General features: G+C 42.7%; 2 protein-coding genes and 1 non-coding gene across 10 annotated transcripts; 2 read left to right on the top strand and 1 right to left on the bottom strand.

Moving 5' to 3' along the window:
* Positions 1 to 32,052: 32,052 nt before the first annotated feature.
* On the top strand, positions 32,053 to 82,713 carry Drp2 (dystrophin related protein 2). Of its 6 annotated transcripts, none has more exons than XM_008773433.4 (24): positions 32,053 to 32,195; positions 32,650 to 32,717; positions 49,324 to 49,501; positions 54,379 to 54,542; positions 56,464 to 56,620; positions 57,601 to 57,721; positions 59,729 to 59,997; positions 60,364 to 60,510; positions 60,912 to 60,990; positions 62,964 to 63,024; positions 63,361 to 63,422; positions 64,669 to 64,743; positions 65,763 to 65,964; positions 66,175 to 66,260; positions 67,150 to 67,307; positions 67,582 to 67,748; positions 69,705 to 69,816; positions 72,281 to 72,417; positions 72,684 to 72,749; positions 73,019 to 73,084; positions 73,878 to 74,021; positions 75,615 to 75,852; positions 78,010 to 78,130; positions 78,408 to 82,260. In XM_008773433.4, exons 3-24 carry the CDS (start codon positions 49,385 to 49,387, stop codon positions 78,530 to 78,532), a joined length of 2,874 nt encoding a protein of 957 aa, XP_008771655.1. In that variant the 5' UTR covers positions 32,053 to 32,195; positions 32,650 to 32,717; positions 49,324 to 49,384; the 3' UTR covers positions 78,533 to 82,260. The 6 variants fall into 6 exon arrangements, with proteins under 6 accessions (XP_008771655.1, NP_076461.2, XP_063136362.1 ...); NM_023971.2 differs by lacking the exon at positions 32,053 to 32,195 and adding an exon at positions 32,321 to 32,456 and having other exon boundaries at positions 78,408 to 82,713; XM_063280291.1 differs by lacking the exon at positions 32,053 to 32,195 and adding an exon at positions 32,414 to 32,441.
* A 2,104-nt stretch (positions 82,714 to 84,817) lies between these two features.
* On the bottom strand, positions 84,818 to 99,646 carry Taf7l (TATA-box binding protein associated factor 7-like). 3 transcript variants are annotated; one of them, XM_039099902.2, is made up of 13 exons: positions 99,262 to 99,646; positions 95,225 to 95,289; positions 94,332 to 94,410; positions 93,047 to 93,180; positions 91,981 to 92,110; positions 91,698 to 91,753; positions 89,790 to 89,831; positions 89,006 to 89,078; positions 88,470 to 88,571; positions 87,850 to 88,089; positions 87,564 to 87,676; positions 87,211 to 87,270; positions 84,818 to 85,331 (listed from the first exon to the last, which is right to left on the bottom strand). In XM_039099902.2, exons 1-13 carry the CDS (start codon positions 99,593 to 99,595, stop codon positions 85,287 to 85,289), a joined length of 1,473 nt encoding a protein of 490 aa, XP_038955830.1. In that variant the 5' UTR covers positions 99,596 to 99,646; the 3' UTR covers positions 84,818 to 85,286. The 3 variants fall into 3 exon arrangements, with proteins under 3 accessions (XP_038955830.1, XP_038955831.1, NP_001129349.1); XM_039099903.2 differs by lacking the exon at positions 99,262 to 99,646 and adding an exon at positions 97,697 to 98,431; NM_001135877.1 differs by lacking the exon at positions 94,332 to 94,410 and having other exon boundaries at positions 95,221 to 95,289; positions 99,262 to 99,595.
* A 17,276-nt stretch (positions 99,647 to 116,922) lies between these two features.
* LOC120099422 (U6 spliceosomal RNA) lies at positions 116,923 to 117,025 on the top strand. Its single transcript, XR_005498607.1, has one exon. It is a non-coding gene; the product is annotated as a U6 spliceosomal RNA (small nuclear RNA).
* Positions 117,026 to 126,770: the final 9,745 nt, after the last annotated feature.

Here is a 126,770-nt window from a genome sequence, read left to right on the forward strand (position 1 = left end):
TAAAAGTAATAGAAACTTATGGCAAGAGTGTTTCATGGTTGATGTGGTTTTCTTCTCATTTTCGTTATAATGAAAGAGTATCATTTGGTTCCCAGCTTAGGCTTTTACAAATGGCATAGAGCCTAAAGGCTTAATGATACTCTCTCATTTCTTTGAATTCTTTCTCCCAAAACTCACTCATACTCAACTTCACAATAATGAGGTATTTTATTCCATGGAACTTGAAAATACCCTTTTCCCATTAAAATACACATTTTTATTACCATTATTATGAAAATTTTTATAATGAGCTTTCGACTCCAGGATTTTTTTGAAACCAGAATCAAATTGGTTGTAACCTCTAGTTCTACTGTAATTTAAAGAATAGCACCATATCCATTTCATAGTTTAAGATATTCTATGGCTGATTTCGTTTCCTCAGTATGGTGGCTGTTATGCTAATAGTCTCATTTCACAGGTGACCAAATGGTGAGCTTTGAAAGAGGAAGTCATTCTCACAGTCACTCATAATGGAGTCAAGTCTAGCCTTTTCACATCTCATGACACAGATTCTCCACTTTTTATTATACCTTGTTCAGAATACAGTCATATGACATTGCAAACTATTTCATGCATTTTCTTCAGAAAAATACTTCCTTTCAAAGACTAATAGTATCATAAAAAGCTTATCCTGTAATAGGGGGCTATATATTGTAAGGAGGGGCCACACCATAATAAATCATACAAGTGCAAAGACAATTGAATTTCTTTTCTATTTAACACTTTAATGTTACTAAATTAATTCCATCCACAGTTACCACTTCCTTACAGAGAGAATTAAAACCAAGCCCTTCACATAATTTAAACATTTTGAATTGTAGTCCTGTGGTAAATCCTGGTGGAAAACACTCAAAACACAGCAAAACTTCCTCCAAAGAAAAATATATTTGAAGACTCTGGGTAAAATATATATATATATATATATATATATATATATATATATATATATATATATATATATATATAGAGAGAGAGAGAGAGAGAGAGAGAGAGGGCTCTTGGATCACTTCCCCGCAGGGACCCCCGCCCTCTGCAAATTTAGAAAAAACAAAAACAAAAAAAAACCCCGATTCCTTGGCCAATGGGCATGGCTTTAATAAAACACCTTTAAGCACAAGGACCTATGTAAAAGTGCCAAGAGTGATGACTAACAGTTGTAATCTCAGGCCTGAGGTGGAGGGGACACGAAGTTCCCTGACTTGCTACTGAGTTCTAGGCCTACAAGAGACTATCTCAAAAGAGATGGATGGTGTTCCTAAGGCTCATGCCTGAGGTTACCCTCTGCCCTCACACACACACACACGTCACACACACACACCACACACACACACACCACACACACGTACACACACACACCACATACACACACACCACACACGTACACACACACACCACATACACACACCACACACACACACACCACACACACACCACACACACACACACCACACACGTACACACACACCACATACACACACCACACACACACACCACACACACACCACACACACACATACACCACACACACGTACACACACACCACATACACACACCACACACACACACACACACACACACACACACACACACGCCACACAACTGACTCTTAATGACAAAAGATATACAATACTTATCGAAGCAGAACACGACTACTTCTGATACTGATGCTTTAGGCACTATGTGTTTCTCTCACCTCTGATTGAATACCTGCTCCAGGAAAACCATAAAGGCCAAACACAGCTAATAAACAAACAGAAGCTATTAGAAGGATAATTTCTTTTGGGGGCGGGGCTGAAACAGACTCTTACTATGGAGCCTTGCCTGGCCCAGAACTCACTGCGTAGACCAGCCTGGCCTGGAACTAGGATTAAAGGAGTGTCCTCCATGCCAAGCAAGGGTTATAATTTTATGACCTATAAAGGTATCTTTGCTCATCACTAAAAAATGGGACATTGGTTCCTTTGAGCACTTCAGGTATTTTCCTGCCAATTAATTATTGAAGGGACTCTGGATGGCCTAAGCATGACAGACATGGCTCTGCCAGGCCTTGCCCTTCTCCCCCATTCCCTCTGCATTGTGAAAAACCCTTAGATCACATTCCTAAAGCTAGCCACCAAGGTCTATTCCCTTATTTGGCCACTTCCTCCCCCTGAGACTGACTACCAAGGTCCAGCTATCAAAGTATTGAAGTCCAGCAATCAAAAGCCTACTTGTGGCTACCCCAATTAATCTGTCAAATCAAAATTAAACACCTCATCCTAGCATGGGGTTTCCCCACTTACCTTTATAAATGACCATTTTCCATGTGTCACATCCAGAAGCAGTCCTTTCTCCTCTGGGACAAGTACCTCTTCCCCCTCTCCCTTGCCCCCTTTCTCATCTTCCCTTTGCTCCCCTTCTCCCTCTCTCTCCTATATTTCTCTATTATCCTTGCCCTCTGTACCTCTGAGGCAAATCATTCTCCTTTGTGCGGAAAACTTGCTCTTGGGGTGTCTTGAGCTGACTCCTAGGTTCCCTACAGTAATTGTGATTAGATCAGCTACTCAAAGGCACACTGGATATGAATATCACTAGGTGAATAGAAAAGCAGATGATGGTGAGGGTGAAACATTCTTCACACTGATAATTTGCGAAAGCACAGAATACTGAATTCTGCCAGAGCAAGTCTTCTAAAGAACAGATCGTGAGTGTATGACCCAGTAATAAAATTTGGAAAGAAGAACAAAGTTCTCACTGTATCTTAACTTACATATCACATTGAAGCAGGAACTTTTTATAAATGAATATTTACTCTTCTTGCAGCTGTCAATTAGAGGGAGAAGTCATACTTTATTTTTTAAATCCTGGGTGATGACATAGTGTATTCGCTTTAAATTGCTAAGATCTTTTCTCCTTTTTCAAATAGTTTTATCTCATACACTCAAGTTCACAGATTGTAAGTATAGAACACTTCATTTACACCCATACTAATACATGTGGACAGGCACAGACATACATGCACACCATCATTTACCAAACAGATGAAGATGTAGGCCATTTCTAGAACATCACAAGACTCAATTTCTCCTCTCAACCAGTAATCTAAAAGGGAGAACCATATTATGATCTACCAGCACAGATGTTTTATTTATTAATATATTTTTAATTTAATGTGTATATGTGTATGCCTGGTGTATGTAAGTGCACCATGTACATGTACCACTACAGAGGTCACAGGAGAACATAGGATCCCCTGGAACTGGGATTATAGACAGTTGTGAGATCCTATGTTGGTGCTAGGAAGAGCAGCTAGTGCTCTTAAAAGGTGACACTAATGTGATCTGACTTCATCACTGTGCATATTTCTAGGTCTGTTTTTTTAAAGCTATGCACTGATCTAGCTATATGAATTTACCACACTTGTTTTTATCAACCCTAGAGAAGAACATTTGGCTTTCTGGTTTCTGAGTCATGAACAAAAAATGCTATTAAATGTCTTTATCTATCAGGGAAAATGAACAGCCATATTAACACAAGGGTGGATTCCCTGGTTATAGAATAGATGTGTGTTTAACTTCAGTAAAAACTGCAGGAGTATAGAGGCTTATCTGCCTAACAAAAATGTATGACAGCCTTAGTAACTCTGTGCTCTACAGCCAAGTTCCTGGGAGAGCCAAAGGGATCTGAAATGACAACAAAGCCAGACGGCTTGCCCTAACACTACAGCAATGGCGGCGGTGTGGCATTTATGCCAGGATCGTCCAGAAGACCGATGGAACAGGAAGAAAACTCAGAGACAAAATGATCTCTATCTGTTGGCCAGGTGACAATAAGTGTACCTATGCTTCTTTTTAGCCACTGTGCTGGACATAGGATGCTATCACAAACCAGTTCTAAAAGCTTTAAGAGTCTCTGTATACACATGTCTGTGTAAAGGGTGTATGTGTGTGTGTGTGTGTGTGTGTGTGTGTGTGTGTGTACATGCAAATGGAAGAAAGAAGTCAATGTCATGTCATGTGTCTTCCTAAGGCTTCACATTTCTTTTTGGAGACATGGCCTCTGTAGTTCTGTCCTGGAAAACTCACTGACCAGGCTGGCTTTGAAATCGCACAGAACCATATGCCTCTGCTCCCTGGGTGCTTGGATTAAAGGCACGAGTGACCATTTTGTTTTCATATTTTTAACAGGAACTTTGATTAGAAGTTGTAAATTATTCTTGTATTTTGAGTTTGGGAGACAGCATATCACTCTGGCTTCACACACATTGTCCTGTGTCTGCCTCCTAAGTATTGGCATGGACTACCCAACCTGTCAGGATGTTCTTAATTTTGTTTAATTCATCCATTTTATGAGGTTAATGCCCTTGATTTCCTACATGGAGAAATGGGTGCCTGTTTCTAAGAATAAGAAAGGCTTCTCCTATGTGTCTCTGTAGAACAAGAGTCGTGCTTTGTAATCTGAAAGCCACATCTGACCTTTATGATATTTGGTTGGAATGCACTTATGCCTCTTAATCTCCATATTGTCTATGACTGGTTTCTATGACAGAGATAGTATGGCCCAAACAGCCCAGAATATTACCATCTGACCCTGGATGCAAAACGTTTGCAGATGACGGTACTACATTAAGGATTTGTGATCCATTTTAAATTAATTTTCTGTCTGTTGGGATAGTTTGATTTTTCTTCTACATAGATGTCCAGTGTCACTCCCTATTTATTGTCAGACTGACCTCTCCCATTAAGTATTTTTGTACCCTCACTGTCATCTGACCAACAGGTAGAGGTTGTTCTGTCTCTGAGATCTCTTCCTGTCCCATCGGTCTTCTGGACAATCCTGGTACAAATATCACATCGCCGCCATTGCTGTAGTGTTAGGGCAAGTCTTTGATAATGCAAGCCGTCTGGCTTTGTTGTTGCTTCAGAATTGCTTTGGTTCTAGAATCTTTGCGTTTCCATGTGCATTTAAAACCATTTTTTCTATTGGGAAAAACAAGATTTTTCTATTTATAGGATATGTAATATTTGATAATGTGTATGAAATGTAGGATGATTAAAATAAGCAAATCATCTTATTGATTTCCACAACAGATCTGTCATTTTAATTGAGATTGCAGAGGAATTTATACATCAGTTTGCATAAAATTGACCCTTCACATGAATTTTCTAGCCAATGCACATATTCATCAATCTGTTTAGATTTTTTAAAATCGCAACAACATTTGTCTTCTATATCTGTAAAAAGAATATTAAACATTCTATTCTATCTTCATTTCCTCTAGTCTCAAAAAAATTCCAACACAACTATTTTTTGTTAAATGGAATTTTTTTCTTAAATAGTGTGTTACTTCTGACTCTACCTCCCACAGAAGCACAATATATCTATCATTCATTGTACTACATTTAATAGTAAACTGCGGAGAATATAAGTGAAATCCGTATACATTGCAAACTTCTTACCAAAAGGTTAAGAGAGAATTTGTAGCTCAAGCCAACCTTCTTAATCCCACCATTTACTGTGGGCGATATGAGACTGGGATAATATGAGACTCTATGCCTTTTTCTCGAATGGGCTTAGAAATTTTAGCAAAGCCAATTTTGATTATCAATCATCTCTGCAATTACCACATGCAAGCTCTTTAGTGTGTTGGCAGGCTTATAAAAGGAAAGCCTTTGGCATAGCACTCAGAGAGCTTTAAAACTAGAAAAGGCAATTTTATAGCAAAAATTTGATCCAAGGATCTAAAATCTACTGTTATACTTTTTAAATATTTGTTCATTATTCATAAAATTAACTCCAAATTCACTGGATGTAAAAATGTATTTTTGTCTTTAATTCTCAAGAATTTTAGTAAACATTTTCAGAACTTTACTTCTTAAAAAATTGGGCTACCTAGTGGCTAGAGAGATTGGCTCAGCAGTTAAAAACGCTTGATGCTTTTGCAGAGGACCTGGGTTCAATTCCCAGCATCTTGGCTCACAACTGTCTGTAACTCCAGTTCCGAAGGATCTGATGCCCTCTTCTGGCCTCGGGAGGCACTGCATGCATGCGGTGCAGAAGCATATATGCAGGCAAAACACCCTTGCATATAAAATGACCTTTTCAAATATTTTTAAAAATCATGCCACCTAAGTAGGCACTGGCTTGAAACCTGAGGGTAATTATTCTCAGGATTCTTTGAAACCCTAATCTTACCCCATTCACCTTCTCATGTATTGTACCTTACATTACACTTACGGCAAATCTTAGGGTTTATGAAGTGTCTAAATTTTCCTTACCTTGTTTGAACTTTATAATTAATCAGAAAACAGCATGTGTACAGAAACTTCAGCTGTTTATCAGTTAATTTTATATACTCAGGTCACACTTTTCTTAGAATGATTTACAGCATGATCTAGAAAATTGTTTTTTCAAATTTGTGTTAAACTTAAATGACATCTAAGTTTTCTAATTCAGAGGCCTCAACATTATACAGTTCTCATGATTCATATACAGTGAGCCAGAATCCCAATATCTGCTAGTGGCTTAGCCTAGTTTCTTGACTTGCCCATGTTTTCCTAACACATTCCCATTCTCCCTGTCTCTGTCTGTCTGTCTGCCTCTGCCCCCCCCCTCTCTGACCTTCAGTTCTTTGGATATTTTGGATATTGGCCCTCTGTAGATGTAGGATTGGTGAACATCTCTTCCCAATCTATATGTTGCTGTTTTGTCCTAATGACAGTATCCTTTGCCTTATAGAAGCTTTACAATGTAAGAGGTCCCATTTGTCAACTGTTGACAGTGGACTGTGAGCCATTGGTGCTCTGTTCAGGAAACTGACTCTTGTACCAATGAGTTCAAGGCTCTTTCACACTTTCTCCCCTATTAGATTTTGTGTGTCCAGATTTATGTTGAGGTCTGTGATCCACTTGGGCTTGAGTTTTGTGTGGGGTGATAGATATGGGATCTATTTGCATTCTTCTACATGCAAACATCCAGTTAGATCAGCACAATTTGTTGAAGATGCTTTCATTTTTCCATTGTATGGTTTTGAGTTCTTTGTCAAAAATCAAGTATCCCTAGATATGTGGGTTCTTTTCTGGGTCTTTCACTGGATATCATTGATTAACCTGTCTGTTTTTATGCCAATACCATGGAAATTTTTAATTACTATTTGTCTGTAGTACAGATTGAAATTGGGGATACCTCCAGAAGTTGTTTAGGGTTGTTTGGCTATCCTGAGTTTTTGTTTTTCTATATAAAGTCGAAAATTGCTCTTTTAAGGTCTGTAAGAATTGTGTTGGGATTTTGATGGGAATTGAGTATGTAGATTGCTTTTAGTAAAATGACCATTTTTACTATGTTTATCCTACCAATATAGAAGGTTCCATGAGGTGCTGAGAAGAAGATGTATTCTTTTGTGTGAAGTGTTCTGTAGATATATATTAGATCCATTTGATTCATAACCTCTGTTCGTTTCATTATGTCTGTTTAGTTTCTGTCTCAAATGGCCTGTCCATTGATTATAGTGGGGTGTTGAAGTCTGTTACTATTAATGTGTAGGATTCAATATGCTGTTTAATCTTTAGTAATGTTTCTTTTATGAAGGTGTATGCTCTTCTTGTGGGGTTTTTCCTTTGATGAATAAGAAGTGTCCTTCTGGGCTGGAGAGATGGCTCAGCAGTTAAGAGCACTGACTGCTCTTCCATAGTTCCTGAGTTCAATTCCCAGCAACCACATGGTGGCTCACAACCATCTGTAATGGGATCTGATGTCCTCTCCTGGTGTGTCTGAAGACAGCAACAGTGTACTCACACATGTGAAATAAATATAAGATAAAAAAGTGTCCTTCCCTATCTCTTTTGATTAATTTTTGTTGAAATTTTATTTTATTAGATATTGGAATGGCTGCTTAAGGTTGCTTGGACCCATTTGTTTAGAAAACCTTTTCCCAGCCCTTTACTCTGAGGTAATATCTATCTTTGTTGCTGAGATGTGCTTCTTGTATGCAGCAGAATGATGATTTCTGGTTTTATATTCATTCTGTTAGCCTTTATCTTTATTGGGGAATTAAGTCCATTGATGTTGAGAGCTATGAATGACCAGTGAATGAATTCTGAATGAATTCCTGTTATTCTGGTGTTATTGTTGGGGTGCGTGTTGCGTGTGTGTGTGTGTGTGTGTGTGTGTGTGTGTGTGAGAGAGAGAGAGAGAGAGAGAGAGAGAGAGAGAGAGAGAGAGAGAGAGAGAGAGAGATCTGTCTTAGTCAGGGTTTTACTGACTAAGGGTTTTACATGGTGAAGAGACACCATGACCAAAGCAACTTATAAGGACAACATTTAATTGGGGCTTACAGGTTCAGAGGTTCAGTCCATTACCATCAAGGTGGGAGCATGGCAGTGTCCAGGCAAGCATGGTACAGGGAGAGGTGAGTTTTACATCTTCACCTGAAGGCTGATTTTAAGACTGTCTTCCAGGCAGATAGGAGGAGGATCTCACTGCCCACACCCACAGTGACACACTTGCTGAAACAAGGCCACACTTACTTCAACAAGACCACACCTGCTAATAGTGGCACTCCCTTGTCCAGGCATATCCAAACTATCACAGTGTACCTCCCTTCCTTTAATTTGCTGGAGTCGAGTTATTTATTTCCTGTTTTCTTAGATGTAGTTAGCTTCTGTAGGGATAGATTTGTTCAAATATGATTTTGTCATGGAATATCTTGTTTTCTCCATCTATGTTGATTAAAAGTTTTGCTGGATATAATAGTCTGGGCTGACATTTGTGATCTCTAGGAGTCTGCAAGACATCTGCACTTGCCCTTCTGGTTTTTAGATTCTCTGGTGAGAAGTCAGGTATAATTCTGATAAGTCTGTCTTTATATTTTACTTGGCCATTTTCCCTTGCAGCTTTTAATGTTCTTTCTTTGTTCTGTACATTTCGTGTTTTGATTATTATGTGGTGGGAGGATTTTCTGTTCTGTTGCAATATATTTGGTATTCTGTAAGCTTCTTTTATGTCTCTAGGCATAACTTTCTTTTAAGCTTTGTTGAAAATATTTTCTGAGTCTTGTAGGTCGGAATCTTCACCTTCTTCTATTCCTATTATTCGTAGGTCTGGTGTTTTCCTTGTACCACAGATGTCTTTGATGTTTTGTGTTAGGACATTTTAGATTTAACATTTTTTGACTGATATATCAATTTCTTGTATCTTTTACACCTGATATTCTCTCTCTCATCTCCTGTATTCTGTTGGTAAATTGTATCTGTAGATCCTGTTTTCTCCCCTAGGTTTTCCATCTCCAGGATTCCCCCAGTTTGTGATTTCTTTATTGGTTCTATTTCCATTTTTGACAGTTTTAGTCATTTTCTTCACCTGTTTAATTGTATTTTCCTGTATTTCCTTAAGGAATTCATTCATTTCCTCTTTAAAGGCTGCATGCATTATTATAAGACTGAATTAAAGATCCTTTTCTTTTGTATTTCAGGTTCATTAAGATATCCAGGGCTTGGGTCCTGCTAAGACTGAACCCCCAGTGAACTAGACTGGTGGGGGGAGGGCGGCAATGGGGGGAGGGTTGGGAGGGGAACACCCATAAGGAAGGGGAGGGGGGAGGGGGATGTTTGCCCGGATACCGGGAAAGGGAATAACACTCGAAATGTATATAAGAAATACTCAAGTTAATAAAAAAAAGATATCCAGGGCTTGCTGTAGTAGGAATCTGGTGGTGCCATAATGCCCTGGCTCTCATTGATTCTCTTCTTATGTCCTTCAGCCATCCAGTTGTCCCCAGTGTTGGCTGGATATTCCTGATGCCAGCAGGACTCCTTGGGCTGTCAGTGGACCTGTAGGCTTGACAGTGGATCAGCATGTTGCTCTTCTCTGCTGGCTGCAACTCAGGTGAACCCCGCAGGCCTCTCCTGACTTCTGATCTCCTGCCAGTGCTTCTTATTGGCAGACCTTAACAGGAAAGGCAGTTAGCAAGGTAGCCCAGGAAATCTACACATCAAAAAGTAGGAGGTGGAAGGCAGAGAAGAGGGACAATGGATAAATTACTAACTTCTGCTTTTAGAATGTAATGTTTAGTTTTGGTTTGGGGCAAACCTATAATCCTAACATTCAGGAGGCTGAGACAGGAGAATGGCAAGTTCAGGGCCAGCATGGGGTACATAGCAAATTCAAGGCTAAAAACCAAACAAGATAGTGAAGATTTAGCACATTTACACAACAGAGTCTATTTAGCACTGAAGAAAAATGAAATTATGGAATTGGAAGGAAAATGGAACTGGAAAAGGTTATACTAAATGAGATAATAACCCCACAAAGAAAAATGGCTCATCTGCCTTACATGTATGTGGATCACAGCTTCAAATTTGTTTTTGTGTGTAGCTAAGAATGTCTGTAGAGACCATGAAGCTAGAGAGGAGCCATGAGGGGGTGTCTTAGAACTCATATAAAATGAGAGTAGGTGGGAGGAATACTAGCATGATAAGGCTTAACCAGGAAAATGGATGGGAGAATAGGGGAGTAGAAGAAGTTAGGAGTTTGAGAGCTGGCTCAGCAGTTAAGAGCTCTTGCTGTTCTTCCAGAGAACCCTAGTTTGGTTCCTTGCATCCAGGTCCCGGAAACTGAAACGTTCTTCTGGCTTCTGCAGGCACCTATCCGCACTCACCCCCACCCACCACACCCATCTCTACACAAATGAAAATATAAAGTATATTTTAAGAAAAATATCTTGCTTCCATCTATTTGCCTGCAAATTTCATGATGTTATTGTTCTTAACAGCTAAGTAATACTCCACCAGTGTAAATGCATCACATTTTCCTTATGCATTATTGGGTTGAGGGGAATCGACGGGAGGTTGTGGGGGGGGGCAGACTGGGAGGACTGGAGGGAGATGTAGTTGTAGTTACCATGTATTACATGAGTGAAGAATAAATAAAACTAAAAGAATATATAATTCTGCTTAAAGGAGCAATGACTTGTTATATATGTTTTATGCATAAACTGAAAGCGAGATTTTTAGGTAGGTTATTTTTATTCTATTGAATAAACTTGTGATTTGATATCTATATCAAAAAAAATCTTGATCCAGGTGTGGTAAGCACACAGCTTGAATATCAACACTCGGGAGGCAGTCAGCCTGGTCTCTCTACAAAGAGAGTTCTAGGACAGCCAGGGCTGTTACATAGAGAAACTCTGTCTTCAAAATCCAAAAAGAAAAGAGGAGGGGAGAGGGGAGGAGAAAAAGAAAGAAAGAAAGAAAGAAAGAAAGAAAGAAAGAAAGAAAGAAAGAAAGAGAGAGAGAAAGAGAAAAAGGAGAGAGGAAGAGAGAGAGGAAGAGAAGGTGGGGGAAGGAAGGGGGAGGGAGGGAGAGGGAGAGGGAGAGGGAGAGAGAGAGAGAGAGTGTGTGTGTGTGTTGCGGATGAAAGTCTTCTACATGGGCTAGATCATGGCAATCCTAAAAGCCAGCCCAGAGCCAGGTGTGACATTCCTCCTGAGGGATGAGTCATGAAGGTCCCCAAATCAACACCAACTACTGCTGTTGCTCTTGGTTGCTCACCAGAACTTGATAGTAAGACATTTAGGATGGGTAGGAAAAGGATGAGGCTGTTCCTTAGGGTTTATTTCAAAATACTTTGTCACAGTCCACAATTAATAAAAATCCTATAATCTTCCATTCCTAATCTTAGAAAATTAAAAGAAATAAAGTTAGCCTTCCATTTTATTTTGCTCTCTTTCTTGAAACAGGGTTTGCCCAGGGTTGCTTCAAACTCTAATCTTCCTCTCTCTCAGTCTCCTGAGTACTAGCTTTATAGGCATGCTCCATCATTTTGGACTTTTATTTTGCATTTATGTCAAAGAAGAGAGTGGCAGGTAGAAATTTCACCATAGATTTCCATTTGTGCTGAATTTAATTGGTAGGTGGAGCCGATGAAAGGTATCACATGGTGGGAACACGTGGTCTGGTTGGGTTTTCAAAAATAATGAAGTAGATTCAGCAGGGTGTGTGTTGGAAGTGATTACACTAGGGAGAATGAGATAAATTTGGGTACTTTTGCTAGAATTAACTCGAGATAAGGGCCCAAGTCAGGACAGCAACGATAAGAATAGGGAGACAGTGTAAGAAGATTTGAGAAGTTGCACCCACGCTCTGACTTAATACATAGAAGCATATGGGCTCACTGTTTAACCTGAGCTACGGGTAAAGAAAATGGTAGCATCACTGAGTTTGATTTAATTAGTTAGAGTCCATTGGCTGCAAGCAGTTAAAAAGACTCTAAATGAGCCTGACCTACATGAAATTTATTGAAAAGACATGAAATATGTCGTGCCTGAAATGAGAGAGTGCTACCAGAATTTAGAAAGGCTGGGAACAGACTGTCAGTGCATTCTTCTGCAGCAGGAAAATGGTGAGAACTCTTTAGGGTGGTATCATTAGATAACCAAGTCCTAATCAAACTCTCGTCTTCATATACCCTAGAGATTCGGGCCCCTTAGGAGAGAAAAATATACAACTTAAATAAAAATTTCCCATCTGGGCTATCAATACTTCCCTGGGAACCATAGACCATGTAACAGACAAACAAAAACAATACTAAACAGTGAGATCTGGACATATGGAGTTCTTTTGTTAACTTCGAGTCTAATGTGCAGGTTGGGGCAGAAGAGAGGGAGTAGGTTGGATATGGCTTAGGTGGAATGAAGCCTAGTAGACTGTACCAAACCAGCCAGTATGAAGTTGAATAGTCCTCTGAGTGAAGTGAGGGGAGTGAGGCTGATTTTGGGAAAGATAGAAAAAGATGCAAGAGACAGGTATGGGAGGGATGCTTGCTGAATACCAGCCAGCAGCCAGTGTATTTCTCATAGCCTAGCCTTCTTAGACTACAGCACCGTGGGAAGCAAGCTTACAAGCTAACAGAAACAATTTTGCTAAAATGCACACAATACATTTGTTCTCATCCCAGAAACCTCTCTGTTCCTTCCACCAAGGTCAATAGAATCTTCAGCCCCTGGTCATGAGCCTCAAGTGCACCTCCCCTTATCTTTCCATGCCTCAGCAGTCCAGGGAGGCTGCCAACAGACCCTGACTTGCCTTCTGCCTGCCTGGCAGACTTTCTATTTCTTCTGCTTCAAAGAAATGGCAAAAAGGCTTCCGACAGTGGGCACCTAGTATGCAGGATGTGTGCCCTGGTCTAGGCTTGGAGTTTTGGGGTGATATATGGGTTAGGGCAGGTATATGGAGATGAAGATCAGACAAATTCACCTTCCTAGCCTTAATGAAGGATGTGCAGGCTTGGTGAAGAGGTTGAATGTAGTGTGGAAGGATCTGTGAATCAGGAGCAGGTAGCACAGGCCTCTACTAAACTTAGAGGTTTATTATGTTGCAGGCAAGGGTGGCCAGACTGGACTGGGTCACTGAATGTGGACCCATGCTAGATGCTATAGACCCTAGCTGGAAAATCCTCAGTGTTACAAAGAAAAGACTGCCCCATAGAAATGTCCTCTGATAGAGGTCTCCCCTTTTATTCCTGTTTATCCTTTATGTTAAGACATCTACTTCTCACCTCTGAAGAATTGTAATTCCAGTATAAACATTAAGACTGACCCTCATTCGTTCAACAAATGTTATAGAATACTATATCATGTATATTAATGTATTGGGAGGCTATAACAAAACACCATAGGATAAGTGGTTTAAACAGCAAATAAAAATTGTCTTAGAGTTCTGGAGGCTGAGAAGATCCTCCACAATTAAGATGCCTGTGCCCTAGTGAGCTCTCTTTTCCTGCCTTATTCACAGCTGCTTCACTGTGACATTGTGGGTATATTTTTTTTCTCCGTGTAATTGGAAATAAAGTACTGTGAGGTTGAGTTGAACTTCTTCCAGGACCTCTTGAATGAGACTCGCAGAGGCAGTGACCAATGTAAAAGCAAGAGGAGTTTAATTCTGACATGTTGGGGTCCTCCCAAGGGGAGATGACCCTGAGCACACTCTAACAAAGAGTTTTATACCTTGCAAAAAATTTGGGGCAGAATTTAAACAATTGGGGCAGAATTTGCACAATGTAAGTAAGGCAGGGTACTATGTGCATTTGGTGGAGCGAAACAACTTTCATATCGGACTCAGTGTACCATTTAAGACTTGCCCAATGGGGGGGGGGGTTGGTTGGAAGCCACAGGAAGCTTTTTGTGATGGTTTGGCTTGTTGCTGTTCCAGAAACTAAGCCAGCTTATTTTCTTCCTGGAAAGGAGGTGTCCTTGTGCTCAGAGGTTTGTGGTGGGAATTTTCCCACTGGCCCTAGATTGGTCCCAACTCTGGTTTTTTCAGTACCTTTTTTCTCACAAATAGATGACTCCCACTAGATTAGGGAACTGCCGCTTATGATCTCACCCAGCCCTAATGGCTTGATAAAGGCCCTTTCTTCACATATAGTCACAATGAATGTCAGACCTTCAGCATACCATTGTATGTAGTATTATGATCCAGCAGGGTTAGATGGATATAAATAAGGGACCTGGAATTTGGATGGGAGAGGCTTCTCTGACATGAACTAGAAACATAGGACAATGGAAACTCCTAGGAACCTATAGGCTGACCCTAGCTAAGACTCCTAGCAATAGGGGATAAGGAACAGCCTCTCCCCTGTAACCAGGCTAGACTTCCAATGAAGGGATGGGGAAACCAACCCAGCCACAAAACCTTAAACCTCTAATTTGTTCTGTTTATAAGATGTGCAAGGATAACAATGGAGCATAAATTGAGGGAATTGCCAACCAATGGCCCAACTTGAGACCCAGCCGTGAGAAAAAGATCACCGGTGACACAGTTGTAGGCAGGGGCAGCTGATGGAAACAGATACAGAGACCATGCCAACCATTAGATGGAGTTTATGGAATCTTGTGAGAGAGGGAGGGAAAAGATTGAAGGACTCAGAGAGGTCAAGGATACCACGGGAAAATCTGCAGAATCAACTAACCTGGACCCATAAGAGCTCACAGTTTGAATCACCAACCAGAGCGTATGCATGGGACAGACCTGTTCTCTCTACACATGGGTAATAGATAAGCAGCTTGGTCTTCATGTGGGTCCCCTGGCAGCAGGAGTAGAGACTGTCTCTGTCTCTGCTCCCTGCCTTTGGATCCCTTTTTCCTAATTGGACTTCCATGTCTAGCAACTTGGCTTACTGTAACTTGATATGCCAAAATTGCTTGCTATCCACTGGAGGCCTCCCATTCTCTGAAGAGAAAGGGATGAGGGGAATGGCTGGAGGGAAAGTAAGAGAGAGAGACTGGGAGGAGAGGAGGGAGGGGAGGCTGTGATGTAAAGTAAATAAATTAATTAATGGGAAAAAAGAAGAAAAAGGAAGAGGAGGAAAGTTCCCTGCCATGTTTTGTTTTAACAGCACATATTTATTGTACATCAGGCTGATTTTGGAATCACACTGGCTTCAGTTTGAACCATAATCCTGTGACTTTGTGTGGAAGTCAGAGAGCAACTTCCGGGGGTCCGTTCTTCCATTCCACCATGTACGTCCTGGGATCAGACTCAGGTCACCAGGCTGGTAATAAGTACAGTTGTCTGCTAAGCTACCTCTCTGGCCAGCCATTCATTTTGTTGTTGATGTTTTTTTAAATCTAAACATTTGCTAGAATCTCCTGTTTTCCTTACTTCTGCCAACCAAGCCTTCATATTTCTGCTAGAGTTCTCTGTGTAATGTCCATTGGATTGGGTTTCGTCTGATTAGAAGGCTCTGTGCCTTAGAGACGTGCCTTTACCACCTCAACATGGCATTCCATGCCCTTCAGAATCTGCCACATCTTATTTTATTCCTTGTTCTCGAAGCCTCAACTATACACCCTGAGCTATTCACACTTAGAATTTGTGAACAATGCCCTTGGATACTTCCTCTGCTCCCTTGCTTGCCACTTGCTCCTCGGGAATGCCCTTCTCAGCCAGGTGACAAGTTAATTATCAACTCCTCTTAGAGGTCCATAGATGCTCTCTCTTTGAGGTCATAATACATGTCTCTGTTCAAAAGAACTACCTCCAAAGCAAGGGATGCTGTTAACATGCAGTAGCTATAGTGGTAGCACCAGGCTATCAATAAGCAGAGATTTCCCATCAAGTTTGGATCCTGCTAAATTGAAACAGACTGAAGACTAGACAGTGTAGGTGTAAAGCTGGCTCATCTTGGATGGGATCCGGATGTACATGTAACTAGAGATGCGTATGGCTGCAAGAGGCTGTCTCTTTGCTTTCAGGTAGAACTGCACCTGAGCCACCCTAGACTAGTGATGGAGAATATTTTGAGTGTCTTGCAAAGGGCAAAACTAATCTTAGCACATTGCTTCCCTCTTCTACCTTCCTTTCACCACGAGTCTTCTTACTCTCAGTGGGAGGTACAGGTAACCCTGACCAAGGACTCTGGAGGAATGTAGAAAGACCTGTTCTGATGAGTGGGTTGCTAGCTCCCTGGTGCTTAAGGTTCATTTATTCTTCTAAGTCTGCCATTGCCCTGGCTCTTGAACAATTAGATTGCTTCCAAAGGGCTGTCCCCAGCCTCCTGTCTCTGAAGAGTAACCTGTGGGGAGTGGAAAACAGGAACCGAGTCTCCCGATGACAAAGCGATTTAAAAGGAACAGCAGAGCTGTCCTTCGTAGTGCTCTGTGATGCGAACCCATTGGTTACTGCTTGAAGACCATGGACTGCCAGCTCAATGAGGGATTGGTGTGGTAGAGAGCATAAACATAGAATTTTATGCAGTTCTGGCTGCAATCCTATAACAAACAGAAGTGCCCACGCATGGCTTTATGTCACTTTGTGAATTGAGTTCAAGAGGCCCCCCAACTCCAAGCACTGTATGCAAAATAAAAGCAATTAGCGCAGCTGCTGCCATTGTGGTCTCCAATCTGGAATTAAGTTATGGGCACAAAATGCAGAATATTTTTCCCACTTCAATTTAATCACAGTCGGGAGATGGAAAGTCATTTGTTGCTTCTTTTGTGCCCCTTGCAATTCTTGCCAGTACTGTGCACAGAGGAGGCACTCATATGCATAAAAGCCAGAAACAGGGTTAGAGATCCCTGCATGGCTTCCATAAGTCTAATCAAAACAAAATTCTGCCTCCCCCACCTATATTTATTTTGAACTGCATATTCCATTAAAATGGATCTGGACCCTTGCGGTAGTCCTAAACCGGTCTTCAAAGTAAGCTTGGCAACTGGCTCTCTCTCCGCTGCTCATGTACCTTTTCTTGGTGTCAGTATAATTCCACACAGAATGTTGCTTAGGAAAACTGGCCTCATATATTAAGTTCTGGGCTTTACATTTATGAACCACTGCCTTTAAAAGGCACTGTGGTGTCGCTGTATCCTTTGGGGCTGGTTCCCCCAAGATCTGTTGTCCACTACATTTTGAACACTTACGGTTTTCTGTAATGCTCTTTGCCTATTGCAGAGAGAAATTTCTTAGTGGAAGGGCGAGAGCTGCATTTACCTGTGGGTACACATTTAGAATGGAGACGATATAGTTGGTAAAGTTTTGGAAGAAGGCTTTTTAAGATCCTCACTAGCTTCAGGAAGTTGGGTTTATGGTACTAGGTATGTTGTCTTTCCTGTTGAATGAGTCTTAAGCTCAATCAGGGAACATCTCAGAAGACAAGGTGAAAGGTTGTAAAAGCCAGGAGAGCAGTAAATCTGCCCTGAGACCGAGCCTCCTAGCAATGACACGAAGAAGTGCTGGGAAATGACATAATTAGATTTTCATTTCAGGAAATAGAAAAAGGAAGAAAAGATAAAAATACATCGCACTCTTTGTTCTATGATATAATGCAGAGATGCTAGCTAGGACCTTGGCTGTGTTGACAGGAATCAGTTAGCTGGAGAGGATGCATGGGTGTTTAATAATGTTCTCTGTGGTGCTGATGTTCTACTGCAACTTAAGTAGCTCAACAAATCATTCTCTGACATTGAAGTGATATTTGTACTTAACTGCCACCAGTCATGACACCTTTGCCAGCACTCTTCTCCACACATGACTTTTTTCCCAGAGCACGTTGAGTAGCGAATAGGTCCATGATGCTCCATAAAGAGCTGCTAAAATTTTATTCCACCAACTGGTGTCCATTGTGCAGTGATCCTTGACAGATTTGCTCCGATTCAGCCCAAATTGCATTACTAGACAATGTCCGTTGAGTGTTTATCGTGCCTGGCAATGTGCTCAATGTAGTACATGTGCAGGTCATTTCATCCTCTGACCTCCACTCTTCAGTGAATAACTTTAGTCTCTAATTTTCCCGAGAAGGAACTCAAGTCAATAAGTAGGCAGTATCCTATGCTGATAACGATGAAGCTAGGGCCACTCTGAAGGATAAAAGTTAGCAAGAGCTCAACAAACATTTGAACAAGATATCTCTAAATTCCAAAGGCTTCCTTGAGGCTTTATCTAGCAGAACATGGTTGGGTCCCATTGCTTGGAGGAGAGTTTGGACAGGTGACTGAAGGCAGTTAGGTTATACTTGATGTTTTTCAAGAACAATTGAGCCCCCAAAAGTAGAGAGTTTAAAACTGAAATTGCCTTCCCTGACCTGTTGAATATGAGTTAGCTGTGCTCTGCTAGGATGCTTGCTCTTTGAAGAAAGGCTGAGGACAGAGGAAAAAGTACTCTAAGCCTATAGTTTTATATTTACTCATATTTGCTGTTTTTTTCTCTTTACAGTGCTAAGGGCAAAACTTAGGGAGGACCTTCATGTTCTAGACAAGCATTCTACCAATCAGCAACACCCCCCCGCCCTTTTGTTTGTTTTGTTGAGATAGACTCTCACTATACAGCTCACGTTGGCATCAAATACTGTGATTCTCCTGCATCTGTCTCTCGCATGCTAGAATTAAAGGTGTGTGCCACCACTCCTAGCTTAAAAACATAACTTTAATAACTTCTTCTGGGTAGGAATAAGATAGGCAGGACATATAGAAATTTCCCCTGGCAGTGGTTTCCTTTAAATTATTGAATCACCAATCTGTATGTTCCTAGGTAGAATGGATTGTCTGTAGTTTGGGTCTTGGCAGTCCTTCAGAATTTCATGTGTTAAAAGCACCTAGGGCTGCCTTGTGTGGCCCAAGTGGGAGGGGATGTGTGTGGTCCTGTGGTGGCCTGATGTCCCAGAGAAGAGGGATGCTAGTGTGGTGAGGTGGGAGTAGTCAGGAGCACCCTCTTAGAGGCGAAAGGGAGGGGAGCTGGGCTGGGACTCGTGGAGGGGGGTACCAGGAAGGAGGACAATATTTGAAATGTAAGTAAATAAGATAATTAATAAAAAAAAACCCTTCAATCTACCCCCCACAGCATCTAGAGTGGTGTACTTAGAGGCGCTGGAAAGCTTGAAAGCGAAGTCTTAGTGGGAGGCATTGGAGACATGCCCATGAAAGTAACTGTGAGATCCGAGTCTCTCTCTCGTCTTCTTTGCTTCCTGGTGAGGGATTAGCTCCACAGTATGCTCCCACCATGCTCTGCTACCTCACCATAAGCCCAAAGAAATTGGGCCAATTGATCATGGCCTGAAGCCCCGCAAACTGCAAATCCAGTGGTGTCCATCAACTTGACTTCTAAGTAACTATATGGATTCCTATAGAATGGTGCTGCACTCAGTTTTGGTTAAAGGCTCCTGCGTGGAGTGGTAAGCAGTAACTACAGAGACTTATAACTGTTCCAAGTGTTGAGAGCATCTGACTGTTGCATGTCCAGGCATACTGTGACGTCTTTTATCACCTCCCCTCCCTTGCCGAGGCTCAGGAAGCATGGTGGAAGAAAGAGCTGAAAGAATGTAAGAAGAGCCCTAGGTGGGGGTTGGGGATTTGGCTCAGTGGTAGAGCACTTGCCTAGCAAGCGCAAGGCCCTGGGTTCGATCCTCAGCTCTGAAAAAAAAAAAAGAAGAGCCCTAGGAAGTCATCGGGAAGCAGTAGAGATCACTGCTCCTGCTCACAACCCGATGGTTGGATTATTGAACTCACAGCAGCTGTGGTTACCTGCATCACATCTGCATTAGACCGGGCCCCACCTACCTGAGGCACCCAGTGGCTGATGGGGAGAAGAGAAACCCTTTGCTTCTGTAAACATGCCCTCCCCCACGTTACCATAAGCAACCTTGATGAAGCTCATTAGGTCACATAGACACACAAAAAAGACATGAGAGGAGAAGGGGAGCTTGGGAAGAGAAAAGGGATTGGCCAGGGTGAATAGGGAACAAGGGGTAACAGAGGTATGAGGATGTGATCAAAAGGAATTCTATACATAAATGAAAATGTCATAATGAAGCCTGTTGTTATGTATAACTAACATATTCTAGCATAAACGTTAAAACCTGCGAGTCCAAATAGCTTTTTTCTCTTTAAAAGTTAGAGCAATTTGTGGTAGTGGTATAACGCTGGCTAACGCAGAAGCAACGTCCCTGATCTGCTTTTTATATTTAAAGCACCATACTGAAGCAAAGTGGTTCTAAGACAGTAAAGGGTCTCTGATGGCACACGATATCGTCAGCGTTATCTCTGGCTGTTAGAGTATATCGATTGCAAAGAGGTGTGATGGGAATGAGTCAGGTAAGATAGATTAGAAAGGGGCCGCTGAGGATCTGCCCAAGTAAGATTTGCTTGTGTTTTTTTTGGTAAAAAGACTACACTGAGGGTTTATTAGTTATAATGTACTTTAAAATTACAAGGCACTTTGTAGCCAATTTTCAGTGCAGCTGTACAAATTGACATGAACTAAAAGTAATGAGACCAGGCTGGAAAGTGGGTAGCAAGTATGGATAGTCACTGGAATGAGAAAATGACAAATAAACCTTGTAGCCCCATACGGTATTTTTTCTAAGTGCCTCATTTCCTGCTCTTCTAGCTATTATCCAGAAGACCTTGGTTTCCTAGGAGAGCTGGGTAGAAATCACAAAAATCTGAGCTGATTTGTGGCCTTTTGTGGGCTGCTTTGAAGGGCACTGTTGAGTTGTGTCTGCTTTACCCCAACACTCCTTGGTTCTGCCATGACCTTGCTAGAACAGATTTTGCATTCTCCTTTGGTTTTGTTTGTTTGTTTGTTTGTTTGTTTTGTTGGGTTTTTTGTTTTTTTTTCTTTTTGCATTCTCCTTTGTGCTGTCGTTGTTTGAATAGGTTCTTCTTTCCGTGTTAGTTAAGAACTGTGTTATCTATCTACCTTTAAAGCTGGGGGCTGTAGAGATGGCTTATACAGAGGACCCAGGTTCGAATCTCAGCACCCACAACTATCTATAACTCCAGTTCTAGAGGATCAAATGTCCTCTTCTGATCTACATTGTCACCACATGTACATATGGTGCAAAAGCATACACTGAGGCAAAATGCTATACTGATAATAAACAAAATAAAATAATATTTGACTCAGAGTTGGTAATGTTTTACACAAATGTGTCCTTGCTGATGTGCTGTCCAACCACACCAATGCAATCAACTCATCTGGTCCATGTCCTGGATGGCCTAGTAGGCATATCAGTCACATGTCCAGGAATCCACCTATACACTGTAATTAAAGATTATCCTTCAGAGAAAGAGAGAGAGAGAGAGAGAGAGAGAGAGAGACAAAGAGAGAGAGAGAGAGAGAGAGAGAGAGAGAGAATTGCTATTTGATACCTAAAAAGGGAAGGAGTTAGCTGTACTGTAAAAGATTGAATCCTTGTACTTACTAGTGAGTATTTAAAATGGTACAAACACTTTGCTAAATGGCCTAGTGATTCTTTTGTTGAATATAACAGAAATTTCTTTTCTTGCTTTTTTTTTCTTTTGTTTGCTTTATTAAGGGCTGGTGAGGGACCCCAGGGCCTTGCATGATAGGCAGTTGCTTTACCATTAAGCTACATCTCTAGCCCTCATCCAGTCTTCTTATTTTTTTAAGGCAGGGTCTTACTGTGTAACTCTGGCTTGTCTGAAACTGACTACATAGACCAGGCTGCCTCAAACTCACAGAGATCCATCTGTCTGCCCTGCTAAGGTTAAGAATGATGTGCACTACCACACTCAGGTAACTGATCATTTTGAAATTCTTATTTTGTTTAATGTATATACTCGAAAGAAATGAAAACAGGCTAAGTTCAATGACCCAAATCTATATTCTCAGCACTTAGGAGATTGAAGCAGGAAAACAGTAAGTTCAAGGTCAACCTAATTTACATAGCAAACCCCTGTTTAAAAACAAAAGTGGAAATGTGTCCACATGAAAACATGTATACGGACGTTTGTCATAGTAACCCAAATGTCTATAATTCATAAACGGATGAATAAGTGTTGTCTATTCAGGCTATTTCTATTGGTGTTGGTTGCCCACCAGCAAGTAATGGTAAGACCTTGTTGCTGAAGACAGAGTTCACTTTTGGTTGCAGGACATGGAGAGACCAAGCCGTACTGAACTAGAGGCTTCCTCCCTGATGGCTAGTAAAGGACTGTAGAATGCAGGGGGTGTGGAGTAACCAAAAGCTTTGTCCTCTGTGAACTACAATAACAACCGGTCTGGCAAAATATACTCTTGGATATAATAGTGCCACAAGTGGAGGGCCAACCAACAGCTTTCTGCTTGTATTTGACACATGTTCCACAGTAGGGAACCTGTGTTTGATATGATAAATCTGGCCAACTCATGGTGGAGAAGGTCAGACTCTAGGTGAGAACTACTGTTGTTTTGCTACGTAGACATGGTATCAAACTGTTTTGTAAATTATCTTTTTAAATTTTTACTTTTATTACTTCAGGGACAGGGGGCATGCCACAGCACGTGTGTAGAGGTCAGAGGCACCTTGGGGCAGGCAGTTCTTTCCTTCCACTATGGGGCTCGAACTTCTGTCATCAGGCTTGGCAGAAAGTGCCTTTACCTGCTGAGTCATCTTAGTGCCCCCCATGTTTATATTTATATTTAAATCATCCTTCCACTCAAGGTTCAGAGAACATCAAGGAAGAGGGAACAGAAAGAACGTAGGAACTAGAGGCTGGGGCAGACTGATACAAAATAGTATCTTCTGGATGTGACATGACCAATGTACTCTAGCAAGTTCTACAGCTATGGTTACGTGAACAAGACTGGGCTAGTCAACATTCATCAAGGAAGGAGGAGGAGCTCCGTGAGATTATGGGCAGTTAATGGTGGCTGGGGTGAAGGTTATCACTTTCTCCAGTGGTGTAGCTACTGGAAAATTGCCTATGCTCCTGTAAATAAACTCCCATCGTGTTCATGCAGGCAACCATGTCTAAACTCCATGGGTTACATGGGGAAAATGATGTCAAATCAGGAGCATGGCTGGTTGGGTAGAAGGATGGTTCCTCAGGATAAGGGCAAAGTGATATGAAATGAAAAGGGTCAAAACTCAGTGCAGATGCAGATGAGACTGTCAAAGAATAAAAAGATAGAAAGTGTGGTATGCCCATACAAAGGAATATTACACAGCCTTAAAAGGAATGAAATACTGACACCTGGCACAACCTGGCAAAGTGTTGTTAAAATTATGCTACATGAAAGTCAGGATAAACAAAGGATCACAATATGAATGATTGCATGTATGTGGAATGTCTGTAATAGTATTCTCTATTGAGACATACATTGAATTAGTGCTTGCCCAGAGCTCCAAGGGGTGTGGAAGAAATGAGAAATGAGAAATACTAGGTTTGGAAGTTTGGAAGACAGCTATGGATGAAATATTTAAAAAATCTTGCAAACTAGAGCAAAAGAGGTGTTTCTTTCTCAGTGAGATATACAGAATCTAGTATATTATATAAAGACACAGTACTGACTTAAAATAAAATTTCCCTAACACATGCTTTTTCAAAAAAAAATTACCAAATGTGTTTTTAGAGAAAAAAATTTTTTATTCTTAGACCCAGTACCATTAACTCATTTGTATGAAGTATACTTCATTATAACTTTGATTCTGTTTCTGCTGTGTTATATGTCACAAGACCCCTTACAGAAACACTGTCTAGCCATGTAGATGAACGCTGGAGGTTCATCCGGGGGATTGCTCCGAGGGTAAAATAACCTTGGTCTACATTTGAGGCTTCTGTGGACTACATAGTGAGACAGACCCTTGACTCAAAGAAGTGAGCAAGATGGTGAGAGGGACGCGCGCGCGCACACACACACACACACACACACACACAGAGAGAGAGAGAGAGAGAGAGAGAGAGAGAGAGAGAGATCAAAGACTGATAAATCTCCTTTTTTGTGACCTGGACCCCCTTCCCCACTTACACTTACTAATTTATAAAGACATTTATATCCACACAATTTTTGTGCGTACACTGGACTTAAAGTTTCATTTAAAGATGCCAAACAAAAAGTTTGATTGTAATAATGGTTACATAACCCTAAACCCACTGAAAACCATCAAATTGTATGGCAACAAGAAAGTATCGCAGCGTTAATCACGTAAATAAGTAGGTTTTGTTGAAGCCATTTAGGCTGGTTTCTCAGGATAGTAGTCTTTTGGATTGAACACTACTTGGGCATATAGACTTTGCACTGCCATCTCACTGGGGCTCGGGATCTCTAAATGTCTTCACCTGAACCAGCTCCACTCTACCTGGGCAGTGTATAGCACATTGGATCTTCCCCTTTTGAAATCATTTGGGAAAGTGACAAACTAATGTCTGTGGTGTATAATGACTTAAAGTAGCACTTCCATTGCCCTAACTGGAAGGAGGTGGTTAATTGGGAACTGCAGGCACTGTGGCAGGGCCAGAGGGGAAGTAATGTTGATGAGTCAGCCTTCCTCAAACTATACTAAGGAGGTAACTACTGACAGCCTACTCCAGTAACAGGAATTTAGGGTCAAGTTTAAGCTGGAGTCAATGTGGTAGCTCTGAGTTTGGTTGGTTGTTGGCAAGGCAGGAATGTGTGGGGCATCCTCTTATTACTGATAGCCTTTCAATTGAAACTATCAGGTCTCTGCACCTAGAGTTTGCTACTAGTTTTGTAAAAGTCAGCCAACTCTTGTCTTTTAGGCACAGGCTCCCTTTATAAAAGTTCGAGGCAATGCCAGGTTTTAAAGGCACCCTGAAAAGGGTCCTTTAGCAGTTGTGGCTGAGGTATTTGCCAGGTATCATAGCAATGTGTACAACAAGTGTGCCAACAATGCAGAAGTGGTAATGTCCTGCCCTACCTTTTTAACATTGAGTATGCCTGGAAATGGGGGAGCAGTGGGAGGAGCATCAGCTTTGGAGGGGGTGATTTTGGGATGGGATCCAAGCTTGCATTTCATATTAGCTCTATGAATGTGATTGAGTTGCTCAACCTCTTGGAATTGAAGCTGCCTTCTGTGTAAAATTGGGGATAACAATCCTTGCCTTGCTGAGTGTTGTAAGCACAGGCAACAGGTAACAGATATCAAGTGCTCTATGCTGCATCCGGCAGAAGATGTGACCCTCTAAAATACTACTTCCCTTCCTGTCTCAGTGCAGGTGCCTCATCAACCTGAACCCAGCGGAAGTACAAATCAATGGCAGTTCTGTCTAGCCCAGAGAGCCCGCAGCTCTTGCTGCGTTCCACTCTGTATCCTGGAAGCTCACGTGGGAAAGGCTGCTGGAGAATGTGCGTATGTCTAAAGGTCTAGGCCAGACGGTGCGTGTGAGGAAGGAGGGTCTGAAACTGAATGGTTAGCCCATCTAGCTAAAGGACTGTAGTACCTGGTACATGGTAGAAGCAGGAAGATAAATGCGTCCCTAGCATGCTTTCTCTGCTGCGATCGCTCTTTGTGTCCCCTTTAAGAGATGGAAACCACCAGGACCTTGAAGCAGTGGAAATAATAACCTCTTATCTTTAAAGAGCACTTTACAGTTTCAATGTATCCGCTGTGTATTCACACCGACTCTTCTATTGGATTGTCTGCCTAATAAAGTGAAATAAACAGAAAGCTATTACCTACTTTTTGGTGAAGGATCAGAAAAAAAATATCCAGGGCTCAGAAAGATTAACAGTAATTTTGTAATGAAATTGGGGTTAGAACCTTTGTCCTTTGACTCCTAGTTCAGTGTTCTTTCTACCACTTTAACTGCAGATTGAGTTTGGGTCGAAATGGAATATATTTGAGAACATAAATAGAACATACTATTTGGTTATGTAACACCACAGCTGCTGGGTCTGGTTTAACAGAAGCCTGAAGAACAGGAGAAGGGGGTGGGAGGTAGTCAAGTGTGTAAAATGAATTCTGCATCTTGAGATGTTCAGCAACCCTCAACCGAGTTCTGGGAGGATTGACTGGAACATTAATTCTTCAGCCCTTAGTGTATTACAGCTTTACATTATTCCTTAACTCCAGGGACAAAAGCCAGCTTTTTCAGCCTTGTGACCTGATCTTCCTAAAATTATAACCTATCTCCCAACTTGTTGCTTTCTTTGTCTCTGTCATGCACACGTGTCGAAAATCTCTCCCTCCCGTGGGTCTCCTTGTCCCATTTCAATCCTTATTAATCTTGATGACTGTCCCAAGATATGTTCCCTCTGTCTCGTTTTGATGGCATGCAATTTCCATTCCTTGGAAATACCTTCCTCTATATGAATGGAATAATACGTCAGGAGGCACCGTGCAAATAATAAATGACAATTTACAATTATTTTTGTCCTCTCCAGTTTTAGTCCTACTTCTCACTTTTCAGCCTTACCTGAAACCTGGGAGTTCTCTTCCCTGATGATGTTTCTTTCCTTCAAATATTTTCCAGCTTGTACGTGACATAGGATTAATGTGGCTGTGCATGGGAAGTACATGGTGGGATGTTGGGGGACTTTCTCTAGTAGTAGATATGATTTCTACTTCCCAGGTCACAGGAGTCAGCAAACTTCTGACCCTTTCATGGTTTTAGGCAACAAGGAAAGAGTTAGAGGCAGTGAAGGGACTGAAGATAATCAAAGGAGATGGAGACAGAGAAAGGAACATGGAGAGGGAATACGAGAAGTACGAGAATGATATTTAGCTATGAAAATCACCTAGGAGACAAACCTCTGGATATGTACGTGAGAGACTTTCTAAATGGGTTTACCTGAAGTGGGAGGGTCAATTTTTTTTTTGTTTTTTTTGTTTTTTTTTTTTTTTTCGGAGCTGGGGACCGAACCCAGGGCCTTGCGCTTCCTAGGTAAGCGCTCTACCACTGAGCTAAATCCCCAGCCCCGAGGATCAATCTTACTCCAGGACTGAATATAAAGGAGAAAGTGAAGTGAGCATTAATGTTCATTGCTCTCTTGATCCTGGTTGTGCACACAAGAGGACCAACAGTTTCACAGTCCTGCTGCCCATGTAGCCCTTGCCATGATGGACTACATCCTCAAACTGTGGGACAGAATTAATGCTTCCTTTGTTACATTTATTTATTTATTTATTTATTTATTTAGAGTGTAAGGGAGTAAACACAAGCTACAGCACACATGTGGAGTTCTGACATGGGTCTGTTGTGTGACAAAACTTTTTCTGAGGAGATGCAACATGCACATCTCCTCACCCCAGATAGGGAATCTACAACAGACCAAAGTACAGATACCACCAGAGTCTCACTTGCTGAACCAATGAGTTGTATTGGGGTTACTTGGAGGACTGTGGGTGGGAGTTACTTACAGAAGCAGAAATGACTCGAAGACAGCTGCATCACCAGAGCCCAGCACAGGTGACAAACCTGAGAAACTGGCAGCACATTGCACAGCCTGTAGGCAGCTTAACAGGTAGGAAACTGTCGTTTCCAGGTACCTCAGAGCTCTAAACCTCTTCCAGGCAGCTCCGCTGGTTTCTGCTTCTTCCAGGCAGGTGGGCTGGCCTCAGAGTCTTCTTTGCAGCTCATCTGACCTGAGATTCTTCTTTGCAACTTGGCTCTGCTTACTTTGGCAAGGAGGGTTCTTCTAGTCACGCTGTTCAGTTTCAGGGACTTCCTGAAGCTATCTTGAGCTGTTTACCTTCCTATTTGAAGAGTTTCACTGCAAGCTGGAATGGTTTCATCTCAGAGGAAACTGTTACACAACAGGGTCTCCAAACCGAACTTAGGTTGCTAAGCTTGGCTGCAAGCACCTTCACCTGCTGAGCCATCTCCCTAGGCCCCTTCCTTCCTTAAATTGCTTTTGTCAGTAGTTCTGTCACAGCAGTGAGGAAAAGAAGACACCAGCTATTGGCTGTTTAATGTTTTTTGTCTCAAAGGGGCTCTCAGAAGCATTAATCTAAAAAGCAAGGAAGAAAGATCCCTTCTGCTATACTAGTCTGTGAGAAAGGAATTTTGAGAAGCATTTTGTTGCACCCACAGGATAAACTCTATGGATATATTTTCACTGAGACTGACGTGGTATTTTTGCATCTGCAGTCTGAATGCTTGCTCTAGGAACAGAAAAGGGAAACGTAAAGGATTATTACAAATGCTTCTTGTGACTTACACAAGTCCAAGTGCCAATAAAGATCATGTACCCCAGCAGGCGCCCCCACCTTCCTCCTTCTAGATCTTGTCTGTGGTTCTCTGGGGTGTGCTCCTGAGGTGGTGCCAAGGTCAGCAATGATTCAGGCTCCCTGTGCTTACTTTGTTTCTGCGTTTTTATTCTATGTCCATGCCAGCCCAAACACAGTCTCGGAACCTTCCCTCTGCTCTTCTTTCTGGTTATCACCTCTTCAAAGTCATTTCCAGTCAGTTGTAAAGGACTTCTGAGACGCGTGGTCTGGAGGTCATGGGAAAACCAGTGACCAAGTGCACCATCAGGCCTGGGTGGTGCTCGCTAGTTAGTAAAAGATTGGTTGAAGGTATCCTTGTTGAGATCGGACAGGTTCTCTAAAGCTCCCCCAGAAACCAGCCACTTCTTTTTTGTTGGCAGTAGTGTCTCTTCTGGTTTGCTTTCTATTGTTGTGGTAAAAGATCACAACCTAAAGCAACCTGGGAAGGGAAGGGTTTATCTGACTTTCACGTTACAGTCCCCTGTTGAAGAAGCCAAGGCTGGAACCTGAAAGCAGGAACTAAAATGGAGACTATGCACAAATGCTGCTTACTGGCTTGTGCTCCGTGACTTACGAGGCTTGCTTTTTTTTTTTTTTCTTTTCCGGAGCTGGGGACCGAACCCAGGGCCTTACGCTTGCTAGACAAGTGCTCTACCACTGAGCTAAATCCCCAACCCCTACGAGGCTTGCTTTTTAAACCCAGCTTCACCTTCTTAGAGATGGCGCTGCCCACAATGGGTGGGCACATCAATCATTGCTTAAGAAAATCTCCCCTAGACTCCCCTATAGGCCAATGTGGTAGAGGAAATTCTTTTATTGACTTCTATTCCCCCTTTCTCAGATGACTCTAGCTTGTACCAAGTTGACCAATAACAACAAAAAACCTAGTCTGCTCAGTGCTTGTGTGAGTGGACCTCTGCATGTTCGTGTAGGGAGTAGGGGATTGGGATGTGTCTTAGTATGGAGGCCAGAGGACAATCACAAGGGTTCTATGCTTTCCACTTTTTGTTTCACACAGGGTCATTTATTGTCTTGGAACTTTGCCAAGTGCCCAGGTTAGCTGGCCCGCAAGCTCTAGGGATCTAATTGTCTCTGCCACACATCTTGACATGGCTTTGTTTCCAGGAGCTTGTTACCTCCTGGGACTGTTTTATGTGGTCTTTGAAAAATCAAAGGCTGATCCTCGTGTTCCAGAAACCAGTGACCTTTCTTACACCTGGCAGGGCCCTAATCTCTTTCTCTCTATGGTTAAAAGAGGACTCAGCTTCAGTTCCCAGCACCCACAAGATGGCTCATGACCATTCCTAACTCCAGTTCTAGGTAATCTGACATCCTCCTCTGACCTCCACTGGCATCAGACATACATGTGGTACATATACATATAGGTAGACAAACCTCGCTCACACATGGGATAATAAATAAATAGCTAGCTTCAGGGAAGGACAGTTAGCTCCCATTTTGTTTGCTTTGAAGAGGGCTTTTATTTCTAGCCATTTGTTGAAGCTAGTAACTTTCAGGGTTTTTTTTTTTTTGCAGGGGGTGGAGAGGTTGTTAGTTGTTTATCATCATCATCATCATCATCATCATTTATTGTTGTTGTTGATACAAGGTTATTGTTCTGTGTAGTCCTGGCTGTCCCATAATTCACTTTGTAAATCAGGCTGGCCTCATAACTGGTGAAGCTTCAGCTTTTAAATCTCATCCTGAAACACACACACACACACACACACACACACGCACGCACGCACGCACGTACGCACGCACGCACACACACACCACTTTTTCTTTTTTTTTTTTTCATTAACTTGAGTATTTCTTATATACATTTCGAGTGTTATTCCCTTTCCCGGTTTCCGGGCAAACATCCCCCTCCCCCCTCCCCTTCCTTATGGGTGTTCCCCTCCCAACCCTCCCCCCATTGCCGCCCTCCCCCCACCAGTCTAGTTCACTGGGGGTTCAGTCTTAGCAGGACCCAGGGCTTCCCCTTCCACTGGTGCTCTTACTAGGATATTCATTGCTACCTATGAGGTCAGAGTCCAGGGTCAGTCCATGTATAGTCTTTGGGTAGGGGCTTAGTCCCTGGAAGCTCTGGTTGCTTGGCATTGTTGTACATATGGGGTCTCGAGCCCCTTCAAGCTCTTCCAGTTCTTTCTCTGATTCCTTCAACGGGGGACCTATTCTCAGTTCAGTGGTTTGCTGCTGGCATTCGCCTCTGTATTTGCTGTATTCTGGCTGTGTCTCTCAGGAGCGATCTACATCCGGCTCCTGTCGGTCTGCACTTCTTTGCTTCATCCATCTTGTCTAATTGGGTGGCTGTATATGTATGGGCCACATGTGGGGCAGGCTCTGAATGGGTGTTCCTTCAGTGTCTGTTTTAATCTTTGCCTCTCCCTTCCCTGCCAAGGGTATTCTTTTTCCTCATTTAAAGAAGGAGTGAAGCATTCACATTTTGATCATCCTTCTTAACACCGACTTTTAACTAATGATCATATTGAAAACGCTAATATTGTACCATATGAGCACAGATAATAATGTGCTTCCTTCAACACTGCTAAAAGGCTCTAACAGCACTTTCACCAAGAAAAGACGGAAAACATCCGTGGCACAGTACTCTATTAGTTTGTTGGACTGGCTCACAACATAAAGATACGCTCCCACGAATATGAACAACTACTATTTTTCCACTAAAATTATTTAAAGATATCTTTCTCAGGGCTTGGAATAGAGTGATGTGCTTGCCTAACAAAGACAAACCCTGGATTTGTCCCCTAGCACAGCATAAACCATCACAGTGTCAGTCCCTGTAATGGCAGCACCAGGAAGTAAAGGCAGAAGGATCAGAAACTCAAGGTCACCCTTAACTGTGTGCCAAGTTTGAGGTCAGCCTGGGATACCTGATATCCTATTTCAAACAAACAGATAAATAAAAATTTTTCATTTAAATCACAAAATAAAGTAAAATAATAATAATAGTCTTTGTAATGATTCTCAGTACTTTAGACATATTAATACCAATCCAAGATCCCACAGATCCAGAAGCATTTTCTGTTTGAAGTTCTAGTGCTGTCAGAGCATACGGAGTTTCCTCCTCAGAGGAGTTCAGTAACACCCAAAGCAGCCCCTTACTCCATACATACCCAATTCTCAGACGCAGGGGGAGGAAAGAATGAGTCCCTTTGCCAAGGCCTAGAGCTCTAGGGCTTCAAGCCTTAGTCTCCTTTGGGCAGGGGGGTGGCATCGAGGGTTTTCTGACAGCCTTTATCAGGTCACCCATTCATTCCTCATTCACTCAGCACGTGTATGTTAAGTGACCTGCTGTGTGCCGAGCCCTCTGTACACCGATATAATATCCTGCATCCAGATCTGTTGGAAATGTTTGGAACTTAAACCTTTAACAGTTAAAGGAGTGAGAGCTGGTGTGGCAAAAAATCTGTGATAGTGAGTAGGGTAGGTAGTCAGTGAGGGGAGTAAGGAAGCTTTATTTTCTCAAATCATTCCAAGTCCCTTTTCTTTCTTTTACTTGTTGAGTTTCACACACTGAAGGACTAGGAGGGAGTGGCTCCAAGAGCTCACAGGTCACTGGCAGATTGCACTGTGCCCAGCCAAGACCGTACCTTGGGTACCAATGACAATTGTTAGAGCAGTGTGTTTCAGCTCCCGGCACAGAAATTGAATCCTGGACGGACTACCGAGGGGCCCCTGCCAGCCGCTGGCTCCAAAGTTGCTTTTGGCTCTGGGTTGGTTATGTGGAAGTTGGGGGCCAGACTCTTTGCTCAGCTTAGCAGCTTGTATTGATCTCCGGAGCTCTTTTGTCTCCTCCTCTCAGTGGAAGCCTCTCCTCCTTCTCCCCCTCTCTCCCTCTGCTTTTCAGGCTCTTCCGCTTTGCTCTTCTGCTTCAAATGAATTGAAATCTCCGCGAGCCGCCACGGCACTGATACTTTTATAAAACTGTCCTTGCTCTCTCTGCATTCGTCCAGTCAAGGGTATCTTTGCCTGAGGTCGGAATGGTGCTGTTAGTACTGGTGATGATTGCATAGCAACACAGAGCAGCTCGGAGAGGGGAGGAGGAGGAGAAGGAAGAGGAGGAGGAGGAGAAGGAGGAGGAGGACAGGGAGGTGGGAGAGACCGGGAGAGTGTGCACACAGCAGCTGTCGGCATCCCTGTCTGAGGGACTTCTTTGCTGATTCACAGAGACAGCCTAGCCTGGGCCTCCCGGCTTCCAGCTACCGCCTGCTTCGCAGACCTGACGGAATCAGAAGGTAGGCCACAGAGAAATTGTTTCCGAGCCTTGCCCTCATTCAGCTGGCTGAAATAAGGGAAGCTTCAAGGGTACTGTCTAAGGGGGCTGTCTGTATGCCTGTTCTTGTCTGACTGCATGTGTCTTTGAGGAAAAACTTGCATTTAAAATGCTTCTAATGAAGTAGCAACTGATTGGATTCATAAAGAAGGAAAAAGATATCCGAGAATCATAACTCAAGACAATTACAAGAGTAATTGTGATCTAAAGGAAGAATAAGAGAAAGGAGGTTTGTTCCTCTGATAGAAATGGGGTGTTTATTTATCTTCGATTTTTCAATGACATGCTTTTTGTCCAAGGGTAGATTTACTGGTAAGAGGGAAGGGGCGTGTGTGTGTGTGTGTGTGTGTGTGTGTGTGTGTGTGTGTGTGTGTGTGTGGAAAGCATTTACTCAGAGAGGCAACAGTGGACCTCCAATTTTCTGAGCAAATGAGTATTCTGGCCAGGAGACAGGACACAGGAGTTCTTCCCAGAAGTAAACTGGGTTGAGGCCTCAGAGCCCCGGGTGAAGGGCTCAAGGCAAGCCTGCACTGACTTCCTGACCCCCTTCATTTTCCCCATTGTCTCTTCTGTCTTCCTGTACCAGAGAGGCACCTTTTACCTCTCCAGAGCATAGTTTGGAGTGATTTGAAATAGAGCTTACTTCTCTAGAGTCCAACACCCCATTTCCTTCCACACTCCTGCCTCTCCTAGCCTCAGGCTAAGTGCCACAACCTGGTACATGGGCCTGGGACTGGAAGGGTAAATATGCTTTATCCTTCTTTTGATAGGTAGATAAGGACAGACCTTGTGGGTTCCAAGCAGGTGAGGTGGCTGGGAGTGGGGAGAAGAGATCTTAGGAAAGGAGATCCAGTGTTCTGTTTTGTCAAGAACATGGCACATACTGTCAGGAAAAGATCATACCTTTCTGCTTCCCTTTCCATTGTTCAAAAGAACAAAGGCATTGAAAATCTCCACATATAGACGTTTCCAAAGGAATCTTTATTTCTCAATTAAAGACTCCCAAGTAAATCACCTGCCCAAAGAGTCCAGAGGAAGCCACAAACCCCAGCAGATTCTTCTGAGATTTGAGTGTGTGTGTGGGGGGGGGGGGTCCTAAGGAGTCTCAGGACTAGAAGTTTGTCAATGTCCTGTTTCTGAAAGAAGATGGAGTTGCTCCTCCCCTGCCTCAAAGTGCTGCTTCCTGGCAACTCTTGATATGGGATAAAGGCATGAAGGAAGAGACTTGTCCCTTAGGACCTAGCTGGGTGACTCTGAGCTCCCACCAGGAACAGCTTTCAGCTCCTCTGTCACCCAAAGGAGGGGAGAGGCCTAAAATGTAGATATAAAGAGGCCATCTAGGGCACAGCCTTCCCATCATATGTGCTCACAAGTGTCCGCATCGATCTGCCATAATGCCTGTGTGAGGAGGTTACAAGTCATTAATGGAGGTAAGAAGAGAGTTTATAAACAGAGAAGGCACTCCCTGAGAGAAAGCCCACTCAGTGGAGTCTAGAGCCTTTATTACAGTGTAATTTATTTCGTGTGCATATGAGAGAGACGGAGGCATGTGCCATGACTCTCAGGTGCAAGTGAGAGGACAATTGGCAAAAAAAAAAAAAAAAAAAAAAAAAAAATCAGTTCTGCCCTTTCCACCATGTGGGTCTCAGGAATCCAACTTCAGCCCTTAGGTTTGCCAGCAGGTGTCTTTACCCACTGGGCCATCTTGCCAGTCCTTCCAAAGGATTCCAAACACTGACAGCTAAAATCTTTCTAGGACAATAGTTTTAGGAGAATGTTAATAGATTCCATTTAAAATGTGTTCGGGGGGCAGGGGTTGGAAATGCTTTTTAACTGAATTGCCCTCTTGGAGAGTGACAATGTCCATAAAGCACACTAAGGGCTATGAGGCACTCTGCTTTGCATAAATCTGAATAATGTTTTGACATGGGAAACACTTGAGCACTTTACCAGGACGGCTTTAGCATCCTGCTAACCAATTAACCCACCAGACAAACACACAATCATCCGAAAACAAAACTCTCTAAGACAATCTGCTCCACCATTGTATTTTTCAATGCGCAAACCCAAGAGATTAGTAAAATTGCTCTCCTTTCTGTAGTTAATGACTGGCTGGAAGATTTTCTCCTAATTCCCGTCTGACTACACCCAACTGCCAGATCTCTAGTAGCTTCCCTCCTTCGGAAGTAGTCCTGGGAAAATGAAGAAGGTCTAAGGAACAATCTTTTAAATTTTGAGTGCAACATCGGCATTTATTACATTGCATAGTCTCTTGTTATGTCTGAAAATGATTGGCTTTCCATTTAGCATGGGATTTGTTGTATTTTAAAAAAGCACTGTGTTGTGAAATGTTTTTGTACATTCAAAGCAGCATAAAGCACATAAGAAAGACATAGTAAGATCTGGACATAATGTGATGTTCAGGTTAAAAAAGACATTACCAATAGAGTCTATGTTTCCATAATTAAAGCTTCCCCACTCCACGGTATCCTGGATGTAGTGTTTGCTATTCTCTTTCATTTATTCATACTCTAATCTTTACCATGTGTGTGTTTAAAGAACCTATGCTGATGCTTCATGTATGTTAAAAGTTTATTCCAATGGTGTTCAGTGTATGTATTATACTGCAACTTGTTTTTTAATAATCAATATTATACTTGTGAAATATATCCATGTTGAAATATGTGGCAATAATTCACTCATTTTTCAAGAGTGCATTTATGAACATAAGCGAAATTTAGTCACCCATTCTGCTGCAGGTGGATGTTTAGATCTCTAGCTTGCCTCTATGACCCCTCGGCTTCTGTGCTCCTTCTTAGGCACTTGAGTTTGGGTGAATGCTTCTGTCGGGAAGATTATTTGGTGTGGAATTGTTCACTCACAAAATATGAGCAACAGCATCATTAGAAGTCATTGCGATTCCCTCTCCAAAATGGCTTTCCAACTTACATTCTGACTAGCGGTATAAGAAAATTCCAGGTGCTGGGGATTTAGCTCAGTGGTAGAGCGCTTGCCTAGCAAGCACAAGGCCCTGGGTTCGGTCCCCAGCTCCGGAAAAAAAAAGAACCAAAAAAAAAAAAAGAAAGAAAAGAAAATTCCAGTTTTGTTGAGTTCTTTGTCTCTTAGAATAAAATTATCAACTACGTGGATGGATCTTAAGACTTTTGAGTGGGAAATACATTTTATTTCTCAAGAAGACTTTCCAGGTCTTACCTCAGGAACACATTCCTTGTTTTCATTTGCCAATTAAGGGATTGCTTTACTCTCACGGGTCTCTTCCAGTTTGACAGTTGGAGTTTCTCTGATTCATTAGTTGAGGTATATCCTAAGTAGAAACTTGGCTTTGGCCAGAAACTATAGGAAATTATTTTAGGAAGACATATATAATGTGTGCCTCCTCTCTTACTACCATACTGTCTAGTAGAAAAGCCACATTGTGAGAAGGAAGGTGGTCATGTAGCCTCACCTTGGACTGAGGCAAGGAGTCTGTAGCAGTGGGAAGACTTCCGTTGTCTGGTTCTTTCCTACACATATCCACCTTAAAACTCAATCTTTTTTCTCTCCTGAGAATAATAAATGGTTTGTCAAAAAAAAAAACCAAAAAACCCAGGGTTTTTTAAAGAGAGAGAGAGAGAGAGAGAGAGAGAGAGAGAGAGAGAGAGAGAGAGAGAGAGAGAGAGTTTCATTTATGCAGCTCCCTAGAAGTGTCAATAAACAGTTTGCAATATATTTGTCTAGGCTTTCTTTCTGCATGTATTCACACATAGATTGGTAAAGGCATTTACAAAATTCGCCTTTTATCAAGCATACTATTTAACAGCTGTTTTCTTTAACAAAAATATACATGTTTGGCATCTGTAGTGGTTAGCTTTTTGTCAGCTTGACACAAGCTAGAGTTACCTCAGAGGAGGAAAGCTTCGCTGAGAAAATGCCTTGGCAAGATCGGGCTGTAAACAAGTCCACGGGGGCATCTTGGGCACAGAGAGATCAACCCACTGTGGGCAGTGCACCCCTGGGCAGAGGGTTCTGTATAAGAAGGCAAGATTAGGAAGCTGGGAGGAGCGAGGCAAAAAGCAACATTTCCCCATGGCTTCTGCTTCAGTTCCTGCCTCCCGGTTCCTTCTTTGAGTCTCCGCCCTGACTTCCCTCTGGAAGAACCTGTAAGTCATGGCAGCAGAAATCAAATCAAGACATAAGCTATGTCCTTTTAGCAACTACATAGCAATCCCGTATGAGCGGCCTCCATAGATAACATTTGAGTGCTTGCTAAACACCAGAGAGCATGAATTAGCGACTGGCAACAAGGCAATGAATGAGGCGGTTTTCCATGACTACAGACTTCTCTCCTCAGTCCAAGGTGAGACTGCATGACCACATTTCCTCTCACAATGTGGTGTTTTTGCAGCGTGGCAGTGAAAGAAGACGCACACATGCTCAGTCTTTTTGTTCACCCCATTTTAGAGCTGTAGCAGCTGAAGTAAAATAAGGTTAGAGAGTTTGTGCAGATTTTCGTTAGTAAGTGGCAGAGCCAGATGCAGAGGCAAACGCTGCGGCTCTGGGCCCATGCCCTTAACCATCATGCTGTGCTTCCTCTCTGGCATGGTCCACTGTCCAGTCCCCTGGTGACGGACATCTGAGGCAATTGCACATTTTTGCTCTTTGACACTACACAACAGTGGACATCCTTGTCCATTTCTATAGCTCTCTCTGTAGTGTCAGTTTCTAACTGCCGGGTGTTAGGTGGAAAGAGTTGATTTGTTCATTTTAAAGTATCGATTGAGCTCCAGACACTGGAGACGCTCTGAACTCAAACTGAGAAGCTTGTCAGTCCAGAAATTTATTTCTCAGATGTCCTGCAAAGGGCATTTAAGTGCTTTCCTGGGTCCATCAGCCTCATACCGCCCCAGACAGTCACTGCATTCTGCTTTTGCGTGTGCGTGTGTGTGTGTGTGTGTGTGTGTGTGTGTGTGTGTGTGTCTGCCAGTTCTGTTTTTCTATGATAATCTCTATTTGCTGTAAAGAGATGCTTCTTTGATGAAGCCTACTTTACAGGAGGGAAATCAGGCCCTGTACTGGAAACCAACTAGCTTCATGGGGCTAGTGAAGTCATGGACCTTATAAAAAAAAATCTCCCACTGCCACTTTGCTAGACCAGCAAAATTCCTTACGATGTTCAAAAATTATCCTTACACTCACAAATAAATGTAGATACCACCCCTAGACAAAGTACTACAGGCAACTAATGGCTGCTAGGAGAAGGAAAATTAGCATCTCCCAGGCTGAGTCCCTTTACTGGGGGTTGGCCAACACAGAGTGGTGAGCCCTGAAACCATAGTTACAGTACCAGCAAAAACAGACTCAGCAGGTTGCATTTATATTATATGTCTGTTTATATACATATACACACTGTGTAAAAGAAGTATATGCTAAAAAAACATTAAAAGCAATACCACCACTTGGGAAAGTGATTAGATGATTAGGGTAGAGTCATGATGACTAATGCCTACTGGCCTTATTAAGAGGAGGGAAGAATGAGGAGGGTCAGGAAGGCATAAACACATAGAGATGCAAGGGCACCACCGTGATGTGACACAGCCTGGACTAGGGTCATAATGCTTGTTTCACTGCATTCACTTCTAAAACTCTGAGCTAAATAAAATATAAAACCATTTCAAATGATTTTGTTTTTAGATGGGGTTTCTCTGTGTACTCCTAGCTGTCCTGGAACTCACTCTATAGACCAGACTGGTCTCAAACTCACAGAGCCTGCCTCTGCCTCCAGAGTTCTGGGATTAAAGTCATGTGGGACCACACGCTGCCTAAAATAATATTTTTAGTTAAAATAGAATTAAATTGCTTTCCCTCCTCCCTTTCCTTCCTCCAGCCCCTCCTAGCTACTCTCCTTGGTATCCATCATTTCTCCCAAACTCTGTATGTATCTGTGTTTAATTTATGGCATTTTCATACATGTATATAATGTACTTGAATCTCAAACACACACAAGCACACACGCACACACACATGTACATACACATGCATGCACACACAGGCACATGGCCACATATGTTACTTTCTTTTGTTCCCCACTCTCTTCCTCTATTGTCCCTCATCTTTCCAACAAGCTCCCTCCTCTGCTTGCTAGGGGACCAGTGACAGCAGTGCCTCACAATGTGGGCTCTAGAATTTACAGAGAGAACATAATGTAATGATGAAGAACTTGCATTCTGAGGCAGAACTGCTTTAGCTGTTTGCCACATGGTTTCAGTATGACCAAACAAGCTACTTTCTGTCTGTGTACCTGTTTTTTCATTGTATGTTGAGATCACGACTCTTTTATAAGATTGTTGTGAGGACTATATATTATATATTAACATTTAGTTAACTCTTTAGAATGAAGACACACACACATATACATATATACATACATACATATGGAATTTTGTGGGAGTTTTTTTTTGAGACAGGATCTCTCTTTGTCACCTAGGATGTCCTTAGACCCATAATCCTCCTGTTGCAGACTCCTGAGTTTTACAGGTATGAATCACCATGCCTGGTTAGAAGAGTATAACTACTGTTGTTTATTTGGGTATAGAAAAGTTACTGCATCATTCTTTCCACCAAACAAATGAAGAACTTGTCTTAGTTCTTTTTCTGTTGCTGTGACAAAAGGACTTGGGTAGAGGCCAGAGAGATGGCTCAATGGTTAGGGGCACTTGCTCCTTTTCCAAAGGATGCTAGCTCAATTTCCAGCACCCACACCAAGTAATTAACAACTACCTGTAACTCTAGTTCCAGGGGATCCTGGGCCTCTGGCCTCCATCAGCACTGGCATATACCTACAGACAGACAGACACATACACAAAGTGAAAAAAATGAATCTTCTAACAAACACTTGGGGGAAAGTAACTGAAAGAGAAATGGTTTGTTTTAGCTCACCGTTCAGGTATTACATCATGGTTAGAGTGCTGGTTGGTTTTCTTCAACTGGACACAAACCTAGATGCATCTGGAAAGAAAGAATCTTAAGTGAGAAAATTCTTTCATTAAATTGCCTTCCTATAGAAGGTCTGTAGGGCATTTCCTTAATTAGTGATTTGATGTAAGAGGGCCCAACTCATGGTAGGTGGTGTGACCCCTGGGGTGGTGGTCCTGGGTTCTATAAGAAAGCAGGTGGATCAAGCCATAGGGAGCAAGGCAGAAAGCAGCACCCATCCATGTCCCCCGCCTCAGTTCCTGCCTTGGCTTCCCTCAGCAGATATGTAACCTAATGAACCCTTTCCTTCCCATATTGCTTTTAGTCATGGCATTTTATCACAGCAATAGAGACCCTGAGACAGCAGGTAAGTCAAGGACACAGGGGCTTGAAGTTGCTTGTCACATCACACCAGCAATAAGGAAATAGAGAGAGCTGAATGCTCAGCTCCTTTGTACATTTTATTCATTCCAAGATTCTCCACAGGGAATGGGCTCACCTTCGGTTAAAATGGGTCTTTTTTTTAAACATGGATTAACACAATGAAGGCAGTCTTTCACAGACATTCTCAGAGCCCACTCTTTTTTTTTCTTTTTCTTTTTTTATTAACTTGAGTATTTCTTATTTACATTTCAAGTGTTATTCCCTTTCCCGGTTTACGGGCCAACATCCCCCTAACCCCTCCCCCTCCCCTTCTTTATGGGTGTTCCCCTCCCCATCCTCCCCCCATTGCCGCCCTCCCCCCAACAATCACGTTCACTGGGGGTTCAGTCTTAGCAGGACCCAGGGCTTCCCCTTCCACTGGTGCTCTTACTAGGATATTCATTGCTACCTATGGGGTCAGAGTCCAGGGTCAGTCCATGTATAGTCTTTAGGTAGTGGCTTAGTCCCTGGAAGCTCTGGTTGCTTGGCATTGTTGTACTTTTGGGGTCTCGAGCCCCTTCAAGCTTTCCAGTTCTTTCTCTGATTCCTTCAACGGGGGTCCTGTTCTCAGTTCAGTGGTTTGCTGCTGGCATTCGCCTCTGTATTTGCTGTATTCTGGCTGTGTCTCTCAGGAGAGATCTACATCCGGCTCCTGTCTGCCTGCACCTTCAGAGCCCACTCTTAATCTAGATAATTCCTCATTGCCTACAAGGTGATTCTAGCTTCTGCCAAGTTGACAATTCACACCAGCCTTCACAGGCTCCGGTGGCATCTTAGAGGAAAGTGGGGAGAAAGGAGAAAGTCGCTGCTTTGAAACACTTAATATATTTACATGATGAAAATTCAAAAAAGCATAAAAGAATGTTGAGTTTAAAACCTACATTTCTAAACTGGAGAGATGCTTCATCAGTTAGGAGCACTCATTGATCTTGCAGAGGACCTGGGTTCAGTTCCCAGCACCCATGTTGTAGAATGATGTCATTATGCAGCAAGGCGGGTCCAGGATAAGGCATAGCCTATCATTGGATGAGAAGGATGGGTAGACAGGGAAAAGTCTAGGAAGGAGGGAGGAGGACAAGGAGCAAGGCAAATCAAGATGGAGACTACAAAGCAGGATGATCCAGATCCAGGTGGACTCAATTTTATCTTGTCTAGGTGGGCAGTTTAAATCTTTATTAATTGGCAGTGAATTTATTGTGTGGATGTATTATGGATGGAGTATTTAACATATAAATCTAATTGCTAAATTACAAGTTTTGGAACTTTGATTTTACCCAGCAAGGAGACTGTGTGTGAAAGCGACTGGCAGAGAAACAGCTGGAGCCACGTGGAATGAGAATGAACAGGAACTGGTTCCGCTGCCTTTTTAATTTTTACCCCAACACCATATTTTGCTCACAACTGTCTGTAACTCCAGTTCCAGGAGCACACACATAGTACAGGTACATACATGCAGGCAGACACTCAAACACAAATAAATAAATGAATAAATAAATAAATAAATAAATAAATAAATAAAATCAATCCATAAATTTATATTTCCTGTTGGTGACATGAGATTTTTATGGTGTAGATTACAATTTTATTTTTCCACCTGGTCTGTGATTATGTTGGGATGTACGTACAATAATTTAATATATTTTGCATAGATCTCCAATACACTTTTTTATAAGCATACTGATTTTTAAGGGAAAAAATTCCAAAGAAATGGAAAAGAATTTCTCTACAATAGCCATTCACTTCCCTTTTCCAATGGTAACAAATTATTTTATATACTTCCAAATGATATTTTGGAAATATATAAATAGAAGGGCATATTTTCATTTTTGGGAGCAAATGAAGAGTAACCATCTTGGTTTATTTCTTGTCTTTAAATTTATGAAAATATATTTTAACTATGTACAGTGGTACATGTCTATGATTTTAGCTACTTAAGAAGCCGAAGCAGAAAGACCTCAATTTCACGGCCAGTCTGATAAAAAGTAGAATTCTGTCTCAAAACGGAAAATGGCTAGGGATGTAATTCAGTGATAGAGCACTAGCCTAGCATGCATGAAACTCAATCTCAAGTTACACACACACACACACACACACACACACACACACACACACACACACTTGCACATGTGTGCACACATGCCGGGTCTATTTAACTTGTTTACATTTATTTATTTATTTATTTATTTATTTATTTATTTATTTATTTATTGGATCTACATATAACTGTACATGCACAGTGTATGTATGGAAGTCAGATGGAACTCAGATTGTCAGGCTTGAGCGCTGTTGTCCGTGTCTACTGAGTCATCTCATTGTATAACACACACACACACACACACACACACACACGCATGCACGCACGCACGCACGCACACACGCACACACGCACGCACGCACGCACGCGCGCCATAGAACAAAGCAGAAATCAAGGGCTCTGGATAGGTTCAGTTATATCTCAGCATGTTCATCTGAAAAAGAAATTATAATTCTTTGCTAGGACAGCCTTGCCAGATTATGCTAAAAATCTTTTTTTCTGTTTGCTGGCTTGCTTGCTTTTGTTTATTTCTTTGTTTGAGACAAAGTCTCACTCATCTCAGGCTGACATCAAACTGCTATGTACTCAAGAATGACTTTGAAATCTCCATCCTCCTCTCTCTTCCTCTTAAGTGCTGACCACAGTGCCTGGCTCCTGTGTAAAAGAGCCTGAAAGACAGTTTAGCACGCTTCAAGCTCACGCTGTACAGAGTGGGAATAATAGTGTTTTGATGCCTGCCAATCTTAAACACTTACATTTGACAGAATAGCAAAATAAGTCCTAAATCATTGTGTTCCTGTGCGTACAGACTGATTACCTACACAAGGCCTGCACAAGATGGGGCCCTTCAACAGTCAATCATGAATGGAGGAGGGGCTCAGGAGGCTCCACCCCTCCTTGAGGAGTTATTATTGGCAGTTAATGGTTGCTTGGGGGAGGAGTCATTTTCTTCAGTGGTGTAGTCACTGGTTAGTTGTCCATGCTCCAATGAACAACCTCCTATTTATGTTTATGCAAATAACCCTAATTAAACTCCGTAAGCAAACGACAAAACAAAAAGGAAAAACAAAAGTAGAAGGGGAATTTGTTAGGGAGGAGAGGTTGAGCTGGCTGGAGAGCAGGGAGAGAAGGTAATCGGGAGTGAATTTAATCAAAATACAGTCTACGCACGTACGGAAATGTCAGTGAATAACAAATGTAAAAAGTGAGGCTTAAAGAGGCGGAATGGCTTAAGGTCATAAAACAAAAGGCTGAAAACAGAGGATTCTGGGACTGGAAGCTGGGACAGGAAGAGGTGATTCTTTTTGTCTGTGTTATGTTCATCTTTTGGGGAAGGAAATTGAGACAGGGTCTCTTTCTTATGTAGCCCTGGCTGTCCTGAAACCTCCTTTATAGACCATGCTGGCCTTGAACTCACTGAGATCCACCTGCCTCTGCTTCAAGACCAGTGAGATTTAAGGGGAGGGCCACCATGACTTAAAAGGTATGATTTTTTTTTATTCCTCAGTTTATCTCAATTTTCTCTGGTGACAGGTTAGCAGAACAATGAGAAGGAAAGTGATATTTTTTAAAGAATTCTGTTTTGTTGTTGTGTTTATTGGAGCAGGGATTTCTCACTATAGCCCTGGTTGGCTGGGCACCTTGCTATGTAGATAAGCTGGCCTTGAATTGGTGACAATGTTTCTTCCTTTGCCTCTGCAATGCTGGGATTGCAGTCAAGTGTCAGCACACTATATTTTATAAAAAGCCACTCTCAAAACAGTTTACAGAAGAAGAAATGCAAGTGTCTACTAAACAGGTGTGGAGGGGCAAATCTCAAAATTGACAAAACAGGGATACATGCTGTTGGCAAGTGTTCTAGGAAGTTAGCACACGCATACATTGTTTGTGGTAGTATAAACCAATGTAACTTTTTTCTAAGATGCTTTAAATATACATGTCAAGTACTAAGGTCTTTTGGAGGGCTTTTGGGGAGCTTTTGTTTCTCCCATTTCAGGAAATTATATTGAGGATCATAATTATGCAGAAAGTTGTTCACTGCAATTTGAATTCTAAAGCAAAAGAACTATAAATATATGACCACATCATAAAATGAATTGTGGTATACCGATTCAGTAAGATAGGATATAATGATGATTATAGGTAGCACTCAGCCATGCCCTACTGCCAGGAAGTATGTTAACATGACTGACTTTAATAATAAGAACAATTTCATAAGGTCAGTACTATTCTTATACCCATTTTACAGATGAGAGTACTGATGCTCTGAGAGATAAAGGTATTCCAGGCCACATTGTTGGTAGTTATAGAGTGTAGATTTCACTCTGGGTCTGGTCCAATGCCAGAACCAATGACCACAGCACTCTCTGCAGCTATTATAAATCATGTTTTGATTGGGTCTCCATCAGTTACTTACATTCCGAAGTATCTTCTTCTCCTCCATTGGTTAGGTTTAGGGTTGCTGATAAGAGACAGGATGTTTTCTGATGTGTTTGCTTTTGTATGTAAGTGATAGTATGCCTTACAGCTTTAGAAATTGTTTCTTTGGTTTGTATTTTTGGCTTCTTGACCTCAGGGTGCCAGGGAGGATCTTACTTTGCCATGCTGTGTTGAGTTCCAAACATCTCTGGAATTTGCATTTATTTCTCTTGATTTAGGGATGGTTATGTGGCTCTCCTATTATATAGATTCTCCGTGTGCTCTGTTTTGTCTCAACTCATATCCTGTGCTTTGGTGTTTTGACCCAAAATTCTTGGAACTTATGACTATGCTCATTTGTTTTCTCTTTTAGTTTTTTGAAGCAGGATCTCTCTACATGTCCTGGAACTTACTACGTAGACCAGGCTGGCTTTGAATTCACAGAAATCTACCTGCCTCTGCCTCCTGAGTGCTGTACACTTTTTTCTTATTGATGTTTGTTTGTAACTGTGGTGTTTTGTTGACCTTGTCTGCCATCGCTCATATTCTGTGTTGAGTCTATTGGTGATGTTTTCACTGTTTTTAAAGTTTTGATTTATTGATTTTTCATTTCCAACATTTCATTATTAAATTTGTTTGTTTATTGTTGGGGAGTAATTGTTGAGGGTTGATTTCTCCATTTACTGAGTATTTCCCATTGATCAAACTCAGGTTGTCAGACTTGCTGGCAAGCACCTTAACCCACTAAACCTTCTCATTGGCCAATTTTCTAACTTTTCTATTTTATCTTTTCCTGTTTTCCAAATCCCAACTTTCTTGCTGAACTTTTCTTCCATGTTACTTCTTTCTTGCCTAGGTCCTGAGTTAGAGTCATGTGCTTACTGTAGCCTCTTTGGGTTCACTGATCATCTTGACTGGTTAACCTTCGAAGTCAACCTAACATTTACTCATTTCCTTTATCTTCGAATTCAGTGACTGAGGAGCTGTACTCTGGGGGATGAGTCAAGATGCCTTGCTCTTTCATGTTTTCTTGGCTTTCTGCACAACTGCTCTCTACATATCTCTTTAGTTTTACATGGAGATGTTTTGATTGAACAGCTTGCTTTGGAGGGCTCTGTTCCCTAGGACAATGCAGAGAGGGGAAAACAAAGGATTTGGGATGGGAATTCCACTTGCCTTCCCCCCCAGCAGTGACTACATGGCAGAGAACTGTTCAGTTTAGAGTACCCCTAGTTAGCTCAATGCTCATTTTCTCTGTGCTTTCCAGGGTTACCATCCCTCACTACTTCCATGGATTTCCAAAGCGCTTCCTCTCCTCTCTTTGGAATAGGCTGCTTTTAGTTACTCTGACTCTTCTCCTGCCCCAGGTTACAGGCAACCAGTTTCATCTTGTCTTAGTGAGGATTTTATTGCTGGGAATGGCCATGACCACAGCAACTCTTATAAATGAAGACATTTAATTGGAGCTGGCTTACAGTTCAAAGGTTCCAGTCATTATTGTCATGGCAGGAGCGTGGCAGCATCAGGGAGACATGGTGCTGGAGAAGGAGCTGAGACTTCTACATTTTGATCGGAAGGAAGCAAGGAGAGAACTGACTTGAGCTTCTCACACCTCAAAGCCAGCTCCCCACAGTGACACGCTTCCTCCAACAAGGCCTCACCTAATAATGCTCCTCCCTAGAGGCCAAGCATTCAAACACTTGACTCAAAAAGTGGCATACATGTCCTCCAAAACACCTGGGACTTAACCAATATGTTTCTCAAAGACAAAATACTATATCTTTCCATCTGTCGGTAATGGATATCTCTAGGTTATGATAATATGATAGCTTACATTCAATTCCATCCTACAATTTATTTCACATTTTCCAGCTCTTCTGTAAAGAGTGTACATGAAGGTTTAGTAGTAGAGCTCTTGACTAGCATTTGAAAGGCCCTGGCCCTACCTCCAGTGCTACAAGTAAATACATAAATAAATTTCAAATGAAAACCTTTTAATGGCTAAAAATGTAGTTCAGTCATATAGAACTTGCTTAGTATGCCTGAGTTTCTGGATTCAATTGCTAGCACTGCAGGTTAAAAACACCTTTTGAATTGTAAGAACGTGAACTACTTGTGAATTCACCAAAAATAAAACTGTTCTGGACTAGCTACCTTTGAACTCTTCAGAGATCTACCTGCCTCTGCCTCCCGAGTTCCGGGATTAAAGGTGTGCACCACCACATCCATTTCAATAAGTTATATTTCACCTGAGTGACTGATCTTTTACTGTTGGTATCTGAATGAGGGAATCATATTTTCAGCCATCCTCTGGCAATCTTTTTGTAGGAAGAAAACTGTGGAGTTGTGTAATTGTCGGGGATTTTAAATCATGACAAAGTGTCCCTCATGCTACAGACCTCAGACTCTGAAATAGTCCTCCATCTTGGCTACCATGAACCCTTGAAGAAGAGAGAAGGGTACTTGATGCATGAAGTCTACAGATGTCTAAATGTGTTAAGTGTTTTCTCATTCTGGAAGTTCTAAAAGTACAGCTACTATAGTAGGAGTGAGTGGGTGAAGTGAGACTTTCTTCATCTTAGGAAGGGACCTTTATATATAAAATGTTGGGAACTAGTGGAATAGAGTCTAAAAATGGTCACCATTTTATCATCACCACCGGGAATCAAAGATGATTGCTTCTTCCCCTTTGGAGGAGGGACTGTTTTGGCCACACATTAAAAGAGATTACCGTTATTATTTTCAAGTATCAATGTTGCTGCTTCTCCTCATGTTGTATGCATTTATTAAGCTGCCACTTGGTTTGTGCATCTACTTTTTTGTTCATCCATCTCCTTTTCAAAACTCAACAATCCTGATATGTAAGGCTAAATGTCTCCAGTATAGCCGATTATGTAACATTGTCCTCACCCCTCACCCCACCAAATGTCTTCTTTCCCTGTATTTCTGCTCTTGCTGTTGGCAATGTTACCCATCTAACTCCCAAATTAGAAATTTTGACTCCTTCACCTCCCTTACCTTTCACATCCAATTGGTCACTGAGTCCCAAACATTTTACCTCTTCAGTGTACCTCAAAGCTTGCTGTCTGCTCACACATCCTGCCTACCTGTTTATTATATTCTGGCTTCTCGGCATGCTCTTCCCCTGGGAGAATCACCACACAAGGCAAGTAGAGGGAAATATGGCCATGTCACTTTCCTGCTTAAAATCTTCAGTGCCTCCCTGTTGTCTACAAGACAAAAGCTAGAATCTTTTGTTTGTCCTTCAGGACAGGGCCTGATCTGGCGCCTATTTTGTTTTCTCTTTACACTACACATGATTTTTATTTGCCACTCGGAACATTCTTTTTTATCTTTCCTACCTAATGCAATCCCCTGCTCTTCCATGACTCATCTACCGTACACTTCCTCTAGGGACATTTTCATGACACGACTGGATAGAATTCATCTTGTCCTCATCGCTTTCTAAACTGCATCCCATCACTCGTTTTAATATTAATGCGTGTGACAATTTATGGTCTTTATTCTCCCTGTTTCTTTTCTCTGTATGGAACCTCCTTGGAGCAGGCACTATGTCTTCGCCCTGTCTGTGTCTCCTAAACTCTAGCCACACTGAATTCACCTGAATATGCTTTGCCTTTTTGTGACATCAGCCTTTAAATAGATGGGTCAACAATTAATGCCCTTCTCCCTCTCTCTCCTTTTCTAAATAGACAAACCATTCTGCCTTATCCTAAAAGCAGTCTCTTTGTTGTGTGTGTGTGTGTGTGTGTGTGTGTTAGAAGCAGTCTTTTTGTAGTGTGTGTGTGTATTTGTGTGTGTGTGTGTGTGTTAGAAGCGGACTCTTTGTAGCGTGTGTTTGTGTGTGTGTGTGGTGTGTGTGTGTATGTGTGTGTCTGTGTGTGTGCATGTATGTGCAGGAGCATATGCTTAATGTGCATGCATTTCTATGGGAAACGGAGCTCAACCTCAGGAGCCTCCTTTTTTTAAACAATTTGAGACAGAGTCTCTCATTGCACGGAGCTTGACAAGTATGCTAGGCTGGCTAGCTGCTGTGCCCCATGAATCTGCCTATCTCCCCCCCCCCCCAGTGTTAGGATTATGAACACATGCTATTTTTCTTTTTTCTTTTTTCTTTTTTTTTTTTTTTTTTTTGGAGCTGGGGACCGAACCCAGGGCCTTGCGCTTGCTAGGCAAGTGCTCTACCACTGAGCTAAATCCCCAACCCCATGAACACATGCTATAATGCACACTTTTTTAAAACTTGTGTGTTCTGAGGATCAAATTAAAGTCCTTGTGCTTATGGAGCAAGCACTTAACTGACTGATCTATCTCCAGAAGCCTTCAAATGCAGTCCTTCTGAATCTGGGTAATCTTAGATATGCCTTGTACCCCCATAACCTAGGCTGGCCTTGATCATAGTATTTGGCATGTGACTATTTTATTACAATTATTAGCTTACCTAAAAGCTGCCTCTTCAGCCTATATCATAGTAATTCACCTTTATGTCTTTAGCACAAAGCATAATAGGTAACAATAAATACGTCCTTGGCTAACAGTCAATCATTTATGGCACACGATATACAATAGCTGACCTATTGGGTTCGTTAGCTGGGGATGCCTGTCTCATGGCTTGCTGATTCGTGCAGCTGTTAAGTGATGCTAACTCCAATGGCTTCTCCTAGGCTTAGCTCTAAATCTCTTCTCATTACACTTCCAGGTGTTTGATGCTCCACAGTTGGTCTACTGCCAATCCTCACCCTCCATGAGCCTTGGTTCTGATGCAACCTTTGGTCATGCAGGGATGCCCTTACACCCTCCCACGATGTCATGAGTGGCATGCTGCTGACAGGTTTCATCACAGCAGCAGCCTCCGAAACACCTGTCCCCAGCCTCAGGTAAGTGTCCATTAGTAAAAGAAAGGCCTGTGTCAAAAGACTGGATCTATATGAACAAATATGGCACCTATAGTTCATAAGGTGCAAGGAAACTCGTGTGTATATGAAAACCCTCCCTTAGATAGCACCGAGCCTGCAGCAGCTCACCCCTTACCAGCCATGAGGTCGCTAATGAGGGACATACAGCAAAGAAAGATGTACAGCTAGGCAACCCAATGGCTCATTATGTCTAAGGCAGGATCGATCCCATGTTAACCCCTTCTGAGGGTTATAGGTCTGGGGAGGCCACAAAGGGATATGATTCTTTAAGGCATGGCCTAAGAATCAATCTCTCTCTCTCTCTCTCTCTCTCTCTCTCTCTCTCTCTCTCTCTCTCTTTCTCTCTCTCTCTCTTTCTCTCTCTCTCCTCCCAGTCTTGGAGCTCCTGGATCATACCAGCCTCTCTCTTCTCTAGGAGTATGGTGTTGTGATGTTGGTGGTAGTGGTGGTGGAGTGTGTATGTGTGCCTTAGTCAGAGTTTCTATTCTTGCACAAAACATCATGACAAAGAAGCAAGTTGGGGAGGAGAGTGTTTATTCAGCTTACACTTTGCTGTTCCTCACCAAAGGAAGTCAGGACAGGAACACACACAGGGCAGGAACTTGGAGGCAGGAGCTGATGCAGAGGCCATGGAGGGGTGCGGGTGCTGCTTACTGGCTTGCTTCCCTTGACTTACTCAGCTTCTTTTCTTATAGAATCCGAGACTACTAGCCCAGGGATGGCACCACCCACAAGGGGCTGTGATAAATCCATCTTGTGTCAAGTTGACACACAAAATAAGCCAGTACAGTGTGTGTGTGGGGGGTGGTGGTGTGGTGTGTTGGTAAATTGGTGAGAAGTAGCAATCTAGAGAGGAAGAAACCACCTTTCCTGACAATGAGAAAGGATGTCTAGAGATAGGCATTCTTTGAGTTTTCCTGCGATGCTTTTGGGTCTAGAGACTGTTCTGGCATAGAGAAGTGCTGTGTATCCTAGAGAGTCACAGATGAGCTGCAGTGCTGAGTCTCAGTGCTAAGGGCACAGATAGCAGGTGAGTCTATAGGGAGAAGGGAAGCACACAAACAGTAGACCGAGAATACAAGTGTTATGGGAATCATTTGGGGAAAGCTAAATAAGGAAAAGTCAAGAGCCAGAGGAGAGTGAGTGAGGTCAGGTTTTTCTTAGTTCTTGGTTTTTTTGTTGTTGGAGGTGGTGGGTTTAGGGTGGATTGCATTTAGCCAGAGAGAAATTCAACTGCAAGGTCAACTTAGAGGATAATCCGCCTCTTCCTTGGGGTGTGGTTCTCAGTGTCAAGATTGAGAGGCCTGAATCTTTCTCTTTTAATTTTCTCTTTTTTAAATTGCATTTCTTTATTTACATTTTAACTGTTATCCCATTTTCTGGTTTCCCCTCCAGAAACCTGCTATCCTACACCCTGCTTCTAAGAGGGTGCTCCCTCACCCACCCACCCACTCCTTCCCACCTCCCCGCCCTGATATTCTACTACACTGTGGCATTGGGCCTCAACAGGACCAAAGGTTTCTTCTCCCATTGATGCTGGACAAAACCATCCTCTGCTGCATGTGTGGATGGAGCCGTAGGTCCATCCCTGTGTACTCTTGGGATGGTGGTTTAGTCCCTGGCAGCCCTGGGGTATCTAGTTGATTGATGTTGTTCTTCCTATGGGGTTGCAAACCCCTTCAGCTCCTTCAGCCCTTTCTCTAACTCCTCCATTGGGAACCCCATACTCAGTCTAATGGTTGGTTCCAAGCATCTGCTTCTGTATTTATAAAGCTTGGCAGAGGTTCTCAGGAGACAGCTCTATCAGGCTCCTGTCAGCATGCACTTCTTGGCATCAGCAACAGTGTCTGGGTTTGGTGGCTGCATATGGGATGCATCCCCATGTGGGGCAGGCTCTGGATGGTGAGAGTCCTGAATCTTTCTGAGATACTTCCTTTGCCCACTGCCCCCCACACTCAACAAAGCTTCCCTGGGTGGGCATTCTTCAGTGTGCAGTTGTGAATGACATGGCACAGTCCCTCTTTTCTGTTTTCATGTATGTTTTCTTCCTGTAGGATTATTGTCTCAAGGATCTGGGGTATGGGTAGAGATCCATTGTGGATGGGGCATGGGTAGCAAACATCGTAGCCACAAAGACCAGAAAGAGAAAACAACTGATGGGAAAGAAAACAATTACTCTTCATGATTCGGTGGGAGAAAGGGGCTCTAGAGAACAGTGTGGGCGCTGGATGGGAGTTAGGAAGAAGAAAGAGCGCTGGAGAAGATGAAAGGCTACCACTGATGGCGCCCAGCTCATTGTGTGTTCTTCCCCAGGCCTGGTCATGGCTGGGTCACAAAGGGCTGTTTCCAACTCTGGGGCATTCCCTGGTCCAAAGGACTTTGTGACACTGGCTTTAGCCCAATTTTCCTAATACAAGTAATGCCTGTAGCTAGGATCTGCTCCCCACTCTTGGATACTCATCCCCTGCCATCCTCCAGCCATCCCAGTTGGCTCCACACGGGCCTCTAGAAAGGGTCAGGCAGCTGTGGCAGCTATTCCTGTAGGCGGACCTCAGCATGGAAACAATGTGGAACTGTGGAAAGCCCTGAAAACTGTGGGAGATAAATAAGGATAGCAACAGAATCCTTTCTGGTATAAACATGCTGTTTTCCAAACGTGCTCATGGGTGGGGCTGAGCTGACGAATGCTAACCTTTTGTTCAGGCAAGTCTACTGAAGAAGGAAAGTAGTGGTCATTTCCAGGAGAGGCTCTGCCTCAGCCAGTGGAATAATGGAAAGGGCTTCCCTCCATCCCACCCAGTACAACACAAGCTGGCACAGGAGTGTCTCCATCCCTGGCTCTCTGCATGAAGCTACTACATTTCATTGTCTCGCATCCTCATTACAGAGACCTAAAGGGATGGCCCGGAGCCCGTCAAGTCACTCAGTCCATTAGGGTATAGAGGTCTACTGATCATGGCTTTCGCTCTACCTTTCAACTCTCAAAAGCAGGGCGAAGCACTGCCTTGTTTTCACAGTGGCCTCCAGTGAATCTTCTGGCCTCTGTACTCACGGAGGATAAGCAAATGCAGAGGGATTCTGCTCCTCCAGCTTCCCAATGCAGCATTCCATGACCCTGTGGCCAGGTGGGCCACACACCTTCCTCCCTGCCTTGGGGGAGGTTCACTTAGATGAGAACAAGGCTTACTTCCCAAGATCATCTTCCATTAGGCGTTGTAAAACTTGCCTTCAAAAATGTATTTGCTGAACTTGTCTTATCTTTGTGTCCACTTCAGAGCAGGGCTGGGCCTGGAGGCGGTGAGTACTTTGTGTCTTCCATAGAAAGGGAAAGTTAGTCAACAGGAGCTGCCCTCTCCACACCCCTTCTCAGCACCATAGAATGCCCAGTCCCACTCCCACAGTCCTTGCCAGCCTGGGAGCTAGCTGGAATTCCCGGCAACAAAGCTCTGATTCACTGGGTAGGCTCGGACATGGCCGCCTCCTCTAGATTCCTGGGGGGTCAGTAAACAAACAGGGTAGCAGCCCCTGCCTCCTGGCCTGGCTCAGCTCTGCCTGTCACCCAGAGCACGCTTGCTCAGAGCTCTTCAAGATTCTGCCTGTCTGCACTCACCAAACACGGGGTCCCGATTCCTGCTGAGGGAAAACCATGGACCACTCTGATCCTGCAATGGACTCCTCAGGCGGCACAGGTAGGGTTGGCACACAGGCTGCAATGAGGGGCTGGATTCTCAGCTTGTCCCCCAGAACTTGGCAGACCCCTCACTTTCCTTTCACGTTGTGATCCTGAACTGCAGTTTTACTGGGATGATTGGTGTCCTAATTGCCTGGAGACTCTCATAAGACTCGTCTTAAGACGAAGAGAGGAATTGAGGAGTCCCAGCCACTAGATGGGCCGGCTAGATAGGCAAGCACAAGGAAGACTGTGGGCAGACACAGAAGTCACCTTGGGTAGGGTGGATCAGCTCAGAAACAGATTGCTTTCTCCAATATCCCTGCCTTCACCCTCTACTGCCCCCTGGCTGGGTATTCCCAGCACTGTGCTCAGGGTTTGATCAACTAGACCCCTAGACCCAATAGTACTTACTGGGCCTTACCACTGCCCAGGACAGCAACAGTAGAGAATGAGTCTGAGAACCCTAGCTGCACTTTGGCAAGCTTCAAGACTGAACCCCTTGACTGCCGACATTGGTCAGAGTGTTTTTAGTGCAAAATCCAGGATGTTCCTTTAGCCCTTTCTCAGGGCACGTTCACCTTCACGACCAGTGCCCTTGGAAGATTTGTGGGCTTTTTGACTGAGATTTGAAGTGTGGGTTAAAACTGGAGGAGGGGGTGACCTCAAAGGCCTAGGTACATTTGGAAAGTAGGGTATAGGGAACTGGTCACGTCGTTTGGCTTATCTGTGGCTTCTCTGAATCTGTGTGGGGCAGCCTCTCAGCTGTATTTTCGAAAGCGTGGGTAAAGTGGGAGCCCCCATGGATTGAGCCTGTAGCTCAGGTTGAATACTGTGGTTGCTCATGCTCGGGCAAATTTCACCTCGATTCTTAATGGATGCAGGAGCCCATTTGCATAGTAATCCCAACCCAATGTCTAACAGGGGGTAAATAACAATAACAGTACACTGAGCATCTATGTCTCACACCTGTCCCAAGAGAAGACCCGTCCATTGGTGAGACTCTAGAGTCCTACAGCTCACTCCCTTGAATACACACCTGCACAAAACAGGACTGGATTTCAAGACCCTGGGACCAGGCTTTCTATCATCTCGTTCACTCGTGTCCCACGCTTAGCTCAGCATGAGAAAGTCCAGGTACCCACAGAATATTTGTGTTTCTGTCCAGGTTAGAGCTGCGGTCACCATCCCTGCACCACCTTGGGATGGTGCCGGGGATCCCTGCCTAAGTCCAAAGCTCTTGAACGGGTCTGTTGGAGCCGTTGGCCCCCTGGAACCATCAGCCATGAATCTGTGTTGGAATGAAATAAAAAAGAAGTCTCACAACCTCCGGTAAGGACTAACTCTTAAAAACAGTTGCTTTAGGAATTGGCTAGGACAGTATTGGGCTCCTTTCGTTGTTGCACTTTGTGTTTGGGTGGCCCCCTGACCCAGCCTTACTCTCTACCTTTCCCCTTCTTTCTGTGGCACTAGAGGAAGAAACCTGGGTTAGAAGTCAGGCTATTTCTATTTTAATTCGCTTTTAGTAGGCGTGTCATCTTGGAAAAGTTGCTTGAGTTTTCGGAGCTTTAGCTTCCACTTGGTTTTATTTTGTTCTGAGATTTCTGTGCAGGCTGGCTTGGAACTCTCTGTAGAGTGCGGGCTGGCCTTGAACCTTGGAATCATTTTTCCTTTGCCTCTTCAGTGCTAGGGTTATAGGTGAGCACCACCACACCTGGCTTTGTTTGTTTGTTTAGGAAAAAGAAATCAATGGAAGAATAAATAATACCTATCCTTCCTACTTCACAGTATTGCATTGTACGTTCATATAACATGAGAAAATCCACTCTAAACCTAAACGTGTTGATATGTAGATAAAAATGAAGTGATCTCCCCCTCCTCTCCCTCACCACTGCTCAGCTTTGGAGGGGTTCATCTGTATACACTCGTCCCCTTATTGTATTTTGTACTATTTACTCATTTATTTATTTAGAGACAGGGTCTTATGTATCCCAGACTGCATTTAAAGTCATCACATAGCCAAGGGCCCAGAACTTCTTCTCTTCCAGTTTCCACCGCCCGAGTACTCAGATTACAGGCATAGAGCACCACATTCCGTTTCTGTGGGCATAGGAATCAAACTTCGTGCAAGCTAGGCAAGTACTCAACCCCCTGAGCTGCATCTCCGGCCTACTCGCATCTTTTTTATGGCCCCCCTCCCATCCATGTGCCTTCAGCTAGGGTAGGTGCGACTTCGTAAGAGAATTTCTACGTGTTGTTTTCTTTCTGCCTTTCTGTGTGTACTTCATTCTTTTTAAAATCTCCATGTCCTACCATCAAAGCCCAAACTCATGGCTTCTGTGGGTGGGGCTCAGGGGGCGGGCGATGAGGTGAGGCAGTGAAGAAAAGCGGATCGAGAGTGTGTTGTAGAGTCAGATAACCCAGATTCAAATCAAAGACCCGTGTCGGTCCCTTAAGTCTGTGGTTATGAACGTCCTCGGATGATAGCCATGCTCACCCCATAAGATTGTTGTAAGAATTAGTTGACACGGTGACTAAGAGAAAATTTTTTTCCAGGTATAGGGAAGCAGTGAACAAAGACAGTTGTTAGTGCTAAGAGGAATGGGCTTAGTAGCTTCACCGAAGCATGCTTGACCAGCCTCCAACCTCCTAGATTACACCTTAGCTCATATTATATTTGGGAATTAGGAATGAACAGACTTATGATTATAGCATACAAATGATTTCTTCTGTATTCCCAAACTGGAGCCAATGCTTCTGTCATCCTTTGAGTCCCTTCAGGCTGCTGATGTGTATATATCCTTGCTTGTGTTCATGGCTGCATTCAACCATCCACCCTGCCCTTTCCACCAACTGCTTTCTCTGGTGCGCGCAGGGCATCCTGTGCAGCCGAGCAAATTGATGTGATTTGGTTTCCTTCTTGGCAAGATGGGAGCCAGATGGCTGTCACCCCTAATGCACTTGTTCAGTTTCTTCCCCTTCATGGCCTGGTTCTGGGCATGCAGCTGAAGTGACTAAGATCCACAGAGTGATCTTTTAAACCATTTTAATGGAGGCTAGCTCCCAACCACTGTTCTTAATACTGCACTCCATGCAGTGGGACCTCGGGGACATTCATCAGTGCCTCCCAGCACTTCAGCTAGAGCAGTTCCTTTGAATCACAGCTTCATGTAAAAGCCTGGAATGTTAGGAAAAATAGATTTTTGCCACTTAAAAAAGATGATGGAATCGCTGGTCTTATTGTTACATGCAGCGCTCGCCTAGAGGCCTTCTCAGACCACAGTGGAAAACTTCAGCTCCCACTCCAAGAGATTATTGACTGGCTCAGCCAAAAGGATGAAGAATTGTCAGCTCAGCTGCCCTTGCAAGGGGATGTGGCCCTGGTACAACAGGAGAAGGAGACACATGCTGTAAGTTAGACTCCTGGAAGTGTGACTGGAGTCTCTCAGCAGGAAATACCCTTTCACAATACCCTGACAGTCAGGCCCTCAGCTGCTCAGACACCTAAAGCAATAGGTGATGGTGATAGCAGTCCTAGTGTAGGGCTTGCACTCCACAGAATGAGTCAAGGCTTTTCTCCGATTTAAAACTGCCTTGATTTATAAGGAGAACTTGGACAAATGGATATAATATGGTGTTTTAAATGCAAAATATAAAACTCTGGGGGTTGGGGATTTAGCTCAGTGGTAGAGCTAGCAAGCACAAGGCCCTGGGTTCGGTCCCTAGCTCCGAAAAAAAAAAAAAAGAAAGAAAAGAAAAGAAAAAAAATAAAACTCTGGATTTAAGTTACATAAACATGTATATAGATGTATGCAAACACACACACACACACACACACACACACACACACACACACACACACACACTCCACACAGTGATGCCCCAGGAGGGAAATGTAATAAAACATTAACAGTGTTTAACTCTAGGTGAAAATACTGGAATTCTCTTTAATTTTGTGTTTTACAGTTTTCTGAACTTTTAAATATTTCTATGGCATCATCTCCAGAATCAGAAAATGACAACTCTATCTAGGATTTTTGTTGTTGTTTTGAGACAAGTTTTTACTGCATAAGCCTGTCAAACTTCGTATATAGCTCAGGCTGACCTTGAGCTAATTGTAAAACCCAAGCTAATCTCACACTGAGTCTTGTGGAAAGCTAAGCCCTACTCCACATTTCTTCTACTCTGTGGCACAGCTAGACTCATTGCACACTAACTAGACTTTCTAGCATTAGAGTTATTTTCTGAGAAGACTGGTAATTTTTTTTTTCTGGGTAAGCCTGAGACACCTAGTAGGGCTACAGGACCAACTTACCTTGAGAAGAAAGGTTGTTGATGTGAGATAAAATTGAAGTGGTTGAAGAGCTAACTCGGCTGCTAACCTTCACAGGCCTTTATGGAAGAAGTGAAGTCTAAAGGCCCCTATATCTACTCTGTGCTGGAATCGGCACAGGCTTTCCTGTCTCAGCACCCATTTGAGGAATTAGAGGAGTCTCATTCTGAGAGCAAAGGTAGGTGGCTTTCCTGTCCTCCTCCACTTCCTTTCGAGCTGCGGGAACTACTAAACAAACACCATTGTGCCTTTCACACGCTCCCTGTCTCAGCTGTAACTCAGGAAGGCAGTTTTCTCTGTCCGTCCAAAGTCGGACAGGGGCTAGAGTCACAGTTGGCTGTAAGAAAAAGGAAAGAGCTTGAAGCAGGGCTCACTGACTGGCATGTGGCCTGAAGCATGTGACTCTTCAGAGTGCTATGTATGGACTTGTCATGAGATAGAAAGAGAGGGGGGGGGGGGGAAGGAAGGAAAAAAGGAAACAAAGAAAGAAAGGAAACAAGAAAGAAAGAAGGTGAAAAGAGGGAAAGAAATAGACAGAGAGAGACAGACACAGGGGGACAGAGACAGAAGAAAAGAAAGACACAAGTGAATTGAAGCACCTCAGGGAATGAGAATAGTGTGTTCTTTCGGAGTATCGTTTGTCGCCTAAGCGACAACCCAGGGTTGTGCTTACTGTCCATGTGATACGCACCTTTGTTTTCATATTTGTTTGTGAAGATACTAATGAGGAAAGGTAGCACAAATAAAAAAACATTAGAAAATAATCTGTTTTATTCCAACATGGAGGGACATTGGCAATACTGGTAACAGCCAGCAACTAAAATAAATAAATAAATAAATAAATAAATAAATAAATAAATAAATAAATCTTAAAAGCAAAGAAGTTGGGTAGTGACCTTTGAGATGGATTGTGGCTTGTCAACTTGATCCTAATGACATCTGGGCCTGATGTCATAGGGAGGGCCACCGTCTGTTTAGATTTCAATAAACGACCACGTCTGAGTAATGTTCTAGCAAACCCTTCCACAAAGAATCCTCAGCCCTGACACATGAAGTAAATAGACTAGAAAGAAGTCCTCATCAGTGGAGTCCTTTGTAGATTCTATTCACGGTCTCGGTTTATTTCTGGTCTCTCAGTAGTCCAGTTAGTACATAAATTGCTGCTCAGTGGGCCCCGAATACGGCAAGCTCCAGAGAGTGCTAGGCAGTTCCATGTAGCGTGGCACTATAGACTCTAAGTCCTCTCTCAACAGGTAGTCTGAGGGACAAAGAGGACACCTGAAATTGAAGAGTCCAAATAGAAAAACTGAAAACATTATACCAGACTCCTGAGCTGGGGCTTCGTAAAAAAAAAAAAAAAAAAATCTTCCTTTGGATTTTAGCAGATACTGGTGCCTAAATCATTTCCCAGTGGTCTATGAATAGGACTAGATGACTGAGTTTCACTACACTTAAAATACTTTATTCACTCTTTACCTTACCATTTAATAATGAGAAAACCTTAATGTAAAAGTGGGGGGGGGACTAAAATGTTCTTATGTAGCAGTAGATTTATAAAACAAGACATCATAAGATTGCATAAAACTAAATGTGTCTATATGCACATGCACAAAAGTGAATGTAGGTAAAACTAGGGAACTCTAAACCAAATGGGCAGATAATGCCAGTGCCAAAATCCTTCTTGGGATATGACAGACATTAGCATTTTAGGAAAGGGTGAAAATATCGATATTATTACTTATATTGAAAAGCTTAATAATAATCTTAAGATACACAGCTTTTATGAAATCTCTGAATGGGGTGCTAGTGAGGTGGCTCAGCTGGGAAAGGTGCTTGCCTAGGACCCTGACATGAATTAAATCCCTGGGAACCACCTTGTAGAAAGAGAAGGCCAACTCCAGCACACTGTCTTTTAAGTTCCACACAAGCACTGTGCAACACACACACACACACACACACACACGCGCGCGCGCGCACACACACAGAAAGAGAGAGAGAGAGAGAGAGAGAGAGAGAGAGAGAGAGAGAGAATGAGTAAATACTATGTATATAAAGAAGCACACACCTGCGTCTCCAAGTCCATATTGATAGACAAGCATTTTATAAGGGAGTAAGTTTGCCTTGGTCTTTCTCTGGGTTGCCTTTGCTGAGTTAGCTTGACTTGTCTTCCTGGTTGTCTTCACAGATACCTCCCCAAGACAGCGGATTCAAAACCTCAGTCGCTTTGTGTGGAAGCAGGCAACAGTGGCCAGTGAACTGTGGGAGAAGCTGACAGCCCGCTGTGTGGATCAGCATCGCCACATTGAGCACACCCTGGAACATCTATTGGAGATCCAAGGGGCAATGGAGGAACTGAGCAGTACTTTGACCCAAGCAGAGGGAGTCCGAGCCACATGGGAGCCCATAGGAGATCTCTTTATCGATTCCCTCCCAGAGCATATCCAAGCCATCAAGGTTTGTAGGGATCCTTCCCTGACTGAGACCTAATGTCCTTTCACAATGCTGATGCTCCTTCTGCTGAGACTTAATTGCTGGTCTGGGCCTCCGCTGAGCATCTTTTACTTATGGGTTAGATTGGGGACTGGTTTGTCTATAGTCTTCTGTGTCCTACTGTTTTCTCTTGCTATGCTTCTCTGAAAGGAATAGAAGAAAAGGATAAGACCAGTGACCAGTCATGTCTTGGTTTATTGCACAAATAGCAAAGTAGCCAGGTGTTGTTGAAACTAACTGTCTACATGGACAGGGGAGAGTTCAGGTGACTGAGTAACATGCCCTGTTCCTTACTCTCTCTGCTGTGGCACTCGGGTTCTGGTTTTCTAGTTATTCAAAGAAGAATTCTCTCCTGTGAAAGACGGGGTGAAGTTAGTGAATGACCTGGCCCACCAGCTTGCTATTTCTGATGTGCACTTGTCAATGGAGAATTCAAGGGCTCTGGAACAGATCAACGTCCGCTGGAAACAGCTCCAGGTAGAGGAGCACGCTGAAATGAGCTTTGGGGAGGCCTTTGGTTCTGGCCAAGCTTGTGGGACAGGGTGGAAGGGGAGTATATGCAAACCCAAAGAATATCAATGGTTTGGAAATGAAAGCTACACAGGAAAACAATGGTGGAGATTGAGGGGTCCGAGAATAAAGCTCTCAACTTCTAAGCTGTGGGCAGTGGCTGAACTAGAAGAATGACAAGGGCTTGTCTAGATTTAAACACACTGATTAGACTGGAGAGAATTACTACAGCTTGGAAATAAGAGGGCTTTTCTTTGATCCTTGTCGGTGCTAGAGGAGGGTGGGAGTTGGGTGAGCACGGATGATATTGGAATAGAAGTGCAGACTCCACAATAAGTAATAGAAGTAACCCACTGTTCTTTCCATAGGTGTCAGTTGCTGAGAGGCTTAAACAGCTCCAGGATGCCCACCGGGACTTTGGGCCTGGGTCACAGCACTTCCTCTCCAGTATGTGAATCAAATTAGACTTCGTGAAGCAGAACCTGAGCCATTTTCCAAAAAATCTACTGTTGTCTCCTAGGGGTCTGTTCGTTGGGAGCCCACTACTGTGTCTTGGCATTCAAGAAGGAATGAGGAAAAGTTGTGTAGTGTGGTGGTTAAAAGACCAGCTTCTCCAGTCACAGAGTACCGGCTCAGAGCCACTGTGCCTCAGCCTAAGAGCTATGCAAATTTGAAAAACTGGTGTAGCCTTTTGAATCTCACCTTTCCCATCTGAGGGGGAGGGATTTCCTAGCTCTTTAGGTTTTAAAAAATTAAATAAGCATATTTGTGCTACAGTATTAATTGTGAGCCAGGTACTTTTCTGGGCACTGGGACCATGCTGGTATTAAAAAACAATCCTTAGATTTGAATAGCTAATATTCTAGAGGAGGAAACATATCATAATTAAATAAGTAGCCAGGTATAAGAGAAATTTGTGACACGTGCTATGGAAAATATTAAAGCAAGGAAGGCATGTGGGGGGGGAGGACTAGACTTAAAGGAAAGAGACTGTGTCGAGGTCTCACTGAGAAGGTGACAGTTTTACAGAGTCCTAAGGTGATGTGAGAATTGACCACATGTGGCTAATGGGAAGAGATGCTGCAGAGCTCTCACTGAGAAGGTGACAGTTTGTAGAGTTCTAAAGGCAATGAAAGAAGGACCACATGCATACCCGAGGGAGCACACTAGGCAGAAATGTAGCCCTTAATAAAGCAGGGGCTCAGGGACGTGTGCTGAGGAACAGCAAGGAGACCTATGGAGAAGAAAGCAACAGAAAGAGCGGAGATGTTAGAGCACAGAAGGCCTTGTGGGTAAAAGTGAGAACTTGAGATTTTACTCCAAACACAACAGAGGATTTTGATCAGGTTTGAGGAGTGGGGTGACATGATCTGATTTACACGTCAGCATGATGTTCAGAATAGATTGTTGGGAGCCAAAGTGGGAACAGAGGGACCACTCAGAATTCACTGCACCATAATCCATGTGAATAGGTGTTGCTGGCTGGCCTAGGCCAAGGAAGTAGGAGAGGAGATGTCAAAAATATGCAGAAAGGGAACTTAGGTGTGCACACGAGGCATGAGCATAGTATCTGGCACATAGGAGGAGCTCAATAAACATGCTTTGGATTATTGCCTTCTAACCAGTTCCACACAGCTAAATCTGCAGAGGATTTCTCATAGCCTGGAACATTGCACTGAGTGGGTGGAGTGAGCCAGGTCATTGGGCCTCTCCTATTACGATCTCAATGATACAGACGGAGAGGTGAAAGAGGTAAATGGGCAGTATCATCTCTCGCCCTCTTCTGCACAGATCTGAGAAAATAGGCTTTCTAGGGGAAAGGCTTTGAGCCTCCAGAGAAAATTCTATTTGTCTCATAGCCACAGAAGCAGTTCAGCTACCTGCAGCTGAATAGGTAAAAATTATAGCCTGCTTGGGGAAAATAGTAGGGTTATGAAGTATCCCTGTTCATGTTCTAGCCCTCTTTCTGGTTCCATGGGCCATGAGTGACAATCTCTTCCTCTGCTCTTACATCAAGGAACAACAACATGGGTTTCTTGTAAATGCCACTCACTGGGAGCTGTTAACTGGGAAGTGAATGGTATTTCCTTTCGTGTCTAACCACCTTTGAGGAAGCACAGAGTATAAGAAGATGAACCAGTGAGGTGGTTAAGAGCACTTGTTCCTCTTGCAGAGGACAGAGTTTCAATTACCAGCCCCCACATGGTGACTCCCAACCCTCTCTAATTCCAATTCCAGGAGATATAATGCCATCTTCTGACCTCTACAGGCACCAAGCACACATGTGGTGCACATGTATACATGCAGACAAATCACATAAAATGAAATGGATTACTCTAATTAAGAAATTTAATTTAAGGATGGCTAGGATGCTTGAAGAATACTAGTGGCCAGCTTTCTTTCTCTTCTTTTTTTAACAGCTTCTGTTCAAGTTCCCTGGGAAAGAGCAATTTCTCCCAATAAAGTCCCCTACTACATCAAGTGAGTGATCATCAGAGTCAGAAGCTGGTCATCACCCGCCCAGCCCCTCCATCTCCTGTCTTTCTGCTACCAAACTCTGTCACGTCTTGTGCGTTGGGATTCCCCTGATTAGTCCAATGCTTCCTCTAACTTGTAAGGAGTGCTAAGGTTCTGCCTGGGTGATGGTGAACTCTGGGGCATCGGGATCTTTAGAGTTTATCTCTGCATTGTGCGGCTTCTTGCAACCCACCTTTCACTAACTGGTGTGTGTGTGTGTGTGTGTGTGTGTGTGTGTGTGTGTGTCTGCAAAGGATGTTGGGAATGTGATGTTGGTGCTATTGATGCTTTTGTTTATAGCCACCAGGCTCAGACCACATGCTGGGACCATCCCAAGATGACCGAGTTATACCAAACCCTAGGTGAGAATGCGAGATTCCTACATAGGGCGGGAATCGGTACCGTTGTCTTTGTTGTGTATTCCATCAGTAAATGAATGGATGAACAGCATGTACCATATGCACAAAATGAATTATACTCTTTAGTCTGAAAGCAACACCATTTAGACAATGTACACAAACCCAAAGAATGTTATGTTAACTGAAATAAGAGATGCAATGGTCACAGGCTACCATTTCAATTACGCAACAAGACTAGGTCCTAGAGATCTGCTGTATGACATAGTGCGTATAGTTAATAGTATTGTTTTAATGTGTCAAGTTTTACCAAGAGAATAATTCGATATTAAATGTTCTTACCAGCAGCATGCCACTGCTAATAGTAATTTAAAAAAGTAGGTTGGGAGGAAACTTTGGTAGCAATGGATAGGTTTAGGATACAGGTTGTGGTAATGTATACTTATCGCCAAACTTATCAAGCTATAAACACTAAATACTAGCTTCCTAACTGTCACTTCACATCTGCCTTCCTGCACGTCCATTGTACTTCAATAAGGTGGCTTTTAAAAGGATCAAACAGCCCCTCTGCATCTTCCTCAACAGCATACTCTCCATTTCCCTCTGGACCATTTTAACGTCATTAGAGAGCTATGCTTGAAGACGCGAAGTCTAGTCTGATTTGAAAGGCAGTCTCTGAGCTGCAGTGAGAGAGACTCTTTCATGCCTTATCTTTGCCTACTAGAAATATAGCGTATGTCACAAGTTTCCCCATATGACTACACTTAGAACACTCCACTGCTGGAGGGGATACCATGGAGCATGGCCTTTCTTTACCCAGTCTATTGCTGGTGGGCACATGGCTCTCTAGTTTAGAGTGACTGTGTGCGACACTGCTGAGGCGTTCTTGTACATGGCTTCTGGTACATATATGCAAGAGGTTTTCCAGGGCCTACTTTTGATATGTAGGTCATAATACGATTTCAGCATGCTATAACAATCTTCTTCAAAAGCTCAAAGAGTCTGGGAGCTATCAATGGACACTTAGCAAGGGTCAGGTTTGCCATTAATTTTGTTTTTATTTTTATTAAGTCTAGTAAAGAATTGCAGGATGTATGTGTGTTGCACTGCATTGCACAATACCACATCGTTGCCCTGTGTGGCTGCCTCGGCGCACACTTGCACTAACAACCCCCGTTCTTACATCTCCTTGTTGGCACTTGTTCTCCTTCACAATTCTCTGATCTCAGTGGGTCTCCTTCATGTTTTGCAGCTGACCTGAACAACATCAAGTTCTCAGCTTACCGCACTGCCATGAAGCTCCGCCGAGTCCAGAAGGCCCTGCGCTGTACATCTTCAGTTGTTCTTTCCCATGGCTTTTGCCCCTTTCTTCCTGTTCCCCACCTGTCTGCTTCTTCCTGTTGGCACCCCCCACCCTGGCCAGAGCCAATGATTGTTTTGATGGGAACACTATACATACTACACTTGTTAGGACGTCTTGGCTGAAAAAAAACTTGATCTTGCTATTCACCCCAAGCCCCAGACTAGTTTTCAAAGTAACTCCACACCTATCCAATTCGTAGTCTGTTTCCTCCTCATTGGCTTGGGCAATCAAGAAATTGCTTTGCAGCAGGCAGTATTTGCTCCATGGTCCACCATCTTGGGCTTATTAGACACAGCAACAGAGCTGTAAAAGCAAGTTTTCGTGGTTAGTCATCAGCGTGCTGCAGATGTGTTATTGTCCCCTCTGGCCTTGCTCAGGAGTATTGTCCACTTAAATTTTCTGTCCGGGGGCTCTGGCCAGGCTGACTCAGCCTCACAGGTAGTTGTAATGTCTTCCTGATGTATATCACATTCACCCAGTCATGCACCACCCTTTGTGACTAGGACTAAGCTTCCTGGAACAGGGCTCATGAACAAATCTGTTTTCAATTGAATCTGATATTAGGCTAAGGGTTTGGCTTGGTGATAGAGTGCCTAGTTTGGGTGCCTAGTATGATCAGCCCTCTGTACCTCCAAGATTATTTTAAAAAGACAAAAGAAACCTTTGCAAACAGAGAAACTTGAAATGAGATATGATTCCTCAGGAGTCAGTGCAGTGCAGGAGGTATGCTCATTTGTCTCACTGTTTCCTCAGAACGGATGTGAAAGAACCTATGTAAACAGAGACATGCTTTGTTAACTTGGGCGACCTGTGGTGCCTTGCTCTTCCATAGGATGGGAGTCATGGCAAAAGTCAAGCTTATGTCAGACTTGCAAATGGTTGGTGTGGACTTAATACCAGATTTGATGCTGCCATAGCCTTGCCTCATCAAATCCCGGGGCTGCTTCTTCAGACTCTATCCTCCTTTCTTCTCTCCTTTCCAGTGGATCTGGTAACTTTAACTACAGCTCTGGAGATCTTCAATGAGCACGACTTGCAGGCCAGTGAACATGTAATGGATGTGGTGGAGGTCATTCACTGCTTGACTGCCTTGTATGAACGACTGGAGGAGGAAAGAGGCATCCTGGTCAACGTGCCGCTGTGTGTAGACATGAGCCTCAACTGGCTCCTCAACGTTTTTGATAGGTAAAAGCTTTCAGTCCTGGAAACCGTCCAGATTAATCCACTGGGGCATCTCCATTGGCCATGGTGGGAAGAGCTTGTTCCCATGGTGTACTTGCATCAGGACCCCATGGTTGGCCAGTGCACTGTTGGGATCAAAGCAATAAGGAAAGACTGCCAAGACCTTAGCCTTTCACAGATCTTCACATTTCCTATCTCTTCCTTTAAACCTAGTGGCCGCAGTGGAAAGATGCGAGCATTGTCCTTTAAGACTGGCATCGCATGCCTGTGTGGCACTGAAGTGAAAGAAAAACTTCAGTGTGAGTACAACTCTTGCATCTGCAGTGATGTTGGGTGGGGGAGGGTTATTGCAAGAGGAGAAAGGAGCGAGACCATAGGATAAGCAGAGTTTTGACCTTGTGACTCAGCAGAGAGGTATGTGGCCACTTAGTGGTGTTTTTCAGTTCCCAGGTGCATTTTTCTGGGAATTAGATGAGGTTTGAAGCAATGGATCTTATGTTCAGGTGGTTGCTAATGTTACTGGTCTGGCCTTGAGAAGGTTCTAGAAGAACTGTCCTCTCTTGAGGGTGGAGACAGCTGTCCAGTGTGTGTTTCTACACCAAGGAAGCATCTGCTTTCCCACTCCTGTAACATCCATGTCTGGCGCTACCCTTACTTAGCTCTGTCTGCTTGCTCTCTGTGCTCTGTCTGTCTCTGTCTCTCTGTCTGTCTCTGTCTCTCTCCCTGTCTCTCTGTCTCTGTCTCTCTCTCTCTGTGTCTCTCTCTCTCCTTCTCCGATCTTCTCTTTTCTCTCTCTTTCTCTTTCCTCCCTCTCTCTGTTTTTCTTTCGACCCTGCCTCCTCGCCGATATCCATTTCTTTCTTTCTTTCTCCTGTGCTCCTGTGTCTGTCTCTTTATCACTCTCTCCTTTGTTCTCTCCCTCACTGCCCCTTTCCCCTCCCTTCCTTTCTCGTTGACGATGTCCTCTTTGTGTCTGCCTCATTCCCCCACCCAAACTCACAAATGCTCTTTTTCAAACCCTTGGGAGTTGAGCTCGGGGATGAATTTCTGCATTTGCCACGTTCAAGTTATCAGTTCCACAGTCCAGTGTGCTCTTTCTCTCTCATCCTTTTCTCCTTCTTCCTCCATGCACCATTCTCTGGTCATTCCTAAATCGGGTCTGGCTATTGTTGATGACGGGCCCAGCAGATCTCTTCAGCCAAGTGGCCAATTCAGGCAGCCAGTGTGACCAGCGCCACCTCGGTGCCCTGCTTCATGAAGCCATCCAAGTGCCCCGTCAGCTGGGTGAAGTGGCAGCATTTGGGGGCAGCAATGTGGAGCCCAGTGTCCGTAGTTGCTTTCGCTTCGTAAGTATGGAGCTGTAGCTTCACAGAGGGAGGGAAGTAAGACGGAAGGGGTGGGGAGTGGAACAGACGGAGACCAGCCTCCCAGCTTTGGGTGCAAAGTACTCAGAGGCATGGGAGCTCTTTGGAGAAAGGAAAACAGAACTAACAGTTCTCTGGGGTGTAGAGCTGGAAGCCTGCAGAAGAGGGTCCCAATTCCCTGCGTCACTGGGCACTGGCTGACACTCAAGCAGCAAGATATTTGGCCTTATCTTCATTAGATTTCTCATTTCTCTAGAGCACTGGCAAGCCAGTCATTGAAGCTTCCCAATTCCTGGAGTGGGTCAACCTGGAGCCCCAGTCTATGGTGTGGCTGGCTGTTCTTCATCGGGTCACCGTTGCTGAGCAAGTGAAGCATCAGACCAAGTGTTCTATCTGTAGACAGTGCCCCATCAAAGGGTTCAGGTATGGGATACGATACCTTCTGGGATAATAAAAATATCATGGGACCCAAAAGTTGGTTACAGAACAGCCTTGTTTAGTCATTATGCTTTATGATTTATCCATGGTGTGTTCTTATAACCTTTTTTATTGAAAATGTTTAATTTCTAAAAATTATAAAGGAAAATTTTCATTCTAGTTATAATACAAAGTACTACAGGTTCTTAAAAATATATAGTAGATGCTATAAAAATAATCTATATACTAAATGTTGTATCAGCATATATATTTCACAATCAACTCCACAGAAAGAAAGAAAAACTGATTTATATCATATGTGTTATAAATACTGTTCCCGTGGAAGGGGAAGCCCTTGGTCCTGCCAAGACTGAACCCCCAGTGAACGGGATTGTTGGGGGGAGGGTGGCAATGGGGGGAGGATGGGGAGGGGAACACCCATGAAGAAGGGGAGAGGGAGGGGTTACGGGGATGTTGGCCCGGAAACCGGGAAGGGGAATAACAATCGAAATGTAAATAAGAAACACCCAAGTTAATAAAGATGAAAAATAAATAAATAAATAAATAAATAAATACTGTCCCCCACACAGCTGACTAGTAGGCTACACACAGGAGATCCCAGTGCAGAGTTAGAAAGAGATACACACTCCACCACGCAGCTCACATATCCCTAATCTAAAACCTGAGAAGCTCCTTGGTTAAGAGCACTGGCTGCCCTTCCAGAGGTTCTGAGTTCAATTCCCAGCACCTACATGGTGGCTTACAACCATCTATGATGGGATCTGCTGCCCTCTTCTGGTGTGTAGACATACATGCAGACAGAGCACCCATATGCATATAATACATACATAAGTGAATCTTTAAAAATCTGAGATTGGTATGCAATGCTCTATCAGGGATGTCTGGATTTCCAGATGCTCAGTCAGCAAAGCCTGAGCAAACACGGCCAGCATTTTCACCTAAAGGAGACCCAATCAGTCCTATAGATGTAACGGCCTCAGAGGCATGAACGACCCACAGCTCTGCAGCTGAGAATGGCTGTGAATGCACCCTAACCCAAAAGCAACTTTCATGACACATGAGGGCTTTTCGTAAGTCAACTGCACATTCCTCTCCACTATAAACCTCATAGATGGGAATATGTTTTAGTGTCAACTGACCGAAGCACACTGTGCATACCCAGGGCCAAGCTTAAGGGATAAAACATTATTGAAACTCCTGTGAAGCCTCCCAGATTATAACCCACTCCTTCTTCCACAAAGCTAACTGCTCTCCTAAAATGCCTGAAGTTTGTGAATGTGCTGCTGAGGATAGAATTCGGGGTCTTGGGCATGCTAGGAACACACTGAGTCCCAACCTCAATCCAGCCAACCTTTTAGCTTTTTAGACTACTAACATACAACTGCCCCTACAAACACTCTGCTTTTTATAACTTGAGTAAACTGCCCAAGATAAACTGGCTATTTAGCTCTAAACCAAGGGATAGATATTGGATTACCTAAGGCTAGGCTTTTCACTCTTTGATGCTCCCAGGACTAGAGAAGTTTAGCTTGCCTTTAAAAGGAGATTGGGAGGACTATTCTATAATCTGTAATAATATAAATACAGTTTTATAAGAACCTTTGAAAACAACCTTCTGTTAACTGCAGCCAGTGAATAAATGGCCTTCATTTAGCAGGTTTGACTTCTCCAGAGTAGGGAGGGGACCTTTGGGACCATCCCTGTTTAGAAAGCTACCACAGTGAGATGTTTATTCCTACCTGGCCCCCTTTAAGACCTGGCTGACACAATGCCCCTTTGCACACTCCCTGGGGTCCTGTGGTTGAATGCAGGATTTATGGTCTGTAGAATGAGGCTATTCACCTGTCGAGGTTGAGCTCCACTCCCTTCTCTGTGTGTATTTGGATTGGGGAAACGGTGGTACGCTGGATGATCTCCATGACCATACCTTCTCTCCCCCAGGTACCGGAGTCTGAAACAATTTAACGTGGATATCTGCCAGACCTGCTTCTTGACAGGCAAGGCCAGCAAAGGCAACAAGCTCCACTATCCCATCATGGAGTATTACACACCGGTATGCAGCCTCCACACCAGGTGGGAGGGCAGGCATTTCTCACACACTAGGTTTTGATCCTCTTTGCACAGCATTGGCACACAGGTCTCAAATTTCCCCAATGGAGCATTACCCAAATAATGGGGGTTCACTGGTTTGGGGTTCCTACTCTTCCATCACAGCTTTTCTGACCCTGGGGCCATAGTTGCCTAGGGAGCTCTGTGCCCTCCTAGTCCTTTAATTGGCATTAACTGTTTTGCTACAGAAAAATACCCTGGGGCGGGAGGGGGGGTCTTGGATGGAGGAGAAAGATGGTTCTAGATACCTTCCTTTCTCTTGCTGATATGAGTTTTCTTGGCTCGTTCTTGTATAGCTCCTGTACTGAATCCCTGGGTCTCTTTCTTCTACTTTGTCTTTTTTTTCTACCCCTCCTTGCGTACCAAAGTCTGTGCTCAAGTCACACAGTCCATTAAAATGAGAAACATATGCTTTTGACCTATACTCACCATTTGTACTTGGTTTCCATAGGCAACCTTCCCTTCAAAACTGCCTGAGCCCATCTTGTGCCATGTCCTAGAACTTGGGCACAGGGCTGCTACATGTGTAGGTAGCATCCTGAGCTTGTCCTTTCAATATCTTTTAAGATTTATCCATTTTGTGTTTTATACATCTGGGTGTTTTGGCTGCATGTACGTATGCGAACCACTTGCATACCTGGTGCCTGAAGAGGCCGGAAGGGAGTGTCAGGTCCCTTGGAACTGGAGTGACAAATAGTTGTGGGTAGCCTTGTGGATGCTAGGAATTGAACCCGAGTCCTCTGAAACATCAGAGCTCTTTACTGCTGAGCCATCTTTCCCTCCCCCTCTTAACATCTTATACTTTTCTGTTCCCTTAGATTCTTCCAGAACCCCAAGTGCAGTCCAACTGGCTTTCTCCCCTCCCCACCTCTCCCTTTTTAACCTGGTTCTCCAGAATTCCCCTTTCTAAGGTATTATCTTCAAATTATGTTAGCACAGGGATGTGTGAGGCAGCGAGAGTAGGGGCCATGTCTGTTACTTTTCCTTTATCATCATTTACACAAAACATTATAAAGGACAAACAGAAGAAACTCGCTGGAAGAGAGAAGCTGATAATCCTCTGCCTCCTGTTTATCTTTCCCATTCTTGGAATTTATAGAAAAGGGACAACAAGATGGCTTAGTGGGTAAAGTGTGCCAGGCCCCATGACTGCAGTTTGATTCATAGAACACACATGGTAGACGAAGAGAAGCGATTCCTGTGAGTTGTCCTCTGACTGCCATCTGTGTATTGTAGTGGGTACATACGTACGCACGCAAAGTAAATAAAATTTCAAGTTTTATAAACAGACATTAATAAGAAGTTTTTATATGATAATTTTATTTTTGAGAACATCATATGTGAACTGCACTCCTATCCCCTCCAACTTTTGCTGTGACCCCGCCCAAATGCATGATATCTTCTTTAATTATTGTTACTTGTATATACATGTGTACACACACACACACACACACACACACACACACACACACCTCTGTTTGTCCACAATCCACTTGGGCTGGAGAAATGGCTCTACAGTTGAGAGCACTGCTGTTCCTAAAGGATTCAGGTTCGATTCCCAGCACCCACAAAGCTGCCTACAACTGTTTGCCACTCCAGTTCCAACGGGGTAGATATACGTGCAGGCAAGGCACCCAGATGCATAAAATACAAAATAAATAAATCATAAAAACATACATATCTATATACATATTACATATGTATGCACACACTGAGTCCATTTAGCTTTGCTAGTATGTACATGTGTCCAAAGCTGACCACTTGGCATTGGATAACCTGTATGGGAACTTGTCCCTGAAGAAGAATGGTTCTTTCTCCCTTAGCAAGCATTGACCCCTTATAGCTCTTCCTCTAGGGGTGGGACTGTGGAATTTCCCCTGTCTGTGTTGGCATGTCATCTGCTGTTGTGTTCTTACAGAGATCCACAATTAGTCAAAATGTAGATAATAAGTGACTGGGGGTGCCTGATTCCCACCGATCCCACAGAAAAGGGCACAGGAAGATTGTAAGAGCCAGAGATCGGGGCACCCGCTGTGAGATGCTGCCTTCTCTGTTTAACACTGAAGAACCCATGAGCTTTCAACAATGTGATCACCTAAACAACCCTAGTGTAACAACATAAAATAAACCTCAAATGTACAATTACATGCTCTCTGTAAAAGATTCAAAGTATGCAGACAGGAGTGTTCCGAGTTTAAAATGAAAGTCTTCCTTTCTCTTCACCGCTCCAGTCTACCTTCCCAGAGGCAACTAGTGTTGAGAGTTTAGAGTGAATTTCGTTGAGACTCTGTTTTGATTTATTGGGGGGGGGGGTACCAGACACATTCTGTGCTCTAGTGAAGGAGTTCCAAGATCTCATGGTGTCCTGATGTCACTAGCGTGGCTCTCTCTGTCCTGTCTCCCTGCAGACCACATCTAGTGAAAACATGAGGGACTTTGCCACAACCTTAAAGAATAAATTTCGCTCCAAGCAGTATTTCAGCAAACACCCTCAGCGAGGTTATCTGCCTGTGCAGTCAGTACTGGAGAGCGACTGCAGTGAGACGTGAGTAGTAGCGGCTGAGCAGAGACTCCAGGTGACCTCATCCAGCTCACCTATGTGCTGGCCAGGGGCTGAGTCACAGATGAGCTGGACAGTGTGAAAAATCGCCAGCGACAGGGTGGTTCGGCTTATGTCTGACCTAGATTCTGGCCTGAGCTATAGACTAGGATCCACTCTTTGTATCTTGTTAGCATCCAGGCGGGGAGGATGGCGGGGAGATGGGCTTTCAGTTGCTTTGGGTCTTCTGAATCTTTGCTGCTTTCTTCTAGACCTGCTTCTTCCCCGATGTTGCCACACGCTGACACACACTCTCGAATTGAGCATTTTGCCAGCAGGTACCACTGCCTTTCAGTGGGAGTGGGGACTATTCGAAGTCCAAAGAGAAAAGGGTAGGAATTGTAGGAAGTCCAAGGACAGGGAGAATTAGAATGAGCCAGGGGCGGTGGGAAGTAGAACGTACCATGGCCAGCAAGGCCCAATCCTTAGTGGTGGGGAGTTGGGGCCAGCTCCCTAAGCCAGTGATCTTATTGTTCTATTAGAGTGCTGGGGATGGAAGCAGGCCCCACATCCTACATTCTCTCCTATTGTGGCTCTGTCTTTCTAGGCTTGCTGAGATGGAAAGTCAAAATTGTTCCTTTTTTAATGACAGCCTGTCCCCGGATGACAGCATGTGAGTTTCCACAGCTGCTAATTTCCCAGAAATAGCTGTCCTTGGGATCCTTCTGCCACTGTTTGGGAATGGTATCTCACCAAGAGAATGGGAGGCCGGTGCTTAGGGTCCTTGACTCCCAGAGGAAGGAAGGCTGCTTCCCGACTACAGTGTTTAGGAAGAGAAGCAATTTCTCACCTGTCAACTGAACCATCTACCAAGGTCCCTTCATATCACATGATATCATCTTCCTATGCACAACTTTGAAGACAGAAATTTAAAAAAAGCTCCTGTCCAAAGCTGCACAAAGCGGCTTAAGCAGCTTAAGATACAAAACCCCATTAATGCTACAGAAACCCTAAGAGGAAACAGAACCATTACTCAAGTATGGCCTAAGGGAGGCCTGGTGCCATAGGACAGAGAGGGAGTTCTTGCATCTCTAAGAGAGGTTCCTTGCCTGTAAAGAAGGCCTAGGAACTGCTGACATGGGACAGTCTGGTCCTAACTGGGACCAGATCCTTCTGGAAGGTGAAAAAGGAAAGACACATAGATGGGGAAACAGCCTGGAATGGAAGGTGGTTTTCTCATTATATTTGAGAAAACCCCAGAAACGTCAGCATCCTGGAAATATCTCCCAATCCTCTCTCAGACACTGCCTCTTTTAGTATCCCGAAGCCTTTCTTTATATGACTTCAAAGTGAATGCGCCAGCATACATTTCCTGGGCTCCAAGCTAGGATCTGGGAACTGGCTCCCTGGCCTGTTTCTATGTTCAACACCCAGTCACCTCCTTTGCTCTGCCCACTCCCATGCAGCGACGAGGACCAGTACCTGTTGAGGCACTCCAGCCCCATCACAGACCGAGAGCCGGCCTTTGGACAGCAGGCTCCGTGCAGCATGGCCACAGAAAGCAAGGGGGAACTCGAGAAGATCCTGGCCCATTTAGAAGATGAGAACCGGTAGGTACGGTCATGGCATAAATTAGTGCGGGTGCCGGAGGCTGGCAGATTGAGCTTCAACCTTGATGCTTAATGTGCTATGTAACCTGGATCAAGTCACTTACATCTTCTGATCGTCCATCTTCTCAGCTCTGTAATAGGGATGACAGCGATGCTAACTTGCCAGGCTTATTGTGAAGACCAAATGAGATCAATCATAGAATGTGTCAGTCCTTATAGTAAGGGTTAATCAATGTTGATTCTTCTAATAATTGTTTGAGTCCTTGTAATATAACCCTGACCTTTTCTGAGTATCCACGAGATACAGGGAAAGAGAACACCAGAAGAATGCAGATGAGAACATAACTTGTCCTTGCTGTCAAAAAACTTTCTGTACTGAAAGTAGAAAGAACTACTTGTTACTGAATGAAAGTATTCCAGGGCTTTTTGAAACTACACATAGCATTTCCGAAGCAGAGAGATGACGGGCCACTAGTCGCATTAATCACCACAGAAGTAGAGGTGGCTGCATGGGCCTGACAGAAGTTGAAGGCTCTTGGAGGGAGGGGAGTACCATCTGCAGAGCCTCTTAGGGTAGTGCACTTCAAGCATTAGTATGCACAGGAGTCAATGGCAAAGCTTGAAAAAAAAGCTCACTCACCCACTCACTCCTGGGTGTGGAGGGCCTGAGTTTCTATTTCTAACCAGCAGTCAGGGAGACTAGCTAGTGTCACTGGTCCCCACACCGCCCTCGGATTAGCAAGTCTTAGAACAATGTTCCTCAGATGGTGGAGTGCAGGTGAGGTCTGGTTCACAAAGTGTGTGTCACCAATCCTGGAAAGATAAATGCACAAACATACAGCAAGCCTTTAGAGACTTTTCCAGCAAAGGTAACATTGTCAGGATAAAAGCACACAAGATCGATTTGTGTGTTGTTGAACGTGTGGGGCAGGGCACAGCAGTGGTGTGAACTGTGGACTAGTTGTGAACATTAGGACAAAGCGGTCCTTATACAATGGAGTGAACTGTGATCAATGCCCTGGTTTCTCCAGGGAAGGAGAGAAAACTGCTACATTGGAGCAGCAGAGAGCAGGCTCTGGAGAATGGTAGAAAGAGCAGGATTCTCTTCGCCTGGACAACAGAAAGTGATAATGCCTAAATGTGGAGTGTCTCCTGATGGCCCATTATGAACATTCAAAGCAGGTCAATGCAGAGAGAGGCTGCAGTATAGGTGATCTCTTTATGTATGCTATGTCTTCGCTGAGAATCTAAAAATCTATAAGTAGAGTAATAGGCGAGCCATTGGCACTAATATTTGCAGAACATGTTCTTACCTGCTTTTTAAGGTCAAAATTAATCCCCAAAGCATCAAAGCCCTAAGACATTTCTTATGTGAAATGTCAGTTTACTGCTCCAAGGCTTCAGGATGGCAGTGTAAATGTCAAGCAGGCTGGAGAGGAAGTGGCTGTGGCCATTTCAAGCAGAGCATCTCCAGGGGGTGGGTTGGGAGATCGCAGAGACCTCCTCACACATGAGAAACAGGGCACTCGTGGATTCTGGATAGCTAGGTGATCCTGTTAAAGCCTTAGGCCTTGGCATCTGTGTCCGTGGCAGGATTCTTCAGGGAGAGCTGAGGCGCCTGAAATGGCAGCACGAAGAAGCAGTCGAGGCACCTACCCTAGCTGAGGGCTCTGCTGAAGCAACCCCAGACCACCGCAATGAAGAGCTTCTAGCTGAAGCCAGGATCCTGCGGCAGCACAAGAGCCGCCTGGAGACACGCATGCAGATCCTTGAAGACCACAACAAGCAGTTAGAGTCTCAGCTGCAACGCCTGAGAGAGCTGCTCCTGCAGGTGAGGCTGCAGTTACAGAACCAGAGCCCTAATCAGGAGGGCTCAGAGAGCTGGGGTTGGAGCAGAGAAAGAGAAAGTGCCACTTAGGTTGTGGCAGTCAGGTGACTTCTTGAGAAGAGCTGACTGGCAATTGGATGAAGAAATGCAGAAGAAAGTGGGCAGAATGGGTCCATGCTTAAGCAGTCCTCTTCCCGTTCACTTCCATGCCTCCTCTGTGTGTCACTCTTAAGATCCCTATGGACTTTTAAGGACTTTTAAGGAAGCTGTATTTCACAGCCCACTGGAATCTGGTATTAAAAGAATAAATTTCAAAAAACCATCCTAAACAAAGGGACTCAGTATTGCACCAAGCATGAGTACCTAAGCTACATCTGCAGAGACAATTTTTTTAAAAAGCCAGGTATGGTGACACACACTTGGAATTTCCATGCCAGGGACATGGATTTCTGGGGCTTCCTGGCTAGCCTAGTCTACTTGGTGAATTCCAGGCTCATGGAAGACCCTGTCTCTTAAAACAAAGAAATGAAAACAGGAAAAAAAAAGGTGGGCAACACCTAAGGACTGACACCCATGGTTATTCTCTAGCCTCCACACGCATGTGCATACATGTATCCTCAAGTGCACACAAATGTGTACGCATTCAAGGACACATAAACACCAAGTCATAATCCAAAATGTGGCATTTTCAGGTTTGGACATGTTTGGCAAGAGAAAAAAATTTTTTTCCGGAGCTGGGGACCGAACCCAGGGCCTTGCGCTCTCTAGGCAAGCGCTCTACCGCTGAGCTAAACCCCAACCCAAGAGAAAAATTTTTACAAGAAAGGGCTCTTTTGTTGCAATTTGCCCTTTTTGTCTCTGGAAGGTCAGGCAACTCTTGGGTCAGGCAGCCTGGGCTTGAATATATTGACTGTGGGGGCTCAGAAAGTTATTTAACCTTATTTGGCCCCGGTTCTCTGTAAAACAGAGGTCATGATAATATTAGCTTTAAATTAAGACAAAACAAAGCAAATCAATGGACAGTGAGAGATGGTCAGAAGTTAAGAATGCTCGTGCAGAGGACCGGAGTTCAGCTGCCTAGCACCGGTGTAAGTCAGCTCACAACTATGAGTAACTCCAGGGGTAAGGAATCAGGCACCTTTGTCTGGCCTCCGGAGGTACTCACACACACGGCACACCCTCACAGACACACACATAAAAATAAAAACATACCTTTTTAAAGGGGGGCTAGCAAGGTGGCTCAGCTGGTTAAGTCTTTCCCACACAGGCCTGACAAACTGAGTTCAATCTCTGCGACCCACATAAAGGTGGAAAGAGAACCAACTCTATGCAGTTGTCCTGTGACCTACACATGCTTCATATCATAAATGTATCTGCAGATGCCACACACATATACACAGTACTAATAATAGGTAAACATTTTACATCAGAGGATTATAACCATCCTAAAATCAAATAATGTATATGCAGAATTCAGCAAGGTACCAGGAATATAGCACACTAATCATGCATGTCATCTGTCATTGTCATCGTATGCAACAGTGTCCCTGTTCTCTTTACTATCCAAGGAACAGCCTTGTTCCTTTCTTAACTAGTTTTAAGCTCACATTCAAAATACTATTTTCATCCTGGCCTCTGTACATTTGAATCGCCATACTTTGCCTTCCATTTCCCTCCTCTGTGTCCCTGCTTCCCCTCTAGTCCCTTCCTTCTCTCCCAGTCAGCCCTCCGTTCTGCTCTCTTATGCCATGTGTTTCATTGGCCTCTTTAGTTCCAGGGACAATCTTCCATGAGTTCCTGCAGTTTTCTAACATGCGCTATGCCATGAACTGAGGATCAGGTGTGCAACGATGAAAGTGCAGGGAAAAATGGGCTCTAAATAGCCTAAATATAGTTGAAATGGCATCAAAAGACCCTTAGGTGCAGTGCCATTCTTGTAAGAACCAGGAACCTTTGACTCCTGTTGTTAAAAGGATCTAACAACGATCTAAGAGGTTTCCTGAAGGAAGAAGGCACAGCTTATGGCACCGTGAAAAGCTTCTTAAGGACCCAGTACAAAAGGGCAGGCACAGAGTCTCTAAGGTTCCTTTTTAAGCTCAGGGGTCTAAGAATGAGGTTATGAAGACAAAGCCACTTAAATCATGTCTCACCTCTTGCTAGCCACCCACTGAATCAGATGGCAATGGCTCTGCAGGCTCATCCCTAGCCTCCTCCCCACGCCAGTCAGAAGGCAGTCATCCCCGGGAGAAGGGACAGACTACTCCAGACACTGAGGCTGCAGGTAAGTTCCCTCATGTAACCCACTTCCTCCAGTGATTTGTCCTGCCCAACACTTTACTAGAGCTGGGACTAGGGTTGTGTATAATTGGTTTGTTGACTGTCTCTCTCATACGTTTCTTCTAAAAATGTCTAGTGAGTGCATTCTCCATACTGGTCATTTGAGTGGGAGGGTACAAGTACTCTGAACCCACTATTCAGCAAATAGCAGCCTAGCTCAGCCTCTTGCCTTTCTTCTTATAAAGGAAATCTCAAAATCTCTCATCTCTCTTCTAACTTAGATGATGTGGGTTCAAAGAGTCAGGATGTCAGCCTATGCTTAGAAGACATCATGGAGAAGCTCCGCCACGCCTTCCCCAGTGTGCGAAGCTCTGATGTGACTGCGAACACTCTGCTGGCCTCTTGATGGAGTCATACCCCCATCCTGTAGTTCATAGTCCTTTCCTGATTCTCGTCAATGCCGTCCCTTAACCTTTGCCCAACCTTTCCAGTAGCCACTGGCCCCACATTCCTCAGCCAGAGATATTTGGGCCTGGGGCAGCAGCAGGGATCTAATGGCTTGTGAGATGTGGTGGAGGAAGAGAGGAGAGCTGTGTTACCTCTGACTCTAGAAATGTACCCATTAATCCTTAAGACTGAACCTGTCCCTTATGTTATTCTGCTGTTGCAGCCCAGGCAAAGGCACTTGTCACCCAGATAAGGAGCAGAAAGTTACCTTGCAGAGCTAAGCAGTGCCCACTGGTCCCTTTCGCTTCTCCATGGAATCAAAGAAGGGAAAGCCTAATGGCCTCGAGGTTCTGCGTTATTGATCTCCTACTATCTGGCCCAACTGAAAGAGACAAATGGGTATCCCTGAGACATTCCTCCAAAGGGCGCCTTAGGAAGTCTAGGCAGTTTATGTCCTATTAGTTCAGCTCCAGAGCATAGTTCTTGAGGATTCTATCTACATGTTTTTTCCTCCAATATCTTTAATTCATCCTGCCACAGTACCTAGCAGAGCTTCTCTGATGGAGGAGCATTTTCATTGTAGACACGCTTCCACCCTATATTTGGAAACATTAACATAAAAAATACTTGTTTCTTTAAATACCCCCCCCATGATCCTATTTTCTGGTGGCCTTGGCATCCCAAGAGACTCGTTGAGATGCTCTGGAAAGCCATCCGAAGTCACTCTGGTTTTCTGAGTCTGTCCTCACTGAGCTGCTGGCAGGAGTGGCATCTTCTTCAACAAAGAGGCCTTTACTTTCTCTTTGTGTGTGTGAGAGAGAGAGAAAGAGAAAGGAAAAGAGACCCTCTATCCTAGAGGAGTATAAACGAGGATATAACCAATTGATAGCATAGGTTAGACTGGGTAAGATGGCGGATTGCCCCCAAATACTCACTGGAAAAGTTCCAACTGACCAGCCTGAATGGTGATTCCTGCTTTAAAGCTACTAAACTTGAATCAGAAAACTGGCCACATTCCACGCAAAGTGGAATAGCAGCGAGGTCTTCCTGTATATCAAACTGTTGCTAACAATGAAAGATGAACTCGGTCCTCAAAATGAACTAACTTCTCCTCGGCTGTATACACTCTGACTCCTTTGGCTAGCAACTGTTCAGAACAGAATGTGGATGTGGAAAGAGTGGGTTGGAGAACTTGAAGCAGAGGCAGAGCCCACTTTGACTACTTTCTACAGAGGAGAGCTTTCACCCCAGAGTCTTGCAATGGACTCAATTTTGAGTTTATATATACATATCTATACTACATTTCTACTGTACATCAGTGTTCTCCCAGCCTTACTCAAATATTAAATTCTAATAGTTCTTAAAGAATTAGTGTCCTGCCTTGCTCTTTGTTAGCCTCAGTCTCTAGCAGGAAGGGAAGGGAAGGCATCCTGGCTGGGCCCTTAAGGACGTTTTTCTCTATACTGATATTTGAGGTACATTGACCTTTAGACCAATCCAAAGAAAGTCTGTGGCCACAGAGTAATCTAACAGGAAGAGGCATTCTGTTCTCTTCACTATTTCAAACTTTGTTCCACTGAGACTTGAGCCTTAGGTAAAATTTTCTTACCACCCTTAAAAAGTGATTTGGGAACCAAAGTAGAACACATCCAAGCTCTACCCACTCCACACAGAAAGAATAAATAAGGCATATGTTAGTCTCTGCCAGGCTAAGACAGAATACATCCTATCCCATTAGGGCCTAAGGTCTGCATCATGGCCTTATAGAATGCAGTGGTTGTCATCACAGTCAGGAGAAAGTGAGATATTTACAGTTCTGTATTATAATCCAAGCCACAGCACACACATGGACCTGCTAGGAACCTAGCTTGATCTGTTCCAGGGAGGTAGAGTAGTAGCTTGGCTCCAGAAATCAAGATTGCATTCTCCCCAACCAAGCCACAGATTCAAGGGTCAAATCTCCTGCCTGGAGATCTCTCAGAAGAACTGGGTATCTGCTTGTATTGTGAGCATTTGGTAGGCAAGCATCAAACACAGAACCAGGTCATAGTCAGAATGAGGCATCTTTGTAGGAGCCTAGATTGTGGGCAGGATTCAAATAAATTTGTTGTGGAATAGGGGACTCAGAAACTATGAACTGCATGCCTCCCTAAGGCTTAGGGACATGGATACTATGAAACAATCTAAGAGTCCTTTTGTAAGCCCCATCCAAGAGTTCTTAGGCCACCGAGGGTCTGTGACAACTTCAATGGACTGGACTTGGTAGAGAAGATGTTGATCTTGTTATGTAGAATTTGTGCTGGATGTAGACCGAAGCAGCAGGTCAAGGTTGAAGTCTCACTAGGAGAGTCACTGGCACTTTGCCATCTTGTGTTTACCTGCCATACCCCAGACGAGTACATTGCTCAGGGATCCAGTAGCAGTCACTGCTGCCTATGTAGGCAAGTTGCCTGCAGTGATGAAAATGACTCCTCGGACAGTGTGAGTCCATACTGGGGTTGAATTTAGCAAAATGTGCTCTATGTTATTGGGTATGTTGTGTGTTGAAGGTCCTAAAGGAGCCCTGTGTAATGTATAACCCTGCAGTTGAAGGTAGTGAAAGAGTTGCTGGATTAGTAACCTGCGTTATGAGATAGCATCAGTGACGGGGAATGTGTTTACTGGATTTTTTATCAAATAATGTAGGCAATTTATTCTGGACAGAATTTGATAGAGAGCAATAAGCCATTGGGAGGGTAGCTGTGCTTTCGGCTCAGAGTAGCTTCACACTGGTTGGCAATTGTAAGGGAAGGCTGACTGGCTAGAAGACACAAGACTGTGGTATATAGTTCCATAGTTTTCTACCCAGGAGGCCATGTGCCCTTCTCTTCAGAATGCAAGGGTGAGAATCAAGGTTCTCAATGTTCCTCACAAGGCCGAGACTCTGGCAGGACTTCACTATGGAGAAATCTGATTGGGATTCAGGTGTTTTGTGAACTGGTCTGGCAGGTCACAATAGTGAAAAACAAACCAAGGGGCAAGGCAGAGGCAAAGCCTGGGAAATTTCTTACCACCAGATTAATGTTAAAGACTACTATTCCTTCCTGGGGTGTGTGTTTTTAAAGGGTTTGGGGGTTCAGTCCCCAGCTTCAGGCTAGAGCATTTGCTGAACTCACATTTTCAATGGCAGAATTGTGGCCTCTGGGACTATTTTCTGTTATTAATCCCATCCAGTTTCCCTTGGTACTTTGACAAATAACCAACAAACTGAGGGACAGTCCTGGAGGAGAACCTAGAGGCATTCCCCTAAGGCTGTGGAAATTCAGCTCCTCAGCTGGGTAGTCCAATCTGTGGGCCTCCCTGCAAAATCCTGGGACTTGGAAGAAAAATACTTCAGCAATTCCTCGCTGTTTTAACTCCTCCTTTAGCTGCCATTTTTGGAAGGAGACCTGCCAAATGCCCTTGCTGTTCCCAAGGCAGTATAAAAGGCAGACTGAAGTTGACTATGCTGCTTGCTGGCTGCAAGAATTGATCACAAGGATGAAAATTAGGGGATAGGGGAGGTGTCAAGGGTGGCATGCAAATGTATTAAAGTTCGGGGTGAAGGGGGCTAGGAGCAAATGGGTTAATGTCAGTTGCCACTCACTGTGGTGCTTTTCCCATTTTATCCTTGAATTCCGCTTTGAAGAATAAATTTGTATTTGTTTACTTTGGTCCCTCTGGTTATTTTCTCCGCTCATGGCCTTCCACCGTCCTCTAGTATTTTAGGGTGGACAGAAAAGAGTAGAGGTGAAGAAGCCACAGGCATACTGACAGACGGGCAGTTGCCTGGACTGGTGGCCCCTCAAGTTCCCCCTTTCAAAAGGAAGAGCTTGCCTCACAGAAAAAGTAATGGTTTCTAAATTTTCTCATCAATCTGAGTTTTTCAAGCAGCTGAAGCAGTATGAGAAAAATCAGGGTCACTGCTGTGAGTTTCCATGAAAGTGCATTTACTCTGTTAAGCTCTGTCCTTTATTCTGAGATTGTAGAATGAATATATATATGCATATATATATGTGCATATATATGGAGAGAGTGTGTGTTAAAATGTCCCCATGAACTGATGATAATCATTTTGCTTACTGCCATTTCATGCCAAAATAAAGCTTTGTTAGTCCTTCATCTGCACCAATTTTTCTTTCCTTGCCAGTCCATAACAATTCATTGCCCAGTACAAATGCCAATCACATCCATTTTAGCCCACACAACAAATACTATCCTTCCAGCTATCCATTTCCAATTATTATTCATTTAAACACTTATTGGGAATAATTCACATTTTTCTGAGTCTTTGGAATTCTCAAAAATGTCAGCTTGTGATAAGACAAAACACCCAGATCTATACAGTTTATTACTTAGAGACACAACAGAAATGGAATGTGCTATAAGCTCCCTGGGTCCTTTAGTCTCAAAGATGATGCGGATGTGAAAGAGATCAGGTGACATGGACAGCGGTGGACCCCTGTTGTTGAGTTGCCAATGCTATGTAGTAGCTGAGCAGGTCTGTGGCCAATAGCTGCACCCCAGAAGCAGAAAGCCCTCCACCCTTTAGGAATGAGGAAGGCAGATGAGACACTGCGTCATGGTAGCCTCCATAGATAGGAAGGCGAGTAAACAGTCTGGTGGTCACCCTTACAAGTCACTTCGTGCATTGTCTCAGAGGTCTAGCAGTGTGTTTAGATGTTTCTGTCCCAGCCTTCCACCTTGGCTGACCTGGAAAGTCCAGCCCCACTTCAAACTCAGCCTCTTAGCCTAACCCAAAACAGAATTTTCCCCATTATCTTCGCCTTCTTCACACCTTTTCAGTTCTAGGTTTCTAGAAAACAATTATGTATCATCTTTGCTTCTATGATTTTCTTATACTTCTGTCCTGACATTGGCGTTACTTTTTTTGGACATACTTATGTCCTTTGGTTCTACTACTTTCTGTGGATTTCCCTTAGCATTCTGGCTGTCTTTGACCTACTCTCCCAGGCTCGACCTTTATACACTGATTTACTCTTCTCTTCCCGTTGCTTATTGTCATTTGGCTGTAATCTTTCTTAGAGCAGTAATCACTTTTTCAATTGGAACCAGACTGGGGTCTAGCTGATAACTAGATGGACACTCGAATAGGTGACCTACATACAGGACAAATGGTAGCTAGAGCTGCAACTGCAGCCATGTGTTCATTTCTACTACATGAATATTTAATTCGAACACTGGAGCTACTCATTTGTACTCCATCATTTTGCTCTCCAAATGTTATAGTTAAGATGTGATGGTCTGCTTCCTTCAAAAAGACACAGACTGTTTTGTATCCCAAGGACTCTTTTAATAGGCTCTCTATTAATGGCATCTTGTGTCATTTCCTATCAGAAAGTGTTACTGTGAGTGTGTCTGCCCAATAAAACATTACCTACCTACAATAACATGTGGAGCTTTTGAGTGATTAGGTCAAGAAGGCCTGAGTAATACCCTTTATAAGAGAGACCTGGAGGATTCTTTTTGCTCTTTCTTCCATGTAAAGATGCTCAGAAGTCATGATGTATAAGTCAGGTTTTATGCCATCTGGCGGTCAGACCATGTCTGTTGATGCTTTAATATTACATTTCTCATCCTCCAGGAGTCAGAGCAATAAGTTGGTTTTACTTATAAATTTAGAAAACTATAGTATTTTTGTTATGGTGACCTAAATGGACCAAGGTAGAGTTTACTGTTGTGTTTTAATATAAGTGTGATTCTTCTAGATCAATGGGGGTAAGAGGTTTAGCTTGTCAACACAGTACTTGCCTAGCCTGTGTGGGCCTTGAGTTTGATTACAAGCACAGCCATTTGTTTAAGATAAACATCATTTTCCTTAGAGCACACATATGAGAATACAATAATCACATAGCTTTAAAAACCCTTATGAAATCCAGAGTTGTTAAAGTCTTACAGCATTGTTAATGCCTTAAAGGCATTACAGGAATCTAGATTTACTAATCTTTTCTTATGGGAGTTACAATGAGAAGACTTAGAATAAGTAATATCTTTCCTCTGACTCTTCTCTTAGCTAAAGAATAACAACCAGCCACAGCCCTCAATACCTACTCATAGAGCAAAGAAGAGTAGCAAGAAACCATCTGTGGGCAGGCAAGCAGCCTTTAACCTGAGAAAGGCAGGGCACGACCTAGTACTTAATTGCTGAGAGGTAGGCATTTGAAGAATTGTGACAGGACCCAACCCTTGTTAGAAATTAGAGATGTTTTCATGTTTTAATTTAATTTTATTTTGAGAAAGGGTCTTACAATAAAGGCCAGCCTGGCCTTCAATTTGACCTTCTGCTTCTGCTGACAAATTGATTATTTTCAATACAGTAGGAAATACTTAAAACAGTGTTTGAAAAGCTAACTTACGTAAAACACCTATGGATCTTTGACAAAGATGGCTGGATGATCTCATGGTACCATAGAGTAAAAGATAAAGAAATGCATACATATAATCCCAAATTGACAAAAAGAAACAAAATCCCCTATTTAGTGGGGTTTCTAAACTTATTATGCATTTATGTAACTCCTTCTATATATGTCTCCTTCTATATAACTATGATCCTCAAATTTACTCTAACTAGAAAAAAATACCCAACAAAGTAACTAGAGGGACAGAAGTATGTGGTCCCCCTGAGTCTTCATCTGGAAAGTTAATCCACTTTGTGTGCTAGGCTGAGGCTTTCCTTACTCCTTCAGGAAACATTTCAGTTGTTCCTGTAGGTGATAAATCTGAGGAGAGAGAAGCAGAGAAACATTATAAAAGTTCTGTGAGGTTTTTTTTTTCTGGTATTCCAAGCTTTGTTTTTTTTTTAAAAAAAATCCTTCATTACAATTTCAAAAGCATGACAAAGCTCTTTCTGTACCACTTCAAAACATGTACAAACTCTTGGAAAATATTTAAAAGGTTGAAAAATAATACCATAGGCATTTGTGTGACTTTTGAGATGTAATATAACACTCAGCTAGTTTGTTTCAAGTTCTTAAGGCTTCCCTACATCATCCACATTTATAGTTTAATCCCTCCACTTTAAACCAAACTATCCATTTAAAAAATGGACAGTTCAACAAAGGAAAAAACTGTTACTAACTAGTGTTCCTGTCTGGACTCCCAAATATTCAACTTGCGATGGTGCTGAATCCCAGCGGTCCTTTAGCTGGGTCCCCACATGTTCTACTGTTATTGGTTAACTCTTTTTTGTAAACATAAATCTAAATGTTCTTTGAACAGAATATATTATTGATATGTGGCCTCTGATATTAAAAATTCCTGGTTCATACAAAGTTGAACTTTCAATGACAATGTCCCAAATCTGAAAATAGATTAAGAAGGTAAAAGATTCTAGTTAGAGTGACCAGTCCCTAGATACAACTCATAATCATAGGATTGCAGCTCATTCACAGAATGTATTAAGAGTTTTGACTTGTAGCCGGAATTCAGAAAACTCTCCAAAACACACACACACACACACACACACACACACACACACACACACACACACACACACAAGCAAAAAAAAACACAAAAAACAAAAAACAAAAAAAACCCATAAACTGACACACAAAGAAAAGAAAACCTCTCATATTAAATAATTCCTCACTGTTTCAGATCACAAACCAGAGGGAAACAGACAGGATATTTACAATCTTAAAATGCATCACTTCATGTAATATTTATTTATATAGACCAAAAAGCAACTGTTACTTGGAATTGTAGTGTCACAGAGTTCCAAAGAACAGTCTCACCATGGATAACTCAGGCCCATTGCTGTGAGCATGATGTCTTTTAGTGTCCACAGTTATAAAGGGAAGCTTAAAACTGAACATGCCCAAAACTGACTATGTGCGCAGTAATCTGGTCTCCTCCCTTGGTCCTGCCAAGGCTGGAACCCCAGTATAGGGGAATGTCAGGGCAGGGAGGCAGGAAGGGGTGGGTGGGTGGGTCAGGGAGCACCCTCATAGAAGAAGGGGGAGTGAGGATGGGATTGGGGATTTATGGACTGGTTAACCATGAAAGGAGATAACGTTTGAAGTGTAAATTTAAAACTATCCAATAAAAAAAGGAAAAGAAGAATCTGGGCTTCTACGAAAAATATACAGAGGTCATAGTTCATGGTAAAAAGATCATTGTAGTCAGTTTGTAAGAGATTAGATAAAACAAGTGGAATAGTCTTTTCTCAAAATGAATTTATGTTAAAGTTTTTAATAAAATCTTTGTGATTATATTACCCCCTCCCCTTCCCTCTTTCCAGACCCCTCCCTCCCATGTATATCATGTAACACACATACACAGACAAACACACACACACACACACACACACACGATAAAATTTTAAAGTAAAAGCTTAAGCTAGATCTGATTCTGCTCCTTCATACTCAGCAATGAGTTTCTTAAACACACTTAAGACTAAAATCCACCTTTCCTAGTCTACCCTACATGGCACTCCACAGGTATTCAATGACTACTGAATGAACAGACTTTCAAAAAGCTTCATCTACCCTGCTTTCTCACTCAGAATATGCTGTTCTTGTGAGACACACAGCCTGAAATTAGATTAGAGGTAGGTGAGTTCTTCATAGCAAAATATTTATTTAAAAATATCCTTCTTACCTGCTCACACTTCTCTTTTTCCAGTATGTTAAGCTTCTCCAAAACATTCTGGAAATGTCTCTGAAAAAAAAAATTGTATCAGTGATGAAAAATGTACCTCAAGGGAAGAGAAGCACAAAACACAGTTTGGAACTGTTACTGGCCATTGTCTCAGGTCACCCGGTACCATTTCTCCCTTAAAATTGCTTCGATTTTAAAAATTACTCAGATAAAATAAAACAGGGATGTTTTAGTAGACATTTCTAAGAAGTTGTTTAGGTTCATGAATGAACCACACAGCAACGGCATGAGTAAAAACACAGATGGGTCTGTGAAAGGAAGACATCAGGATATCTGAGCTGGAAAGAACTTACCTTGAGGGTCAAGTTTTCCACATTCCGAAGGAGATCCTTCTGTCGCTGGGCTTTTTTATAAATTTGCTGGAGCTTTTGTTCTTTGATATGAATCAGTTTCTGAATTTCCATGACTGAAAAAGGCAGAGAAAGGATTTTTGTATGTAAGTATAACTTTAAATTATGGATCAAGTCCAAGTCCAAGGGCCTTTTAAAACTAAGCATTGTGGATAATGCATGTCCCAAGCTGTCATATTATAATACTGCCGCCCACCCTATCCAGTTCCTTCATCTTTTCGTGACTTACTTATTGAAGTGTAATCTTGTTCTTTTTCATGGAGGCTAGATTGAATAAATTTGGCTTGCAGCTCCTTTTCTAACTCTTCTTCAGAATTGTCTGTCTCCTCCTCTTTTTCTTCATTTCCATCATCTTCATCTTCATCCTCTTGATCATCCTCATCCTCATCCTCAATTTTGCTATTCTTATCTTCCACATCATTACTATTGCTGCCAGTCTCGCCCATCATCTCCCGAAGCACATCATATTCTATTGATTTTAAGCAAGGGAACATTGAACTGATCTGAAACTTTACAAGTGATCATAACCTTTTCATCAAATTCACTGGGCAACCAGTGACTTTTATAAATTATTTTCCTATGGAAAGATCATTCCCTTTGTAAAATAAGAACAAGGAATATGAGATACTAACAGTCATCCATGTATTCAATTAGCAAGATGCTAGAGAATAGGAGGGCTCATAGGAAACTGAATACCGGGGCATACAGGAGATTAGAATTCCAACCTAAAACCCTAGAAGCACAAGAAGACCAATAAAGATGAAGGACAAAGGCATCTTTTGTGACTGGATCTTTCACACAGTTAGCACTTGCCGTATTCTGAGGCTCCTCCTGTTTTCAATAAATTACCTGATGAACCAGCACCACCCATCTGTGGGGTTCCTGAAGTAGTTGAGATGCACCCTTGACTTTCTATTTCCTTAGTATCATCATCAGCAACAACTTCCCAGCCTGAGAGGATAGCAGTCAAGGAAAAAGCAGAAGGGAGAGAGAGAACACAGTAGAAAGGGAAGTGCTCTTTAACTAAAAATGCTCTTAATATCTAATTTAGGCCAAATTTGAATCATTGTAGCTGCATTCCTGGTGTGGAGAACTGCCTTATATTAAGTTACACACATAAATAAACTTCCGTGGTCTGTATTTATTGTTTCTATCTAGAAAATCAAATTTCAAAAATCTTAAGTTAGACACTTCAAAACTGGTACTCAGACACTTGAAAGACTACTCATGCTGCTTCGTGAAACACGGCTTACCTGGCATGTATATTTGAATTTGATCCCAAACATCACAAACAAAAGCGAAATCACCAACCAGAGGTGCAATGTGTCAGCACATTTACACAAGATGAAGCAGACTATAAGAAAAGTATTTGCTATAAAGGATACGGACACTGACAGCTTCAGCATCTGAGCATAGCAGTCTCTTCACTTCCTTTTCCACACTTGGAGACTGAGTGTACTGAAGCAAAGTAGAGGAAAAATGCCGGTAATGTCATCTAGCACACTGTTTTATGTAAATACCCTTTTCCTATATATTATTGAATTAAAATGATTGGGACTTATTACATGCTTATCCTATCCAAGTCCTACTTAAATAGTGCTATTCTGTTTTTTGTAGAGTGAGTTCATTTTTCACAATTAAATCACTTGAGATGTTTAATTTTATCTTTCTACAGCTCTGTGGAAAATATTTCAAGTGCTTATGTTTTATTATTTACCTTGACTCATATTATAAAAGAGCACTAATTCAATGTTAGTTACTTATAAATGATTGGTTTAAAATCTAAACTCCCAGATTTCCTTGTCCCATCTTTTGTATTAAAATGTTCCTACAAAACTAGACCCTATCTACATGTTCTCCCTGGAATACAATTTTAAGCAATTACTCTACATCGATTAACTCATCATGACACAAATATGAAACAAGGCTTTTGATTATTTCAACCAATTGTTAGTCAGTTGAATCCTGAACTCCAAGGAATAGCTTTTGAACTGAAACTAAAGGTGAGAAAGCAGTCTGTGACTCGTGGTATCATTAGCAAAACTGTTTCTCCTTTCACCTACAAGTTATTACTGAACATTAAATTATTACTCAATGAATAAAACCCAGCAAATGTATATGAGTGTATCATGTTAAAGTAAACAACGAAGATTATGACCAATGCTGTACCTCACTGAAGTTGATTTCATCCATTTGTTTGACATCTGGGAGCTATGTAGTAAAGTACAACAAAGAACAATGTTATATTTTGATTGTTCTATTTACGTCTACAACTATATTTAACTACTTTACTTAGAAGACAATAACTTTCATTCACTGACAGGTTATTAATCCAAAGTTAACACATAAATTAGAACAGTTGATCTACAAATTTAACACACTTTCTTTCAGAATTCTAACAAGGTTTCTGTTTACACATACAAGTTTATTCTAAATCCATATGGAAGTATACAGATTCTAAAGTGTTTATAACAATATTGAAGCAAAATGAAGTGGTAGCAATCAACCTTCCAATTTCAAGACTTACCACATTACAGTATCCGTGGAGAGATTGATGCATGGATCAGTGGAAAAAAATAAGGAACCCATAAACTATATCATACAATATCTAACACCAAGGAAGAGGTGGAAGAGGAGAGGGAAAGGGTAGAGGACGAAGAACGGGAAAAGGAGAATCATGATTGCAAGCATAAATATAAAATTTAAAACTTGAAAAAAAGAATGAGAAAATCTTTATTATCTAGAACAAACAAAGACTCCTTAGATTTAACAAAAAAAGCAGGATACTTAAAAACATCAATAAATTAAGTCTTGTCAAAACTAAAAGTCTTGCTGTATGGAAGAGCTTGTGAAGAGGGCTAAACCCTCAAGCTATCAACTTTTTGAAGGTATTAATAAACTATCCATATACAATTAAATACCACAATAAAATTTCTACACAGTTATCAGAACTAGTAGAATAAAATAAAATAATGACAAGATCTAGTGTAGGTAGAGGAGGTGGAGAATTTGGACCAGTCATATATTATTGGCAGGAATATAAAACAGTATTTCCTAAGATGGATGAATTGCAATGATGACCATTTGATTTGTGATATTGTTCTATAGCTTTGTAAAATGCTACAAAAGGGGGTTGGGGATTTAGCTCAGTGGTAGAGCGCTTGCCTAGCAAGCACAAGGCTCTGGGTTCGGTCCCCAGCTCTGAAAAAAAAAGAAAAGAAAAGAAAAAAAATGCTACAAAAGGGTAAACTGTGAAAAGATTACACAACAAACTTCTATTTCTATTTCTTCCAATTTCATATGAACATCTGACTATTTCATTATTTTCATTTAATTCTTAAGATGAACCCAAGGTATAGTACTCTTCCTATAGCTCACCTGAAGTAAGAATAGAGGGTTTCAATCAAAATCAATCTTCTTCTTCTTCTTTTCTCTCTCTGTCTCTGTCTCCCTGTCTCCCTGTCTCCCTCCCTCCCTCCCTTCCTCTTTCCCCGCCAAAAAAAATCTCACTATGCATCCCTGGCTACCCTGGCACTAGCAATGTAGCCCAAGATGTCTTCCAGCTAATGGCAATCCTTTTGCTTCAGGCTCCTAAATGCTGAGATTACAGGTGTAAACCAACATGCCTGACTTTAAATCTATAGAGCTGAAAACTGAAAGCATGTCAAGTTCATGATTCTTCTAAACCCCTAACAATGAGCCTGTAACCGAAAGAACTGGGTCTGTTTTTATTTACTGCTGTAGTCCCAACTGCTCATAATGCTGTGGATTTGGCATATTCTTAAATTTTTACATTTTTGAGACATGATCAAAATAGAAATAGAAACAGCCAAGGATTCCTTAAACTCATAATCCTCCTCCTTTAGCCTCCAAAGTGCTCAGATTATGGTAGGTACCACAACATATGATGGGAATTTATTGAACACACACACACACACACACACACACACACACACACATATATATATGTATATATATATGTATATATATATACATATATATATAAATGAATCCCTTTTCTCCCTCTTAATCCTCCTCTAATCCACCCTGGAGAAATGTAAGTTGTATGAGACTAACCTTTTTTGTTGTTTTCCGGAACCTTTTCTTTCTGACATTCTTAAGTGGTGGAGTAACTAAAATAAAAACATGATGAAACATACCATATAACTGAAGACTGTCCTATACCTATACGAATTCGAATTACACGAATTCGGTAAAGAACTATGCTGTGCTCCTAGAATGACTTTTTTCTTTAAAAATAAGAGGTTAATAAACCAGGTAAGAGGTTCCTGGTTCATAGTGACTTGCAATTCAAGAGATCGTGTAGTCAGCCAGAATGAGCAACGGACTGGTGACTTACTGCCGTGCTTCCAGTTATACTTTTTTTTCTCTGCCTTCCCTTCAATATGTCCAGTAACAGTAGGACCAGTAGAGATAACTGGTTCTTCAGGAGAAGAATGAGGCTCACCTTCAGGACTGCATACAAGCATCTACATTGAGCACAGACAAAGAATTTGATTATTGCCCAAATACTGGTTAGTAATAAATCATGATCATACCCCATAAATCTGGAGCACAGAAGATTCCCAGCATTTCCCAAAGCCAAGTAGTATGCAATATACATTCAGATTCTCTTTACTATATCCCTTTCCCATCCTTTCCTCCTTCCTGCTCTCCCTTCTCTCCCTCTCTCCCGTCAACATGATATATAGATTCCACTGTTACCCAGTGTTTACCATTGCAGAAGGCATAGTATGAAATGCATACATTTTAGCATTGATTAGAGAGAAAATCAAAAAAGCACCAGCAGAGATGATGAGTAAGAACCAATTTTTCTTCAGTTAGCATACTGCTTTAGTAGAAGGTGCAGAAAAAAGACCTTAGCCATTTCCTATTTTTAAATTATTGAGAGCCATTATAAATGGCCAATAGGGATCAGGAGTCTGTAAAAGCAAAGAAATGAAAAGTTAAGTAACAGATACCAAAAACCAAAGCATTTACCATGTAGTAGGAATAGTGCCAGAAAGACTTATGATTTCCACAAAAGCTACGAGAACTAAAAGATTAGGAAAATCAACCCAGTGGAGGGGAAATAGCATAATGGCAGGTAGAGCACTTGCCTTAGCATGCACAAGCACTTGCCTTAGCATGCACGAGCACTTGCCTTAGCATGCATGATCACTAAAAAGCAAAAGCAAAACAAGGTTTTGTGGATATTGGGATATCACTTAGCTGGTAGAGTGCTTATCTAGCATGCGCAAAGCCCTAAGATCCTCAGTACACCTAAGAGTGCAGAAAGGCATGCATGTAAGCCCAGCCTTTCATAGTTGAAGACAAAATGATTAGAAGTTTTGAGTCATACTCAACTACATACTGAGTGCAAGGCTAACCTGGGATATATGAGACCGTATCTCACAAAATCATACCTGAGAAATATCCGCTGTCTGATAAAATGTTTTTCTATCAACAGTTTTCAGGCTTCCAATAACACAAGGCAAATTAACCAGCTTAGCAGGCAGTGAAACATTTTCTACTTGAACAACTGCATGATGTCCATCAGCTAAAGGAAGGTAGAAAAAATATTGACATTTCAGTGAACTCTCTAATCTCCAAGAATTTGAATAATGAAGACTTATGTGAGAGGCAATTTCTTCAGTGAAACTTACTATTTCTTTAAAGGCTACAAATCAATATTCAATTAGTAACTTCTAGAAAAAATAGCTTGCTTTTTCATATTGTATTTTACTAATTAAAAAGTAAATTTCTTTCTAATGGTAGCAAAGATTAGAAAGACAGCAACTGTTTTCTTGTCATCACCAAAAGCAAATAGCATTCATTTAAATGCATTTCTTTTAAAATAAAACAGCCTTGTCTAGCCTCAATAGAAGAAGATGTACCAGGGCTGGGGATTTAGCTCAGTGGTAGAGCGCTTACCTAGGAAGCGCAAGGCCCTGGGTTCCGTCCCCAGCTCCGAAAAAAAGAACCAAAAAAAAAAAAAAAAGAAGATGTACCTAGTCCTATTGCAACTTTATATGCTAAGGTGGGCTGATATCTATGGGAGGCCCCCCTTATCTGAAATGAAATGGAGGAGGGGGTGGGGGAGGGGAGGAGGGAAAGGAGAGAAAGGGACTGAGAGGAAAGGAGGGAAAGGAAGCTGTAATATGGATGTAAAGTAAATAAATTAATTTTTTTAAAAAAGCTGTCACTTTTTTTTTTATTAACTTGAGTATTTCTTATATACATTTCAAGTGTTATTGCCTTTCCCGATTTCCGGGCAAACATCCCCCTCCCCCCTCCCCTTCCTTATGGGTGTTCCCCTCCCAACCCTCCCCCCATTGCCGCCCTCCCCCCAACAGTCTAGTTCACTGGGGTTCAGTCTTAGCAGGACCCAGGGCTTCCCCTTCCACTGGTGCTCTTACTAGGATATTCATTGCTACCTATGGAGTCAGAGTCCAGGGTCAGTCCATGTATAGTCTTTAGGTAGTGGCTTAGTCCCTGGAAGCTCTGGTTGCTTGGCATTGTTGTACATATGGGGTCTCGAGACCCTTCAAGCTCTTCCAGTTAAAAGCTGTCACTTTTAACATTGGATTTGTATGTTGTCTAAAGTTGGAAAGATAACATACTCTATTCTTTTTCAGAACTCCTATGTCTGGCACATAGCAATCTGTAGCAAATTGTTTAATATGTTGTGAATTAATATTAAATACTTACGAGAAAAGCCAATTTTTAGTTTATCCTTTGTGGCAGCATTTCTAGAATGTATAATTTTCCTGACAGCATAAGCTTGTTCCTAAAAGGGAGGAAAATTAAAAATCAGAAAGATTGTCTAAGTGAAAGCTAATGGAATAAACATTTCAAGGCAAGTCTTCCCTTTAAATGAACCTTACATTTCCCAAAAATTAATTATGCTATGTACCATGAAAGACCATGCATTGTATAAGTCAAGCTAGATACAGTCTATGCAATTTTGACATTATCTTTTAGAACTACAGTTGGTGCTTTCTCCCAGCCTTTCAGTTCTACTTCTTACTGCTATCCTTCCACTGGAAAGGCTGGGCTATGGTTTACTAGCTATATTAATTAACTGTACTTGAATAATAACTTCCTGCACATCTCTATCATAGCTTCATAAATGAAATAATATTTGAGCATGGTTATCAATGGGGAAAGACTCAAGCTAATGTTGAAATGAGTTTGATAACCTTGCTTGGTGAGGAATTTGCAGGTATATAGTGGTAATCCCTCCAAGCACCTCTCTTTTGAGAGGACAGAAAACGTTTTAGAACAATCTTACCTTGGCTGTCCGGAACACCGGCTGTTAATGTTTATAGTGAGTGAGTGGATGATCCGTAATTGTCATAGTTGTTTTGCCAGAGAATTAACCCACATGACTGATAGTATATACAGGAAGAAAGAAAGATTGTGAGAAGAATATGCACTCTAATAAGACTGCTTAATGAATATGATTTATGGAAGGAAATGTTCTGATCTTTTATAGCCTGAAACACAAATGTTATCTACGCAGCCTAAAACACCAATGTTATCTACGCAGAACTACACTTTTGCACTGAAGATATGTATTCTGAGGTATAAAAGTTACTTACCGGTGGCAGACGCAATATGAACTGTTCCTCAATTTCATGAGACTCCTCATGCCTTAAACTCATAGCTTGTTTTTGAGTTCATAAAAAAAAAAAAAGAAGGTCATTAAAAACTCTTGCTCACTGTGCTGACCATCTCTGTTAGTATTGGTTATGCTATATAAAAACTTATCCATGATTCTCACTAAAAATGTGCATATAGTTAAGTAATATTTTATTTGGCATCTGACTTCTAAAAGTCATTTCCAAAGTCAATCCAAATTACGCACGATATTATTTGATGAATAACTAAGCTATTGTGAAATGACTGTCAAATAAAATAGTAAATTTCAACAAACTAAATGGCCTCTGAACCTATATGTAGATACACTGATTTGAAGTAAAAAAAGATTTAATTTTCAATATTTAAGTCATCCAAATAGACTAACAGTGGTAATTAAACAGAGACCATGGGATAGCAAGAAGCTTTTGTATGTTTCAACTGCAATTGCTCAGCACTCCCTGGAGAGAACGGAGAGAACGTTAAGAGTCCCATGCTTACATATCCAGACCATATACACTAGCTTCTTGGAATAAATTCCTTGAGTGGTATGCATAGAACCTAAAGTATTACTTCATTTATTCATTACTACCATTTACTGCAAAGAAAAAAGATCACAAAATTAGATCTGTAGGAAAGTTAGGAAGGATCTGAGTTGAGGAAGGTGTATGAATATGATCAAAATACATTATGCAGAATGTCAATTAATAAAAATATTTTAAAAATTAATCCCTTAGTATAATTTTAAAAGTTGTTATAAAGTACAAAGAGTGCAAGAATTTATAAAAAGACCCAGGAAGGGGCTAGAGAATACATTATTTTTGATACTTATTTGTTTTACTACTTTTAAATATACACCCATGTATATAAATAATGAATAATAAACATAAGAGTGTATGACTCCCTAAGACTCCAGCCTCAAAGCCTCTAAGCCATGCGAGCATTCTCTAAGCTGTGCGCGCGCGCGCGCGCGTGTGTGTGTGTGTGTGTGTGTGTGTGTGTGTGCCTGCGTGCGTACGTGCCTGCGTGCGTGCGTGCTTGCAGGCCTGTGCCTGCTGGTATGCGTGCACAGACAGCTCAAGAGCTCCCCTACTGATACATATCTGAAAATGTCAATGAAACCCCTTTGCACAATTAATACATACTTGGGCAAAATTTGAAAGTAAAAAGTAAATGAAATAACCTTGGGGCTGGATATACCACTTAACGAGAGAAAACAGAAAAAACTTAAGACCAGGGATACACACACAGAATTTAAGGAGAAAGCTGCTAAGCAAGATTTCACAGATCAGTCTTATTTTTTAGGCTCCTCAGCAGAACTAAGATTAGGGCATTTCGTTCATTTTAACGCCTTTTTGGCGACTCCTCTTTTACAGAATAAAACTTTAGGGAACTCAAAAGGTTTTAAAGTATACTATCTCCTTGTTAATAGTCCCAGTAAAAAGGTTTAAAGGGAGAGAAAGGGAAAAACCTCTCTGAGAAGTTTTAATAGTTTTTAAAAATCGAAAAGATGCCAGCAGCAAACCACTGAACTGAGAATAGGACCCCCGTTGAAGGAATCAGAGAAAGAACTGGAAGAGCTTGAAGGGGCTCGAGACCCCATATGAACAACAATGCCAAGCAACCAGAGCTTCCAGGGACTAAGCCACTACCCAAAGACTATATACATGGACTGACCCTGGGCTCCATCCTCATAGGTAGCAATGAATAGCCTAGTAAGAGCACCAGTGGAAGGGGAAGCCCTGGGTCCTGCTAAGACTGAACCCCCAGTGAACTAGATTGTTGGGGGGAGGGCGGCAAGGGGGGGAGGATGGGGAGGGGAACACCCATAAGGAAGGGGAGGGGGGAGGGGGATGTTTGCCCGGAAACCGGGAAAGGGAATAACACTCGAAATGTAAATAAGAAATACTCAAAAAAAAAAAAAAAAAAGATCTGACTAAACACGAACTTTACCAAGGCAGAAAAAAAATCGAAAAGAACTATCTATTTTAAAAAATGAACCTATTTTCCTCCAAGAAATATTCATTTTTCTTAATTTGTTTTTGAAAATTCCACGAGGCACTCTCGGAAGCCTAATTAAATGAACCGAACCGCTGCCCACAGCTCACATCTGGCTTATCTCCCTTCGGCGGGACAATTGGAAAGGTGTAGCCAGAGAGCCCAAAAGCCCTTGCTCCAGACAACCAAACTTGGTCCCGCATTTTAATTTTAAAGCGCAGAACCTTGTCCTGCCCTTTGGAGAGTGTTTTTTTTTCCCCCTGGGGAAACCCAACGGAAAAAGTTCCGCTCCTCCCGCTTTTGCGCATTTGTGCTGAAAAAATATCCCTGCAAAGCCACGGGAGCCTTCACACCTCGAGGTCCATGAACCCGGGCGAGGCAAGATGCTGAGGAGCCACCTTCCCACCTTCCCGGAGCCTGGTGGTCCTCCGGCTCACCTGCCGCTGCTGGCCGGGACTTTTTCTTGGACATCCCTGCTGGCTGAGGTCCTAACTCAGGGAGCTTGGAATCTCTGAGAGGTCGGAGCGTGGAAGAGAACTCCGCTTTACAAGTAGCGAGCGCCCAGGCCCCGCCCCTCGCCCCGCCTCCCCCACGAGGCCGCCAGTCAATCAGAGGGCTGGGGCCTCGAGGCCTCCAGGCCATGTGTAGCCTCTAGGCAGTGAGCTGGCAAGCCTGTTCCTGCCGGCCTGCGCCTGCGTGCGCAGCCAGTGCACGGGCTCCCGTTGCTGCAACCAGGCTGGGACGGGCGGACAGGTCACGGGGCGTCCTCAAACCCCAGCCACTAACTCATAGGTGGGGGCAGGGAGCAGAGCGGGGCGGGACCTGAGTCCACCCGAAGGACCTGGGACACACGCACGCACGCACGCACGCACACACGCGCACACACACACACACACACACACACACACACACACACACACACACGATGGCACAGCACATGCTCAACCCTCTAGTCTGTCACTTGGCGAGGAAGTTAAAACATTACAGGCCCCAATCCCCAAACTGACTAGCCATTGCGGAAGCCTCCTCAGAGAGGCCCACATAGGCCAGGCTGAAGCCTGCACCTCCCGTACAGCAGCTGCGCCTGAGGACCTTTTGACCTCTCGGGGATCACGGGTTCCTCCTGTGGGGCGCCAACGTGCCACCCTGCCAAGGCCCTTTGCTGCCACAGGTGGTCTACTCATTCGTCCTCTACCCCTCCCCCCACTTCCCCTCCCCGTGCTCACCACATTCCTGCCCCTTCATCCCCACGCCCCTGGTCGCCCCGCCCATCTCCAAACTGACTAGCCATTCCAGAAGCTTCCTTAGAGAGGCCCACACAGGCCAGGCTGAAGCCTGCACCTCCCCTACAGCAGCTGCGTCTGAGGACCTTTTCACCTCTCGGGGATGACGGGTTCCTCCTGTGGGGCGCCAACGTGCCACCCTGCCAAGGCCCCAAACTAACACCAGCGGTGCTGTGGGGGTCCCCCAGGCCCCAAACTGCCACAAGCAGTCAACTCATCCGTCCCCACGCCCCCCGGCTCCCGCCCCCCCACTACCAATTTCTCTCCCCGTGCTCACCGCGTCCCTGCCCCTTCATCCCCACGCCCCTGGCCGCCCCCCCTCCCAGGCCCCAAACTGACTAACCAATGCGGAAGCCTCCTCAGCAAGGCCCACATAGGCCAGGCTGAAGCCCCTATGGCGGCTGGGCCTCCTCTCGGGGCTCACGGGTCCCTCCGTTTGTGGGGCGCCACCGTGCCACCCTGCCAAGGCCCCAAACTGCCACCAGCGGTGCTGAGGGGGTGTCATCATCCCCGTCATCTCACCCATTTGTCCCGGCTGTCTCCCTGCCCCTCGCCGCTACCCCGGGCCCAAGATCAGGTCCAGCCGGATCAGCCATTTCTTTCTGTCAGCAAGGCCAGGCTGCGGCTTCTACCGTGTCCCCATGGGTGTCACACCTCAGAGGACCTTTTGACACCCCCAAGTTCCCCTTTGTAGAAGGCTAACATTCAAAGCCACTCACCTCGCATAGCCTTCTGAAGAGCTCTGCCACGGGCTGTACTCGGGCGGGTCCCATGAGGCTCGGCCCTACTAGGAACAGGAATCACTAGGCCTCGAGCACCTCCAGTGTCAGATGTGTCGCAAGCACTTTCAGCGCCAAGGCTGATAGGAACTTGGGGCTCTTTGGGGCCCGTTTCTTCAGATGTTGGAGCATGTGTTGAGGGGGCTTCAGAAATATCGGGGGCCCCCGCCTCAGCGAGAGCTGCCTTGGGGAGAGCTGCCTCAGCGAGAGCTCCCTCAGCCGGAGCTCTTTCAGTCGGAGCACCCTCAACGGGTGCTTCCTCACCGCGCTCCATGCCCCACAGTAACTGGGGAGAGTCTGGTGGGGGACTAAAATGGCGTCGAGTTTTGTCACGTGGTACTAGAGTTTTCCAGAATGTTCAAGAATTATGCAACAATATATTTCCCTTAAAGAGACAGTGACACCAATAAGACATTTTGTTGCCTAACATTTTATAATCTCTACTGCTTAAACACCTAATTAAGGCTTATTTTTAAAGTGTTTTTTTTTTGTTTTGACAAACTCCTGAAATCATTTCCTCTAGATATATACTTGGTTTTTATATTCAATGACGCTACATTATCAGATCTTTAAAAGTTCAAAAGAGGGGTTGGGGATTTAGCTCAGTGGTAGAGCGCTTGCCTAGCAAGCACAAGGCCCTGGGTTCGGTCCCCAGCTCCGAAAAAAAGAAAAAAAAAAGTTCACAAGAAAGTTTTGGCGTGTTTTGGAATCCATCAATATAGATTATGATGTCTGCTAGAACTCTCAAATCTAACTTGCAACCTAAAATACTGAACCTGGGGCTGGAGAGATGGCTTATCAATTAAGAGCAAAGATTGGTTTTGCAAAGAACCACACTTCAGAGCCCACATGAGGTTGTGCACAATCTGATACTTCAACTCCATTGTGTAATCTGATACCTCTGGCCTCTAGAGCACCTGCATTCATGTGCACACAGACACACATAATAAACAATTATAAATTGTCTTAAAATTAAAGTACTGACCTGATTGCAATGTGTCAACCCTTCTCTTTACTTTCCTTATTCCTATTTATGTACACTAAATTACACTGAAAACTGCTCAGAACTTTTAAAAAAAATAGCTATAAATATTAGATAAATAGTGCTCTAGCAAAAATATCTGATGAAATAGTTTTTGGATAGAAGAGGGGAGTGTTGTAGCGGCTTCTTTAGAAGTGTAATACTCCGAAAAGCATTGCTTGAGAATTTATTTTGGTACCATAGTAATTGTCCCTAATGTAATGGGTTGCAGTATAACAGTTTGAATGTGCATTTCTCTACACAGATCATACTCTGCCTCTCTAGTATCCTCACCAGTCTCACCTTTCCTGTTTCCCCCCTTTACTTTTTTCAGAGCAGAATGTGTTTTATTGACTTTTTTAAAAAATAAATTTTAGAATAGTGTATTGACATTTCCATAAGTGTGTGTGTCACGATGCATTGTTTCCACTTGCTCACTTCCGCTCAGACTTCCCCCACACCCCACATTGGCTCCCTTCTTTTGCCCATATAGTCCCTCCCTCCACAACGTCATCTATCCCATTACTCTTTGTTCTCCTCTTAAGATCTCTTCTTCCCTTCCTATGATCCCCTTTCCACTTTAATGACTCCAATGCATGTCTAAACACAAAATACATGTATGCAATTTTCCTTTTTGACTTATTTATTTTATGTGTATATGAGTGTTTTGCTTGCATGTGTGCATACCACCTGTATGTCTGGCGCCTAGCTCATTACCTAGAACTGAAGTTCCAGACAGTTGTTAGTCACCATGTGAGTTCTGGAAACTGAACTGACGTCCTCTGAAAGTGCTCTTAACTGCTGAGCCATCTTTCCAGCCCTTGTATATATAAATTTGAATCTATGTTCTGCATATAAAAGAAAGTGTGATATTTGTCTGAGTATGGATGATTTCACGTAATGATCTCCAGTCACATTCATTTTCCTGTAAATGTCATGACTTCATTTTGTTATCCCATGATCTCATTTTTATTAAAATATGTTTCATTTTATAATGACTGAATACGATTCCATTTCACGTATGTGTACCACATTTTTATCCATTTATCTCTTGGTGGGCATCAGGTTGATACCTTTTCCTGGCTGTTTTGAATAATGCGACAATAACCATGGATGTGCAAGGATCTCTCTGCTCTGGTGACTTTAGTCTTTCAGGTATAGAAGACTATAGTCAAATGATATGGCATTTCTGTTTTTAGTGTTTTGAGATACATTCTAGCTGTAGTGAATCAAAGGGTTTCTCTGCAACCTTTGTTTCTTTGATAGCAGTCATTTGGAATGAGGTGAGCAATCTTAATTTGTGTTTTCCTGATGGCTAAGATCATGGAACACTTTTTCAAATGCTGATTGGCTGTATTTCTTCCTTGGAAAATTACCTATTCAGTGCATTGGTCCTTACTGATTAGATGTTTTTGGTTTTGGCATTTAATTTTTTTTTCAGATCCATATAGATCCTAGATACTGGGGTGTTTGGGGTTTTTCTTTAATTTTACATTTCTGCAATGGTGTTCATAGGGTCAAGTGAGAACTGGTGTGAACTGGCGGTCTTACTCCATTGTGTGGGATCTGGGATCAAATCCAGGTAACTAGACTTGGCAGCAAACACTTATACCTGTGGAGCCATCTTGCTAGCTCTACCCTAGATATTTTTAAATAACTCCTATCTCATTTTTGCAGTGCTGGGGAGTGAACCAGAGCCTTGTACATGCCAGGCAAGTGCCACTGAGCTACTACCCCAGCCCTCCCCTTTTCCTTCCACATCTCTTTTCTCCCCTAAACTCCACATGTGCAAATAAACACACGATACTTGCCTATCAGGCTAAGTTATCTTGTGCAACATGATGTCTCCGTTTCTGTACATCTTTTTTTTTATGTGAAAGACATAATTTTGTTCTTTTAAAAATGAACAAAAAGAATAATAAAATTCCATATTGTATTATACATTCTTTATGCATCCATCTGTTTATGGGCTGATTCTAACACTTGGATATTATGAATAGCCAAAACATGAACATACAGGCAAATCTATACTAAAGTAACCTGAATTTAGGAGGTGTTTACTCTGAACTATATAAGTGACTCATATGATAGCTATATTTTGAATTTTTGATGAATCTACATACTAAATTCTATGTTATGGGCTATACTAATTTACATATCCACCAGCCATATATAAGGGTTTGGGTTCATTTCCCCCTACATCCTTTCTAACATCTGCTGTTTCTGTGAGAGAGAGAGAGTGTGTGTGTGTGTGTGTGTGTGTGTGTGTGAGAGAGAGAGAGAGAGAGAGAGAGAGAGAGAGAGGTGTGTTTTCTCATTTTTGAGCCATAATTTCAATAACCGTATAACTCACACAGATTTCAGACTTGCTATGAAGCCGACTGGCTTTGAATTCAGTCCTCCTACCTCTGCTCAGCAGAACCGAGTCTTTTTGTTTGTTTTTTCCAGACAGAGTTTCTCTGTGTGACCCTGACTGTCCTGGAACTGTCTCTGTCAGAGAGCAGGCTGGCCTCAAACTCAGACTGATTCACCAGCCTCTGCCTCCTGGGCACTGGCATTAAAGGTGTGCATCACCACTGCCTGGCTTGAAGCTGAGTTTTTATTTTGCACTTTCTTGTTATTGCAGTGCAGGGGAATTGAACCTACGTCATCATACATGCAACTCCTTGTCTGGACTGCTTTTTACTTTCTACTTTGTGACATGGTCTCACCAAGTTGCTCAGCTGATAGTGAACTCACTCTGTAGTTGGGAAAGCTTTGAACTTACAATCTTATTGACAGCCTCCTGGGTAGGCCAGTTTGTGTTTTCTTTTGTTGATAGACACTCTCACTGAAGTAAAATAGTATCTCAATGTAGTTTTGATTTGCATTTAAAGATGATGTGCTGTTTCCATGTATTTATTGTGTTCATTTTTAAAGTATCTGTTCAGTTCCTTTGCTGTTTATCGGTTTGTGTTTTTGTGGTGATGGTGCTGTTCTATTGGTATTTAATGTCTTGAGAATATGTCTATACTTAGTCTGGATAATGGCTGACAAACTTTTCTCCCATTTAAGGCTATTAATTCACTCTACTAATTCTTCTGAGGTTTTTATTTTTATGATTGTCATTTGTCAACTCAACATTATTTCCTTAGCTATTTGAGTCCTGTTCACGAAGTCCTTCCTATGTCTATATTACAAAGCTCCCATTTTCCTCTAATACTTTGAAACTTTCAGGATTGTGTGTGTGTGTGTGTGTGTGTGTGTGTGTGTGTGTGTGTGTGTAAATACATGTGTGCCTGGCACCAGTGGAGGTCAAAATAGGGTGCGGGATCCCTTCAAACTGGAGTTACAGATGTTTGTGAGCCACCATCTGGGTACTAGGATTTGAACCTGGGCCCTCTAGAAGAGCAGTCAGTGCTCTTAACCACAGACCCATCTCGCCAGGCCCCAGTCTGCATCTCTTAATTTTAACTAGGGACTTTTTACATTGATTTAATGAAATGTTATAACGTAATTCCCCTTCATCCTAGTGATTTATTTGCTTGGCTGAGTTAATAAAGTTTGATTCTCTCTCTACTTGTCTTTTGTTTGCTCTTCTAGTGAGAGGTATTCTTCTTTCTCAGGTGCGTGTGCATCTGTGTACATTTCCCTCCCATTCCCTGTGTGGTGTTGCTTCCAGTTAATCCTGCAGTGCTAGGTTAGCCTAGCCGTCATGCGCCATTTTGTGCTCATCGGGGAAAAGTCCCTATTTCTCAGTCCATTTTAAAGGGTCACTTTCCTGGTTATAATATTATGGATTGGCATTTATTTTCTGTCAGAGATTGAGATACTGCTTTACTGGCCTTGTATCGAGAAGTCTGCTGTAATAATTCCTTTGTAAGGTGATTGCCATTTTTCTCTTGCAGCATTTAGTAGTCTATTTTTTTTCCAACCGTTTCAACATCTTCAGCTATCATGTGAGGCAGAAAGGGTCTCTTCTAGTCATGCTATTTGGGGGCTCTAAATTCCTGCTATACTTTCTTGTCCTGGGTCTGGGGAATTTTCTTCTATGATTTTAGTGAATCGCTTTTCTATGCCTTTAGTCTGTACCCTGGCACCCTCTTGTACACCATGCATTCATATGTCTGATCTCTTGTATGCCAGGGGTTGGATGTTGGGACAATGAATTGTTTCTCTTTAGTTTTATGCTTTTTGTATGGCATATTTCTAGGGATTGCAACATTTCCTCCAGATTGTAACATTTGGTCCCAAAGATAAAGAGGCTCACATACCTTACCTCAACAGGAAAACAGAAGGCTCATGTACCTTACCTCAGTGGGAAAACAGTAGATAAACCAAAGGTCACAAGTCTAGGTGAACAAAAGCTTGGAAGATTCTTGAGGAATCTTACCAACAATAGAAAAGGAATAAACAGTTACTAGAGATGAAGACTCTGAGCCACCAAACCGCAAAAAGGAAAATGAGATGTTTAGATTGTAGAGGAGGTTTGCACATTTCCCCAAGTGGCTATCTATGTCTGGGTGGGCTTTTCAGTGATGCAGCTGCTTCTGAATCATCCCTGATCCTCACCTATACTCCTGGCATGCACCACACACACACACACACACACACACACACACACACACACACACACACACACACACACATCTACTCAGCCCAGAAAGGGAGACACGCGCGCGCGCAAAAACGGAATAAATATCTGTTAAGGATAGTTACTACCTCACTATTAACCTTAAAACCTACTCAACCCAGAAAGGGAGCCCACCCACCACAGACAAAAATTAGGATTGTACAAATGTTCAGTTTGGTGAATCATGAGTGTGTGTGTGTGTGTGTGTGTGTGTGTGTGTGTGTGTGTGTGTGTGTGTGTGTTGTCTCTTTGAGAAAAGCCTGTCACAGAACATATAAATCAAATAACTCTGCTGTCTTCACTCGCTGGTATATTTTTCTCCTGCCTGGCCTGGCTTAATGGTAGTGATAAATATTAAGATTTTTACTTGATATATTATGATTTTATTTCTTACATCCCCTACATTTTCTGCGTCTATCTTTACTGAATGACTATCTCTCATCCAAATCTTCAACTGATATCTTCCCTTCATCCCCCTATTTATATGAATTCGGTGTGAAGTCACTGATCATTTTTTCAAAATTTTTATTTATTTTATGTATAAGAAAATTTTGCCTGAACCTATAAAAATGCACCACACACATGCAGGGCCCCTGGAGGCTAGAAGAAGGCATTAGATCCTGTAGAACTGAAGTTACAGATGATTATGAGGCTCCTGTTGAGTGTTGGAAAACAAACCGCCGTCTTCAGTAAGAGCAGCAAGTGCCTCTAACCAAATAATGAGACAGCTGTCTAGCCCCACACTCGTCATTCCGAAACCAGACTTTTCAGCTCTTTGTCTGAATCTCAACTATTTCCCTATCTTTGGACTCATCTCTCAGAGTTATGAACTCTGAGGGATGAGTCATAGTCTCTTGCTCTTGTATTTCTCATTTATTTGCTCTAGTTTGTGCATCTGTTAGAATGAATATTTCCTTGATTTTACGTGTGGATCTCCTTAGCGGTCCGCTTTCTTTTTTGCATCCAATCCCCACTACTACTCCAAGCATAAGAAGGGCACTTTTATAATACCACCATGACCACACACACACACGCAAAAACGAAATAAATATCTGTTAAGGATAATTACGACCTCACTATTAACCTTAAAAAAGCAAGACACCGTAATGATGTAGAATAAGCTGCAAAGTTAAGATCAACCAAGGTAAAGTTCTGATCATTTTTTTAAAGTGAGCTGAAGGAGGGACACCCAGAGAGAATACAGGGAGAGGAAGGCAAGCTTAAAGTAAAAGGGGGAAAAAGGAAAGTAAGGAAGGGAAAACAGAAAGAGATTTAAAAGTCTCCTTACGAAATAAGGAAATACATACTGAGAATTAGATAAAGGGACTAAGAGAAAAGAATTTTCAAAAGATCCCCCCTATAATTAAAAATAGATTCTTTTCTAATACAATATATCCTAATTACAGTTTCATCTCCCAATCCCCCCAACTTCCCCTCCCATCCCAATCCACTCCCTTTCTGACTCTCCTTTGAAAGGAATAGACTTCTAAGAGATAACAACAAAATCATAACAATATAAAATATAAAATAAGCCAAAACCGGTCACACCAATGTTAGACAAGGCAAACCAACAGAACGGAAAGTGCCCAAGGGTAGGCACAACAGTCAGAGACTCGATCCTCCATACAATTAGGAGTGCCTTTAAAAATACTAAGTTGACGCAAGGCCCTGGGTTCGGTCCCCAGCTCCAAAAAAAAAGAACCAAAAAAAAAATACTAAGCTGAACATTATAATGCATATGCAGGGGACCTGTGGCAGAAGACCTGTGTAGACTCTGTTCTTGCTTCTTTGCTTTCTGTGAGTTCATATGAGCCTTACTTACTCCATTGCTTCAGAGGGCTGCATTCTCCTGGTGACCTCCATCACCTCTGGCTCTTATAATCTATCTTTCATTTCCACAGGGTCCTCTGAGCTCTGAGTGGAGGGAGAGATTTGATGGAGTCATCCCATTTACAGCTATGTGTTTTAATCTCTCTCTCTCTCTCTCTCTCTCTCTCTCTCTCTCTCTCTCTCTCTCTCTCCCCCCCCCCCCCACCATGTCTGACTGTGGATCTTCCCTACAGGAAGCTTCTCTGATAATACCTGAATCAAACCCTGATCTATGAGTATAGCAGAATATCATTAGGAGTTACTTTACTGTTACTTTAAAAAAAAAAAAGATCAATAGCGTTTGATTTTTACCCTAGGTCTTTGGCTATCAATTCTCTGGTTCTTGGCCACTCAAGCAGTGTCATATATGGATCCCATCTCATAGAAAGAGCCTTAAGTCAAGTCAGACATTGGCTTGTCACTCCCACAAGCTTTGTTCTACCATTGTTGTAGTGTATTTTGCAGGCAGAACAGATTATATATTAAAGATTTTGTTCGGGTCCCATTGCTAAAGACAACACCTGCACAAGTTCACTGAACATAGAGAGGACTATCTGAGGCCTACATAGATCCTTCACTCCTATGTTCCTATGCCTTTGGTATGGGACAGTACTCTGCAGGCTACCAAAAGAGAAACGTAAAGGATTTTTTTAGAAAGTGAAAATAATACTTGAATGAATGAATGAATGAATGAATGAATGAATGAAAGAAAACCCCACAAGTCATTAAAGTTCTTTTTGAGTCTTCTTATGTTAGAGTCTGTTAGCAGTGTGGTGATTCATGGCTGAAGTCCTTTGTATTTCTTTTGTTTTCCCACTACACATGTTGGTAATGTTTACACAGGTTTAGTGCCTAAGCAGACAAAGACTTGTTCTCAGTGCCAGGGCTTTAGTCAGTTTAGAAGCTTTTCTATTTTGGGAAACTAGAGCCACATCTGACATGCACAGCCCCAACTTTTTTCCCACTTACTCAAGAAACCCCCCAGTTTGTGCTAGCAGGGGTGACAAATGTCGAAGCTGTATGCTATAGGAGATATAGAGGAGGTAAGGAAGAAACCAGCCCACCAAACCCTGCAGAGAATCCAAGCAACTGAGAAGTCCATCTGCTGCTGTCCATGCTCTCAGACTCAACAGTAAAGCAGCCTGACAGAGGCAGAGGAAGGCAGAATCAAGCAATTGGCCTGATGCGAGCTCATAATTCTCAGTGCTACCTCGCGGCAAATCACGTAGGACAGACAGGACAGCTCTGCACGCAACAGTCTTCCAGGCCCCGGCTTTATACCCTCAGGCTCCATAGTCACTGACAAGGAGTTTGTCTCCTTCCTTGTCTCCCACAGCCTGTGCTCCCTGCTGCTCAACCTAGCACATCCCACATGTGGATGATCTCCTCATAACTTCTTCTTGTGACCATCTCCCATCCAGACGCCAGTAGGATGTCCCCAGGCTCCCAGACTTGTGATCCATTCTTGCTTTTAGGTGCTATGAGTTACTCAGACAATAGACTCCCTCTCAAAATGGCCCAGGTTATAAAGCACTCCGAAATACAGGAAATAGTGTAATGGATTTCTTCCTTCATGCTGGCCTCACGTGTAGTAAAATTCACAGTTAGCAAACCCATCACACCCTGCTAGGCTTAGAGTTTTAAAGGGTTCCCAACTTTTTCCCTCCTGGGGTACCTTTCTGTTTCATTGACTGCATAGTCCCCTCTTTCTTGATGCCAGTCTTTCCTAAGATCAGTCTCCACTTGCTTGTCCTGTTTTAACCCTAATCCCTGCCTTAAGATGTTTTTGTTTTGTTAAGACAAGTTCTTGCTATAAGTTGCCCACTAACCCAGAACTCAATCTGCAGACCAGGCTGGCCTCGAACTCATAGATATCTGCCTGCCTTGGCCTCCTTAGTCTTGGGATTAAAGGTATGTGCCACTACACTCATTCCAAGAATATGAATAAGAATATAAACATATACATACCATATTCTGGACAGTTTCTGCTAGGCCAAATTAAAAAAAATAACTTCAGATGCTGTTGCTTGGCCTAGAGCTACAGTTGAATTTTGCCCCTTCCAGGTATGTTCTGTATGAAAACAATGTTTTCATTCACTTGCTCACTCATTCATTAGCCTCTATAGTCCTGTATGAAAGAATACATGCTTTTGAGGTGCGGCTATTTAATCGGTATTACAATTCCAACGCATGAACACTCGCAGCCATTCAAGTTTCTTCTTCAATTGTGCTTTTCAGGCCTTTATAAATGTTCGCTGTAGCTATCCTTTGCGCTGTAAATATTTTGATGTGTTTGTGTTTATTGTGAATAGAATCACATTCTTGACTCCATTCTCGCTGCAGTCATTCTAGTGAATGGAAAAGCGGCTGCTTATTGTGGGATTGAGCTTGCACTGTGCTACTTTACTCAAAATATTATCTGTTCTAAAAATCTCTTAGTGGAATCTTCTGGGTTCTTTAAGTAGAGCAGCATATCATCTGAAAACGGGTGATTCTACTTCCCTCTTCCTATTTTAATGCCTTTTATTGAATCTTATTTGCTAATTTACCTATCTACGGCATCTACTACTATGTTTGAGTAGGAGGAGACCAGTGACAATGGCACATTTACTTTGTTCCTGATTAAGAGGAAATGTCTCGGGGGCTGGAGAGGTGGCTCAGCGGTTAAGAGCTCTGGCTGCTCTTCCAGAGGACCTGAGTTCAATTCCCAACAACCACATGGTGGCTCACAACCATCTGTAATGGGATCAGATGCCCTCTTCTGGTGTGTCTGAAGACAGCGACAGTGTACTTATATACATAGAGTAAATAAATATATCTTTTAAAAGAAGGAAATGTCTCCCATTTTCCTCCACTCAGTAGAATACTGGCTATGCACTTTTTGCTGTATGGCTGTGTACTTTATTACTTTGAACTATAGTCCTTCCATTGTAATTTGTCCAGAGTCTTTATCCTGAAGGGATATTGAATTTTATCAAACTTTTTCTGCTCTCGTGATGACCATGTGATTTTGCTCCTTGATTCTATTTATGTGATATGTTTATCAATTTCTATATGTTGAATCATTCGTGTGTGCCTGGAATGAAACCCACTCAATCATGTTGTATGATTCTTGTTTGGAGACAGTATCTCCAACATACTAGGTACACCAAGCTGGCCTTAAATTTGTGGCAATCCTCATGGCTCAGCCTATATAACACTGGAATTATGGGCATAAACCACCCTGCTCAAATTGATGGTGTGATGTGTTAAATGTGTTAATTAAATTCTGTTTACAAATATTTTGCTGAGAATTTTTGCATCTATATTCATCAGATGTACTGGTCCATAATTTTTGTCTTTGCTCCTTGTCAGATTTTGGTTAGCCAATAACGTTATGTTGACCTCATAAGATAAATTCGGAAGTTCTACAAAGTAGGTTGAAAAGCACTGGTCATAATTCTTTTTTAAAATTATGGAAAGGGAGCTGGAGAGATGGGTTAGTGGTTAACCCATAACAGATGGGTTGCTGCAATTCCAGAGGACTTGAGTTTAATTGGTGCACTATTCTGGCTTGCATAGTTACCCACATAAATGTATGTGCACCCATCGAGAGACACAGGAACATACACATGCATATTTTTTTAAAAAAATGGTAAATTCATTAGTGGAACCATCTGGACCTGGATTGAGTGGTGCTTTGTTATTTATTCGATCTTGCTGCTCTTTATTGATTTATTTAAGTTTTTTAAACATCACCTCTTAGTTGAGTTCTAGTGGTTTTTATGTGTGGCTTCTGTATGTCCAGTAAGTTTTCCATTTTTCCTTCGGGTCCAGAGGAGTGGTCATTTGTGGTGTCTCCTTTTCACCTCTAATCTTATTCATCTAACTCTTTCTTCTTCCTTTCTTGTGATTACTCTAGAAAATAGTTTACTGACCGCATTTATCATTTCAAATAACCAATATTTGTTTCACTGATCTTTTGTACATTACTCTCTACTTCATTTATTTCTACTTACATTTATTATCTGTGTTTTTCTACTGACTTTGTGTTTGATTAGTTCCTTTTTTCTAAGTCCATGAGATACATCATTAGGTTATTATTTACATTTTAAATGTAGACATTCTTTGCTATAAACTAAGCTTTTAGTACTGTGTTTACTGTTCCCTCCTACTGTGGATATATTTTGCCTATGTTTTTTAAATGACCCACAATTGCCTTAGGTGTGTTGATCAGTTTCCATGTATAGGGTACTCCTAGTTTCACAAATGAATTATTTGGTTAAAGTTTGTTTTGCACAGAACAAACTTTGTGAGCTGACCGTGAGAGCATGAGAGCCACACTGAGGATGAAAGGCGGAGCACTATTGAGGGTATGAACTGCCGGGCTGTCTCCAAGAGAAGAAGAACAATCCCACCAGAATGGGAGTTTGAGGCTTTATAGGGTGGTTTTATTTAGGCAAGAGAGTGGTGGAGAACATAAAGGACGAAGGAACTGTCACAGGTACACATAAGCAACATTTCACAAGAGGAGGCCTCTGGCTGTGAGGATAGCAGGTGGTCAAGCTGTTCTGCTGAAAGGGTCAGTAGACTTCTTTTTAAAAAAAACTTATAGGGACTGCAAGCTGGGAAAACCACTCTGGAAATCAATATGTCTGTTCCTCAGAAAGTTGGACATAATGCTACCTGAAGAACCAGCTATAGCACTCCTGGGCATATACCTAAAAAGATGCCCCAACATATAACAAGGACACATGCTCAACTATGTTCATAGCCGCCTTATTTATAATATTCAGAAGCTGGATCAAACACATATGTCCTTCCACAGAAGGATGGATATAGAAAATGTGGTACATTTACACAATGGAGTACTGCTCAGCTATTAAAAACAATATGGAATTTTTCAGCAAATGGATGGATCTAGAAAATATCATCCTGAGTGAGGTAACCCAGTCACAGAAGAATACTCATGGTATGCACTCATTGATAAGTGGCTATTAGCCCCAAAGCTCACAATGCCCATGACACACCCCACACACCAGATGGAATTTAAAAGGAAGGAAGACCAAGGTATGGATTCTTCAGTCCTGCATTGAGGGGGGACAGGATGATCATGGGAGGCAGGGGACCTGGGAGGGAGAGATAAGTGGGAGGAAACAAGGGACAGTATCTGGTACTGAAAGGAACTGGAGAGAGGTACAGAGGGTCAGGAAATTTAATAAAAATATGTAGCAGGGGGATGAGGAACTGGGGATAGAAACAGCCGACAATGGGGATATAGAACCTGTGGAGACCACCTACAGTACATAGGCAAGGCCCCTAGTCCAGGGATGGAGCTACAATCTCAAAGTTTTTAACCCAGAAATGTTCTTGTCCAAAGGAAGAACAGGGACATAAAATGGAGCAGAGACTGAAGGAAGGTCCATCCGGGGACCACCCCACCCCGGGATGCTTCCTGTCTGCAGACACCAAACCCAACACTGTTGCTGTTGCCAAGAGACACTTGCTGACAGGAACCTGGTGTGGCTGCTCCTTAGGAGGTTCAGACAGTGACTGACCAATGCAGATGTGGATGTTTGGAGCCAAACATCAGACTGAGCTCAGGGATCCCGTGAGTGAGCTAGAAGAAAGGTCAGAGAAGCAGGTGGTAGTCACAACCCCACAGGAAGAACAACAATATCAACTATCCAGACCCCCCAGAGTTCCCAGGGACTAAACCACCAACCAAAGAGTATACATGCAGGGATCCATGGATCCAGATACATATGTAGCAAAGGATGGCTTTGTTGGGCACCAACCAGAGGGGAGGCCCTAGGCCCTGTGGAGGTTTAGTGCCCCAGGACAGGGGGATGCTGGAGCAGTGGGGCGGGAGAAGTTGGGGGGAGCACCCTCATAGAGGCAAAAGGGAGGGAGGAGAAGGCAGATATGGGATGGGGGTTTGTGGAAGGGTAACCAGGAAGTGGATATCATTTGAAATGTAAATGAATGGAATGATTAATTAAAAATTACTTCTCCTTGGTTCTTTGGAATTTCACATCATGCACCTTAATCCTACTCATCTCCCCTTCCTCGCACCCATCCTCCACCCTTGCAATCCACCCCCCAACAGAGAAAAACAAATCTCATTGTTGAAGCTGTAGTGTATCACAGTATGTCCCAGAGTATACCCCTTTATCCATACTCTTCTGCTTGCAAATGTTGATTGCGATGAGTCACTGGTCTGGTATGAAGCCTCTGCCTTCTGATACTTTATCAATACTGGAACCTTACTGGGACTCTTAGATAGCCTGTTGTTGCCCTGTGTCATGGAGATCCAGTAATTTTGAACCTGTAGGATTGATCCCTTCTTCATTCACTACAGCATTTCATTGACAGGGTTTATATTGGGATGGGCCACCTCAAAACCCAGGATCTGGGCCTCAGAGGTATCTGAGCTTATCAGCCCACAGGCTCTCCAACTGTCATTCCCTCAGGACAGGCTCCCCAGAAACATTCGGAGAGGTGTGGGGCCTGCTCTCCCAAATGTTGCAGCTGGAAAGAGACTTGGCCAGTACTCCCACTCTTATGACCTTATGAGGGCCAGCTCTCCTACCTGCCACAGGGAGGAGGGCAGCTCTCCCCTGTCTGTGCTACTGCAAAGCAGACAAGAGGCCAGCATAGCTCTCTGCTCTCATGCTCTTGGGGACACATTTATCTTCAAACCCCATATCAAGGGTCAGTTCTACTGTGCTGCCCAGGTGAAGGGCAGGGCCTGCTACCCTGCTCTCATGACCCCAGGGCCAGCTCTTTTGCTTGCTGTTGGTGACAAGGGACTACATCTCTCCCTTAGCCGTACTGATGCTACCACAGGACAGACAAGTGGTGGAGCCAGCTATCCCATGCTCACACCCCTGGGAGTGCTACAGCCCATCCATGCATTATGGCACCAGGCAGGGGTCATCTTGGGCATGGTCTGCCCTCCACCCCTGAGGCCTAGAAGCTGCCTGAGTGATGATCATCTCAGGCTAGCCCTGTCCAGTCCCCATGGTACCAATCGGGTAGCCATCTTGGGCTTGCTTCTAGCCTGGCCCTGCCTCAGTGGCCCTATGTAAAGGTAACTCCAGCCCAGGGTCTGTACAGTGGTGCATGTGCATAGCAGAACATGAATGTGGAGGTTCGAAGGTAACTCTAGCAGTCAGTTCTCTTTTCTACCCTTATGAGTGGTCTGAGAATCCACCTAGGGTTTTCAGAGTTTACAGCAAGTGCTTTTATCTATGGAACTGTCTTGCTAGCCCCCAAACTGAATTTCTTATGTGATTTAATGAGTTCTTTTTTTTTTTTATTAACTTGAGTATTTCTTATATACATTTAAAGTGTTATTCCCTTTCCCGGTTTCCGGACAAACATCCCCCTCCCCTCTCCCCTTCCTTATGGGTGATCCCCTCCCAACCCTCCCCCCATTGCCGCCCTCCCCCCCCATAGTCTAGTTCACTGGGGGTTCAGTCTTAGCAGGACCCAGGGCTTCCCCTTCCACTGGTGCTCTTACTAGGATATTCATTGCTACCTATGGGGTCAGAGTCCAGGGTCAGTCCATGTATAGTCTTTAGGTAGTGGCTTAGTCCCTGGAAGCTCTGGTTGCTTGGCATTGTTGTACATATGGGGTCTCGAGCCCCTTCAAGCTCTTCCAGTTCTTTCTCTGATTCCTTCAATGGGGGTCCTATTCTCAGTTCAGTGGTTTGCTGCTGGCATTCGCCTCTGTATTTGCTGTATTCTGGCTGTGTCTCTCAGGACAGATCTACATCCGGCTCCTGTCAGCCTGCACTTCTTTGCTTCATCCATCTTGTCTAATTGGGTGGCTGTATATGTATGGGCCACATGTGGGACAGGTTCTGAATGGGTGTTCCTTCTGTGTCTGTTTTAAACTTTGCCTCCCTATTCCCTCCCAAAGGTATTCTTGTTCCCCTTTAAAAGAAGGAGTGAAGCATTCACATTTTGATCATCCGTCTTGAGTTTCATTTGTTCTAGGCATCTAGGGTAATTCGAGCATTTGGGTTAATAGCCACTTATCAATGAGTGCATACCATGTGTGTTTTTCTGTGATTGGGTTACCTCACTCAGGATGATATTTTCCAGTTCCAACCATTTGCCTACGAATTTCATAAAGTCATTGTTTTTGATAGCTGAGTAATATTCCATTGTGTAGATGTACTACATTTTCTGTATCCATTCCTCTGTTGAAGGGCATCTGGGTTATTTCCAGCTTCTAGCTATTATAAATAAGGCTGTGATGAACATAGTGGAGCACGTGTCTTTTTTATATGTTGGGGCATCCTTTGGGTATATACCCAAGAGAGGTATAGCTGGATCCTCAGGTGTCCAATTTTCTGAAGAACCTCCAGACTGATTTCCAGAATGGTTGTACCAGTCTGCAATCCCACCAACAATGGAGGAGTGTTCCTCTTTCTCCACATCCTCGCCAGCATTTGCTGTCACCTGAGTTTTTGATCTTAGCCATTCTCACTGGTGTGAGGTGAAATCTCAGGGTTGTTTTGATTTGCATTTCCCTTATGACTAAAGATGTTGAACATTTCTTTAGGTGTTTCTCAGCCATTCGGCATTCCTCAGCTGTGAATTGTTTGTTTAGCTCTGAACCCCATTTTTAATAGGGTTATTTGTCTCCCTGCAGTCTAACTTCTTGAGATCTTTGTATATTTTGGATATAAGGCCTCTCTCTATCTGTTGTAGGATTGGTAAAGATCTTTTCCCAATCTGTTGGTTGCCGTTTTGTCCTAACCACAGTGTCCTTTGCCTTACAGAAGCTTTGCAGTTTTATGAGATCCCATTTGTCGATTCTTGATCTTAGAGCATGAGCCATTGGTGTTTTGTTCAGGAAATTTTTTCCAGTGAACATGTGTTCGAGTTGCCCCCCCACTTTTTCTTCTATTAGTTTGAGTGTGTCTGGTTTGATGTGGAGGTCCTTGATCCACTTGGACTTAAGCTTTGTACAGGGTGATAAGCATGGATCGATCTGCATTCTTCTACATGTTGACCTCCAGTTGAACCAGCACCATTTGCTGAAAATGCTATCTTTTTTCCATTGGATGGTTTTGGCTCCTTTGTCAAAAATCAAGTGACCATAGGTGTGTGGGTTCATTTTTGGGTCTTCAATTCTGTTCCATTGGTCTATCTGTCTGTCTCTGTACCAATACCACTGCATGATCCTTCTTATGTCATTCATCTATTTATACATACTTTCTTGGATTTCAATTAATTTTAAAATAATCATTCTTTTGAAACTTGTATCAGGCACTTTCAATGGGTTCAACATCTTTAGAGTTGTTTCCTAGAGAAAAGTAACGTTAGTAGTTTTCACATTGCATTCTTTTTCATATTTCTTGTGCTTATTGTTGAAATCTGTGCACCAGTTGAGCTATTTCTTCGGATATTATGTAATGGCCTCTCTAGGAAGTGGTTTTCTCCTAGACAACATATCTGGTGTATTGGTTTGTAGTATAATGCTGAGATCACTTCTATCCGAGAATTCTAGTATAATTCCCCATCAGATCTTTGGTTGTGATTAGGGAGTTGGGAATAATATGCACCATTTTGACGTCTGTGAAGCCATTTTCTATGTAGGCCTTGCAAGAATAGATATACTTTCATTACTCAAGCAAGTACAACAGTGTTTGTGGAGTGCACCCACTATGAGTTCTTTAATTATAAAAGTGGCAGCCTCAAGTAGGTAATAGGAGATTCCAAAGACAATATCAATATTGTCACTGACATTTGAAAGTGTTTCTGATACGAAATGTACCAGATATGGTGAAGGGACCTAAGCACTTGTTTTCTCATGATACATGGATACATATACAAGTATTTCTGTGCCAAGTTGGAAGTATGGAGCCTGAATCTCAGGTACCACCCATACCATTTTACGGAATACAGTAGTGGAAATGCCCACACAAATAGAGTGCAAACAAAAGTTGTGTGATTGGAGCCAAGCTCGGTGGTGCACATCCTTAATGCCAGCAGTGGAGAAGCAGCAGCCAGTAGATCTCTGCAAGTTTAAGCCCAACTACAGCTACATAGTGAGAACCTATCTCAAACAAGCAAAGCAACAAAAGTGTTGTACGATTTGAGCCTGCTTTGGCAGCACACATGCTAAAACTGGATTAATACCGAGAAGAGTGGCATGACCCCTGTGTGAGCATGACACACACATTTGTGAAGTGGGCTTCTGGAATGACCATGGTGGCTAACTCTACCACTAACTTATTGCGGCTTTTGCCACATGTGTATAGGATCAAGAATTCATATTGTGCTGAAGAGTGATAAAGAAATTAATGGTACACTTCTAGGATTTGGTGACCTTGTCAAAATGGTGCTAACAAATGCCAGAGTTTGAAATTACACTAGAAGGAAGAAGGACTAGTAAATTAGATCAAATTTGGCTAAATGGGAGTAATGCAGCCATGCTGTTCCTGGAGGAGAAGTGCATGCAGCAGGAATGCATTTCCTTGACTTAAGCTAGATTCTGACTTTCAAAATACATCTTTAGTGTTTAGATACTATAAAGGTAAATTTGTGTTAAAGAAAATACTTTGTTGATATATATATACCCATTTTTCTAAGCTAATCATGGTTATTTTTGGAAAAGACATGTTTGGATATTTTTGAGGAGTAAAAACTTAAAATATTTTTGTTTTAAAAAAAAGTAAAGTGAAGATGGCTGGCGTTGGTGGTACTTGCCTTGAATCTCAGCACTCAGGAGGTGGAAGCAGGCAGATCTCTGAGTTCAAGGACAGTCTGGTATATAGAGAAAGCTCCAAGACAGCCAGGACTTCACAGAGAAACCTTGTCTTGAAAAAATATCAAAGAAACAAAAAGCAAAAAAAGAAAAGAAATAACAACCGTAAACTGTCTCATAGTTCAACTTTATTACATGTAATTAACATATGCTAATTACAACCTTTTGAAAAAGAATATAAGGCATCACTGAAAAAAAAAAACTTGTCCAATTTCTCTCTGATGCTTCATATTGATACATGCTTTGGAGTTGTGCCTAAGTTTCCAATAGTTGACCCTGCCTGTAAAAGAACCCATGACTGAGGGAGTTTGCCTTCCTATTCTTTAAGTTGAAGTATCTGCCAGTGCTTGAGTAGAAATGGGTGGTCGCTGGAGTTTACTATAATTCCTCTCTACTGAACTACTAGTGTACCTCATTAGAAGAAAGCCTGTCAAAGATTAAAACAGAGACTTAAGGAACACCCATTCAGAGCCTGCCCCACATGTGGCCCATACATATACAGCCACCCAATTAGACAAGATGGATGAAGCAAAGAAGTGCAGACCGACAGGAGCCGGATGTAGATCGCTCCTGAGAGACACAGCCAGAATACAGCAAATATAGAGGCGAATGCCAGCAGCAAACCACTGAACTGAGAATAGGTCCCCTATTGAAGGAATCAGAGAAAGAACTGGAAGAGCTTGAAGGGGCTCGAGACCCCAAAAGTACAACAATGCCAAGCATCCAGAGCTTCCAGGGACTAAGCCACTACCTAAAGACTATACATGGACTGACCCTGGACTCTGACCCCATAGGTAGCAATGAATATCCTAGTAAGAGCACCAGTGGAAGGGGAAGCCCTGGGTCCTGCTAAGACTGAACCCCCAGTGAACTAGACTATGGGGGGGGGAGGGCGGCAATGGGGGGAGGGTTGGGAGGGGAACACCCATAAGGAAGGGGAGGGGGGAGGGGGATGTTTGCCCGGAAACCGGGAAAGGGAATAACACTCGAAATGTATATAAGAAATACTCAAGTTAATAAAAAAAAAGAAAAAAGAGAAGGAAGGGTAGGTGGAAAAAAAGTCTAGGAAGGAGGGAGGGGGAGGAGGAGGAGAATGGGAGAGCAAGATGGTGTCTATGGAGAGGGATGGTTCAGATTTAGGTGAACTAGATCGATTTTATCTTGTCTATGTGGGCGGTTTATATCTTTATCAATTGGCAGTGAATTTATTGCGTGGATGAATTGTGTATTGAGAATTTAACATGTAAATCTAATTGCTAAAAATTAAAAAAAAAAAAAAGAAGAAAGCCTGTTTGGTGTACAGAAGGTCCTAGGTTTGATCTGTAATACCACAGAAAAGATTTAAATACAGAGGCAGGAGAACGACAGAAAGACATAAAAATAAAATACAATAGGGAAATGATATTTTTAAACAGAAAACCATCTTCTTTTTTTCTTGTCAAAGTGAGTAGATAAAGAAAGGAAGGCAGACGAGCTTGGCACATGCCAAGCACTGCCTCATAGTAGGTCGTTTGACAGTTGACCATGATGATTCCTATTCAGTTTCAGAACTGCCTAGTATCTGGAGGAAAGGAGTGTGGCTAAAGCTAGCTAAAATTTGGTTTATCTGGATTGTACCAGATAGAGATTCTCTCTGGAGATCATTAGGCTGTGCAAACCAAGGACAGGGAAAACAAAAAGACTGCAAAGTACTCCCAAAATACTTTGGAGGTTTTCTGTGTTGGGAGTGGGGCCATTTTAATACTGATCCTGTTTTCCTGCATGCTGCCACATTCAGGAAATCATTACTTACGTCCCTGGCCTCAGAGGTTGCCTAGTCCAGCAGTTCTACACAGTCTGTATAGTCTAGCCCTCTATATCACGATTCACATCCCTTACAGCACAGAATTTCCAGCCAGTTTACACTAGTGTTACTTCCCAGAGATCAGACTGTTTCAAGAGGCAGTCAACTAACCACTGATGTCACTGCGGTGTCCTGGAGATGGGACTCTGCAGAGATTTCTGACCCTCAAAGCAGTTCAGATAATAGCCTTCTCAACATGGAATTTGTAGCTTATTCCTGCCCTAAAGATCACCAGCTGAGTGACTCCCAAGTTCCCTAGCTATGAAGCCAGCTACGGCACTAGCAGAGCTTTCTGGGACCCTGTGACCTCTGACCTTTACTTCTACCAATGGAAGATATTTCCCCTTCCTAACCAGGGTGCCTGATGACAAGGTGTAAGGCATTCTCTCTCTCTCTCTCTCTCTCTCTCTCTCTCTCTCTCTCTCTCTCTCTCTCTCTCTCTCTCTCTCTCTCGCTGTGTTGTATCTCAGAGCTTTGGAATTCACTGGGTCTCCACATCTCTGCTGCTGAATTCAACATCCACCAACTCCTGCATGCAGCTATTATATACTATTTCAGTTTTGTGGAAGAGGTGATTCCTTGTTGCCTGTATTCTAATATTGCGGTGTGGACAGTTTAATGTCAATTTGACACAAACTAGGGTCATTTGGGAAGAGGAACTCTCAACTGAGAAAATGCCTCCATAAGATCTGCCTTCAGGCAATTCTGTAGTTCATTTTCTTTCTTGTATTATTTTTCTTTCTTCGTCTTGCTCCTCTTCCTGGTTCTCTTCCTCCCTGTCCTTCTAAAATGTTTAAATACTCCCATGTGCCCTTTATTTCACAAAATTGTTTCCACTAAAATAATTTTATATGCTAGGTTCACTATCATGCTAATTCTACGAAAAGGAACTAGCCGATTAACAGACAATGTTTTCTAAGTCATTCTCCTGGCTTGAGATTGCCCATTTTGGCAGCAGCGTCCAGCCTTGGCCCTGAAACTTCTAGTGTTCCTGTAAACTTCAGCTTCACCTCACACTGGGCATACACAACATAGGGCATCTTAATCGTGTTGTCAACCTGGGCAGAAGTTTGACCTGGAACACTTTCCGTTGTCTATTATGGACAGGTTGCTCTCTGAAACCCAGTCTCCGCAGAATAGCATCTACTTGCACTAGGAAGGACAAATGTTGAAGACAGTTTTAGGAAATGAAAAATGAGGGAAGCTTCCAGGTCCCCACTCTGTGGTTCTGCTTACTATTCTGTGGCTTCAGGTGGTTTTCCCATCTGACAATTGTTGCTCTTAAATTGCACTAGTGACTATAGGCGAAGTCAAGGGGTCCCCAAGACTAAGCTCCTTTGAGATGTTTTTTAAGTCTCTTTCTCACTAACTTTTTGACTGCCTTCTTGAATTTAAGGAAATTTTCGAGGATAAAGCCTACTTGGGTGATCTACAGTCTGGGCGCCATTTCCTATGAGAAGCAACCACACTTCCCTTCCACAAAGGGGAGTGGAAGCCAGGCGTTCTTCTGGCCACCAGTCTGTGCAGGACTGATGGCTTGCAGAGCTGAAGGGATAGGAGAAACTGGGTCCACTTGGCAGACTTTGGACAGTTAGTCAGGTTGTAGAAAGCTGACCTCAGGACGTGGCCTCAGGGATTAGACAGCACAGAAACCCACTCAACAACAAAACGATAGATTTCATGAAACTGGGGTGACTGTTGGAGAGTGGCTATGACACAGGATCTTGTTAGAGAGTACCGCCAGGCTGGTGAAAATGCCCAAGAAAGAAACAACAAAGTTCAGTAACTATGTTATCACTGACCTCCCATACTCTATCTTCAAGGCCTTGGAGACAGACTGTGTTTTATGTGGGAGCATCATGTAAAAGATGGCAGTTTGGGGACCAGGTAGAAGACATGGAGACCAAGGAAAGAGTGGATCAAGCCAATATTCTTAGGGCAGGAGCCTAGTTAACAGACGTGTAGTGCATTGTCTTGATCAATGATGGATGTGAGAGACCAGCTCACTGGGGGCCATGCCATCCCTGGGCAGGAGGTTGGATATGAAAACAGGCTGTAAAATCTATGAAGTACAAGCACTCCCTCTTGGCCTCTGCATCACTTCCTGCCTCCAGGTTCCTACACCTTGATCCCCTGACCTGAAATAAACCCTGTCTTCCACAAGTTGATTTTGGTCATGGGGTTTTACTACATAAAAAGAAAACTGTACTAAGACAATCATTTTCCTCCATGAGAGAAAATGTGTAGATAAATGCAGGTGCCCAATAGGTACATGTGACTAATGTCTACTATGTGAGACAGCCAAGCTATAGAATATTCTATTACAACAGAAAATGCTGTTTTTAAGAAAGCAGATAATAGAATCATAATAGGAAATCAGAGCTACAGCGGTAGAGCACTTGCCTAGCAAGCGCAAGGCCCTGGGTTCGGTCCCCAGCTCCAAAAAAAAAAAAAGAAAAAAAAAGAAAAAAAAAGAAATCAGAGCTAATGAAGGGGGAGGGAAATAATCATGGGAGGCAGAGGAACAGTAGGACCTGGGTAGGAGAGGGGAAGGGGAAGGGAACAGACTCAGATATGGGGGAGGAACAGAAGCTCAGAGGGCCAGGGGAATGAATGGAAATATGCAACCTCAGGGTTGGGAAGTGAGACCCTCCGGAAAGTACCAGGCACTTGGGGGGTGACTCTCATACTCAATGGGGGTGACCTTAGTCAAAATGCCCAACAATGGGGAGAGAGAAATGGAAGAGTCCACCTCCAGTAGATAGACAGGGCCTCAAGTGCAGGGACGGGGTTACTAACCCACAGCCAAATTCCTGACCCAGAACTGTTCCCGTCTAAAAGAACTGCAGGGACAAAAAGGGAGAAGAGACTGAGGGAAAGGAGGTCCAGCAACAGGCCCAAACTGGGATCCATCTCAAGGCGAGGGTCCAAGGCCTGACACTGTTACTGATGCTATGGTGTGCTTACAAACAGGAGCCTGGCATGGCCGCTCTCTGACAGGCCCTACCAGCAGCTGACTAAGAAAGAGGCAGATACACCCAACCAACGGATGGAAGTCAGGGACCCCTGTGGTTGAATTAGGGAAAGGTTGGAAGAAGTAAAGGAGGAGGGTGATCCCACAGGAAGACCAGCAGATTCAACTAACCTGGACTCCAGGGGCTCCCAGACACTGTGCCACCAACCAGGCAAAATCCTGATTTTTTTTTAAAGAAAAAACTATTAAAATTTCTTTAGCTTGGCAAATAGAAATAATCTGTGGTTGTTATGTTCTGATGAACTAAGGAAGTATGCCATTGCTTATTGGCGAGCCACAGGTGAGAAGCCCCTCACATAGGTGGTGACCCATCACAGATCGTGGTGTAACAGTGACCCCTTCAGACGGACTCTGAAAAGAACAGTTATCAAGAATCTTCTGGCAAACCAACCAAGATTTTGGAATGGCAAAAGCAAAAGAAGTTTTGACATCAAAATAGCTCCAGAAGGAATTAGTCTGAGTTCTTCACGGCTGATGGCTTCCCAGGAGGGGTAGGGGGCGGGGGCGGTGCACAATTCAAATTTGTTTCTTTTTTTAAGGTCCTGACCACTGAGAGTTTGGCCATGGTCTAATGAGTATACAAACTGGGCTTTATGGGATTTTTGAGGAGTGAGGAAGCACAAGGGTCAGAGAATGGAACTGAGGGGAATGGGAAAATGAGGGTGGTCTGGATGTACTGTCTGAAATTCCCAAATAATTCATAAAAATTTATATTGGGAGGGGGAAGACGGCACTTGATGTGGCTTCTCATCAAACACCATATGCCCCTGATTCTTCTGCATAACGGATGCACCAGTAGCATTGGTGGCCAGTTTCTTATTGTTTAAGTCCTTTCACCCTTTCAAACCAGGAGCAAATAGACAATGTCTAATCCTCTCAGGCAGCCATTTGCAGAGCTCTGTCTCCTGGCTCATTTTGTTGCTTCAGCTCAACATTTGGCTGAGCAAACAACACTCCCCCTGTATCTCTGTGACCCCCTGTGTCAGGCCCAAGACAGGGTAGTGGTTCTGGGGGCTTTGTAGAAACCGTCCACACCCACGTGATTGTCCAAGCACTCTCTCAACAAGCGAACGTCCTTTTGCTGCTTCATGCAGTGGATTGTCAATAGATCCTGACTGCAGGTCCCTTGCCACCATCTGGTGTCATTCCCGTCAGAGGGGCAGATAGTATCTTCTATAGATAAGAAGAACTCCTGCCTGAAAGTACAATTCATCTGGAGTTTGGGGTTCAAAAGTATTCACAACTCTGAAGACTTTAACTTGCCCTGGTGTGACCAGTATAGGAGGTGGCTTGGGCTACTGTACTGTGCCACACAATCTCTAGGGAACTGGGTGTCAAGCCTGCAGCGTCCATAGCTGCTCCAGACCCGCAGGCAACCAGTGCAGGACACTGGAACTGTTGAGCTCCTACCTATTTTTTTAAATATGAATTCTGTACCATTTGATCACTTGCTTGGTGCACATGGAGACCAAACAGGACTAAATATCCTGTGGAACTGGAGGATATATGCCACCTTATGGATACTGGGTCCTCGGCAAGAGCAAGTCTTTCATAACTAGTAAGCCATCTCTTCCCTATTTCAATTTTGATTGTGTATATCTGTATACATAGAAAACTGAGGACACGTTAATAACAAAAGCATGTAGTTAATAAAAATAACTCGGATTCAAGACAGAAAACAGTAGTCTTCTGTATTAGAACTATTCACACTTATTCACACCTGCAAACCCCCCAAAAATACTACACTTATAAAAAAAGCAAAAAAAAAGAAAAAAAGAAAAGAAAAGAAAAAAGGAATGCATTGTAGGGGACTGGAGAGACCAGAGATTAAAATCAACGTTATTGTTCCGGAGAACCCAAATTCAGTTCCTTGCTTCTACCACTAGGTGGCTCACGACAGCCTCTAGCTTCAGGAAGCCCAGTGCCTCTAGGTTCTGAATGTACCTGCATTACACACACACACACACACACACACACACACACACACACACACACACACACACACACGCATATAATTTAAAATATTTTTGGTTGTGTTGTGAGCCTAGACTTTAATGACTGATCCATCTCTCTAGCCCTAACTTAAATTAATAAAATAAATATTTAAAAATAATAAAGTAAAATGCCTTATAGCCCGATATGGTAACAATGCTTGTAATCCCAACACTTATGGGGTGGATCCAGGATATTAAAAGTTAAATGATATCCTTAGTTCTATAGAAAATCCAAGACAATCCTGGACTATGTGACAACCTATCTCACTGTATAACTCAGCAGAGAACACTACTGTAGGAAGTGGTTCTGATGCCATGAGCAGGGATTTGCATGTTTTGCTCCCCTATTGGTTCTTTTCTTTTTTTTTTTTTTTTGCAATATTTTCCTGATTTTATTCGGACAGTTTTTGAGTTAAATTTTAACTGAGACTCGTAGATTATGTAGTGAGTCCATATATTTTATCATAGCTTACATTGTTTTTCTAAATCTACATTACAGTGCAAATTTAGATGAAAATTAAAGGAAGTTTACAATATTGGATTTAGTAGACAGAGGGAAAGGGAGAAAATAACGTGAAACTTTAATTTTATCATTTATAAAGTTTTGTGTATTTTCTCTTAACATTTTTTATCGGCAACGTACTTTGCATAATTTTACAAAGTTAGATGAAATCTACATTAAATTTGGGATTGGAATATTATTTTTGTAAAATATTCTCTTTTGGTTGGTTCATAATAACACTGACATTTTCTCTAATAAAAGTTTTATAATATATTTAAAGAGAATTATTTGCAAGACTTTAATAGAATCTAAAAATACAAACATTTTAATGTCTAATTAATAACCAAAGTACAAATTAATTTAAAAATAGTACCATGAAATATAAATGAGTATTATTATAACCTGAAACTAGTCCCAGATGCTCAGAGTTAATAACAAGAATAATAATGAAGATAAAATGACTTAGTTGCAAAAATTTGTCTTGAAGAATGTAAATAGAGATATTACAGGAAGGAGGAATATTTTCTAGTTTCCTTTAAAGCAAATAGCTCTGAAAAACAGTGGTGGAAATAAGTGCAAGGACATAATCAAACATTTCAAAGACAAATACAAATACAATGTAAGGCTAATAAATGAATATGTGTTGAACATATATAAACAAAATATGTAATATTTTTAAATTTAAACATTTTGCATTAATTACAGCTCTTTAAAATGTTTTTAATCTTTCTGTGTATATGTATTCTCATGAGAGTTTATGGGCATTGTATGTATGTAGGAACACACAGAAAACAGATAAAAGCACCCCTTGGAACTAAAGTTACAGATGGCTGTGAGCTACCATGTGGGAACTAGAAACCATACCCATGTCTTCTGCAAGAGCAGCACGTGCTCTAACTGTTAGCAATCTGTCTATCAAAGTGTTTTAAAAGTAAGAACTCCTGGAGTCTTGCTATCACACAGTCTCTCTGATAAGATTCCCTCACACAGTATCTAGCTGATCCTAGCTCTTCAGACCAGTCTATGACCCAGTTTCTACACTGACAAAATGAAGGAAAAACTGATTAATTTGTTATTTTTTTAACTAGGCATCAAATCCATTTGTGAGAAGTTTAGCACACAAAAGGCATTTGCTTTTCCACTATGACTGTGTTTCATTTTATCTCTGATAGCGATAAATATTGGAGAGATTTCCCACTCTGTACTGGTAGAGAAGCCCAATTGGTTCTTAATAAAGATGTTAGAGGCCAATGAGCTGGGCAGAATAGGGGGGACTTCCTGTTTTCCCTCCGGCAGGCTAGAGACACAGAAAAAATAAGACTGTGCATAGGAGGGAAAAAAGCCACCTGCCATGAGATTAGCAGTGGCGTGGCCACATTGGTCACTTCCCCAACTGAGCCTGGGTTAGTAGGTGGGAGGTCAGAAACGTAAGGAAGGGGCTGGAGAGATGGCTCAGCGGTTAAGAGCACTGACTGCTCTTCCAGAGGTCCTGAGTCAATTCCCAGCAACCACATGGTGGCTCATAACCATCTGTAATGAGATCTGATGGCCTCTTCTGGTGTGTCTGAAGACAGCTACTATATAATAAATAAATAAATCTTAAAAAAAAAGAAAGAAAGAAACGTAAGGAAGGGCAGAGTTAGAGTGTTGAGATGGGACTAAAGGTAACTGAGCTACTAAAGCTGAGGCAGATTACAGTGCTGATCTGGGAGTGAAAAGAAGGGTGCAAGAGCCGAGAAAGGTTAAGAAGAGCCCAGCCATTGAGATTAAGCATATTAAAAAATAAACTAATAGTACTAGAGAGGTGTC

The sequence above is a fragment of the Rattus norvegicus genome, chromosome X, assembly GCF_036323735.1.
Source record: "Rattus norvegicus strain BN/NHsdMcwi chromosome X, GRCr8, whole genome shotgun sequence".
NCBI lineage: Eukaryota > Metazoa > Chordata > Mammalia > Rodentia > Muridae > Rattus > Rattus norvegicus.

What these genes read in the sequence shown, in the direction of transcription:
- Drp2 (XM_008773433.4), top strand. Translation starts at nt 49,385, where the DNA reads ATGCAACCTTTGGTCATGCAGGGATGCCCTTACACCCTCCCACGATGT. An exon ending in CTCCTCAACGTTTTTGATAG is followed by an intron (nt 65,965 to 66,174) that starts GTAAAAGCTTTC and finishes CTTTAAACCTAG; the next exon opens with TGGCCGCAGTGGAAAGATGC. An exon ending in TGAGAGAGCTGCTCCTGCAG is followed by an intron (nt 75,853 to 78,009) that starts GTGAGGCTGCAG and finishes ACCTCTTGCTAG; the next exon opens with CCACCCACTGAATCAGATGG.
- Taf7l (XM_039099902.2), bottom strand. Translation starts at nt 99,595, where the DNA reads ATGGAGCGCGGTGAGGAAGCACCCGTTGAGGGTGCTCCGACTGAAAGA. An exon ending in TCATATTGCGTCTGCCACCG is followed by an intron (nt 94,411 to 95,224) that starts GTAAGTAACTTT and finishes CCTCCCTTTTAG; the next exon opens with GAACAAGCTTATGCTGTCAG. An exon ending in AGACAGCGGATATTTCTCAG is followed by an intron (nt 92,111 to 93,046) that starts GTATGATTTTGT and finishes TGCTCAATGTAG; the next exon opens with ATGCTTGTATGCAGTCCTGA.